Here is a 144,179-nt window from a genome sequence, read left to right on the forward strand (position 1 = left end):
GAATACAGATAGGTGTGAATGCAATTTTCATGAACTACTGAAATTTTTTGATCTAAAACATGTACATTAATTAGCATTTTCTGATTTAAATAACTAAAGTCCTGTTTCATTTTTTCCTCTATGGCCTTCTGTTGAATTCTGATGTCATTAAACATTCTTCTCCTGATTTGTGGATTGTGCAGCTAACTCATTTTCCAAAACAATAAATTTATTTTCAAATACATTGACTTTTTCATTCACACTTTTTAATCCATCTGACAACCAACTTTTTAGCTCCAAAACCTGATTATTAAGTTGGTCTATTTGGTATTGTACCCTGTCAATTTTATCCTTGTTTTCACTTTGTAGTTCATGTAATTGTCCTTGATTAACTGATTTTTAACTGTACGAAATTTGCTATTGTTATCAGTTTTTGTTTATGTTAACTAATCATTAACGGCAGTCAGTTCTGCCAAAATCAACTGCATAGTGTCTGTTTTAGCTGTTAACTTGCTGATTGCCCTTTCACTTGGTTTAAACATGTCTAGACTCTGGCCTACAGCTTTCACTTTATCACCATACCCCCATCTCCATTCATTTTCCTAGCAATCACATGAGTACACCAAAAATATTAATTCTACAAATTGTCTGTACATTTCTTTTTTCTTATAGATGTCCCTCATTGTAGTTGTAAACTCCTCTTTCAATTCATCTGGTCCCTCACTGTTAATATTACCTTGTCACTGTTGATATGACTTGGGCAGTCCTTGGGTCTTCTTTCATTGCGTGATCGGGACTTCATTAATATATAAACTGCAAATGATATAATTTTTTTTTCTTCTTCTGAAGATTTGCATGTATTATTCTTGAATTTTATTCTTTGACACATTTTTCAATATCACACTGTCTTTACAATTTCCACTTAATATTCCAAATTACATCGTTAGTGTCGATTGTAAAAAAAAAAATGTCTGTCTCCATCAGAGACTTGCATTCTGCAGTACTCACATTATTCCAAAGAGTTTACAACGCAAAAGGGTTTACATACTTTCTTGACAAAAGAAGAATCATCACCAAGATATATCATTATTTTATATATGAATCTAGAAATAAATCTAATAATTAGTGTTAGAATGTGCAATGAATAATATGCCAGATTTTTCACAATTTCAAATATTTCTAAAAGAACAATAATTCCAACTGTACACACAGAGTGTAACAATCAGTTTCCCTTTATACGTTTCAGCCTGAAATATAATACATTGTAACAAAATCAAATGAAATTCTTTCAATGAAACAGCCAAGAATGTTTATCTATACCAGATTCGGGATTAATCCTGGTATTGGCTACTTCTAGAGAAAAAAGGTTATGCTAGAAAAGGGTGTCCCATTATAGACTTCAAGGAAAAGGTGCTGGACTCTGCTAGCTTCAAGCCCACATTATTTTGGATATGTGTTGATGACACACCTGTAGTGTTGCCCCATGATGAAGATAAATTAAAAGAATTTTTAAACCATCTGAATTCCATTCATGGAAAAATTTAATCTACAATGGAAATTTAAAAGGGGGATTACCCTTCATTCTTGAATTGTTTGTTCAGCACAAAGATGGTGGCACCTTGGGATATACATTATATTGAAAACCAACATGTACAGATTTTTATTTAAGTGCAAATAGCTGTCACCATTATTCCCAGATAATGAGTGTTCTCAGACCTTTGATTCACAGAGCATGCATCATTACTAATGAGAGCAGTCTGCAGGACAGTCTTCTTACATTGACTTCTGTGTGGCCACCATCAGCCATAGAAGTCAGTTCTGCTGTGTTGCTGGTGGCCACATGGCAGTAAACATGTTAAAGAGAGTTCTTGGAGTCAATTGGTACTCTCCACATCAGATGTGTGTAACATTATGAATGAAACCAAAGAAGGGTGTAAGGAATACAGAAGAAAAGGTAGAAAGATTTAAACCTGTAACTTTCCTGCCATATTTGGGAAGCCTACCGTTGAGAATAGGGTGGATCCTAAGGAAGCACAAAGTAAAAGTGATTTTTCACCTTCCACTGAAGACAGCAGTACTTTCACATTCCATTAATAATGATTTGATGCTTCAGACGTCTAAGGTTTACGAGATACCTTGCGAGTGTGGTCTTTCATACTTTGGACTGATGACTTGTACAGGCCATGAACTGCACAGGTACACCTAGTTCTTACAGCCCAATAAATCAACTGTGACAGAGCACTGTGTTGATACTGCTCTCTCCTTACTGTGTGAAAACATCAAAATTCAAGCATCAACTTCATCCTTTTGGGGCTCAGTGACAAAAGAAGCTGTTGTAACTCTTTTATCTTGGGTGAGTCATAGGATCACCCACTTTCTTTAATAGCCTTGGATAAATGTCACCACAGTACAGCTCACAGTTATACATTGACTTCCTAGTGTGTATTAACCATGGAATCACAGACCTAATTCATGCATGTGTGTACTTCACTACAGGCTGTTGGAGTCTGATGCATTCCTCTCACAAAGAGGTGTATTTTTGTGCTAATAGCCTTTTGTGAACTCGTACCTTCAATACCTCTGGAGATGCCATGGCAATTCAGAACATGACTTTTACTGCTGCTCATTCTTTCCTTAGTAATGTAAGCTGACCTCTTAAGTTCCTGACTAAACACACACTTGGGAATTGCCACATATTCAGAAATAAGCAGCCAAGTCTGTATTTCATCCTATGTTTTCCAGTCAGATTGGACATTAATCATGTTTTCCAGTCAGATTGGACATTAATCTGCTTTCCTCAGCTCTGTAATCCAAATCTTTATAGCAGTTACGCTATGCGAATCTACATTCTTTGATGCTGTACTCCACATCTTTATCCATTATGCTGTACCATGGACATGCATTTTTCATCTTTTTGTATCAGCTGTATCTCAGAAAGGCTTGTGTCACTGAAGTACCATAAACTGACGTTTAATTGTAAGGGTGATGTGTTTGTCATAAATCTTCAATCCACCATTGCCTTGAGACAGCATACTAAGTAAACTATGGGGCCTTTGAAGTAGCATATTGCGGTAACACACAAATCAGTATGGCATCTCCAAAGTTGTTGAGGACCACCAATTAAAATATACTCCTCTTTGTGAGTGGAATGTGTCAGGTCATAAGTCTACTTACTTCATTGCCACCAATTAACATCTGTGGTCACTGCATGTCTGCAGTCACATAAGCAATGCTGCGGTCTGCAAGTTTAAAAGGACAGAGTTGTGTGCTGTAGCATCTGCCATTCCACTCACTCTGATTTGATTGATTGATTTGATTTATTTAGTGTTCCATAGGTCCAACTGTGTTGGATACACAAGGACGTGGAACGAGTCAGTTTTTTACAAATACATCTGATAATCTTATAGCATATACAGAAATTTGAGTACATAATTATATAAAGATTAATACAGTAAATTCTTTGGGCAGCAATACGGAAAAAGAAAATACATATTTTCTTAGAATCATTAATACGCTACAGAAAACAGATAACGAGCATACACAGATACAGAGCTCAGGTTAAATAACATTCTTAGTGGCATTATGTCAACTTGTATTATATAATATTAAAATATTACAATTTACTTAGTTAAAAATTCATCTAGACTGTAAAAAGCTTTTTTTAGCAGAAATATTTTTAGTGCTTTCTTAAACTTACTCTTGTTATGAATCTCTGTCTTTGTATCAGGAGGAAGAGCATTGAAGAGGTTTGCTCCAGTGTAGTAAGAATAAGAATAAGAATCTTTATTAGCCATTCAGTATTTTCTTATACAATGGGCTTCGTCAATAAGTTCAATTACAGTATAAAGATGGTTATATTCTCATAACAATGTATATATAAATCACATGAAATTTAGTGTAGCACAATAGCACACATTTGGAATTTTATATATTATTAATTTTACAATAAAAAGGAAAACATTATACAGATTCATATGAAGCAGGGAGTATTCATGTTGATGACACTATGTCATTATCATATACATGTTGATAACACTATGTCATTATCCTAAGCTATTGATACAAATTTAGGTCCTACTACAGGCAGAGGTACCTTTCTCTATGTTAAAACAGCAAATATGCCATATTACAATCTTTAAATTCATCAACTGAGTAAAATGCTTTACCTTTGAGCCATTGACCCAATGTTGTCTTAAATTTACTTTTAGATACTGTTTGTACAATTTTAGGGAGCATATTAAACAGTTCGAGGCCTACATATTTGTAGCTATTATGTATCTTAGACAGTCTAGAGTATGGCAGATCAATTGTGTGGTTTCGTCTTGTATTGTGGGTGTGGACAGATGACCTAAAGGGATATTGAGCTATGTTTTCTTTTACGTGTAGTAAGCAATAATAGATGTACAAACAAGGAACTGTCATGATGTTAAGTTTTTTGAAATGTTCCCTGCATGTATCCCTAGGAGATAAACCCACTATAGATCGAAGAGCTCTTCTTTGCCATCTGAAAATTGATATTGAATTGGGAGAATTTCCCCAGAGCAGAATACCATATGAAAGATGGGGGTGGATATAAGCACAATATGAATGCAACAGTATGTTTTGGCTGACATTACTCGTAAGCTTATAAAGTAGGAACATAGCACGTGCAAGTTTAGAACAGACGTATGTGATATGTTTATCCCAGCTAAGTTTCTGGTCAATCATCATTCCTAGCAGTTTAACGGACTTATTTTCTTTGATACCTTCAAATTAAAGAATATTTCCTCAGTTTTTGTTTCATTTATGAATAGGGAGTTTGCACTAAACCAATGAACCGATTTTTCAAATATTATATTATTTTTTTCTCGTACAGATTAAAGAGTCTGTCCTGAATTGATAAAAGTTGTATCGTCTGCATAGAGGACTGTTTTACAGGGTAAATACTGTGGCATATCATTAACATACACTACAAACAGGAAGGGCCCAAGTATGGAGCCCTGTGGCACACCTCTTCTTATTGTTTGTGGGTTTGACAGCTGCCCATTTACACTAACAGATTGTACTCTGTTGCTTAAGTAGGATTCTAATAATTTCAGGGTGTCCTCTTCAATGCCGTAGTGTCTTAATTTCATGATCACAGTACTATGAGATACAGTGTCAAATGCTTTACTCCGGTCTAGGAGAGTAGCACAGGAGGTTAATTTATTTTCAAAGCCATCATATATATCGCTAACAATATTTTCAACTGCTTTAACTGTGGATAGTTTAGACCTGAATCCATACTGTGAGTTACTTAACAAATTATTCCTCTCAAAATAGTGATTCATTTGTTGGTGAACACAGTCTTCGATTATTTTAGATATTATTGGTATAAATGAGATAGGGCGATATAGTTACTTGGATTTGATTTATCTCCTTTCTTAAATATGGGAATAGTTACTGCTATTTTCAAACAGTCGGGGAAAATCCCTTGCTGTAATATACGGTTAATGAGAGTGGTTAGAGGGGGCAGAAGATCACTTGATATCTTCGTTATGACCAAGTTTGACAGACCATAGAAGTACTCTGCTCTGGAACTACTTAGTTTGCCTATTGCTTTGCTAACATCATTTTCAGTTACTGTTGCCCAGCAGAATTTATGGACTAGATACTTATTTGAACCTAAAAGAGTTTTAGCATCAAGCATGGCGTTGAGGGAAGGCAAATCTTGTTGTAAACTGAAGTTAACAAAGTGTGAGTTTAAGATATCTGGGGCTATGGGTATAGCTAGTTGAGTTGTTGGTCTATTTATTTCACTTTTAATTACTTCCCAGGCAGCTTTACAGCTGTTTCTGGATTTAAGAATATAGTTATCATTCGCCCTACGTTTTGCCAAACTTATTTCAGATCTATAAATTTTTCTTATTCTAATGTACATCTCTTTGTACTCGTTGCTGTTATGAGATCTGTCCTTAAACATAAGAAGCATAATCCTGATGCTGTTGAGGTATGGTGTAAACCAATTATTTAGTCTCTGTGGTTTATGAGCTTGGTTATTATTCTGTCTTTTTACTAATCTGGGACAACACTCATCAAATATTCTTGCAATTTCCTCTATAAATAATTTGCTTGTGTTACTCACACACATATCTTTGTATAAGATGTCATTCCAGTTAACTGACCTTAATCTAGTTCTAAACTCTCTAATGTTGCATTCATTCATAGGTCTAACAGTTTTGTGTTGTTCATCTGGAATGCTGACTGGAACTGTAATCCATAGGCCATCATGGTCAACTAGGCCTAACTTGACTACTCCAATTTCAACATTATTTTCATGGATATGACACCCTTTTGCGCCAAGCTCAAATGTCTGAGCTCGCTGTGTATGTCATTCTTCCTCCGTGTGTTATGCTCATGGTAACTACTGTTTGGTTGAAATATCTCTATATTTTTACAAACAAAACACATGAGAGAAAAAATATATTGGCATGTAGTTGTGTATATTTTAAGTTTACGAAAGCTATTTCTACACAAGTTTCTTGGGCACAATCCACATATAATTCTTAAAGCTCGCTTCTGTGCAATGAACACTTTCCTGGCTAATGGCTGGTTGCCCCAAAAAACAATTCCGTACTCAATGAGAGAAGAAAAATAGCCACAGTATGCCACTTTTGCAGTGTTAGGTTCAACACATGTAGTGACAACCCTTAAAGCATAGGTAGCAGAGCTAAGCCTCTTACAGAGATCAATAATATGTGAAGACCAGTTCATTTTCTTGTCAATGTGCACTCCAAGAAATTTTGTTGTTTCAATTCTTTCTATTGGTTGATTACCACATGTCACACTTACCTCTCTCTCTTTTTCTGTTTTTGTACAGAATTAAATAAAGCTGGTCTTACTCTGAAGATGGCTGTATGGTATACAGCTGAAGTATAAGAAACAGATGCGGAATTTATGTGACTGCACTCTCGAAATGTAATGGACTGGTCTATAATTGTCTATATGTTCTTGTTTGGTATTTTCATTTCAAGACAGTTACTTTTTGCCTGTCTGTTCAATTGTGGATGCTGTATTGCCATATTTTGTTTTTCTATTTTCACCATATATATGAAAGAGGCAAGCCTATTACAAATGTGAATCTGTCTCCATATGTTATATGTAGACCATGAGCTGTGCATTGATTTCTTTCCAGTCATTCAGTTGTGAAATTCACAGACCGTCTCTTCTTACACATATTGTAGCAGTACTGATTATTTTTCCAACATAAAGTGATTGACAGATTTGATGTTTTCATTCTGGCCTCTGGTGTATGTCTAAGAAGTGCTTGATGAATTATTACTTTATTTTGTGTTTAGTTTAAGTATACAGTCTGGAGAATCTGTCATATTATGATTAAAGTATCATTCCCTGAAATGTTATAAATTAATTTGTCCAACAATGGAAAATCCAGGATGGAATGTAACAACTATGAGAAAGAAAGTTGCTACTCACCACATAGCGGAGATGCTGAGTCGCCGTTAGGCACAACAGAAAGACTCTCACAATTATAGCTTTCGGCCATCAAGGCCTTCGTCAACACTAGAGCCGTGTGCCTTCACACTGGTTGTGCATATTCCAACATTGAAAGCAAGGTTTTCACATATACATGTGGACATAGTAGGGCCATTACCTTATTCAGCTGGTCAACATCGCTATCTGCTTGCTATAGTGGATCACTTTACAAGGCGGCTTGAAGCTACTCCCATACCAGACACCTCCATGGAGGCTGTTGTTGCAAAGACGTTTTTGCTTACATGGTTCTCAAGATTTGGCATTCCTCAAACCATTATGACTGATTATGGATGCCACTTCAAGTTGCAGCTGTTTAAAGAGCTCCTTGAACTATAAAGCTGCAACCGTCTGCACACCACTAGCTACTCATCAATCTAGATGGATGCCTTGCCATTGATGTTGATATTGTCAGGCCTGTGCACATCAGTAAAGGATGATCTGCATTGTTTACCAGCCCAGCTGGTCTAGGGCGAGCAGTTGTGTATGCCAGATGAACTGATTGTACCCACACAACTTCAGGCAGCTGCTCCAGATACAGTGACAGTGTTCCCATGATGATTTAGCTATCATATGAGACATTTGCATGCAGTCCAACCTGTCAGGCATGGGGAGGGAGAGAGGTTTTCATCCATAAATATCTGCTTGTAGCATCACATTTGGCATAGATGTGATGCTGTGTGCTCACCATTAAGCCCCCCATATACTGGTCCCTGTAGGGTGCTTTTGGAAAATAACACTTTCAAGATTAACCTGAATGGCAGGCCTGAAATAATTCCACCAGATGCTGCCAGGTCACGCCTTCTTCTCCTCTGCCTGATCATCATGAGGGGTGACCAACAGGTTAAACACCAGTACCCAGATATTCCTGGAGCACCCAACTTTATAAAGGGGGAGGGGCTGGAGTGATTACTTTGCAAGTAACTGGTGCAAGAGGTAGATAATGAATTGTTGACTTCACTAGAGCTTCTTTATTTTTGGCAGAGAGTTGTATTTGATGTTCTTTGTATTTCATTGTTTTGTTACGACATTGCGTGTGTGTGTGTGTGTGTGGGGGGGGGGGGGGGGAGCACATGTGTGTAAGCTTGTGCAACAAAAACAACATAAGTGACTGTTGTGTCCACAGTTTTCATATGGGAATTATTTGTTGTTGAAAAATTATCCATACCTGAATAAAACTGAAATATGGTTATGTCTGATATTGAACGCTGGAAGAAGGCTACAAAAACAGCTATGTCAGCCTCCGCTGTCGTAACTGAGATTTTTCATACATTTTTAGTCTTTAGACATGATTAAACTCACAATTAAAAATTATACTTTTATGTGATTTAAAGTAGTGAAAAATGTCTATGACATATGGAAATTTTGTGTACCCTCTAAATTGTAGTTGAATACACTTCGGTAACAGAAGTCATGGGATTGCGATATGCACTTATTCAGATGGCAGTAGTATCACATACACAAGTTGTAATAGGGCAGTGCATTGGTAGAGCTGTCATTTGTACTGTGGTGATAAGGGTGACAAGGTTTCTGATGTGATCATGGCTTTATGATGGGAATTAACAGACTTTGAATGTGGAATGATAGTTTGAGCTAGACACATGGTACATTCCATTTCAGAAATCATTGGGGAAATCAGTACCCCCAAGATCCACTGTGTCAATAACGTGCCAAGAATAGTAAATTTCAGGCATTACCTCTCACCATGGACAACACTGTGACTGACGGCCTTCACTTAATGATTGAGAGCAGCAGTGTTTATGTAGAGTTGTCAGTGGTGACACACAGGCAGTATCGCACAAAGTGACCACGGAAGTTGATATAAAATTACAATGAATGTAGCTGTTAGGACATTGTGGCAAAATTTGGTGTTAATGGGCTATGGCAGCAGATGGCCAACATGTCTTTGCTAACAGGACATCGTCATCTGCAGTGCCTCTCCCAGGCTGTGACCATATCCCTTGGACCCCAAATCACTGGAAAACTGTGGCCTTGTCAGATGAGTCCCAATTTCAGTTGATGAAACCTGATGGTAGCATTTGAGTGTGGCACAAACTGCATAGAGCCATGGACCCAAGTTGTCAACAAAGCACTGTGGAAGCTGGTGGTGGCTTGTTAATGGTGTGAGCTGTTTTTACAAGGAATGAAGTAGGTCCCCTGGTCCAACTGAACTGATCATTGACTGGAAATGGTTATGTATAGCTACTTGGAGACCATTTGCAGCCATTCATGGACATCTTGTTCCCAAACAATGATGTCACGTCAGTGGACCAAAATTGTTAATTATGGGTTTGAAGAACATTCTGGACAGTTTGAGCAAATGATTTGGTCACCCAGGTCACCTGACATGAATCCCATTGAATATTTATGGACATAATTGAAATGTCAGTTTGTGCACAACATCCTGCATCGCCAACACTTTCACAATTGTGGGTGGCTATAGAGCAGCAGTTGGCAGCTGGCAGACTGCAATATAGGTCCAGACTGCAGAATGTCAGAAACTGGCCTGCCAAAAGTAGTTTGAAAGTATAAATTACATATATGATCGAGGTTTCTACAGCTGCCTCTTTCCAGCATCTCACAGGTCTACTGCGCTTTCTTCTTTGACGTGGATTCCACTGCCATTCATATTTTGGCCATCTTGTGTCTGGCATACATTGTAAGTGACCATGCCAGAGTAGGTGCTTCCTTTCTATGTAGTCTAGGATTGTGCTTTCGACATTCGTAACCTCTCTGATCCTATCATTTCTAATATGATCAAGCCTGGAATATCCACAACTCCGTCTCCAGAAATCCATCTCGACAGCCAGCTTGCGATCGTCCTGCCTCTGAGTTAGTTCCTAAAACTCTGCACCATATGTTGTGATACTTTCAATAATTGTGTGGTAGATGGTATGTTTTGTTCTGTGTGTTATGTTTTTGTTCCAGAGAATACCATTTAGTTGTTTTATGGCTTGCTTGCCCTGGCCAGTTTTATTGTTTATATCATCCATACTTCTACCATTGGACGACAGTGTCACTCCCAGGTACTTAAATTTAAGACACCCTTTAACAGTATCAGCACTGAGTTGTAAGGCGTTAACAGCATTTTGCCCCACTTTCAGATATTCTGTTTTAGATTCGTTTATGACAAGACCCCATTTTTCATATTCTTCTTTTAATTTGCGGAACATGTAATTTGCATCTTCCTCACCTCCAGATACTAACACTTGGTCATCAGCAAAAAATAAAGTGAATGAGATCTCATCATTTACGGGGATACCCATTCCTCTGCATTTCCTTTTCCAGGATTTTTGTGCCTCCTCTATGTAGATCTTAAAGAGTGTAGGGGCAGTCATGCATCTCTGGTGTAGTCCCTTTGTCACCTCAAACTCCTGAGATAGTTGATTTACCATTGCTGTACAACCGTGGTAGAGGAGTCTGACAGCTTTCACATAGCTCGGTAACATGCCATTATCAATTAGTCTTGTCCATAGCTTGTTCTGTGGAACTGTGTCATAAGCTGTCTGGAGGTCTACAAAGGCAAGGTGGGTCATAAGGCCTCTTGCTGTCCTTTTCTCCTCTAGGTTTTTGAGAGTAAATACTCCATCAGTACGGGAGCGACCATATGTGAATCCATTTTGTTTTCAGATCAGTTATTTCTTCTTCTATCCTCTTTTTTAGGATACAGCCATAGATTCTCACCATGGATGGCACCACACTAATACCACAGTAGTTTGCACAATTTCTCCTGGTGCCCTTCTTAAATATTTATGTAATTGTTGCCTTTTTCCACTCCTCTGGGGCTTTGTCACCTCTAAGGCATTTGTCAAAAATCACTGCCAATATCTCAAAGAGTTTTGATGGTGCTGCTTTAACCAGTTGTATATAAATTAATCATGGATCTGGCAACTTTCTGTTTTTCATGGCATTAATTGCATTTTGGACTTCCTTTGGAGTCATTGGTGCCTTTGGAGTCATTGGTGGTATATTATCATTACTGATTTCAATGTCTGGTGGGTTCTCAGTGAATGCTGCTCTGTTCTCCGTTAGTAATCCTTGGTAGTGTTGTACCCATTCCTGCATGCTAATGAGGTTCATATCTGCTTTATCTTTCATTATTCTGTGTTCTCATTGCATTTAATACCTTCCAGGCTTTTATTTGCTCATGTATTCCTCATGTTTTTTTCTCTCTCTTCACCGGTTTTCTCCCACGCTTTGTTTTTTGCCTTAATTATTGTTTTCTGTGCATCTTTTCTCTGCTATCTGTATTCCTGCCAAACATTGCGTGATCTTGAGTCCAACCATTTATTATAAGTTTTTTTCTTACTGTCTACCTTCTCGTGTATTGAGAGGTTCCACCACTCATCACGTGTTCTATTACTCTTTTGGATTCCTTTTTTTCACAGTGATTCATAAGCTGCATTATGGATGGATTCTTTAACCATCTCATACATCTTATCTGCAGAGGTTCCTTCAACAGCAGCAAGTTTTTCTGCTAGCCTTTGCTGGTATAAGAAATGGGTAGAACTATGGTCAAGGCTCTGTAAATTATATTGAATATTATTGGCTTTCTCAGGCTCGGTTTCCACTTGTATTTCTATATCTTTGATGTTGTTGTTGTTGTGGTCTTCAGTCCTGAGACTGGTTTGATGCAGCTCTCCATGCTACTCTATCCTGTGCAAGCCTCATCATCTCCCAGTATCTACCGCATCCTACATCCTTCTGAATCTGCTAGTTTATTCATCTCTTGGTCTCCCTCTACGATTTTTACCCCCCACGCTGCCCTCCAATACTAAAGTGGTGATCCCTTGATACCTCAGAACATGTCCTACCAACCGATCCCTTCTTCTAGTCAAGTTGTGCCACAAACTTCTCTTCTCCCCAATCCTATTCAATACTTCCTCATTAGTTACGTGATCTACCCATCTAATCTTCAGCATTCTTCTGTAGCACCACATTTCAAAAGCTTCTATTCTCTTCTTGTCCAAACTATTTATCGTCCATGTTTCACTTCCATACATGGCTACACTCCATACAAATACTTTCAGAAATGACTTCCTGACACTTAAATCTATACTCGATGTTAACAAATTTCTCTTCTTCAGAAACGCTTTCCTTGCCATTGCCAGTCAACATTTTATATCCTCGCTACTTCGACCATCATCAGTTATTTTTCTCCCCAAATAGCAAAACTCCTTTACTACTTTAAGTGTCTCATTTCCTAATCTAATTCCCTCAGCATCACCCGACTTAATTCGACTACATTCCATTATCCTCATTTTGCTTTTGTTGATGTTCATCTTCCACCCTCCTTTGAAAACACTGTCCATTCCGTTCAGCTGGTCTTCCAAGTCCTTTGCTGTCTCTGACAGAATTACAATGTCATCGGCGAACCTCAAAGTTTTTATTTCTTCTCCGAATTTGTCTTTTGTTTCCTTCACTGCTTGTTCAATATACAGATTGAATAACATCGGGGAGAGGCTACAACCCTGTCTCACTCCCTTCCAAACCACTGCTTCCCTTTCATGCCCCTCGATTTTTATAACTGCCATCTGGTTTCAGTACAAATTGTAAGTAGCCTTTCGCTCCCTGTATTTTACCCCTGCCACCTTCAGAATTTGAAAGAAAGTATTCCAGTCAACATTGCCAAAAGCTTTCTCTAAGTCTACAAATGCTAGAAACGTAGGTTTGCCCTTGCTTAATCTAGCTTCTAAGATGAGTCGTAGGGTCAGTATTGCCTCACGTGTTCCAATATTTCTATGGAATCCAAACTGATCTTCCCCGAGGTCGGTTTCTAATAGTTTTTCCATTCTTCTGTAAAGAATTCCCATTAGTATTTTGCAGCTGTGACTTATTAAACTGATAGTTCGGTAATTTTCACATCTGTCAACACCTGCTTTCTTTGGATTGGAATTATTATATTCTTCTTGAAGTCTGAGGGTATTTCGCCTGTTTCATACATCTTGCTCACCAGATGGTAGAGTTTTGTCAGGACTGGCTCTCCCAAGGCCGTCAGTAGTTCCAATGGAATGTTGTCTACTCCGGGGGCCTTGTTTCGACTTAGGTCTTTCAGTGCTCTGACAAACTCTTCACGCAGTATCTTATCTCCCATTTCATATTCATCTACATCCTCTTCCATTTCCACAATATTGTCCTCAAGTACATCGCCCTTGTATAGACCTTCTATATACTCCTTTCACCTTTCTGCTTTCCCTTCTTTTCTTAGAACTGGGTTTCCATCTGAGCTTTTGATGTTCATGCAAGTGGTTCTCTTATCTCCAAAGGTCTCTTTAATTTTCCTGTAGGCAGTATCTATCTTACCCCTAGTGAGATAAGCCTCTACATCCTTACATTTGTCCTCTAGCCATCCCTGCTTAGCCATTTTGCACTTCCTGTTTTTGATAAACTTGAATAATATCTTAGACATTAGCAGAAAATGGTCTGATCTGCACTCTGCACCTCTCATAGCCCTTACATCTTGTACTACTAGCTTTGTTGTTTGCTTTATTAGGACATAGTCTGTAATGGACTTGAGGTTAACACTTGGTTTCCTCCATGTGTATTTGTGGTTGTCTTTATACTTGAACCATCCATTCAGAATCCTTAACTCATTTTGCATGCATAAGTCTATCAATCTTTCACCATTATTATTTGTGGTTTCTTCATCATATTGTCCCACTATGTTGTCATTAGCTTTCCATCCTGTTCTGGCATTTAGGTGTGCTAGTAAAATGACTTCTTTATGATTCCCTATATTTTCAAGAGATCTTGTTAACTGAGTGTAGAATAAGTCTTTCTTCGCTACATCAGCATCATCGTTTGGTGAATAGACCACAATAATCACCACAGAATGGCTCTTTATTTTCATTTGTATTTGCAGAATTCTATCACTGACATATTCCCAGCTGCTGTATGTACAGATGGTTGTCCATCAACGACGGACGTCAACAATGGTTTGATAGCACTGATTAAGAAGGAATGGAATTTGCCAAATTTACTCTCCATTCACTGCTTACTGCATCAAGAAAGTTTGGCATGTCAAATTTCAAATACCAAATTGAAGAATGTTATGCAAATGGTTATAAGCTTTATAAATTTCATTTGTGCCCGTAAACTTAAACACCAAAAATTTAAAGAACTTCTGCAGGAATTGCTAGCTTGCTACAGTGATGTTCTCCTACATACTGCTGTCAGATTGCTAAGCAAAGGAAAAGTGCTGGAACGGTTTGTCAATTTGAAATCTTAAATTATTTTATTCTTATAACAAAGTGGCAAAAATTATCCTGAACTTGATGATGATGATGATGATGAATGGTGGATACTTACAGCTTTTTTGACCGATATTACACAAAAATTCAACACACACAACTTGGAATTACAAGGACCAAACAAGATAATTGGGCAAATGACTAACAAAATATTTGCATTTGAAGCCAAACTGGAATTACATATAAATGAACTCTAAATAAAAGATCTGTCTGATTTTCCAACTGTTGCTATGCTCCAGTCAGGCTGAACTATCGCTGAAAATATTTACCAAAACATGAAAGAATATTCAGAAGCCTATTTGGAAGAAATAAAAAATAGATTTGCAGATGTTAGAAATATTTGAAGCTGTTTCATTCTCGTAGAGAACCCTTGGTGTGTTGGACATGATGATCTCAAATTATTCTGCCAATTTGGATTTCCCAAAACTAATTTGCTAAATGAAATAATCAAACTTAAACATGACACACAGCTTAAAGCTCTGTTTATAGAACATCGTGAAACACAACAGTACACTGAACTTTGGAAATGTGTGCCTAACAATTATAAAAATTTATGAGACTATGCACAGTTCATTTTAACACTATTTCCTTCAACTCACCTTTGTGAAGCTTCATTTTTAAAACTGAAGTACCTGAAAAATAAATATCGTAATCGGTTATCCAGTCATTTAGAAGACGCAATAAGGATTGCATGCAGCCCAAACGGCGTAGATATAGATGGCATAGCCAAAAAAGTTCAACATCACAAGTCACATTAATGAAAAATTATATATTTGTATTTACGTTTGTTTTGCAACTATAAGGAATAAAAACCAGATTCAATAAGAGACCTGTAGCTTTCTTATATAGCCTGTTACATGTGCAGTGCATCTGTCCTTTTCTTATTTTTTAAATTTCTTATTTATTTCTACATTTTTTGAAAGTTTGAGATTATTGCAATTATAATGAAGTTTTTGTGGCCATTTGAATAATGTAATATAATATTTTAATAATACATCTATCTCATCTTGCATGAAAGCACTTTAAAATATTTTTCAGGAACAATTTGCACTGATCCCAGATTTGTTTTTGGTAGTGGCTCAAAATTACTAATGATTCCCTGTCTTCCCTTCATGCTTCATGTGCCCCTGCCTAGCTACATGAATATTGTAAGGTAATGCAAGTCATGTGAATTTTATTTTCACAGAGATAATTAAACTGGAATGAATTAGTCAGATGCACTGTATGCTTTTTTCCAGTTTACTGAAATTTGATCAGCAGCATTTTATGCAGTTTTCAACACTCATAAACGTGGTGACAGTCATTCTGTGAAAGTCAGTGAATGGCACGTCATCATTGACTCATGCTACCACAATGATTATTTCAGTCGGTCTCAACACTCGACTCCTGTGAAGAGTGACTAAAAATGTAATTGTTGACAATGTGATACAACTACTCGTATATCTCCTATGAATATATCCCTCATAATCTAATAGTTGTCAAACCAGCAGACAGGTATTTAAAAATCTTTTTCCCTGTATTGCAGAATTTCAGTATCATAAACATGGCTTATTGTTGTCAGAAACTGCACAGCAATGTTATTTGGTGAAGGAGTCACATACATCCAACAGTTGCGAGTGGTTTGTTTCCAAAAGTACTATTTCATTTTAACAGGTGCTAATGTTTACAGTTTCTGAAGAATGATGAAATGAAATGTCGTGTTACGAGGGCCTCCCGTCGGGTAGACCGTTCGCCTGGTGCAAGTCTTTCGATTTGACGCCACTTCGGTGACTTGCGCGTCGATGGGGATGAAATGATGTTGATTAGGACAACACAACACCCAGTCCCTGAGCGGAGAAAATCTCCGACCCAGCCGGGAATCGAACCCGGGCCCTTTGGATTGAAAGCCTGTCGCGCTGACCACTCAGCTACCAGGGGCTGACTGAAGAATGATAAATGATATATATCCAAATCCGGTAAAGAATGAATGGCTTGTAGCTGTTGGCTGTACCTGTCTTCTTCGTCAAATGGCACCTTTACAGGTGCCATTTGGTACAGGGGCAGATTGATTTATCATTGCGGTCGGAGGGGACGTAATAATGGAAATGTTTTCTTGTTTGTTTCTCAGTGCTGACAACAAATGGGCGCGTGTGTCTCGTGCCAGTTATCTGCTATTGTATCATTCTTAAATGAAAGTGCATTGGATTCATGAATGAATATGCATTATAGACGGTCATATGCGGTACATATTTGTTAAAAGAAATAATCAGTCACGTGTGTGTGTGTGTGTGTGTGTGGGGCGGGGGGGGGGGGGAGGGGGGGGGGGCACCTCCACTTCTCCTCCTAAACCCTTGGATCGATTTCAACCACACTGATACACATATTATTTTCAATCTGAAATATTGTAGGGTAAGCAAAGGCAATGTCTTATTGGGGCGGGGGATGGTAATGTGGAGGGAGAAGGGGGAGGAGGACATGGACACATACAGGGGGTGTGCGAAATGGACAGATAAAGCAGTGAAGAGATGGTGAGTGAGGGGAAAGTCGAGATGGACGACAGAGAGTGAGGGAAGGAAGAGACAGAATAACATAAGATTGGAATAAATACATAACTAGCCAATGCCAGGTACCTCATCTAGGATGAAATAAAATTAAGGCTGTTGTAAATCAGTCAAGTGAGCTGAAGAAAAATGACTTTCAAAACACGTAGAAAACAGTGAGTGATTGTGTCTCATGTTACATAATACCTCTAACTATAAGTTCATTTGCTGTTATTTACTGTCTGCTCACAAAGACTACGCAGCAACATTTCATTGGACAATTAGAGTGTTACAATTTATGGGTCATTGAGGGTGGCAACAATCTGAAACAGAGAAAATTCTACACGTAGTGGTCCAAATGGTATCAACTTTAATGATAACTGGTACAAAGTCAGTGGTAAACCTCCCACTTCTTTACTATAGCTAGTCTATTGGAGGTTCATAACACACCATTTACGTGGTATGCCAGTTAATAAAAAGACCTGGAAATCTGCAGTACGAGGTGCCACATAATATTGTTAGTTTTTGCCCTCGAGCATATACAGTGTATATATAGAGACTGAAGCAATGAATGAAAATCCCCCATTTAGTTTGATGCTGAGGTGTTACTCCAGTACAGTTGGAGAGCCTCTACAGTGCTGTTTGAGTTTGGGGGGAATAGCAAGTGGGCCAGATTGTGAATAGGAATTTGGATTGAAGAGGGAGGTATGCTAGGGTAGTTCATGAAGTTATGCCAGGGTGGCATAATAGTAAATGCTTCTGTCTGGTGAGCAGGAGATCCTGATTTGAATCACAGCCTTGGCACAAATTTTCAGTCATCATTTTAGTCTACATACATACATAATAGTGACAATGTTTCATTTAATCTTATGATTGAATTGTGTGTTCTACATACAATAAAATTATCAAAATGCAAATTCAAATATTTATAGTGTGTCTCAGGTGAATATGATCCACAAAGTCTGTTCACTTTTATTCACAATGAGACAGTAGAAGTTTTTATATTTCAATGTAAAAATAAAAATGACTACACTTGACTGAAGTTTACTGTGAACTTAAACAAGTCACTCTACTCACTAGGCCTGTAACTTTATGCTTCAATATTTTAGCCACGTGCAAGATGTGAAAGAAATAAAAAACTTGTCATATTCTTTCCATTTTAAACAGTGGCGCTGTACACTGAGACAATGTTTGGAAAGAATTTGATTCTCTGGTTGATAGTCATCCATTGCTCAGGTATGGAAATCCTTTCAACAGATATTTAGTGTATATGATATATGGCCTGACAAAAAAAGACACCCAGAATGAGAGGAGAAAACAAAATGAAACTTCACAGGTTGAGAGGGTAAGTGATGTTATTTCAGTGATTATAAAACTTGGTCAAATGTACAAAGAACTTGACAGTTTCAATCCATTTATCAGAATGACAGTGCACCTTCTCTGGTCTAGATGCTTGCACTGCTTCGGTTGGGAATGGTGACAAGGCTGTCATATCTTCTTCTGTGGCATGCTGGTCCACAACTGTTGTAACTGATTCTTCATATGCTAACACAAGTACTGAGCTGATGCCACAGATGTTCTTGTGGGGACATATCTGGGAATCTTGCTGTCTACAGGAGTACCTCTACATTATGCAGATATTTTACAGACATGTGCCATTTGTGGATGAGCATTGTCCTGTTGAAAAATGATACTATGATATTGTCACATGAGAAAGAATACGCAAGGCTGTAGGATGTCCATGATGTACCATTGTACAATCAGAGTTCCATCAATTATTATCGGCTGTGACCTGAAGTCATACTTGCTGGCTCCATACACCATCACTTCTATGGATCTCAAAAACATGTAAGGAATGGGGCCTCTCCCCATGGTCATCCAGGTTAGTGCAGAACAGCGATTCATGGCTGAACACAGGGTTACATGATTTATCAGTAATCCATGCCTCCCAATCACAGAACCACTTCACTTCAAGTGCAGCTGTTTATGGTTTGTTGTCAATGGAAGCCTATGAATGGTACTAATTTCCTAAATGGCAGCTTCTAGTCTGACTAATGGTACAGAACATTGCACAGAATCTGTTACTCATTCTCCAATGGCAGATGCCAATGTGCAGGATTATGATGTGCCTGGTGCACAATACAGTGATCATCCTTTTTGGTGGTTAGACATAGTCACCTGGAACACCAACAAATATGCCTGCCTTCAAGTTCTCATGCAGTCTAACTCTGGGCCATTGTCACATCTGAATGCCCTACCAATCTGAATGTTGTATGATTCACCCAGCTGACTATATGGAGACCTATGAGGGGCCTTTCAAATTTTGTCAGGTGCTGATAATGTTGTCTCTCATTAGCATGCAACCTCTCCATGTCCTTTACAGTGATCATTCAACAACTGCTCCTAGGCTTCTTCTGAATAGGTTACGCATATATGTCATTTGAGTGCAGTACTTTACTGGAAGGTAATTGCCATAGAACATCTGACACTTTTCACGACCTTGTATACCCTACCAGATCTGGTAACAACACTAAATATGTTGAACACAAATGCACCCTGATGACTGTTCTACCTGCCACAGATAATTGCAGCTCAATCTTCTCAACCTTTTACATATCCACCAATGTGAATGCGTTAATAGTTAACACTGAAATCTGACAATGTTTTCTGGGTGCTTCACGTTTTTTCTCAGGCAGTGTACCTCTGTTGCTAGCCTAAATTTGATATGTATCTGATTTTCTGTCAATAATTATGTTGATTCATTTTATATGTTTCACACCGGTGAAAAAAAATAGCTAATCAGAATTTGCACTAACTTTGAGAAAAAGGTTACTAAAATTTGTGAGTGTATAGTTGTTTGTCCTCATTAAAAACATTACAAAAGTTTAGTGTGACAGATTAGTTGAGAGCCTGAAAAATTTAATCTCACGGAGAAGTTAGGTCACTTTTACCTATATTTTTGCAATTGACTCTCTGACTGTTAAATTTTACTCTATGACAAGATTTATTGTGCACTGTAAATGTTAATAAGTATTTGATTTTAGTATCAGAGTTTGTGCTGGGCAGTGACATCACCACCATCATTTCAAATGTGCCTATTTTGCACTATGAATATTTAACACACATATCTGTTTTATGCTTTCTAGGAAATATGTTATGCTGATATGCTCTCTACACTTAGCAGTGATATTTGTGTAAAGAATATTACTAAAACTATATATTCAGCGTGTTAAAGGAGTTGTTGATTACAGAAACTTAGGTTGCAAATTTTGCTATTCACTTAAAGGAAACCTTTCACTTAGAAATTTTGTTATGCATCAGTTACTTTATTGTTTATGAACACATTTGAATGCTCATGTAAGGATATGTTTCTCATTGCATAAATAATTTATGTACTGTGTGTATTTGTCATATTTGACAGAAAATCTTGCGTGTTATCATATTTGAAGGAAAATCTTGTGTGTAGTGATGAACACAACATGTAACTGGAGATAGGTACTTGTTACATTATATGACATGCACCTTTACCAGTGAATACATAATTTTTCAGTGTTATGTGGCTTTTGGAGAATGTTACTACATTCTGTACTTTAATCATTATTTACACTTTTAATAACATTTTGATGACGCTTTTGAATGTGGGTAACCAATATCTGTCAGTTATGTGAAAGGTTAGGAACGGGATCTGCCATGTTACGTGATTTAATGCTTATGCTATCCGATTACATTATCTCGACTCTGCAGTGTAAACACACATAATATGTACATTACCTTGACTCTGAAAATGATTCAGGAAACAAATATTTATGGAAGATACTAACTTAATATTAACAGCTTATATAATGGGTTGTAAAAAGCAGCGGTTAAGGAGATTTATATTTTACTGTAATCAGTACTTGTTTCAGTATTTTTTACCTTGTTTATGAGACTTGTCAGTGCATTTAGTTACATATTTTATGCTATTTGTAATTACTTTATGTAGACTTTTCTGTTTTTCCCCTTGAAATAATATACTGTTGTCAATACCTGGAGACAGCTTGTGTGCAAGGAAGACTTTACCACAATGGAAACACTGATCATAGATATAGGATAGGCTAGCTTTGTAAATGCTTGAGATGTCAAATAGTTAGGTGTCTTCACCTAGTGGAATTGCGTGTATTTTAAAACTGCACTAATGAATAAATTAATAGAAGAAATAGTGTCAGAAATAGTTTCTGAAGTGAACATGTACACTAAAGTCAGCAGAAAATGATAACACTAATGGGATAATGTCTGAAGTTCTATGAAAGTTGGTCTGAATACACATAGCAAAATTGTTTAAGTAGTATTACATTTATATTCAGAAATTAACAAACCAGAAAATTGTTGTTTCAAGTCATATCAGATTATGTTTATTTAAAGTTAGAAATGGTTTTGTCATGACTCAGTTCCAGTAAAGATGAATATGCAGAAGGATACACATTTATGATAATCTGTAATGAATGGTAATTTAATGAATATAAATGTATTAATTTCCGTGATATTCTTAATCGTTTCTGAACAGTGAAAACTTTGGTACAATGTAAGGATTTACCATTATATTTCAGCAGATGGATTCTATGATAAAGCCATAATAAGAGCACAGCACATTAATGACCGTAGCTATTAGTAAAAGAGAAATCAGAACTGGTTATGAGTGAAGACAAGATCAGACCTTCTGTGAACAGTTGTAATCTGACAATGATGCAAACAATTTTTTCCATCAAATGTCATCTTTGTACTTGTCTGCACTTTGTGGGAAGTAGGTTTGTAATGTAATTGAGTCAAAATTGTGATAGTTGTGATGAGTTTAGTTGGAATTAGTAGCTCAAAGGAGACAATTGATTTAAAATTTTGTCAGTCCGATATCTGAAGAGATGAAGATACATCAGTTATAAATGGAGAGTTTATTTCATTTCATACTTAGGGATTCATCAGACAGTCATAAGTCTGGTATCAGTATATATTCTTTATCTGCTCTAGACCTGTGGACCTAGTTGTATCTTGAAGAAGAAGACAGACAGACAATAATGTCAACTTAGAGCAAACAGCCAAATAAGAAGTTGTATTTTACTAAAGTGAGCATGTCCTTCAGTGAGATTTTCTTCAGAATAATGACAAGTCCATTCAGGTAACAAGTCATTTTTTAGACTTAACTGAATTGGCATTTTTCAAGGAAGATCAATATTTTCTCTTTTTAAGGACGATTTTTTTCCAGTTTCAGAGTAACATACCTTTTGTGACACAAAGATGTAATAAAAGAAGAGTTACTGGTGGCAAGGAGGTCCATAATAAAGGTGTGCATAAGTTTGCTGACTGAAATAGACAAACATTCAATTAATGCACCATATACTCCTCAGCAGAATGAGGTCACTGAGTGGGAAAATAGAATCCTATTAGAGACGGTATGTTCTTGGCTCTGTTCTGTGAATACCTTCCACACACAATGTGGGCTGAGGCTATTTTGGCTATAACTTACATTTTGAATTGAAATGTTCCCACAAAAAGTGGAAGTAAAATTCCAGTTGTCATATTTTTGAAGGTGTAATGTCATTTTAATAATTTGGTGATGATATGTATCTTTTTTTTCATGAGTGAGGAGAGAGAGAGAGAGAGAGAGAGAGAGAGAGAGAGAGAGAGAGAGAGAGAGAGAGAGAGAGAGAGAGAATTAATCTACAAAAAATTACAGAAAACATTTACAGGACTAGCTCAGAGTTTTCAATTTTTTCTTACTAAATTTACATCATTAGCATGGGGTAAACAGGGCAGTATGCATTTACAGTGTGTAACAGTCTAGAGGGTTGTGAGTTCCATGAAGTACATCGTATTTTCATAGCTATTACACTACAATAATTTCTACTATGATGGTTCAAATCAGTTAAACTAAAAATACTGCGAGTGTAAATTTGCATTCTCTATGTAATAGGTAAAAAGGTGAGTAACTGTCATTTTTCTAAATTCAGTTTTGATAACATATTTAACACTTCTGTAAAATACTGCAGATTTTCTCAAAATGTAAAATTGCTTTAGCCTGGGCCAAAAGTAACCTCAAAAATGAAGTGGTGTTAGAATCTAATGGCGATTCTGAGAGTTTCTCTGGTGTGCAAGATAATGTCCAGAACCACAAATTATTGGAAGATAAATTAGCAGGTGGGCAGCATGCTACAGTTTTATACAATGAACAATATTGTGGAATTGGGACTGAGCTGAGTGATGAGGATGCTAAAGTAAACAGTATGAGAAATAATGAGAAACTATTCTTGCATTGGGAAGGTTTGATAATTGTCAGTCCAGCAAAACATGGCTGTTTTAAAGTACCAGAGCTCCAGTAATTTGTGCAATAAGGCTCATATACATACTGTACATTATCTTCTTTAAGTAGCAGTATTGTATGTTACTTTTCCATGTAGTTACCATAGCTTAACATGTAACTGGAAATATACTATGCTTGTTCATTTGCTGTCTCACTTTCTCAGTAGAGTTCAATATTACCTCTCCTTGCCTTCAACATTTGATATTTTATTTGTTCCTCTTGCTCCTGAATGTCTACTCTAGAGATTATTATGGTACAACAGCAACAGATGTTATGCATTTTGTTCAATATCATTTTTAATGGATGGTACATGTGGGACAATGCTAGAAAATATATTTGCATATCTCTCTCTCTCTCTCTCTCTCTCTCTCTCTCTCTCTCTCTCTCTCTCTCTCTCTCTCTCTCTCTCTCCCCCCCCCCCTCTCCAGCACTATCCTGGTGTTTTCTTGCCACAAATAAAAATATTGGGCCAGATTAACCCCAGTTCATTGTATGCATAATTATCCTACATAGTCAAAACTACTAATGCTGCAGTGATGGGTATACAGTGAGAAATAAAAATGATTATGGCTACAGGTGTTATTTCTTCAGTGCAATTTGTTGAAAAGCCACCATGAAATTTCAAAGTCTCAGAAAAAGCACAGTAATTTGAAAATTAGTCTATGATGTTATACTGGATAACTGTTCTGGCAGTAGATCCATTCTGTACAGTATTATCTCCAAAGAAAGCTATGTTTGCACTCTCAAAGTTTTGACACAGCTAAATAATAAAAATACTGTTCTATGAGGCATTATCATGGTATTTGAGTAAAGTTCACTTTTGAGGCAAATATAGTGTGGTATTTAGGGACCATCAGTGGCAGAGTTTAACTTAAATAACAGGACAAACGGTTCCATTAATGAATTGTATGAAAAGAGTGAAACTTAACTCTGATAGTTATTGAATAGTACACAGTGGTAATAAATAGTAAGTCATAACCTGTTCATTACATGGAAGGTTATTAGCTATAATTCACTAAGACTGTCTATAAATAGTAACACAGTAGATCTGGACAGATATGAAGCTAATTTTAAGTGGTGGATAATGGGCTTACAAGTAGTAATAAATTAAGCATCCTGATATGTATCAGGTGTGTGGAAAGTAGTATTAACTGAGACACTGCTACTATGACTGGATATATCATAATAAAAAATACAAACTAGGAAATGAATGATCTATTACTCATTATGGAAAGATGAAATATGGGGGCAATCTGGCACGGGGTTGCCTGAAAAAGTAAGATACAATAAAAATGTCTATCATCTTAACCATATGATGGACAGAGCACTTCGATGATATCTGTGTGCTACTCAGTTCAGTTTATGATACCAGAATAAGAGTAACAACATGTCAACTGATGATGAATGGCATGTCATATACATTATTGGGAAGTTTACCTGTTGCTATTTCAAGTAGAGTAGATGCTGAATACATGTCAGATGATAGGCCCCTCCACAGTATGTTGCAGGCATTAAGTCTGCCCAGCATTGTACGTGTGACGATGTTGCACTTTATGTAAACTATTGTAAGATAAATGTATTTGTAGGTAAGTAATTTGCTATATACCACTTTTATAAATCAAGACATTTTTATTTGTAGTTATACAAAAACTGTTGGTCTGTTTTAGTCTTCCGTTTTGTAGCAAGAAGTTTCTAATAACTAAATTCTTTTCTAATATTGTCATTCTCCAGTCACTCCCAGACCATTTATTCAGTCTTCACATCAGCAATGTTTGACTTATTTCTGGTGTTCTGCAAGTCATTATTAGCATGTTGTAACTTAAATATTAGTTACTGCAGCCTTTCTGTTTTGTTTCATAATTCTACCTCCACAGCCCCATGTGACTATAGTCTTTCATTGTACTCTTTAATAAAAATCCTCCACTTCTTACAGTTCATGATGTTCAGTTGTATAGGTATGCTTTTCATGTAGTGATTTAGTTCAATTACTCTCCCATTAATAATATGTACTTAAGTTTATGTACGAGTAAGAGGGTTAAAAGGAATTAAAAAGCAAAATGCCTTTCCAGTCGCACATTGTTTTTATTCTTTACATTTTCACTTTGGTGTGTCTCCCATTCTTATTTAGTAATGGACTACAAAATTATTTTTCAAAAATGCAGATCAGAAGTTATCACACTCATTCTTAATCAGTATGTACAATTATTTGCTCCATCCACACTAATGTAATCAATATATACAAAATACAACATTCTCATTTGTGCAGTTACAGATTGCTAAATAAGAATGACACACACAAAAATTATTCTAAAAGTGAGGAACATGTATGAACTAGTTTTATTTAACTTGTGGTCATGTTTAAGAAAGTTTAATAAATAAAATGTTAGACACAAAATGGCCTGCTGAATTGTCAGTCAGTCTACAATGACAATGCATAGAGGTATCTGTTTATGGGTAGAGCTTGACCTAATGTTATTTAACAGCTGTGGGCATTACATAGCAGCATCCTCAGCATTTTACTTGCTTTTTCAGATGACAGAACATACAGATAGGTACACATTTGTTGTTCTCTTTCATCAAGCATACTATTTACTGCTGCTACCATCATATTACTGTAAACACTCTTCTTTACAGTTATAACTAGACATTAAGGATGTTTTGAGAATACTGATAGGTGTTATTTTACAGGTGTAAAATTTAACACTGTAGGCAAAACTTTTTTCTTCAGAATTTAATTTTTCAGCAGAAATGTTCAATGTCTGCCCCCTATAAGATTTCTTGATTCTGACCCACCAAAACTTGAACTGTAAGGGCCTATCAGAACAGCACCACTGTCTTTCATATGCCAGGTTCCATGCCTATTTTTGTAACTGTTACATGCAATAATGCCATTCATTCCCGGTGGTCGTTCAATAGCAACTGCTTTGTTTCTGACAACAGTTCCATTACTGATGATGTTTGACCCTGTCTCTGCACTGGAGTACATCTTCAGATCATCTGTTGGTGTTATTTCCTTGTAGGGTGATCTTCTTCGTGTGAAGCAAATAAAGATCAGTACGACAATACCCTGATGAAAAAGTAAAGGTAAATCAGTGAACAAATAAAACACATTCATACTAAAAACTTTTCTTTCACAATTTTCACACAATTCTTCAGAAAAAAGTAGATTCATGAAACATTTAAAGTTAGTCGTAAAACAGATTTATATAAATTTCGTAAATATTGTGGACAAAATAGTTCATGCATCTTAAGATGGATTGCCTGTCTTAAGTTGCATGAAAAATTTTCCATGTCCGTTTTATTTTACCCCTGTAGATTTCAACAATAGCTTCATAGCAACAAAAGCACAATACTTTGTCATGATGTTCAATAGAGAGATTGTGCCAGCAAGTGACAAGCAGAATTTTATAATCTTAGAGCAGACAGTAAAAACTAATCAGAAAAGTTTTTCAGTGTCTTAGTGCTGAGTAATAAGTGGAATGCAGTAGAGAAATTTTGAGCCATTAAAATAAAAAGCTTCACCATGAGGGATGACTGCATCAGTAATCTTAATTGACTACAATGTTTTATGCATAAGTAGAAACTGAAGTACAAAATGGTAGTGGTTATTCACATTAAATTCAGCTCCAAGTTTTGTGAACACAAGAAATTCAAGAGCCTTTTCCATATTAATTAGCGTACATGCCTTCAGCAGTGTCATGACCATGTTGTCCATAAATACATTGTAATTGTGTATGTGGTAATTGTATTACCATACAAGAAGTTCAAAAGTAAGGATAATATTTCCCAACAAGAAATGCAAGATGTTTTATTACTTGGTGAGTAAGCTGTGACCCAGAAAACTATTTCTATAGTTGAGTTTATAAGAAGTATCCAAGTTTTGTTGCAGTAAGAAAGGTTCGAGAATGGGATTAAAATTCAAGGTGAAAGACTATCTATGTTAAGATTCAGTCATGACATAGCTTTTCTCAGTTGAAGTGAAGAAGAATTACAGGATCTGTTGAATGGGATGAATAGTTTAATCAGTATAGAACATGGGTTGTGAGTAAATCAAAACAAGACAAAAGTAATGAGAAGTAGTAAGGATAGCAAGAATCTTATCACAATTTGTGATCACGAAGCAGATGAAGTTAAGAAATTCTGCTACGAAGTAGCGAAATAACCCATCATGGATTCAGTGGAGAGGACATAAAAAGCAGACTAACACTGGCAAAAAGGTGCATTCCTGGCCAAGAGAAGTCTGCTAGTACCAAATGGAGGCCTTAGGAAGGAATTTCTGAGAATGTATGTTTGGAGCGTGGTATTGTATGGTAGTGACACATGGACTGTGGGTAAACTAGAACAGAAGAGAATATTAACATTTGAAATTTGGTGCTACAAAAGAATACTGAAGATTTGGCGGGCTGATAAGGTAAATAATGAGCAGGATCTCCATACAGTCAGCAAGCAAAACAATATATGTAAACATTGACAAAAAGAAGGGGGCAAGATGATAGGAAATGTTGAGAATTCAGGAAAGAACATTCAAGGTGCTAGGAGGAGCTGCAGAGGGTAAAAACTGCAGAGGGTAAAAACTGCAGAGGGTAAAAACTGCAGAGGGTAAAAACTGCAGAGGGTAAAAACTGCAGAGGGTAAAAACTGCAGAGGGTAAAAACTGCAGAGGGTAAAAACTGCAGAGGGTAAAAACTGCAGAGGGTAAAAACTGCAGAGGGTAAAAACTGCAGAGGGTAAAAACTGCAGAGGGTAAAAACTGCAGAGGGTAAAAACTGCAGAGGGTAAAAACTGCAGAGGGTAAAAACTGCAGAGGGTAAAAACTGCAGAGGGTAAAAACTGCAGAGGGTAAAAACTGCAGAGGGTAAAAACTGCAGAGGGTAAAAACTGCAGAGGGTAAAAACTGCAGAGGGTAAAAACTGCAGAGGGTAAAAACTGCAGAGGGTAAAAACTGCAGAGGGTAAAAACTGCAGAGGGTAAAAACTGCAGAGGGTAAAAACTGCAGAGGGTAAAAACTGCAGAGGGTAAAAACTGCAGAGGGTAAAAACTGCAGAGGGTAAAAACTGCAGAGGGTAAAAACTGCAGAGGGTAAAAACTGCAGAGGGTAAAAACTGCAGAGGGTAAAAACTGCAGAGGGTAAAAACTGCAGAGGGTAAAAACTGCAGAGGGTAAAAACTGCAGAGGGTAAAAACTGCAGAGGGTAAAAACTGCAGAGGGTAAAAACTGCAGAGGGTAAAAACTGCAGAGGGTAAAAACTGCAGAGGGTAAAAACTGCAGAGGGTAAAAACTGCAGAGGGTAAAAACTGCAGAGGGTAAAAACTGCAGAGGGTAAAAACTGCAGAGGGTAAAAACTGCAGAGGGTAAAAACTGCAGAGGGTAAAAACTGCAGAGGGTAAAAACTGCAGAGGGTAAAAACTGCAGAGGGTAAAAACTGCAGAGGGTAAAAACTGCAGAGGGTAAAAACTGCAGAGGGTAAAAACTGCAGAGGGTAAAAACTGCAGAGGGTAAAAACTGCAGAGGGTAAAAACTGCAGAGGGTAAAAACTGCAGAGGGTAAAAACTGCAGAGGGTAAAAACTGCAGAGGGTAAAAACTGCAGAGGGTAAAAACTGCAGAGGGTAAAAACTGCAGAGGGTAAAAACTGCAGAGGGTAAAAACTGCAGAGGGTAAAAACTGCAGAGGGTAAAAACTGCAGAGGGTAGAGATTGAGATACAAATAACTGAGAATGTAGGTTGAAAGTGATAGTGTGATATGGGAAGGTTGATACGGGAGAGGAATTCACGATGGGCCACATTACACCAGTCAGAAGACTGATGGCAAAAAAACTTTGTTATAGACTTATTTTCTCTTGTTTCCATGAATAGAAAAGCTGTAGAGTTATGATGACAAAGATAAAGATGATGATGATGATGATGATGATGATGATGATGATGATGATGCCTGATTGATAAATTTAAAAATGAAAGAATTGGTTTTCACTAGTTTCTTTGTTGTCCTGTTGACATCACTATCAAAGTGTTAATATTAGCTTAATTTTACACCAAAAGGGAATGACAAGACATTATAACCATCATATGTTTGAGATAAATTTGGTGATTTAAACTCCTGGTGAACTTTACTTAAGGAATAAAGATAACCCACTGGAAAGTTGAGGTACTGAGGCATCAAAAGTAACAAACAAGTTGGAGACCTTAGCTAGTTTTTGGATGAACTGTTTTCAGAGCTATATGGACATGACCACCGAACCAGCTGTTCGCCTACATTTGTGACCAACAACAAACCATGGCCAAGAGCACTTTGTCATCCAGTGCCACAACACACTGCTGAGCAGATGTCTAATTTTGGTGGCTGCTTCACAGCCCATGACCTCTATTACACAGATGGGACTCATCCTTATGATGCTGTCTTAGCACCTGTAATCCTCCCAGCATTAACCTCTGCAAGTCCATGACCCAAATCCTCTATCACCCACTTAAACTTCACTCATCTCAACCCTCATCAACATCTACCACTGTCATATCATTTATTCATTGTCATGTTGTCATTTAGTCATCATCTCCCATCTGCTGGTATAGGAATCTGTGCCTACACTGTTAGGTGAATAATTCTGATGCAATAATTTAGAAAATAAACAGTTTTATCAATACAGGCAGACTATTCCAAAAGTAAAGGCTTGGTGATCATTGCTACCAGTCTCTAGGCAATCGTCTGGCACATGCTGACCACCACTCTCCATGGTGTTTAGGAATCACTGTCATGCAAAATCTCCGTTAGGTCAACAGCTCATGTCATTTACTAATACGGCTGATAACTCATACGACAAAAACAGGAACATAAGCAGTTAAAAAAGGGCATTCCATCAGGAAATGGCAGACTGTCAAAAGCTGAGTACAATGTGCACAAGTGGTGGGGGAGCACCACTTAACAAATGGCAATGGCTAAAAGGACATTTCTCAATATGCGACCTAGTTAAAATGATCTCATGGCAGGAGCGCCCATAGGAGGTCGTACAAGCTGCTGGGAGAGGCTTAATAATCTGGAGTTTGTTCCCATGAAGGTATTATCAGTGGTAATGCCAAAGTGACACCACTTGACTGACACAGAGGTAATTGGAGGGAATGTAAGAACTAGCAGGCTGAAGTACGAGGACTGCGGCCTTGGCAGCAGTGTCAGCAGCCTTGTTTTCTGTCAGACCGACATGACAAGGAAACCATATAAACATGACAGTGGCTCCATCAAGAGCGAGCAAGTGACAGCATTCCTGGTCCAGTTGCACTAAGGGATGGACAGTGTACAGAACACACAGGCTTTTAAGGGTGCTGAGAGTGTGAGCAATGATGCAATTGCAAAGCCTGTGTTGCCAGGTGTACTGCTTGGCATGATATAGGACAAAGAGCTCTGCTGTAAATACTGAGCCGTGGTCCAGAAGCCAATACCGAAAAATGTCAGCACCAATGACAAAGGCACACCCAACACTACAGTCAGTCCAAGAGCCATCAGTGTACATAAAGGTACTATCGCAAAGATTTCTTCTTGTGGTTACAAAGTGAACATTATGCAGTCAGCATGTTCTACTGCCCACTCACTGTCTCTGTGATGAAAATCTGTGACAGTATTACCACCCTAAGGATATCCTCTGAATGAGAGGCATTCTGATGTAAATTTATAATGTGCATATGCATATATTTCCACCAAAATTGTATCACTTATTTCATAGCATTTTTGCTTTGTATATTAGTACCAAATGGAATATTTTCATTCTGTTCTCTTATGTACAGAACTGCTGAAATATATGAGAGTGAAATGAACTTACATTGATAATACAACTAAAATTAGAAATAAAAAATACTTATATTATTCTTTATACTTACTACAAGAAGATTAAGTCCAACAATGAACATTGTTGCATTTTTAAATCCTACTCTGTCATATAGAATACCAGCAGCAGATGGACCAATAAAAGCTCCTAGTGCAAATGTTGAAGTCCACAATCCAGATATCAATCCATAAGTTTCCAGATTGTTAGGAAAGCCATATGCTCTGAAATAAATTTGTAAGTCAAATGAAAACAAGAAAAAATTTATTATGTATTATACATAACTTTTGACTGTGCTCTTACATTGCTGTTCTAAGAGCATCTGTGAATGATGCCACCAGTTGCGCAGCTATCCCAAGGCCATGACACACAAGCCCCAGAATTGATAACCATAGAATTCTGAAAGTATTAAAACAACCTTAGAATCTGTTACAGTGCCAGCCCAGCAATGAACAATTTGCAGTTATGTGCATCATGAATGAAATAATACATGTACACCCTAAAAAGGTAACAGCTACACCATATTTGTACTAGTTTTAGTATCATCTAAGTACAGAAAGAAAATGTCAGCATTGTGTCACAGCTCTAGTTAACAACAAATTTATTTCACAATCAGACCATGTTGCAAAAAATATGTGTAACTGAACATTGATTTTTATAGTATAAGATTTGATATCATGTTCACAGCTTTGCCACATTATCCATTTTTTTCGTTAATTCTGTGTGCATACAAAGACCGAGGCTTAACATGGAATAAGTGATTTAAAGTACTTTCAGACCAATAAATTCTGCCATCAGTTTCCATTAATACTTTCTGATGCACTAAATCTCAAATGAGCCCACTACTAACATCTAGAAAGATTTGATCTCAAGAAGTTGTTGTTTTACATGTTTAAGCGTTACAATTAATCTTTGTACACAGGAAACTAAAATGTAATAATCCCACTTAGAATGCTGGAACCTTGTTTTTATAACAAAAAAACAAATGCTCATTAATGGATACCTTACATGGATCAAAATTAAAATGGGAGGAGGAAGCCTTTCACATATTTCAACAATGAATGCTGATCATCATCATCTGTTTTTCGTAAACACAGATGCCTTAAAGATAGCACCATATACTATTGCAGAAACTAATATTAATTGGTATTATAGTGATAGAAGTCAATCATATGTGATAACAGTAGTAGTACAACTGACAACTAGTTTGTGGGGATTTAACTTTCTTAATATTACAAAAATGCATATAGTGCAGATCTGCTTATGTGTAATGGTACATAGGACCCAGGAAGCTCATGGGCCTGAAGACTTGTCATTCAAAAGGATGTAAATGGAATGAACAGTTGGTGTTAATAAACCAATTAGAAAACTTAAATTGACCTGCTTTGCATTTTCATGTATAATAACTGTAGTTCATAACTGACATTATGTCTTAGGAACTGTGACCCTTTTGTTATAATAAACACTGTCTGGATCAACTTTTTATACCAACAGCTGGTTTCTTTCTGCATTTTAGATCATCTTGATGCCTGGAGCTGCGAAGTACAGTTTGTCAATGTTGTGTGAAACTAACCTGAGACATGAAGATGATCTGTAATGCAGATTGAAACTAGTTGTTGACAAAAAGTTGTGAGCCCAACAGTAGCCAATTATTTATAGTAATTGTTGTGTTTCTGTGGACAAAAATATTGATAATGGCAGATCAGGTAAAGAAAACGATAATGTAGTATTAGGTAACTGCAGTAGTGTCTATGGAAAGGCCCCAGAACTAGTCTCACTTTTCAATGTTAACAATGCCCACTTAGTATTAGGGGAAGACACCACTGAAACCGAATGTTAATAGCAATGAAATTCTCCATTCCAACTGGAATGTGTATCTGAAGGGCAGGATTAATGTCAGTGGTGAAGGTGTGTTTACAGCCATAATATGTGTGATAATATCTGGTGATATTAGTACAGATTCTGGATGTGAAATAATACAAGTGAAGATTGACAAAGGTGGATAAAATATGTTCACCGCATGCTTTTATCGACATCTGCTGCAGCAGTAGTAGCAGTGAAATGTTTAAGGGGAAACAGCATTTTACATAAATTTCATGATCATATTATAGTATCAGGTAGATATTTCAACTTGCTGATTCTAGACAGAGATTCAAGTGATTTAGGCAGATTGTCGGGACTTGGATTCATATGAAATTCTTCTAAACAACTTATCCATATGTTACCCTGAGCTTTTATCAGAGTACTGACTAATTAAGGCAACATATTGAGTGAACCTTCCTGGCAGATAGAAATTGTGTGCCAGACTGGGACTCTGGCCAAGAACTTTGCCTTTTGTGGGCAAGTACTTCATTGACTAAGCTACCGAAACATGACTCCCAGCCCATCCTCACAGTTTCACTTATCTCCTACCTTCAATGTTCCTGGGTTTGCATTCCAGTATGGTACACAGTTTTGGTCTGCCATGAAGTTTCCACACACACAGGAGAGTGATAAATTAATTCTGGGAACGTATTGGATCTTCTGGCCCACAGCCCAAAACATTTTGGCTTAGCCAGTTTACATCTGGGCAACAGTGATCACAAGCATTACTGAATGACTGTAAATAGGAACATAAAGAAAGGCAGAAAGGTATTTCTGCTTCATAAGAACTACAAAAAGATTTCAGAATACCTAGGAACTCATCAGGAATGGTGACTTGTAGGTAGCCATAAAAAGTTTCAGTTCTGACCCTCTTACAAACCTGGTCAATATCAACTTTTAAATCCTTTTCTTGAAAGAAAAACAGAGCTTGGTTGGTTGGTTGGTTGGTTGGTTGATCGATCAATTGATTTGGGGAGGGGTGGAGGGTAGAGGGCAGAAGCAAAGTTAGAAGAAACAAAAGTAGTATAGTCCAATCAAAGGGAAGAGAAAAATGGGTAAAGAGTAAGAAACAGGAGGAGGGGAAGATGACGAGAACAGGGAGCACCCCAGAGGTGCTCAGCACAGTGAGGTGCCAGCACTGCCACTGACATCCCAATCGCCACACCATACCATGAGTGCGGCAATGGGGAAAACACGAGAGGAAGACAAGTAAAGGGAAAATGAAACAACAAAATGACCAGACAGAACATAGAAGAAAGGGGAGGGGGAGATCTGGCTGGCTTGGAGGAAAGCTTGAAGGCCTCTTAAACGAAAGCAGAAGAACTCCATTTTCAGAAGGAAAGTCAGGTACTTAAATCTGGGAGGACAAACCATTTTCACGAAGAAAAGTCAAGGATGGATTTAACCATGCGAGGGATGTCTGCCAACCCCTGGGACAAGAATGGTGGGAGGCTTATTTTGTGTGAACGGCTAAAAGGTGAGGGCAATAAATAATATGGATGACTACTAAAAAGTGGGGGCAGCTCATTACAGAGTAAAAAACCATGGGTCAACATAGTATGGGCAGTACAAAGACAGAGGATGATGGATTCCCATCAGGAGAGGTGGAGGGAAGAATGCCACATGGTGGGAGTCCCCATGATCGCACTAAGTTCATTGACCCACGTGGAGGAATCATCCACTTACAGGGAGGAGAAAAATTGTGTCACAAAATTTTAACCCTGGATAGTTGATACCAATAGGAACCAAAATTACTGATGTGTAGGTTGACAAAGCACCATTTTTAAACAACAGAAACTTGGCCCACACACTTCAATTGCCATTGTCCAGAGCATCTGGCAACAGGGCAATCTCAAGGCCAATCTGAGCATGTGTCACCAAGTTTCTGTAGTTTAAAAATGGTGCATTGTCAACCTACACAAAATTAGTAATTTTGGTTCCTACTGACATCAGCTATCCAGGGTTAAAATTTTGTGACAATTTTTCTCCACCCTGTATAGAGCTGGAATAACCACCGATCTGACAGAAGGCGCAAGTCCATTAATAGTGATGAGGATATGGACATTTAATATGGAGCCCTGTGGAATGCCATTCTCCTGCGTCTGCAGAGAGCTGAGTATAGTGCCAACACGAACTCAGGATGACAGGAACTGCTCAATAAAAATCAGTAGAGGCCAAACGAACCCACTTGTGGGAATGAAAATGAGATGTGATTGCACCAAGTCCTATCATAGGCCCTACGAAAACCTAAGAAAACAGTAACAAGATGGCAGCACTGAGAAAAGGGACACTGGTCAGGCTGACTGGCCAGTAGCTATCAAGGAATGACAGATCATTGCAGGCTAAAGGATGAATCACTATATTGTCCCTCCATTGGGACAAATATGGTTAAATATCTGGAGGTGATATTGTCATTGTGAAGGATTAAGCTATTGAAGCAATTGATTAGGAATGGAATTTGGGCCACAGTCAGAACCATGAGAAAAGGAGACGGCCAGAAGATATCCCAATTCAGTGGAAGTTTCATCGTAGGATTTCACCTGACAAGGGGTAAAACCAACAAGTATGGGGCAACATCCGTGAGTGAGAGAGAGAGAGAGAGAGAGAGAGAGAGAGAGAGAGCCAGCCTCAGTGCAGGATAAACAATGACGAAACTTCTGCTCCAGTACTTTTTTCCCCTTTTTATAAACCAGGCAGTCCAGGGAGTGTGGAGGGATGGTCATGATAATTAACAAATGTTGATAGTGGAACACAGGGGCTCCCCTCTTGGAGTGGATGTCTACATTCATTGCACAGAGGGTCCACCATACAGTGGGAAGACGTGCACAAAAGATAAACACTAAGAACACCTCATGGGTGTTGGGATGTAAGGCATCAAACCACAAGAATAAACCATTCTGTCAGAGGGTATCCCCCTCAAATGCCAGAATAAGGTTATAAGTGTAGTGTCACTGCCAGACACCACACTTGCTAGGTGGTAGCCTTTAAATAGGCCTCATTCCGTTGGTATATGTCGGACCCGCGTGTCGCCACTGTCAGTGATTGCAGACCGAGCGCCGCCACACGGCAGGTCTAGAGAGACTTCCTAGCACTTGCCCCAATTTTACAGCCGACTTTGCTAGCGATGGCTCACTGACAAATTACACTCTCATTTGCCGAGACGATAGTTAGCATAGCCTTCAGCTACGTCATTTGCTACGACCTAGCAAGGCGCCATTATCAATTGCTATTTATCTTTTTTTGTTTTGGTTTAAGGGCGCAAAACTGCTATGGTCATTAGCGCCCGGTCCGTGACTTAGGAAACAGTAAAAAACCGAAATTGAAAACCAGCAGCAATGGGAACGAAAGTCATAAAATTGGAGAAACTAAAAGCAGAAGGAAGGCTTAAAAATACACTACAGAAAGGGGTTGGTGGTCCCCCAAAAAAAAACTTCAAATGACTGACGTCATTTCACTGGCACTAATAAACTGGAGAACGCGGTCGGCTGAGCGCATGTCATCTGCTAAAATCGACGATAGATCAGGCGATAGCTGTAGACGGGAGCGTAACGGATTAAAATATGTTGTTGTTGTTGTTGTTGTGGTGGTCTTCAGTCCTGAGACTGGTTTGATGCAGCTCTCCATGCCACTCTATCCTGTGCAAGCTTTTTCATCTCCCAGTACCTACTGCAACCTACATCCTTCTGAATCTGCTTAGTGTATTCATCTCTTGGTCTCCCTCTACGATTTTTACCCTCCACGCTGCCCTCCAATGCTAAATTTGTGATCCCTCGATGCCTCAAAACATGTCCTACCAACCGATCCCTTCTTCTAGTCAAGTTGTGCCACAAACTTCTCTTCTCCCCAATCCTATTCAACACCTCCTCATTAGTTATGTGATCTACCCATCTAATCTTCAGCATTCTTTTGTAGCACCACATTTCGAAAGCTTCTATTCTCTTCTTGTCCAAACTATTTATCGTCCATGTTTCACTTCCATACATGGCTACACTCCATACGAATACTTTCAGAAATGACTTCCTGACACTTAAATCAATACTGGATGTTAACAAATTTCTCTTCTTCAGAAACGCTTTCCTTGCCATTGCCAGCCTACATTTTATATCCTCTCTACTTCGACCATCATCAGTTATTTTGCTCTCCAAATAGCAAAACTCGTTTACTACTTTAAGTGCCTCATTTCCTAATCTAATTCCCTCAGCATCACCCAACTTAGACTATATCCCATTATCCTTGTTTTGCTTTTGTTGATGTTCATCTTATATCCTCCTTTCAAGACACTGTCCATTCCATTCAACTGCTCTTCCAAGTCCTTTGCTGTCTCTGACAGAATTACAATGTCATCGGCGAACCTCAAAGTTTTTACTTCTTCTCCATGAATTTTAATACCTACTCTGAATTTTTCTTTTGTTTCGTTTACTGCTTGCTCAATATACAGATTGAACAACATCGGGGAGAGACTACAACCTTGTCTTACTCCCTTCCCAACCACTGCTTCCCTTTCATGTCCCTCAACTCATAACTGCCATCTGGTTTCTGTACAAGTTGTAAATAGCCTTCCGCTCCCTGTATTTTACCCCTGCCACCTTTAGAATTTGAAAGAGAGTATTCCAGTCAACATTGTCAAAAGCTTTCTCTGAGTCTACAAATGCTAGAAACGTAGGTTTGCCTTTCCTTAATCTTTCTTCTAAGATAAGTCGTAAGGTCAGTATTGCCTCACGTGTTCCAGTGTTTCTACGGAATCCAAACTGATCTTCCCCGAGGTTGGCTTCTACTAGTTTTTCCATTCGTCTGTAAAGAATTCGTGTTAGTATTTTGCAGCTGTGACTTATTAAGCTGATAGTTCGGTAATTTTCACATCTGTCAACACCTGCTTTCTTTGGGATTGGAATTATTATATTCTCCTTGAAGTCTGAGGGTATTTCGCCTGTTTCATACATCTTGCTCACCAGATGGTAGAGTTTTGTCAGGACTGGCTCTCCCACAGCCGTCAGTAGTTCCAATGGAATATTGTCTACTCCGGGGGCCTTGTTTCGACTCAGGTCTTCAGTGCTCTGTCAAACTCTTCACGCAGTATCATATCTCCAATTTCATCTTCATCTACATCCTCTTCCATTTCCATAATATTGTCCTCAAGTACATCGCCTTTGTATAGACCCTCTATATACTCCTTCCACCTTTCTGCTTTCCCTTCTTTGCTTAGAACTGGGTTTCCATCTGAGCTCTTGATATTCATACAAGTCGTTCTCTTATCTCCAAAGGTCTCTTTAATTTTCCTGTAGGCGGTATCTATCTTACCCCTAGTGAGATAGGCCTCTACATCCTTACATTTGTCCTCTAGCCATCCCTGCTTAGCCATTTTGCACTTCCTGTCGATCTCATTTTTGAGACGTTTGTATTCCTTTTTGCCTGTTTCACTTACTGCATTTTTATATTTTCTCCTTTCATCAATTAAATTCAGTATTTCTTCTGTTACCCAAGGATTTCTACTAGCCCTCGTCTTTTTACCTACTTGATCCTCTGCTGCCTTCACTACTTCATACCTCAAAGCTACCCATTCTTCTTCTACTGTATTTATTTCCCCCATTCCTGTCAATTGCTCCCTTATGCTCTCCCTGAATCTCTGTACAACCTCTGGTTCTTTCAGTTTATCCAGGTCCCATCTCCTTAAATTCCCACCTTTTTGCAGCTTCTTCAGTTTTAATCTACAGGTCATAACCAATAGATTGTGGTCAGAGTCCACATCTGCCCCTGGAAATGTCTTACAATTTAAAACCTGGTTCCTAAATCTCTGTCTTATCATTATATAATCTATCTGATACCTTTTAGTATCTCCAGGGTTCTTCCATGTATACAACCTTCTTTCATGATTCTTAAACCAAGTGTTAGTTATGATTATGTTGTGCTCTGTGCAAAATTCTACAGGGCGGCTTCCTCTTTCATTTCTGTCCCCCAATCCATATTCACCTACTAAGTTTCCTTCTCTCCCTTTTCCTACACTTGAATTCCAGTCACCCATGACTATTAAATTTGCGTCTCCCTTCACTATCTGAATAATTTCTTTTATTTCATCATACATTTCTTCAATTTCTTCATCATCTGCAGAGCTAGTTGGCATATAAACTTGTACTACTGTAGTAGGTGTGGGCTTCGTATCTATCTTGGCCACAATAATGCGTTCACTATGCTGTTTGTAGTAGCTTACCCGCATTCCTATTTTCCTATTCATTATTAAACCTACTCCTGCATTACCCCTATTTGATTTTGTGTTTATAACCCTGTAGTCACCTGACCAGAAGTCTTGTTCCTCCTGCCACCAAACTTCACTAATTCCCACTATATGTAACTTCAACCTATCCATTTCCCTTTTTAAATTTTCTAACCTACCTGCCCGATTAAGGGATCTGACATTCCACGCTCTGATCCGTAGAACGCCAGTTTTCTTTCTCCTGATAACGACATCCTCTTGAGTAGTACCCCCCCCCCCCCCCCCTGGAGATCCGAATGGGGGACTATTTTACCTCCGGAATATTTTACCCAAGAGGACGCCATCATCATGTGATCATACAGTAAAGCTGCATGTCCTCGGGAAAAATTACGGCTGTGGTTTCCCCTTGCTTTCAGCCGTTCGCAGTACCAGCACAGCAAGGCCGTTTTGGTTATTGTTACAAGGCCAGATCAGTCAATCATCCAGACTGTTGCCCTTGCAACTACTGAAAAGGCTGCTGCCCCTCTTCAGGAACCACACGTTTGTCTGGCCTCTCAACAGATACCCCTCCGTTGTGGTTGCACCTACGGTACGGCTATCTGTATCGCTGAGGCACGCAAACCTCCCCACTAACGGCAAGGTCCATGGTTCATGGGGGAGGGGGATTAAAATAGGGTCATTCAATTAAAAGGTGTCTTACCGTCCACAGCTGAGAGCAGTGAGGACAGAGTGGGGGAGGATCGCCGCTTAAAAGATGTCGATGGCTAAAAAGACAGTGCCCTATCCGGAGTCTAGTTAAAATTACCTCCTCCCGACGACACGTTCGGGTGGAAGAGGTCCAAGCGCAAGGAAGAGCTTTCACTTCCCGCAATTTATTATGGGGAAGTGTTGACCAATGCGCGTGCCATAAATGAACAACACGACGACATAAAATGCTCTGTAGATCGCCAAAAGGAATCGATGGAATAGCTGGCCGAAGAAGAGAGACTGCAGCCTTGGCTGCAGTATCGGCCGCCTTATTTCCACAGATACCAACGTGTCCCGGGAGCCAGAGGAACGCCACCGAGACGCCCCCCAGGTGGAGCAAGCGCAGACAGTCCTGAATCCGGTGGACCAGAGGGTGCACAGGATAAAGAGCTTGGAGACTGAGGAGAGAGCTGAGAGAATCTGAGCAGATAACGTAATGTATCCGCTGATGGCGGCAGATGTAGTGGACAGCCTGGAGAACAGTGTAAAGCTCCGCAGTATAAACCGAACACTGGTCGGGAAGCCGAAAGTGATTTGGGGTGTCGCCAACAATATAGGCACTCCCTACACCTAACGATGTTTTTGAGCCGTCGGTGTAAATAAATGTGCCGTCCGTCATTTGTGCACATAGAGCAGCAAATGCCCGACGATATACAAGTGTAGAGGTACCATCCTTGGGAAATCGACAAAGGTAACGGAGCAGGCGGATCCGAGGGCGGAGCCAAGGCGGTGCTGTACCCGAAGTTGTCAAGAAGGTTTTAGGAAAGTGGAAGGAAAGAGAATGGAGCAGTTGACGGAAGCGGACTCCCGGGGGTAGTAGGGAGGAGGAGCGGCTTGCATACCCTACATCAAAGAAGGCGTCGAAAAAAAGGTCATGGGCTTGATTAGCAGGCATGGAAGACAGATGGCTAGCATAACGACTCAGAAGGACTGCTCGCCGATTGGACAGTGGAGGTTCAGGAGTCTCAGCATAAAGGCTTTCCACAGCACTGGTGTAAAAAGCTCCAGACACTAACTGTAATCCACGGTGGTGGATAGAGTCGAGACGCCGAAGAATAGACGGCCGAGCAGAGGAGTAGACTATGCTTCCATAATCCAATTTCGAGCGCACTAAGGCGCAATAGAGGCGGAGAAGGACCACTCGGTCCGCTCCCCAGGAGGTACCATTCAGGACACGGAGGGTGTTAAGCGATCGCAGACAGCGAGCCGAAAGATAGGAAACGTGGGAGGACCAGCACAGTTTCCTGTCGAACATAAGACCCAAGAATTTAGTGACGTCTGAAAACGGAAGGTTGACAGGACCTAGATGTAAGGAGGGCGGAAGAAACTCCTTACGTCCCCAAAAATTAACACAAACGGTCTTACTGAGAGAGAAACGGAAGCCGGTTTCGATGCTCCAAGAGTTTTTTCTTTTTTTTTGTGGTTTTAGGGAGCACAACTTCAATGGTCATTAGCGCCCTGACTACGTTAAGAATGCACCGCGAGGCTGAAGTTTAAAACAACAACAAAGGTAAAACACGATAAAAGACAGACTGACAGGCATAGGATTAAAAAACAGCATCATCAAATGTCCGTAGAGAGGTTTGTCAAATTGATAAAACAAAGAACGCGAGCGGCTGCTCGTGGGTCATCCGCTAAAATGGCATCTAGAGTACATGGCAGGCCAAGATGAAGACACAGTGTGTTAAAATCCGGACAGGACATTAAAATGTGGCGGATCGTCAGCAATTGCCCATATGGGCAGAACGGCGCCGGCGCAGCCGTCAGCAGATGGCGATGGCTGAACCGGCAGTGTCCAATTCTTAACCGTGCTAAAACGACCTCCTCCCGCCGAGAAGGGCGTGAGGAGGACGTCCAAGCCACGGGAAGAGGTTTTAAGGCCCGAAGCTTGTTGTCGGTAAGTGCAGCCCAATCGGCATGCCACAGCGACACAACGCGCCGACAAATGACCCTGCTAAAATCGGACGAAGGGACACAACAAGAAGCTGTCCGAGGCTGGAGGACCGCAGCCTTGGCCGCGGCATCTGCAGCTTCGTTCCCAGGGATACCGACATGGCCAGGAACCCACATAAAGCTAACCGGCGTACCGACGTCCACCAGCTGCTGAAGAGAGCGTTGGATCCGGTGTACGAAAGGGTGAACCGGGTACGGATCACTGAGGCTCTGGATGGCGCTCAGGGAATCTGAGCAGATGACATAAGCAGAATGTCGGTGGCGGCAAATGTAAAGAACAGCCTGGTAGAGGGCAAAGAGCTCAGCTGTGAAGACCGAACAATGGCCATGGAGCCGGTATTGGAAACTTTGTGCCCCAACAATAAAGGAACACTCGACCCCGTCATTGGTCTTAGAGCCATCTGTATAAATGAAAGTCATGTTGTTGAACTTCGAACGAAGTTCCAAAAAACGGGAGTGGTAGACCGAACCGGGGGTGACCTCTTTTGGGAGCGAGCTGAGGTCGAGGTGAATGCGGACCTGAGCCTGGAGCCAAGGTGGCGTGCGGCTCTCGCCCACTCGAAAGGTTGCAGGGAGTGAAAAATTAAGGTGTTGAAGGAGGCGACGAAAGCGAACTCCAGGGGGTAGCAAGGCAGAGACATACAACCCGTATTGAAGGTCAAGAGAGTCGTCAAAAAAGGAACGGTAAGACGGATGGTCGGGCATTGACAGTAGCCGACAGGCATACCAACAAAGCAGTATATCGCGCCGGTAGGTGAGTGGCAATTCGCCAGCGTCAGCATGAAGACTCTCTACGGGACTGGTATAAAATGCTCCGATCGCAAGTCGTAAACCCCGATGTTGTATGGAGTTGAGGCGGCGTAAGATGGATGGCCGTGCAGAGGAGTATACGAAGCTCCCATAATCCAGCTTGGAGCGGACGATCGACCGATATAGACGAAGTAGGACGGTTCGATCCGCTCCCCACGACATACCACTGAGAACACGGAGGACATTTAAAGAACGGGTACAACGGGCGGCCAAATATGACATGTGGAGACCAGCTAAGTTTCCTGTCAAAGGTAAGGCCTAAAAATTTGATTGTCTCCACGAGCGGGAGAGCAACGGGACCGAGTCGTAAGGACGGTGGGAGAAACTCTTTGTAGCGCCAGAAGTTAATACAGACCGTCTTCTCGGCAGAAAAACGGAAGCCATTTGCGACACTCCAGGAATAAAGACGGTCAAGAGAACGCTGAAGACAGCGCTCCAGGACACGTGGACACTGCGCGCTGCAATAGATGGTAAAATCGTCCACGAAAAGGGAGCCTGATACATCAGCTGGGAGACAATCCATTATTGGATTGATCGCGATGGCGAAGAGAGCGACGCTCAAAACTGAGCCCTGTGGCACCCCATTCTCCTGGCGAAAGGTGTCTGACAGGACAGAACCCACACGTACCCGAAACCGTCGATCCATTAAAAAGGAACGAATAAAAAGGGGGAGGCGACCGCGAAAGCCCCATGTATGCAGGGTGCGGAGAATGCCCGCCCTCCAACAGGTGTCGTAAGCCTTCTCCAAATCAAAGAACACGGCCGCGGTCGGGCGCTTCCGCAAGAAGTTATTCATAATGAAGGTCGACAAGGTAACCAGATGGTCAACAGCAGAGCGGCGCCTTCGAAATCCACATTGTACAGTGGTAAGTAGGCGTCGAGACTCGAGCAGCCAATCCAATCGAGAGTTAACCATTCGCTCCATCACTTTACAGACACAGCTGGTAAGCGACATGGGTAGATAACTGGAAGGCAAGTGCTTGTCCTTCCCCGGCTTAGGAATCGGGACAACAATAGACTCGCGCCAGCATGCGGGAACATGTCCCTCAATCCAGATGCGATTGTATGTACGAAGAAGAAAACCTTTACCCGCAGGAGAAAGGTTCTTCAGCATCTGAATATGAATAGAATCAGGCCCTGGAGCGGAGGACCGTGATCGGCCAAGTGCGGTTTCGAGTTCCCGCATGGTGAATGGGGCATTATAACTTTCACAATTCGAGGAGCGGAAGTCAGGTGGCCTAGCCTCCTCTGCCTGTTTGCGGGGGAGGAAGGCAGGGTGGTAATGAGCGGAGCTCGAAACCTCTGCGAAAAAGCGGCCGAAGGCATTGGAGACAGCCTCAGGGGCCACAAGGACGTCATTCGCGACCTTCAAGCCAGAAACTGGTGAGTGGACCTTAGTGCCAGATAGCCGGCGCAGGCTACCCCAGACAACAGAAGAAGGAGTAAAACTGTTGAAGGTGCTTGTGAAAGCAGCCCAGCTGGCTTTCTTGCTTTCTTTGATAATACGACGACACTGAGCACGTAATCGTTTATAATTGATACAATTCGCCACTGTAGGGTGGCGTTATGGTGAATGGGGCATTATAACTTTCACGATTCGAGCAGCGTAAGTTATGTGGCCTAGCCTCCTCTGCCTGTTTGCGGGGGAGGAAGGCAGGGTGGTAATGAGCGGAGCTCGAAACCTCTGCGAAAAAGCGGCCGAAGGCATTGGAGACATCCTCAGGGGCCACAATGACGTCATTCGCGACCGTCAAGCCAGAAACTGGTGAGTGGACCTTAGTGCCAGATAGCCGGCGCAGGCTACCCCAGACAACAGAAGGAGTAAAACTGTTGAAGGTGCTTGTGAAAGCAGCCCAACTGGCTTTCTTGCTTTCTTTAGTAATACGACACTGTGCACGTAATCGTTTATAAGTGATACAATTCACCACTGTAAGGTGGCGTTTAAAGGTGCGTAAAGCACGTCGACGAGCACGTAAAGCGTCTCTACATGCTGCGGTCCACCAGGGGACCGGTACGCGATGTGGAGAAGAAGTAGGGTGAGGGATGGAATATTCAGCAGCAGTGAGAATGACATCCGTGAGGTGGGCGGCCTGACGATCAGCTTGTGAAGGTTTGATCCTGAAAGGTCGCACTGGAAGAGAAGAACCCCCAGTCTGCTTTGGAGATGTTCCAACTAGATGAGCACGAGGAGGGGGTATGCTGCAGGAGATGGATAACGCACGGGAAGTGGTCGCTCGAATATGTATCAGAAAGTGCATACCACTCAAACCGGCGTGCAAGTTGGGTAGTACATATAGAGAGGTCTAAATGGGAATAGGTGTGAGATGTGTCCGAAAGAAAAGTAGGGGCGCCAGTATTGAGGCAGACAAGATTGAGCTGGTTGAAAAGGTCTGCTAACAGGGAGCACCTCGGGCAGGATGCCGGAGAGCCCCAAAGGGGATGGTGGGCATTGAAGTCTCCAGTTAACAAAAATGGGGCAGGTAGCTGAGCAATAGGCTGCATCATGTCTGCCCTGGTAACGGCAGATGACGATGGAGTGTAGACGGTACAAATGGAAAATGTAAAAGCGGGGAGAGTAATGCGGATGGCAACTGCCTGCAGGCTGGTGTGCAATGTGATGGGATCGTAGTAAATATCATCCTGGACCAGCAACATAACCCCTCCATGAGCCAGAATACCTACCACAGGGGGTAGGTCAAAACGCACAGAGGTGTAGTGTGCCAAGGCAATTTGATCGCATGGGCGTAGCTTCGTTTCCTGGAGGGCTACGACGAGCGGACGGTGCAAGCGGAGCAGCAACTTCAAGTCCTCTCGGTTGGAGCGAATGCTGCCAATATTCTAGTGAATAAGTGCCATTGTAAGAAGAAAAGGAAGATGAAAGAAGGGGTCACCTCAAAGGCCGCTGAGGGCCTGGCTTCAAGCGAGCACTGCCGCCGCTATCAGTAGGTGGACAGTCATCGTCCATTGGGTCTATAGGTTCATCGGCCATCTTGGTAAGATGGCCGGGAGGGGGAGCTTCCTCTGCCGGTGAACGGCCAGATGTTCGGCTACCAGCGGTGCGGCCAGGCGAAACGGATGACGGCCTGGGGCGGCAACCGCTGTGTGGCGCAGGAGAAGAAATGCGCCGTGGCGGAGAAGGAGAACTGTGATTCCTATGAGCCTTCTTGGAAGGCCGTTTGGTGGAAGTACCGGTCGAAGGCTGAGAGGTCGAGGTACGTAGGAAGTCGGCACGGGACGGTTCCTTCTTGAAGGCCCGTGCATCAGACTTCTGGGTCTTCGTCTTAGCAGAAGAAGGGGCTGGTGTCTGTGGGGTGATGGGAGGAAGAGGAGACGTCGACCGCGCTATCTTAGCACTGGCCGAACGGACGACGGTGGTGCTGAAGGTCAGATCGCTTGTCTGGGTTGCCACCTCCCTGGTAGTCCAAGGAGAGGCGAGGACAGTACTGTATTTCCCCGCTGGGAGCAGTGTGGGCTTCCTACTAGCCAATAGCTTACGAGCAGCCGATGTGGACACTTTCTCTTTGACCCGAATTTCTTGGATACAGCGTTCTTCCTTATAGACAGGACAGTCGCGGGAGGATGCGGCATGGTCACCCTGACAGTTCACACAATGAGGAGACGGAGGTGGACAGTCACCCTCATGGGCATCCCTGCCACAAGTGACACATTTAGCCGCATTGGAACAAGACTGTCGTGTGTGATTGAAACGCTGACACTGGTAGCAGCGCGTAGGTGTCGAGACATAGGGGCGAACAGAAATAACCTCGTAGCCCGCCTTGATGCGCGATGGCAGCTTAACACTATCAAAGGTCAAGAAAAGTGTCCGGGTCGGTACAAGGTCATTGTTGACCTTTTTCATGACCCTATGGACAGCCGTCACGCCCTGCTCAGCGAGGAAAGATTGAATCTCCTCGCCAGTCAATCCGTCGAGGGATCTGGTATAGACTACACCACGAGACGAATTCAAAGTTCGGTGAGCCTCCACCCGGACAGGGAACGTGTACAGGAGTGTGGCCCGAAGCAGTTTTTGTGCCTGAAAGGCGCTCTCAGTTTCTAGTAATAAGGTACCGTTACGCAACCTAGTACAAGATTTGACAGATCTGGCTATGGCATCTACGCCCTTCTGGATAACGAAAGGGTTGACAGAGGAAAAATCCTTGCGTCTTCAGAGCGAGATACGATGAGGAACTGTGGGGCAGGCGGTAGTACTTTTGTCACTGGTGGCTGGTCAAGTTTCCATTTTTGGGCAGAAGTCGAGAGAGATGGAGTGAAATCCATTGCGGAGGAATCCCCCATGATTGCCAGCGTCTCCGATGGCGCGCTCCTTCCTTGTGGGGACCCTCTCAGAGGGCACTCCTGACTTAGGTGAATGTTTACACCTCAGGTCACACCTCCCGTGAAACAGACGGAGGGACCAATCGGCATGGTCAGAAGGTATCAGCTCAAGCAATCACCCCTCCCTGGGCCTGGCCTTTACCAGGGGGTACGTGCGTGCCTTACATGTCTACCCAGGGCGGGGAATTACGCGTTACCCCGTCACCGGCTACGCGTGCGAACGCGTGGGTCGGCCTTCAGGCGCGCACAGGGAGGAAGGAAGAAGAGGAAAAAAAAGAGAGAGAGGGAGAGAGAGGACAGACTGTCTCAAACGCTGAGGCGGAGACCAGAGAAGGCAATGAGAAGGCAAGGAGAAGAAGGCAACGAGAAAGCAAGGAGAAGAAGGCAAGGGAAAGAGTAAGGAAGACAGTGAGGTGGTAAAGAGCAAAGAAAGGAACCAACCAAAGGAAGGAAGAAACTAAAAGTGAAAAAGCAAAATGACCGCAAATAGAGGTCGTGGAACCGTCCGTCTCCGGATGCAGGCGCTATCTACTCCCTTGAGGGGGAGGGACTCCTTTTAGTCGCCTCTTATGACAGGCAGGAATACCTCGGGCCTATTCTAATCCCCGGACCCACAGGGGGGTGCTCCAAGAGTGGAGGCGATCGAGACATCCTTGAAGACGTCGTTCAAGAAGGCTGGTCCGTTGAGAGCTGTAGTAGATCGCAAAATCGTCCACAAAGAGGGAGCCCGAGACATCAGGAAGGAGACAATCCATAATTGGATTTGTGGCAATGGCAAACAGTACAACACTCAGCACGGAGCCCTGGGGTACCCCGTTTTCTTGGGAGAAAGTACGGGAGAGAGTAGTGTTCACCCGCACCCTAAATGTGCGCTCTGCCATAAATTCGCGAAGAAAAAGGGGCAGCCGGCCTCGAAAGCCCCAAGAGAACAGTGTGCGGAGGATGCCTGTCCTCCAACAGATATCGTATGCTCTCTCCAGATCAAAAAATATTGCTACCGTTTGGCGTTTCCGGAGAAAATTGTTCATGATATAAGTGGGGAGAGCAACAAGATGGTCAACTGCAGAACGATGCTTTCGGAAACCGCATTGGGCAGGTGTTAAAAAGACTGCGGGACTCCAGCCACCAAGCTAAACGGTAATTCACCATACGCTCCAAAACCTTACAGACACTACTCATGAGAGTAATGGGGCGATAGCTATAGGGGAGATGTTTGTCCTTTCCAGGTTTCGGAACGGGAACAACGATAGCTTCCCGCCATCGTCGGGGAAAAGTACTGTCGGTCCAAATTCGATTATAAAGGCGAAGGAGGAAACGCAGACTATGGGTGGATAAATGCAGCAACATTTGGACATGGATACCATCCGGTCCTGGGGCGGAGGAGCGAGAAGAAGAGAGGGCATGTTGGAGTTCCCGCATGGAGAAAACAGTATTGTAGCTTTCGTGATTTTGAGAGGAGAAAGCAAGATGTCGCACTTCCGCTGCACGTTTCTTCGGGAGAAATGCTGGCGGGTAATTGGAAGAGCTCGAAATCTCAGCAAAGTGCTGACCCAATGAGTTAGAAATTGCGACGGGGTCCACTGAGGTATCATGCGCGACAGTGAGCCCAGGGACCGGGGAGAAACTAGGCGCGCCTGAGAACTGTCGAATACGACTCCAAACTTCCGAGGAGGGAGTGAAGGTGTTAAATGAGCTAATAAAGAATTTCCAGCTTGCCTTCTTGCTATCGCGGATGATGCGACGGCATCGAGCACGGAGCTGCTTATAGCGGATACAGTTGGCCAAAGTAGGATGGTGATGGAAAATGCGAAGAGCACGTCGCCGCTCAAGTATTGCGTCACGGGATGCCTCGTTCCACCAAGGAACTGGGGGGTGCCGGGGCAATTCGGAGGTGCGTGGTATTGAACGTTCCGCAGCTGTAAGAATAACGTCGGTAATATGAGTGACCTCATCGTCGACGCTGGGAAAGCGACGGTCATTGAATGTCGCTAGAGACGAAAAAAGTGTCCAATTGGCTTGGGCAAACTTCCAGCGTCGCGAACTCATATATGGCAGTTGAGGCTGCAGTCTAAGGACACATGGAAAGTGGTCACTCGAGTGTGTATCATCAAGGGCGAACCATTCGAAGCGCCGAGCTAGCGGAACAGTACCGACCCCAAGGTCCAAATGAGAGAAATTTGTCGTGGAGGCAGACAAAAATGTGGGGACCCCAGTGTTGAGGCAAACTAGATCCGCTTGGTGGAAGACGTCTAGCAATAGTGAGCCACGTGGACAAGGATGTGGAGATCCCCAAAGCGGGTGGTGGGCATTGAAGTCCCCAACCAGCAAATAGGGGGGTGGAAGCTGACCAAGAAGATGAAGGAGGTCAGCTCGTGCCATTGGTGTGGACGATAGAATGTATACAGTACGAAGAGAAAAGGTATATCCAGAAAGGGAAAGACGGACGGTGACAGCTTGGAAGAAACTGTTTAAGGGGATTGGGTGATAATGGAGAGTATCATGGAGAAGAATCATGAGTCCTCCATGGGCTGGAGTGCCTTCAACAGATGGGAGGTCGTATCGGACGGACTGAAAATGAGGGAGAACAAAGCGGTCATGGGGACGCAGCTTTGTTTCCTGAAGACAGAAGATGACCGGCGAATAGTATCGTAAGAGGATCGACAATTCATCCCGATTGGCTCGAATGCCGCAGATATTCCAGTGGATAATGGACATAGGGTGAACAGAAAATGGAGGAATGTGACCCAGGGTGCTGTCAACTCAACGACTGCTCAGAGCTTGCGACCGACAGCATGGAATGGCATTCAGCCGAAGGCAGAAGATCCTGATCCATAGGTTGGTCAGGAGCAGCACCTGCCCCCAGTGATCAGCCGGTTGACCGGCCACCAGCAGTGCGCCTCGGCGACAGAAGACGGCCGAGGGCGATTTCCGCCAGGTGGTGCTTTAGATGGGACACGCCTTGGCGGAGAAGGAGAGGAACTGGGTTTCTTAGTAGCCTTCTTGGAAATATGATGTTTAGATGAAGGAGGAACCGATGGTTGTGAAGTTGCGGTACGTAAAACTCTTCACGAGTATGCTCTTTTCTCGAAGACTTGGCGTCTGACTTTTGGGCTCGAGATTTAGCAGAACCCGACGAAGGGTGAGCCATAGAGTGGGCAGGCGAAAGTGGTGAGGTTGAACGGGCGATCTTTGCGCTGGCCGATCTGACGACCGTGGCACTAAAGGTGAGGTCGCAAGTCTGCGTGACCACCTCCTTTGTTGGCCGAGGAGAAGCAAGGACAGTGCTGTATTTTCCTGTCTGAGGCACGGTGGGCTGTCGACTGGCGAATAATTTTCGAGCAGCAAAGGTCGAGACCTTTTCTTTCACTCTTATTTCCTTGATGAGCTTTTCGTCCTTAAAAACAGGGCAATCTCGAGAGGAAGCAGCGGCGTCACCCATACAGTTGATGCAGCGAGGGGATGGAGGTGGACAAGCACCCTCATGGGCATCCTTGCCACACGTAACACATTTGGCCGGATTGGAACAGGACTGGCTGGTGTGATTGAACCGCTGACACTGATAGCAACGCGTAGGGTTTGGGATGTAAGGGTGAACGGAAATTATCTCATAGCCCGCTTTGATTTTCGATGGGAGTTGAACTTTGTCAAATGTCAAGAAGACAGTGCGGGTTGGAATGATGTTCGCGTCAACCCTTTTCACATCTCTATGAACAGCCATTACGCCCTGGTCAGACAGGTAGTGCTGAATTTCTTCGTCAGACAATCCGTCGGTGGAGCGTGTATAAACGACTCCACGCGAGGAATTTAAGGGACGGTGCGGTTCCACCCGGACAGGGAATGTGTGGAGCAGAGAAGTAGGCAGCAATTTTTGTGCCTGGAGGGCACTGTTTGTTTCTAACAACAGGGTGCCATTCCGTAATCTGGAACAAGACTTTACAGGACCTTCAATTGCGTCGACACCTTTCTGAATAATGAAAGGGTTGACCGTGGAGAAGTCGTGACCTTCGTCAGTCCGAGAAACAACAAGGAACTGTGGTAACGATGGAAGAACTGTCAGTGGCTGAGACTCAGTGAACTTACGCTTGTGAGCAGACATAGTGGAAGGTGAGGAAACCATTGCGGAAGAATCCCCCATGATTACCGGCGTCTCCGATGGAGCGCTCCTCCCTTGTGGGGGCCCTCTCTGAGGGCACTCCCTCCTTAGGTGATTGTTCACACCTCAGGTCACACCTCCCGACAAACGGATGGAGGGACCAATCGGCACTTTCGGAAAGTATCAGCTCGGGTGATCACCCCTCCCTGGGCCCGGCCGTTACCAGGGGGTACGTATGTGTCCTACCTGTCTACCCGGGGCGGGTAATTACGCGTTTCCCCAGAACCGGCTACGCATGGAAGTGCGTGGGTTGGCCTTCAGACACGCACAGGGAGGAAAAAGAGAAAGGGAAAGGAAAGAAGAGGGGTCTGAAACGCCGCAGCGGAGAAAAGGGCAAAGAGAATAGGGAAGGAAAAGAGAAGGACAGAGGAAGGACAAAGACTTGCAAGTGTAGAAAGCAAGGAATTTGCAACAGTTTCGAGCATCCATCTCCGGACGTAGGCACAAACCATACTCCCAGAGGGGGAGGAAGGGAAGAAAAGAGACAGAGGTGTTGGGGGGGGGGTCGAAGATGGGGGACGGGGAAGGATGTGGAAAGGGAAGGTATGCAGCCCGGAAAGGAAGGAGGGCCACATTAGCTCGTGGTCCCGTGCTTGCTACGTACGTGTCCACAGAAGAGTTGTTAACCCCCTGGGGGGGCTATTTATCTTGTGATGCATGTACCGTCAGACCGATGTTCACCAGTTAAGCATTAAAGTTAAGTATTCCAACAGCTACGTACTTTATTTGCTAGACTCAAATCCTTTAACTGTTCCAGACCTCACGCCAGCCTGCGTGAGCTTAAATGCGTGCCTTTCGGCTTCACCTCCTAGTGGCTTGGCTGTCTTGCCAAGTCACAACAGTAAGTGTTAATGTGATCATTCTTACAGCGTTTCTGAACAAGCCCAACAAAATGAATGCCGTGCCATTCCAAACTGGCATGGAGTTCCTCAGCAGTTTGAAGGATGAGGTCCCTCTGAAAAATGATTCCTTGAACCATATTTAAAGACTGGTGAGAAATAATGGGCACAGATGTTGCCAAGATGGTCACAGGCATGGAGGGCCACAGATTGGGTGGGAGGATACTTTTGATTAACAGCAAACTTGACCATTCTTACTCGGACTCCACTTTGCCAAACATGTCTTCAATAGTTTCCACGAAAAGTAACAGCTTGGTGGCAGTGAACATGTCCGTCAGTCCTGGTGCAGACCAGGTAGCAGGGAAAGGGTTTCACCCCAAGCCAGCTAGCCTGGCCCTCCTCCCAGGGTGCAGCCAGGGATGGAAAAGCTGCAGGGTCATAAGCAACAGCCATAGAAGAATGGTATTTCATTTGCAAAGCATCCACCCTGTACTATCCTGTCCATTCTGTTCACAGGCTCTCCCTGTGGGCACCATCCAACCACAGCAAGGGCAATCTGGTAACTGTTGCTGGGAATTTTGATGCTCCAGAATGAAAAGCAACCATTCCTAGGTACACCGGGGAGGCACCAGCTAGGGTATCATTAGTATGATCCTTGTGTTGTCAGGAGGCTGAACCAAATGGGTAAGCAACAATGTCAACACATGGACTGGAAACTGTGCTGGCTATATAGTGTTAAAGAACAATGGCATTGAGGAAAAGATGGCAGAGGCAGTAAGGCCACACACAAGGTCCTAAGTAAGGTGGTGTTCCCAGCTGGCTCACTACTGAGAGGAAATTTAGAAGGGGAGGTCAAACTCCCAAGGGGGACAAAAAAAGCCAAAAAGAAAAGATGAAAGAGAAACAAAGCCATAGGGATACCAAAAACAGGGAGGATAGCTGGGCCCATGTAAGCAAAGACACCAAGATAAGTGATGGTGGGGGAGAGGGAAAATAGTGGGTACAGGGAGGGAGGGGCATGGGGAAGGAAATGCAGTCCAGCAAGGAAGAAAGGGTTGTTACAGCTCGGGGCCCCATGTGTGCCAAACATGAGCTCACAGAAGAGCTTTGAGCTCCATCAAGAGTTAACCAATATATCGCTTCCTCTTCCATGTGCCTCGCATCAAGATGTTAAGGATAGAGAGGGGGTCAGGATCACATGGAGGCTTACCAGAAATCTTTCTTCCTGTAAATAATGTGATGAACAGGAAAAACGGGAATGTAACAGTGGTACAGAAAGCACACTCCACCACACACTATAATGTTGCTCGCGCACTTCTAATAATTGTTTTCTATGGTAAAGTTTCTTGGTCAATGCAGTTTCAAAGTAGGCCTATTTAATCTTCAAAAACAAATACTAAGAAAACTTTGCAGAGTCAACAGTTTGTAGAAACCTGTTCAACTGCTTCAGACATCATTTTCACTAGCCAGTACAGTTGTTCTCTTAGGCAATTTATTGCATATAATATTCTTTGCTGGATAGCATGTGATATACACCAACGTAAAATGATATACAGAATGTGACATGGATCCACTTTTATGCTGCTATGGATCTATAAACATTTTGATGCTAGTGATGTTCAGAAATGGTATTCAAACTGCTGTCTGATGACCATTGTTTTAGATATGTTGTCCATTACATCAATGCACAATTGACATCTGTATGCTAATGAGCATCTAACACACTCAAAACAACCATGTTTCTCATGAATAATGGTTGCAGTTTTAACAAAATTGGCAATCAACTGATCTGTCATATTTTGTGTGTCTTTTACACTAAATGTTTCATCTCCAACCATAAAAATAAATTCACAAGAGTACTGTCCCCTACCAATCCAACAGTTGGGAAGAAATATACAATGTTTTCTGATATCCACAGTTAATTTGTGGTGGGGCCACACAATGCTGTAACCATCATTACTGTCTGACTTTTCATGGAGAAAGGTACTATGATTTCCTGTATTTTCCTTGCAGTAAAATGAAATTGTGTTGATCATATTTCAATGTCAAACAACGGGAAGTCAAAGTTGAAAAATCAATTTCATAATATTTCAATGTCAGTGTATTTCATGTGAAGGAGTAAAAACAACCGAACATCAGCCTGCAGGAAGTTCAGTGTTAAACCTTTCAAGGACTCCTAGCAGAGAAATGGTGCACTAGTAACATTTGTCACATTTAAAGTGCTCCTTTTTACCTCCTCTAAATATTATAACTTTGTATACATGGTTTTCTACACTGTCAAAGTTTTGCAATCATCTACAGTCTGTAACATGGCATTTCTGTTAGTGGTAATAATTATTTGTTTAACAATAACTTCATCTGACATTTAAGTGGAGAAAGAAGTATTCTAGGCTATGTACCATGTATTTCCCAAACAAATTTGTGAAATGTTTTTCTGAGCTAAGGAAATAAATGTTGAGCAAACAGTGACGTATGTATCATTTAAGTGTAACTGTTTAAAATTTAGTGTATGATTACAGTGGTAATGTTTCACTCTTTTTACTTACGTGTCACATGGAATGAAAGGAGCAGGGCCAATCATGCTGAAGCCAACCATTATCATAAGGCATCCAATGATGGTGGCAATCTTAGGCATCAGGAAACGATCACACATCCAACCCCAGCAAGGAGCAGTTAGTGCATACGTACCACCATTGATGACAAACATGAGCCCCAGAATCACAGGGGAGAGGTTGAACTGCCAAAATGAAAAATTTTTGACTGAACAAATTTTTGTTAGTACTATCAGATTTTCGAATGCACATTTAAAAGCGCACAGTCCTCATCTAATTAAATGAGTAGTTGCATTAAAATCATACATTTCTGAGATGTGGTTCCAATGTAGCTTGTAAGAAGCCAATGCTCATTGATGTGACAACAATGCTTGAAGCTGCAAGCATAACTCCTGGTATCTTCAAGACTTGGAACAGGCCACCTGTAATATATGGAAGTTTCAGTAGTCTTACAGGTAATAGGTAATACCAATAGGTGTGTGTGTGTGTGTGTGTGTGTGTGTGTGTGTGTGTGTGTGTGTGTCAAAACAATGTGTAATTTAAGAGTAGAATTCATTTTATTTTCAGTAATTCTCAACAACTGTCACGAACTGTAGTTCCAATGGAGTTCTAAAGTGCATCACTATTTCTAATCAACTGTCTTTTTTAAATAAATATGCTCCATAATATGTAAGGCTAAAGTATCTTTTCTCGAGCAGGATTCCAACTGACAACTTTTCTAATGACAATGTTCTTGCCTTTTACACACAGACAGTCAAACAACCACAAAAACTTTTCTTAAATAAATAACTGGGAAGTAAATAAATTGATATTTTCCTCCCTATGGCTGTCAAATGTAGCAATAAAGCATAAACCATCATCAGAAACAAGTCTTTCTTCATGAAAAGTCTTCCTCTGACCTATCATTTCTAAATTGAAGCTGTCCAGTGCTTGCCTAATTATTTTCACTGAACTCTTGCTCTCTAATTTCCATTAATCTTTGCATCCCTTTGTCCTCTCATAAGGTGGACTTAGTTTCAGTGATTTGTCTTTTATAACTTCCCCATTCTACCCTCCTTCCCTCCCAGAAGAAAGTAGTAACCATTTCAAAAGCTACCGTAGTTTTTTTCTGCTTCTGTTTATAGGCAGTTGTTTGCATTTCATCTCCTGAATTACTTGTAATTTTAGAGTTTTCTTTCATAAATTTTTTTTTGCAGAGAGTGTTTGTAACTGGTTTTACCTTCATGTTTGTCGTCAACAGGGGAATCTGAGTGTCCTGGTAGTACAAATGCTGTCATCACTGCTGACATGAATAGAGCAGATCCCAACACAGCAAATGGAGTTGTATAACCTCCAAGCTGAAATATATAAAATAATTTTAGTATCCACTATTTAGTGTTCATGAACTTTTGATATTTTCTGCTAGTACATTCATGGTCTATCATTTAACATGGTTGTAGTATACACTTACCAGCACCTGCTGAGCCATTCAATAAATTCATTCAGTTTCAAAATGACAACTTATTCATAAACACCATTTAGAGGTAACCTTGATACAAACTGAATGTGTATAACAGCAATTTAGAAATTAAATTTGCACTTGGTAGCCAGGGTGCAACACAAGAACACACCTGACACTGTATTTTGGGTACATTCTTTGATTGCACCCTGGTGATCAAGAAAGTTTTTTATCCATATAACTTATGTTTCATTGATCATTTCCTGATGCAGTATGAAGGTCAAATATGAACATAAGGAATGTGTACATGAAGGTAGGTTGGTTGGTTGGTTAGGAGAGGGCACAAAACAGTGATGTCATTGGTCCCATGATCTAAGGTGACAGAAACAAAGGTAAGAACAACACAAACTGCACAGTCCAGTGCAATCCAGTCAAGGGGAAGAAAAAACAGGCAAAGAAAGAGGTAAAAGGAATGTTGCGGCAGCAGGAAGAGGAAAGAACAGGAAGAGGTGGGGTGGGGTGGGGGGGTGGTGGGGGGGGGGGGTGGGGGGGGGGGGGAATAGGGAGAGCACAGATGCTCCAGAAATGGTACACATGTTGGGGCACCACCACCACCACCACCACCACCACCACCACCACCACCACCACCACCACCACCACCAAATCCTCACACCACTCTATGATTACAACACAATGGTGACAACACTAGGGGAAGAAGATACAAAGAAAGGGGAAACAAAACTGCACAAAAGACCTGGCTGGTGTGGACAAGGCTGAGACCTTTATAACCAATGCCAACACAGAGATTCAAATTCAAGGACTTAGGACAGGCAACCACTTGAAGGTCATCCGCTAACACCTGAGGCAAGGATGATGGGAGGACATATTTAGTGTGAAGGGATAAAGGATGGGAGCAGTCCAGCAAAATATGGATTACCATGAGCGGAACCCCACAACTACAAAAAAAGAGGGGTGGAGGTGGGGGCTCCTTGTCAAGTAAGAAACCATGGGTCAACTTATTAGGACCAATACGCAGACAGCAGAGGATGATAGATTCCCAGCAGGAGAGGCAGAGGGCAGAATGCCACATGGGAGTCTTCTTCATAGTCTCTTAAGATTCTGCCAATGATTGTGGAAACGGGGGATCTACTGCCAGAGGGGTCACAGAGAATGGGGAATAGTTCCTGTGATTTGAGAGCCCAACTGAGCCAACAAGCCATCATCCAGTCTAGTAACTTGCAAGGGACAATAGTCAGACTGGCCAGTAGCTATAAAGGTATGAGGGACGAGGGATCTGCACACCACAATACTGTCTCTACTGAGAGGGAAAAACACCTTGTAGGCAAATATGGTTGAACACCTGAAGGAGATAATAATGTGGAGGATTGAGTGTTGAAGCAGTTGGTTGTGGATGGACTCAGGGTCAGGGCCTGAATCATGGCAAGAAGATGAGGGCCAGAAGTAGTTCCCATTCAGTGAAAGGGATCATTGTAGGAATGTGCCTGACAAGGGGGTAAATCTTAAGTGGGAAGCTTCAGCCCGATGCTTCCCCGAGGAGGAAGGTTGCTGGATAGGGGGCTGATGACACTGCCATTGCGAAACAGGTCACAAGGCGTTCTGCAAGAACTGGTGGATCTGTAAAAAGGCCACCTGTAAGGGCAAGGATCAGAATGGAAGCCTGCTGCTGACAACCTTAGAGGGTGTAGAGAGTACCTCACACCCATGACAAAGGGACAGAAGACCCTAGGGAGGAGCAAAGCATCCCCAACACACCCACTTGCTCTGTTAGGTAATGGGCTTTGGTGCGAAGACATTCAAAGGAAATAAGACCAGAAGAGGATGAGTGCCAATTTAGATGTGATGTTGCAAGGCATGACTGATTATGTATGGCAGTGGCGATGGCCATGCTCAATCACAGAACTACCTGACAGTTAATGGAGACCATTGAGAGGGTAATTGCAATGCTGGCAGCATGAATTATTTTACTGGATAGATCACAAATGACTTCATCAATACAACCTGTTGATGGAGACACAAATATGACCTGGGAGATATACAGGACACTCAGCAAAATGGAAAGACCAGTGGGGTAACCAGGTCATTGGGAGGTGGGAAGAGAATGAGAAATGAAGTGGTCACTGTTGCAGAAGTCATGTGGTGGCCACAGGAAGGAAGGAAGGGAGGGCAAGGAAGGAAGGAAGGAAGGAAGGAAGGGAGGGCAAGGAAGGAAGGAAGGAAGGAAGGAAGGAAGGGAGGGCAAAGAAGGAAGGAAGGAAGGAAGGAAGGGAGGGCAAAGAAGGAAGGAAGGAAGGAAGGAAGGGAGGGCAAGGAAGGAAGGAAGGAAGGGAGGGCAAGGAAGGAAGGAAGGAAGGGAGGGCAAGGAAGGAAGGAAGGAAGGGAGGGCAAGGAAGGAAGGAAGGAAGGGAGGGCAAGGAAGGGAGGGCAAGGAAGGAAGGGAGGAAGGGAGGGCAAGGAAGGAAGGAAGGAAGGGAGGGCAAGGAAGGAAGGAAGGAAGGGAGGGAGGGCAAGGAAGGAAGGAAGGAAGGAAGGGAGGGCAAGGAAGGAAGGAAGGAAGGGAGGGCAAGGAAAGAAGGAAAGTGGGGGAAGGAAGGGAAGTGGGGGGGAAGGAAGGAAGGAAAGTGGGGGAAGGAAGGGAAGTGGGGGGGAAGGAAGGAAGGAAAGTGGGGGAAGGAAGGGAAGTGGGGGGGAAGGAAGGAAGGAAAGTGGGGGAAGGAAGGGAAGTGGGGGGGAAGGAAGGAAGGAAAGTGGGGGAAGGAAGGGAAGTGGGGGGGAAGGAAGGAAGGAAAGTGGGGGAAGGAAGGGAAGTGGGGGGGAAGGAAGGAAGGGAAGGAAGGAAGGGAAGTGGGGGGGAAGGAAGGAAGGGAAGTGGGGGAAGGAAGGGAAGTGGGGGAAGGAAGGGAAGTGGGGGGGAAGGAAGGAAGGGAAGTGGGGGGGAAGGAAGGAAGGGAAGTGGGGGAAGGAAGGGAAGTGGGGGAAGGAAGGGAAGTGGGGGAAGGAAGGGAAGTGGGGGAAGGAAGGGAAGTGGGGGAAGGAAGGGAAGTGGGGGAAGGAAGGGAAGTGGGGGAAGGAAGGGAAGTGGGGGAAGGAAGGGAAGTGGGGGAAGGAAGGGAAGTGGGGGAAGGAAGGGAAGTGGGGGAAGGAAGGGAAGTGGGGGAAGGAAGGGAAGTGGGGGAAGGAAGGGAAGTGGGGGAAGGAAGGGAAGTGGGGGAAGGAAGGAAGGAAGGAAGGGAAGTGGGGGAAGGAAGGGAAGTGGGGGAAGGAAGGGAAGTGGGGGAAGGAAGGGAAGTGGGGGAAGGAAGGGAAGTGGGGGAAGGAAGGGAAGTGGGGGAAGGAAGGGAAGTGGGGGAAGGAAGGGAAGTGGGGGAAGGAAGGGAAGTGGGGGAAGGAAGGGAAGTGGGGGAAGGAAGGGAAGTGGGGGAAGGAAGGGAAGTGGGAGAAGGAAGGGAAGTGGGGGAAGGAAGGGAAGTGGGGGAAGGAAGGGAAGTGGGGGAAGGAAGGGAAGTGGGGGAAGGATGGAAGGAAGGGAAGTGGGGGAAGGAAGGGAAGTGGGGGAAGGAAGGGAAGTGGGGGAAGGAAGGGAAGTGGGGGAAGGAAGGAAGGAAGGGAAGTGGGGGAAGGATGGAAGGAAGGGAAGTGGGGGAAGGAAGGAAGGAAGGGAAGTGGGGGAAGGAAGCGGGGAGTGAGCAAAAGATCAGTGGCAGAGAGTGCTGTATGCAGCATTAAAATGAGTAGGAGTATCATCATCAAGAAGGCAAAGGTCGTGGTTCACAAGAAACTTTTCAGTGAGGAGCCCCCAACCATACCTAAAGCACTGGCCCATAAAGGGTGAGGGGCATTAAAATCCCTGAGTAGGAGGAAGGAAAGTGAGAGTTGCTGAAGGAAGGCAGAGCAGCAGGTGTATGTGGCCTGTCAGGAGTGGGAGAGAGATTGCAAACCATGACTGCAGAGTTTAAATGGACCAAAAGCAACTTCTTTCAGTGTGGCATGAAGGGGGACCCATGTACTAAAAATGTAGGTATGGATCAACATGCAACCACCACCTGAAGGCCTCAACAGGGATCCAAATGGGTGGTGAAGGGGCTGGACCCTATTACACTGCAGGTCACCACCCATCAACAATGATGGGGTGACATCGATAAATAAGATGTCAGACTCAGGTTGCAAGGGGGGGGTGGCAGCATCTCTTGAGGTTATCAGTAGTCCCAGTCCCCCCTCCTCCATAGTTCGCAGAGGGCAGGGCACAAAGGGAGTGCTGGCTTCTGCAAGATCCAGAGTGGCTGGGAGTGGTGGCATACTCTTGTAATACAGTGACTTTGAGGCTGGGTGCAGTGGTTGGTAAGAGGGGGGAGAGTACTCTTTCATACCATCCTGTGTTGATCTGGCATCTACACTGATATTTCCATCAATAACGTCATTTGAGAGGAATTTTTGGCAACCAGGTTAGCTAGGAGGAGCATACAGGGCCAGGCAGGAAACAGAGTGGGTGAGCTTGGGGCACACTGGCCAAGTTGTGATAGCAGGTGTCCAGCTGGCTGATGCCAGGGACAGAGGTTCCAGGAGGAAGCTCCATCATCAGGTACCAAAGGTAGGACTTCTCTGACTGGGTAGGGGGAGCAGCACCCAGAGGGGAGAGCTTGGGAACTACAGGGGAAGGGGGAGTAGGCTGGATGGGGAAGGACATGATAAAGGCAAAGTTAGAGGTCATCGACACCCGTTGAAGTCCATTTCAGATGATCCTCAGTGTAGTACGAACTATCAAGGGATTTCTACTCCTGCATCTTCCTTTTCTTATAAACTGGGCAGTCTGGTAAGCATGGAGAGTTAAAATTAACACACACACATGGGCAGCAAAACACAGGGGCTCCCTCACGGAGAGGGTGTGCAATTCACGGTATAGTTTGTCAGGGTATAGTTTGTCAGTCGTACAATGGGAAAACATGCCTCAGTACTAGCACTGAAAATGGCCTCTCCCTCAAATGTCAGACTAAAGGCTTCAGTATCAGTGCAATTGTTTTTACAACCTTTCTTAACATGCCTAACAAATGAACAGCCTGTCATTCCAGATTGGTCCAGAGTTCACCGGTTTGAAAGATGAAGTTCCTACATAAAGTGTCTCTCTGAACCCTAATCCAAGACTGATGAGGAATAATGGACACCAGCACATCACAAAGAGGGTCACAAGCATGAAGAGCTGCAGACTGGGCAGCAGCAGAAGTTTCTATGAACAGCAAACCTGACTGCACCTTATTGAGAGACTGCTTCATCAAATTTATCTTCAACATTTTCCACAAAAAATAATGGCTTGGTGGTGGTGAACACGTCCCTATCAGCCTAGTGCAGATCAGGTAGTAGGAAGGTGGGAAGCCTGGCTCTCCTGCTAGGGGGTAGCCAGGGAACATAAGACATGGGGTCATAAGAAGCATCATTAAATGAGCTATACAGCAGAGAAGAATGGCCAGACTTTTGGAGCTTGATAAGTTTCATACACAAAGCAGATATCACCCACTCTGATCACAGGCCCTACCCGTGGCTACCACCCAGCCACAGCAGGGGCTGTCTGGCGTGGCATCTGTTGAGAGCTCCAGTGCTCCTGAATGGCAAGCATCCACACCTAGGCATACATGGGAAGGCAGCAGATCAGGTATCAGTAGTGTGATCCCTGTGTTGTCAGGAACTCAGCCAGATGGGTACGTAACAGCCCCACCACATTGGCTGGCTGTATGTGCTGGTGACTTAGCAGGTCAGAGGGGAGCCTCTGGTGGACAAAAAACAAGGGGTTGGAAAGGGGAAAGCATCCTTGCTGAAGATGCTAGGGAGGGAGTTCTTCCCTAAATAGCTCACGCTATGGATATAGAATTTAGAAGTGGAGATGAAACCCCAAGACGTACCAAAAATGTCCAAAAGGAAGTATGATAAGGAAAAGGCAAGGGGAACAAAAACTGGAAGGAATACAAGCAGATGGATAGCCAGGTCTACAAGTAAGAACACAGGGAGGGGCATTGGGAAGGAAACAGCTCAGGAGAGCTGGGAGGGGGGGCAAGCATGTTTGAGAACATTTTAGGAACACAAGCAGCCCTTTTAGCACTGCTTTTGTGTTAAGGATTAATGGGGCTCTAGGCTCTTGAGCACTATGGGACTTAACATCTCTCGTCATGTCCCCTAGAACTTAGAACTACTTAAACCTAACTAACCTAAGGACATCACACACATCCATGCCCGAGGCAGGATTTGAACCTGCGACCGTAGCAGTCGCGCGGTTCCGGACTGAGCGCCTAGAACCTCTATACCATCGCGGCCGGCAAGGATTAATGAATCAAAGGTAACTGTAATGTAGAGTAATAGGAAACAGATTATCATCCTACTAACCATCAAAACTGGGGAAGCCATAGTAGGGAAGTTTAATTATTCTGCAACCCACAGAGAAAGAATACACAAAATGATTGAAGGGAGAGTGACCTCAGAAACAAGGTAATGAGAGGGAATAATTCTCCTATACAACTGCTCTGTTGGTGTAAAATATTGGCATGAAACTGTAAAAATAGTTGCTAATATTTATGTATCAAACAAAATCATATGTGAATCAAATGCTGAGAGAGAAACTATTAAAGAAGAAACTTTAAATGTTTGAAATGCAGTGCTATGAAGGAATGTTTAAAACGTGTCAGTAGATGAAGGAAAGAGATTAAAATTCTAACATTTTACTGATTATTAGACAAACAATTCTTCCTCAGTTTAAGGTTGGATGATGGAACTAGTGATGCTCTGTTAGGGAACCATCTCAACATTCACCTAAAGTTATTTAATATAAAGCCATGGAGAAATAAATCTGGTTGGCTGAGTGAGAATTTGAACCCTCATTCCTTTAAAATGTGGGTGTATTGTCTCAATGTTCTAAATGATTTGGATTAACTATGAAATGTACTGGCACTGAAAATAATAGGTGAGAAGACCTCAGTGGAAAACCCTTGTTAGAAGAATGTGCAGATGACTCAGACCCAGTTTGCTGGAGGTGTAACTTTGTTGGGCCAAGGAATTTTGGTAAAGTGTTCCCTGAAGTCACTGGAAGAAATCCATGGTTTCATAGAATACACTGAAAACCTGAAAGCCAAGGAGAATGTGAGCTAATTTGCACCACTATTTTTATAGATTTTGAAATGCACAATATTGCAGAGAACAGAATAAAATGCAATGTTCATAACCATGATGAAAAAAATGCTCTCAATAAGATCCCAGAAAGCCCCAGTATTTAGAAAGAGTAACATTTTACCTGGTAAAGAGCTCCTCCCACAGTTGGTCCAACAATGAGACCGAGACCAAAGAATGTTTCCAGTGAAGCCTATAAAAATTGAAACTTTATTTCCTGGAAGCTAGTATAATAAGATAAATTTATAGAACTTTACATCTTATGTAAAAATTTTGTACTCACAAATGTTGTAGCAACATTGTTTGGAAATTCTTTGGCAATTATAGCAAAACTTGCTGTCAAAAAAGCAGCATTTCCAAGTGCTTCAATTATTCTAATCAGAAATGACAGCACAATGAATGGATAGTGTCCGTTGACTTTGTCCAGCAGGCTGTGAAAACAGTCATTAAGAATTCAAGCAGATAAGTAATGGCAACATTAAAAACTCAACTACTTTGGTGTCATACATAACTGTTTACACACAGTATGAAAATATTACCTCATTTCATTAGAACATCTGAAAATATCCGAGTATGAATAATATAAGTAAACTATAAAGGGGGAGGCAGAATCCTAAGTTTTCAGTGCTCTTCTTTGACAAACTGAGAAAAGGAAGGTGATAAAACTATTCCATTCCTTATGTACAACTGCACGTGGCAGTTTACCTAGCATTCAATGTCTTTTGTGCAAGAATAACCCCAAATCAGAGTTATGGGCTCTAGATAACATCTTTGTATAGAATTATAAAACAAGTAACTATTTTAATGTCTTTAGAGATCAGAAATATTTTTAGTTTTCCTTGAAGATGAACATATGTTAATACTAGTCTTGAGGTCACCCACTCGCCCGTCACCCACTCGCCCGTCACCCACTCGCCCGTCACCCACTCGCCCGTCACCCACTCGCCCGTCACCCACTCGCCCGTCACCCACTCGCCCGTCACCCACTCGCCCGTCACCCACTCGCCCGTCACCCACTCGCCCGTCACCCACTCGCCCGTCACCCACTCGCCCGTCACCCACTCGCCCGTCACCCACTCGCCCGTCACCCACTCGCCCGTCACCCACTCGCCCGTCACCCACTCGCCCGTCACCCACTCGCCCGTCACCCACTCGCCCGTCACCCACTCGCCCGTCACCCACTCGCCCGTCACCCACTCGCCCGTCACCCACTCGCCCGTCACCCACTCGCCCGTCACCCACTCGCCCGTCACCCACTCGCCCGTCACCCACTCGCCCGTCACCCACTCGCCCGTCACCCACTCGCCCGTCACCCACTCGCCCGTCACCCACTCGCCCGTCACCCACTCGCCCGTCACCCACTCGCCCGTCACCCACTCGCCCGTCACCCACTCGCCCGTCACCCACTCGCCCGTCACCCACTCGCCCGTCACCCACTCGCCCGTCACCCACTCGCCCGTCACCCACTCGCCCGTCACCCACTCGCCCGTCACCCACTCGCCCGTCACCCACTCGCCCGTCACCCACTCGCCCGTCACCCACTCGCCCGTCACCCACTCGCCCGTCACCCACTCGCCCGTCACCCACTCGCCCGTCACCCACTCGCCCGTCACCCACTCGCCCGTCACCCACTCGCCCGTCACCCACTCGCCCGTCACCCACTCGCCCGTCACCCACTCGCCCGTCACCCACTCGCCCGTCACCCACTCGCCCGTCACCCACTCGCCCGTCACCCACTCGCCCGTCACCCACTCGCCCGTCACCCACTCGCCCGTCACCCACTCGCCCGTCATTCACTTGTGTTCAGAGAAGTTCAATATTTTGTGAATGTTTTTGCTTGAGCAGTGTATATATTTTCAGGACTCAGCCCTTAGCAAAACAATTATTTTTTATCCTATTTGCCTATACATGTTTCAGTGATGTTACACTCATTAGTGGGGCTGTTATTATTCTACTTAACAGCACAGTTATTGAAGCTACGTTATTTCAAAAGTTATGCAGCAGTGCGAACAGCCAAATATACTATCAACTGGAATAACAGAGGAGACTAGTTATAGTGTAAACATGTACAGGTAAACAATTAATAGCAAGAAATTGTGTTTTTCTCAAGACAATCTCCAAAATATAGCAGTCCTCTTGCACAGAGAATCTGTAATCTTACAAGGAACTTTATGAAATGTTGAATATGAAGGTGAACAATGCCTTCATTATTTAACTTCAATTCTGAATTGATGTTGCTGTTTCTTGAAAATATTGAAATTGCTTAGTGACAGAGGGTGCCAAAAAATGAAAAAGGTTCTGATTTGACATTGCTACTACACTTACCCAAATAATATAGCACATGTGCCTGTGGTAAAAATTCCACCATTGAACATATACTTTGGTCCTATCCTGTTGAGCTGCAAAGAAAGAAAAGGAGCCAAAATATAATGGATTAAATTGACAATCACAAAACTGTAAAATTAATTTGGGTGCCTCAATGATAAGTATGTATGGTGTAAGTTTTTAGCTTGGCAAACATATAGGTACCTTAATTTGTGTCCAATAGAACGATATTTACATCTCAATTATGAAACTGCGTAATACAACCCGAGTGAGGAAAAAATAGCATTCTCGTATTGAGAAATGAATTTAACTACTCTTAGGATTCAAGTGATACAAATGTCATGAAGTTATAAAACCTGTGGACATTATTGCGTTTAAATGAACCCAAACAGGGCTAGATCAGTTAAACCTCTTGGTTTTCATATTGACAAAAACTTACATGGGATGCTCTCAGAGAAACTGTGCAACAATCTCTCTGGCTGATCTGTGGAATGCTGTTATATGCATACTTTGCTCTACTCACACCTGCCCTTGGAATTATAGTATGGGGAAATTAAATTGGTGCGAAAACTAGATTTAAGTGGTACAATAAGGCAGTTATAGATATTGTGGGATTTACACTGTAAGAATTTTGTACAAATTACTTTAAGGTTCTTAATGTTAAATGAATGTCAAATTTTTCCACGAAGACTTACTTAAACTTTTCCTTTATTTCATAACCAGTTCCAGCTTTTTAAACCATCATCCAGCTATTAGCTGTAAAGAAAAGCACACTATATTTCCAGTATGAAATGGGATCACAATGGTGTGGAATAAGTGAATTAATGGAAGTTTAGTTACCTATAATCCAGTCACCATAAGAATAAACCTGATTTAAACATTGCACTATGGTATGTATTCTTCCACTTTGTTGGAACCTAATTGGGTTTCCGTTTCATGTATGACTGCAGCCAAGGTGTTTCAAGTACTGTCAAGTATGATAAGGGTACATTTTGTGCTGTGCATTACGCGTACATCGACTTAGCGATAATACGGGACAACATGTTTACCGGCGCATTTAACTTTGACAGTGCTGGCCTGTCAGCTGGTACAGCTAGCCTGCAGTGACGTGGCCAGCTGAAGTTCACACATAAAAAGATACTAACAGAGGAGCAATGCAGCTTCGAATGCCATTTGATTTTTAAGCAGAATGAAATTATACACCAACTCTCCCACAATATTTGTACTATTGTAATGAGAAACAAGAATGATGAAAATGACTTAAGAGTATTGAAGGATTTCACCGTATATTTAAATATTGAAGCCACTGAAGCTATAACTTAGTTAGCTGTCTGGTAATCTCTAAGCTCCTTCCTTACCCGAATCAGAGAAATACATTTCAGTTCTGGAAGTGTCACCTGCTACATTCGTAACAAGCCTATCAACAACAGAATCCATGAAGCCAACCAGGCACAGCCTTTTCTCTTCTTATATGACGAGCCGTTCTATATCCCACCAGCGTTTGGTAGTGATGTGTGAAAAAGGTGTGCATGTTAGTTCTAGTATGTCTGGCAGCTTAACGGTCTTGTTATTTCTCAGGCCAAATCCCACAGCTTGGCTCCAGGTAAGTTCTGTTGGGTTCATATTGTGATGGTACAGTAGGAAATGTAAAAATGCAACATTTGTATGACATGCTCGATGCTGTGAAAATGATTGTTTTTCATGTTTCTACGATACTTATGTACCTCTGTGGTATAAGACGATGGACATAGTCCAAATAAAGAGGATTTGGTTTTTCAGTTTTGCTTTAAAAATTAAATTATGTTTTCTTCATTCAAACAAGTTTTGAGAACACCCTTTCATAAAAAATCTATAATTAAGAATTTGTATTTGAAATGGAAACAGGAATTTCTCATCCAAATGTAATTAGAAACAAGAAGACCTGCATTATTCATAAAAATGACCGAGTTTAATAATTATGAGTTGGGGCTATTTCAAATTGAATGAGAAAAAAATACGACTTACCAGAGTTGCTTCACATTTCATACAGCTACCTACTGCGCTATACCTTCAATCTCAGTTTCTTCGTATACTACAGTATATACAACCCTGCGAAAACTTCACTGTACCTCCATAAATTTATGAAAAACATTAAGAACAGCCTACTTCCCGGCACTTTTTAACCGTGTTCCATGAGCATGTTTCACTACATAACAAAGCAGCCTCAGCCATTTTCGTGCTGTGCATTGACAGCGCAACAATCAGAACAATGCGGCAGAGGCTGTGTCTGTACATGATTTTTGCAATAAAAGCTATGTAGCTAAAGCTTGATTAAGAAAAACTGATGGCTGTTAATACACTTTAATATCTCAAAGTTTCATTTAACTTAGCTTAGTAATAAGATATCTAATACATAAGTAGGACCTACTTCCAAGAGCATAACACCAGCAGTGTTCATGTGCAGTGGCTTCAGACCAGTCATCGTGTGTGTTTGTTTACATCAGGTTTATTCTTATGATGAACGGATTATAGTGGAAGTGCCATACATATGAAAATGGCAGTGTGTTCAATGCCTACCAATTCTACATAATACCCTTGTTAATTGTTACGGTGTATCAACTCTCATTCTCTTGCCACAGGGTCATATACCTGTTTAAGACCCAGGTGGAAGACCCAGTTACAAGATTTGTCCAATATACTCATCCAGCACACCCTACCACAGGCCTATCCTATCACATCAGAGGCAGGGCCCCCTGTGAATGCGACCATATAATACATTAGTTCTGCTGGAATTTACACACAGGATTTTATGTGGGCATGTCCACCACTGCCAAACTGTGGCCAAGAGTAGAACTGATCACACGGTGGCAGAACCTATGACCTATTTCATCACCTACTTTGCAACCTGTGTCATCTGGATTCTTCCCTTCAAACACCAACTTTTCTGAAATGTATATAAGGGAGTTGGTTGTCCTTACAAAATACCCTTTGTTCCCATAACCCTTCTGACATATATTTCTGCTAGTTTCCTGCCCTACTCCCATCTCCAGCCTGCCCCAGGACCCCAGTTTTACTCATCCTGCACCTACAACATTTTCCCCAGTCTCCTATTTCTCTGTTCCATCACCCCCTCCTACACTGGAACAATGTAGCTCTACCTACACACACACACACACACACACACACACACACACACACACACACACACACACACACTTGGCATAACAGTACTTCAATATAATGAAATTGTCTGACAGCATCAATAGAAGTCAATGGCTTATCACCCTGGAGCAATGAAATGGAAATTACCATGCAAGCTTATGGATAAAGGGAAACATATCTACTACAACGCACTATCAATAATGATGCTTTTGTCAAAGCTTAGGGATCAGAGTTAATTTACTTACATGTTTTCCATACAGTGGACTGACAATGAAAACCACCAACTCGAAGACACCAAACACCAGTCCATACTCCGTAGCAGTTGCTCCTTTCTTTTCTGCCTGTGGAAAATACCCAATATGAATTTAGAACTTGATGTGGCATTGATTATATTAAGTTATGGGTTAAAGTCATCTGAACCTTAATTTTTTGAAGACTGAAGGTACCTTGAAAATGAATATTTTGGGATGAAAGGAATGGAAAGGAAATAGGATGGGAAAGAGAGAGTGAGGAAATAACTTCCAGCTGCACAGGGCATTGTGGCAATGCAACAGAAAGAGCTGAAAATTTATGCTGGACTGGGAATCAAACCTAGATGTTCAGGGACTAAACAGTGAGGTCATCCCACCTTTGGTCAAGGTATACAGGTTTGATTCATATGAAGGTTAAAGCAGACAGCAGACAGGGCTCAGCCACATGAGAGAAATTGCCCATACCCAACCTCTGCCTGACTAAGGGCAAAGACAACTACAGAATAAAGAATGCCTTCTAGTCAAGAGATCCAGAGAACTAAATGGAAAAAGGCTTAACATGTAACAGATATTGGATCATCAATAGTAAAACAAGATGAGAGAAATAGTTAAGGCTGCATATGGATGTACTCTGGGGCTCAGCATGTGAAGGGGACAGGTCCACCCTACAGCTGTCCCACTCACCAACCATCATGGGCAAAGTGTTAAAGAGGACAAGAAGACAGCACCCAGTAATTAACAGTGTGCTACTCTTAAAACAATGAGTGCAGCACAAAGAGAGACAAGCTGCCTAAAAGCAAATGAAACGGAGGAAAGGAGGAATGATAGAGGCAGCAAGCAAAGGAGGCAAAGTTGAGGACCCCCTTGACCCAGAATATGGCAGGAGACACCCCAGCCAACCTACCCACTCTTAACATAATTAAGAACATTGTATATGAGAATAAAAACCTGTCATGGAGAAAACAGAACTATTTGAATTTTCCACAAAGCTGTCTGCCAACATGAGAGACAAAGAATTTGGAAGACAGTGTTTAGCATTGAGAGCTGGGAGCTTTTGACATTCCACCAGATAGGCTTCACAACCACAAGGAGGGTGGCTCATTACATAAAATAAAACTACGGGACACTAAGTAAGAACAATGTGGAGACAAAATACAATGGTGGGTTCCTTTCAGAAGAAATAGAAAAAAACAGAATGTGGCAATAGTAGTCTCCTTGATAGTGATGAGTTTCCTTGAGGGGCAGTAGCTCACCAAATTTTCCATCTGCAAATGGGCAGAGGCCTTAGTAGCACCCACAAATTCACATCTAGGATTGTCTAAGTGCTTGGGGGTGAGTAATCTTATGTCTAGACAAATTGTTGGCTTGAGATACACACACTATTTGCGACACTCAGAATGTCAACAGAGCAGGCATATGATTAAGTTCAGAAAAATTCATGAATAGCAGAGACCAAGGCATGATAAGAGTAACATCTCTCAATGGGTCATGGGCTGCTCATTGAGTTGTTACAGATTAAAACATCATTGAGACAGCCCTACTTAATAAAATATAGCACGCTTAATGATCATCAGCTCCACCATAAAAACGCTACATGTTCCCTGCAGTGAACAGTGTTCCTCCACGGTAGGAGATGTAAAAACATAGCCCATCCTATCTATGGTTTTAAAACCCTCAGTGTGAAAGACAGTTGCATGAAATACTCATGAAGAACAAATGAATAGGTGCTGGAAGATTGTGGGGTAACAAACTAGGGTCAGATTCCGGAAAGATATAGGTCCTAATGATTATGACTGGGTGTAACAATTTAAAGGGTGAAGGTGCTGCTGAGCCATAAACCTGGCAACTGTAGTCCAAATGGGATTGGACCAGAGTTTGGTAGATACAAAGGAGAGTAGTTTTATCCTCACCGCAAGAGGTGTGGGCAAGGAAACAGAGCATTATGCTTTTGCATGCAGTTGGTCTTTTGTAGATTGTGATGGGACAGCCAAGCCAGCTTCTTTTCAAAGATGAGTCCGAAAAATCCAGACTGCAACAGTGTCCAAGCACTGTGTACGCAAGTGAGTTCTGGGTCAGGATGGTCCGTAATACAACAAAAATATTTAATCTGTGTTTTTGCAAGAGATAATTGGAAACCATGGGACAGAGTCCAAACACAGGCACATCAGATGGTCCCCTGAAGCTGGCATTAAGCCAAGGATTGATGGTGGGAGCTGTGCCAAATACAAAAGTGATTCACCTGTAGCACAGAAGTGACTAGTGCACTGAGAGAGTTCACTAGCACACTGATAGTGATGGGTGTGGCACTTGTTGATGCTGATTCTGATGGCTGGGGGGGGGGGGGGGGTGCTCAACATCATGATGATCAGCATCCTGATGTTAACATGCAAATCTCGTGAGTAGGAATGAAGGCTGTCCCCACATGCAGAGCAATTTATAATGTATTTAAGTTTGCAGCCCTTCCCCACCAATTTAGGGATGAGGCCTGACAGTTAAAAAAATTTAACCACTGTTGTAACACTGGTATCAATATCTGCAATGATGGTGGGCAGATCTCCAGAGAGACCAAGGCAGCCCTAATTTCAGTATACAGGACAAGTAGCCACAAAATGTGGAACTGAAAGTGGCATGCGACAAACTTCACAGAATGGTGGATCCTCCTGCCAGAGGAGGAGGCCATGTGTGAAAGGGCTATGCCCAATGCACAGTCTGAAGCAAAACCTCTTTCCAGCAGTGAGGCTGATATGAAAACCGCCAAGTCTTTGTGGTCGATTTGAGTGACAGCAGTTTGTTGTATGTCACCTGCAACCATTCTGTCTCCCACTGACACATGATACATCTGTCAAAAAATGAGATACTGGCGTGCAACAGGACACTGATGGACAGCACTATCCCAACATGCTTCCTTGTCAGCCATGTCGTTACCCTGTATCCCAATGTGACCAGGTACCCAGCAAAAGATCACCACCTTGCCACAGTGTTGGAGCCACTGTAAGGAGTCATGGATGAGCTGAATCAGCGTGTCTACGAGATACATTTGGTGAAGCGCATGCAGTGCACTAAGAGTCTGAACAGACAAGAAAACTCGTACGGTGATGTCCGAGTCCTCTCCAGTGCCCTCAACTGCCATTTAACTCTGCATCATAATTTGTAAATTGTTCTGGAAGATGCACATTAAAAACCCTATGAGGGAAAACAGCAGAACAACCGAGAGCATTCTCCTGCTTGGGTCCATCTGTATAAATAATAATAAAACTATCTTACATACTTAAAATAGACGGAAACAAAGTTGTAAAAACCAAATCTGGAGTACAACTTTTCTTGTACTGTGTCAAGCTTAATATCACTTTGGGGATCTGAAGACACTAAGGCGCAAGTGCATTCTATCCCTGAGAGTGTATTTTCATGCCCGAGAGATGGAGATTGAGACAGTCTGTAGCACGTATAACAAATGTCTTGGTCGCTTGGGGCCGATTTCTGAACAGTCGCTCGAAGGTGGTTTGGATCACTGAATTAAATGCCAATGACTGAGGTGACGCTGAGATTTTCAGCGCCTGTCGCGCCGAAAGGATACGTTGCCAAATCCAGAGTGGTGGTTCACCAGCCTCTGCACACAGGCTCTGAACTGGTCTGGTCCGAAAGGCTCTAGTCGATATCTTAATGTATGAAGGACAGGCCAAGCCATAGATCACACTGCCATAATCTAAGTGTGATTGAACAAATGCCCCTTGAAACTGATGGAGACAGGACCTGTCAGCTCCCCATGTTTTTCCGCCAAGGCATTTCAAAATGTTCAATGACCGGAAGCCTTCTGTTTGTAGGTCTTTCAAGTGTGGGAGCCATGTTAATTTCGAGTCAAATAATAAACCCAAAAAGTGCACAGTGTCTTGAAGACGTAAAATACGGTCCCCCGTTGTAAGCACTGGTTGGTTAAAACTCCAATGAGCTTGGTTAAAATTGACACACACAGCCTTCTCAGGTGAGAACTGAAAACTAGTTGTCTGGGCCCAGGTTTCCAGCCTCTTAATGGCCACCTGTAGCTGCCTCGTCGTCTTAAGATCAGAGGAAGAGTAGAAGATTGCAGAGTCATCTACAAACAGAGTATTTGACAGGGCTCCTGACTGGAGGAAATGCTATTGATAGCAATGGCAAACAATGTGACACCGAGGACACTGCCCTGGGGCACACCATTCTCCTGAACACAGCTATGAGACCTGGCATCGCCAATGCAATAACGAAAACGCCGCTCCTCGAGAAAGGATTGTATCAAAACCGGCAGGCTTCCACATAGTTCCCAGTCATGAAGTTGGTGAAGGATGTTTAGCCTCCAAGTAATGTCATATGCTTCTTTAAGGTAAAAAAACACACAAACCAAATGGTTTCGGAGTAAGGACTCCTGTATCGCCGTCTCCAGTAGAATTAAGTTGTCAATAATGGAATGGTAGCGCCTGAAACCGCACTGGGAGAGGATCAGGACTCTAGCAGCCAGACGAGGCGGCAGTTGACCATGTGTTCAAGAGTCTTGCCCATACAACTGGTAAGGGCGCTACGGTCCTTGCCTGGTTTCCAGAATGGAATTGATATTGCCTCCTTCCAAGTCGTGGAGTACTGTTCATCAAACCAGAGCTGATTGAAACAAGAGAGGAGCTGACCTTTTGCTTCACAGCACAGATGAAGCATGGCATAATCAATCTCATCAGGTCCTGTAGCAGTGTGGTTGCAGACAAAGGTGATTCCAGTTCCCACATGGAGAATGGAGAGTTTTAGACTTCGTCATCACACGAGAAGAAATTGAGATTCCTCATCTCTGCCATCTGACTGAATATCTGAACAGCATGAGCTTGTCTGGATGACTTAACAGTAAAGAAGTGAGCAGCTAAAACGTGAGCCATATCTTCTGGCGTGTCCATTAAGACCCCATTATTTGACAAGGCCATAAGGGGACGTGTACTACCCTTGATTCCCAAACTTGTGCAGTAGAAGTGGACCGTTTAATGGGGGTCGTGAATTCCCTCCAGGAAGCCCTCTTCCATTCTTTGATCACTCGCCTTGCATGTGCTCTCACAGACCTGAAGTCATGAAGATTTTCTGTATTTGGACAGTGAAGTTCCGCAGAGCTGTCCGTCTGGCCCCGATTGCCAATCGACAGTCATCATTCCACCAAGGTACAGGCTGTCGTCTGAGGTGGTTACTAGACCTGGGGATGGACTTGGGGCAGCCCTTGGATCTCATGAGTGATATGGGCCACCGCCTCCTGTGCACAATCCTTTTGTTCAAAAATAGCCTGTCGACTGTACTGTAGCCAATTTGCCCTGTATGTCATCCACCTGTGTGGTCCCCTGTTGGCCACCGCCCTAGTCGGAAGACGGATCCACACTGGGAAGTGCTCTAGCATGTAAATCTAGACCCACTTCCCACTGAACTGAGTCTGGAATAGCTGGGAACAAAAAAGCCAGTAGCTGAAAAAGACCCTGTAGTTGTGGGAAAGTGAGTCATCTGGCCGCATTCAGAAGGCAGATATTCTCAGAATGGACGAGTTTCTCGATCATCCGACCCCAGGAGCAAGTAGTAGCCGAGCCCCACAGCACATTGTGGGCATTGAAGCCCCCTACAAGGAGGAATGGGCGTGGGAGTGCCTGGAAAATGTCTGCCAGTGCGTCTGCATCTAAAGCGTCATGTACAAAGAACACACTGTGATAGTGAAGCATGTGGGAACTTTCACAGAAATTACTTGTATTGTCATGGTAAGAGGGACAGGAGAGGAGTGGTATCTATCATCAAGGAAAATAGCCACTCCACCTTAGCTGTGTCTCCGGTAGTATCGACCTTCCTGTACATGTGGTAGCCCCGTAATGCAGGTGTGCCTGTAACTTTAAGATGCTTTTCTTGTAAGTGGATGCAGAAAGGTTTATCCTAGACCAGCAGCTGCAATTCTTCCAAATGTGAGCGATATCCATTCAAATACCACTGCAACACAGAAGTCCCTGTGGAAGCCATTGGTTAGCTATGATTGTTCTTTTCTGTCTCCCTCAGAGGCAGTGATTTGCCAGGGAGGTAAGGGGGAACGTTAGCGAGTTCCGTGCTCTCTGGCTCCTCCGATTGGAAGTCCATATTCCCAAGAGCATAGTCTCCATTATAAAGTGAGAGCGCTCGTCGATGCTAAGGTTTAACTACCGCTTTCTTGGACCTTGAACTACTTTTCGAAGGACGTTTTTCTTTATTGACAGGAGGAGGCAGTTGCCTGGTTTGCAGGGATGGCTTGGTTGGCTTCTGATGTTGGGGAGCAGTATGTGGCTTAGGTGGTAAGCCTACTGCTGATGGCTTCTGAACGAGTCGAGAGTTTCCCCCACAGGTACATCGCAAGTGCATATGCTTGTACTTTAATCTGTGGTCCGAGTTTGTGTGGGGGCATCACACTTAGTGATTGGTGTCTTAAGGGCTGATGCAAAAGAAGTAGCAAAAACCGGTGGTTACATGGCTTTGAAAGCCTTTTTAGCTTCACCATAGGGTATGCATCTACTTTCAACTCTTGAATTTGCCTTTCCTCGTAAACCCCACACTTTCTGCTCCACACTGGGTGATGCCCAGAGCAGTTTACACATTTCGGAGGAAGTGTACAAGAAGTCCCTGACTCGTGAGCTGAGCCTCCACAATTGTCACATGTAGCCTTCCCGTTACATCCCATAGTGGTATGGCCAGATCTTTGACATTTATACCATCACATAGAGGGAGGAACAAAGGGGTAAACCTTAAGGCGGATATAGCCTGCAAGGATATGTTCCGGTAATTCTTGAGTACTAAGCGTTAGAATAAATGTTGTCGATTTTTCCAAATTGCCATTGACACTCATAATTTTGCACCTCTGTGACGCCCACATTCCTCCATTCGTCACTTAACTCCGCCCAGTCCATCTCCATTATATTGGAGCTTACTAAGTTAAGGGTGTTATTCAAATCAGCCTCGACTGGGTAGTCACCTAAGGCCTTACATTCCAGAAGCTTAGATATTTGGTTGGAATTAGCAGTTTCAACTAAAAGCTCTGAGGAGTTGGTGTAGGTGCTGCCTGATTGTACATCTTCCCTGTGAGGAGTAGTAGTTTCATGATAGTTCCATAGGGATTCAACGAGACGCTAGGGAAACAACCGTCGACCCAGGCAGAGCTCTGAATGCCTGAGCAAGCCTTATGCAAGTGGGGGAGGGGGGGGGGGGGCAGGTGCTCCAGAGGTTGCTCTTTAAAGACTGTTTTTCCTCAACAGCCATTCACCTCCTCAGCTCGTAGCACACCTTGTTGAGGTTTTTTTTATATAGGTGAGTACTTTCCTCGCAGTCCAGGCGGTGAAGACACCTGTTCTCCGAAACAACATTCCGCTGCTGCGCCTCACAGTGGTCACTGAAGTATGACCAGAACTTACATTGACAGGAATGGTGGCGCTTACCAGTCCCCAACTCAGGAATCTTGGGGTCACCAAGCCCGTAATCAGGAAACTAATGCTGAGCCCCTTATGGGGTGACACTTAGAACATAGCCCTGTGGGACACTGTTCTCTAGAACCCATGAATAGCTGAGAAGTACTAATTGTAACCCAGAACAACTGCTGGGCTAAAAGCTGACTAATAAAAATTAGTAGGGAGCATCAGAAATCCCAGACAAAGAAAGAAAGTAGAATGTGATGATGTCAGGCGTAATTTCCAGAGGGTGTGCCTTATTGTAAATGGTATCATGACCCAAGGCCGTATCATGAGTCGAGGTAAGGTGGGTCACAAGGTATTCGGCAAGAGATAATGTTTCAGAACAGAGACCATCCTGAAGGAAGATGACTGGTACAGTTGTGGCTCTTTGATGGCCCAGAAGACTATGGAGCTTGGCCCACACCTAGGATGAAGAGACATTTCCAGAGAGTAGATGTAGTGCTCCCACGTTCCTTCTTAGTGCATTTATATATATAGAGCGAGCCGTAGCAGAAAGTCTCCAAAAGGTTGTTCCGCAAAGGATGTTGCATGAAACGCTGCAGGGCTCTTTGGCGATAAACATCGTATCATAATAAACCATACTCAAAACTATGCTTTTTGGAAAGACCCTTCATGCAGTCCATCATTAAAACTACATATTTTCGTGATTACCAGTATAAATAAGAGAACCATCAAATACGCCACGTTAGCTCCCAGATGATGGCTGCTTCTGACGCTAACTGTTGTGGGAGATAAGTAGCGTCACAAAAAGTGTGGCTAAAAGTTAAGTCACTGTAATGGCATGTCACTAATTTTAATGTTTCTACACGCAACTTTGGTGACGACATTCGAGTGACATCATTTTTGTTGCATGTGGAAGCTTGGTTTCATGCTACAGATGCAGACTCTTGATACTGCTTACCGCTCGGTTCTGCATCACGAAATTAAGTAGCATCACTAAGGTATGAAATGTTATGAATGACATCGCATGTTCTTGCGTGTTTTTTAGCAGGTGGGTCGTCATGCTGTCAAAAATATGTAAGTCCTGATACACTAAAAGCTACGAGTGTTTTTTACTTTTATGAGCAGACCTGTACACCCAGTGTGTGACTGGCTCATGCGCAACATCATGGGCAATTCAAACTTCAGCAACGGGCATTTTAGATTAGATTTATTTTCATTCCAGTTGATCCATAGTGAGGAGGTCCTCTAGAATGTAGAACATGTCAGTTATGTGTTGTCTGGAGCACAACAGACTGGCTAACCCAGATCATGCCTGGGTAATTCAGTTGGTAAAAGCACTGGCTCTGACAGGGCAAAGTCCAGACTGGAGTCAATGTGGTGCATAATTTTAACCTACCAGAAAACTTCACAAGAGTGAGCATAATGCTGCAGCAAATATGGAGAGTTGCTTGCATTTCGTGTCTGGATGGACCTTTACAGTGATATCTGTGTTACAGTTTTCTGTCTTAAGTAATATAATATTCGTAAACGATTTCGACAGTTCGAAGAATAAAAAGTTGTGTGTACATGGATTGTTTCGTAATTGTAACTTACAGAACTTACCAAGAAATCTTTTCAGTTGTATATTTTCTCCCCCTTTTGTACGTACGTATTTCTTGGCTTTCCGTCAGTAACTCTAGGAATGTAAAATTAGGGCGTTCTGCCTTGATTCGGCATTGCCATTGGTAAATATACTGGCATGCATGTACCCCAGCACACTGCTTTGTTTGACCCTGAAAAATTTTGAGACCTGGCTCGCGTTCTTGGATGAATATCCAGGGCACTGACCGCGATCTAATCTCACGGTTGTCCACGCATGACGCATGCGACTAAGGCGTGTGGCTTTGCCAAGATTTCCAGGCCTTGTCCTAACTCGACTGAGAATGTGTTCCAGAGAGCCCACATTCCTTTCAAACAGCAATAGGAGCATTCGTTTCGAAAGTACGGTTTCAGAACTGCTGCGGGAGCAGCAGAGTTTTTTTTACGATTCCTCTGGACTTAAAAATCTAAACGTTGTCGTATGGATGCCACGCCAATTTTAGGAAAGTGGGCAGAAGCGTCCTGAACATATTTATTATAAAGTGGACTATCTGGATGATTTGATAACGACCCAGGGAACTAGTTACGTTTTGTCTCTTGAGGAAGTTTAGAAGCAAATTTGTTTAGAGCGTATTCTGATTACTGAAACACTGTATGTATACGACTACGACGTAAGACTCAAATCCTTTCAGAAGTAAAATGTCCGCATATTTCAACAATTCCGAAGCGGAAAAGCTGTTTGCAAACTGGTCAGGATTTCCTTTCTTCTTCGAGAAGTCACACGTCCCTAGAACGATAATCTTAATGACTGCCCGATAAAAGCACTTTAAGAAATCTTCTGTTTGGGGTACTCCTAGTTTGAATTTTTAATTTGCTGTCTGAGACTTATTAAGCCTCAACACCAAAGTCAATTTTAAACCTTGTAAGCAGTGTTTTAGCACATCGCTTTGTGTTAAGTTCTTAAGCTAAGTAGTGTTTCTACTGTATTCACAAATAACAGAAATTCGTTGAAACTCAGAGCATCATGACTTTCCAGAGGAGCCTCGCAAAGAAGTGTGGCTTCATACATAAGCTACCGCTCCTTAACAGATTAACAAAATAGTTACTTATTCTACACTACAAAAATTCGCTCATGACATTTCCAAATTGGAAATAAGGTGTCCAAATCTTCATATGTACGAACCAAATCGCATAAAAAAATCAACAGCTGGACTACTAGTGTGTCAATTTCGTGAGAAGAGAAACAGCACATGCCCGGGGGGTGAGAAGGAGGGGGGTGTGTGGATGGGTACGGTATACGTAGTTTCTGCTTATTTTTCTTTGAATATTTCATTTTTCTTATCAAGGGGATCGACAGATTTATTCATAATAGCGCGGCGAACCCACTATGTAGAGAACAGCTGACGCACGAGTATCATTGTTGGAAAATGCCACTTGCGTCAGCTGCTTGCTCGGCCTCGTCAAAAATACACCTACGTATAGTATTTTTTCTAATATTGAATTTAGGCACTGATGGATTATTAATGCAATTTAAGTGTAAAACGAGCATGAAATATAAAGATTTAAAACTCTTTAAACGACGTGTACGAATGACAATTACGATATTACTTTGAACAGTACATGAGGTTCTCACTGTTCCCTTTTGTGATGTAAGACCTGTCGTGGCAAGCAAGGAGTCACTCCAAAACATTACGCTGTAAGCAGGGCCATGTTTAGGATCTAGAGACCCCTGTGCTGAACTCGTGGTGCCACAGGGAATTGTAATAAACTGCAAAAGTTACAGTTATGGCTTTACTTTGCTGTTATGTTATTCTTCCGTAACGGCGAGTACAGCCGTCATAATTATGCAGTGCAGAGTTAGATGGTGGTGGTGGTGGTGGTGGTGGTGGTGGTGCGATTAAAAATATTGTTTTATACAAATTGCGGCTGGGCGGGTTGTTCTCTCACTGTTCTTGAAACAGTCAGTCCACCCACCTAGGTAGGTTTTCAGGTTGTCTGCCCCTTCACAGTGCGATGGTAGATACTGATTTAGCCGACAAAAGCAGCTTTAACAAAAATCTAATACCTACCACGCAATTCAAATCCATGGGCAGTAGCCGAAAGTTAAACTATCGAGCGTTCAGGATAATTGCAGGACTCGTTTGAAAAAATATCTTTAAGCTTAAGTTGTTTTATTGTCTTTAAAACACAGAAAATGGCTATCAAATCCATCTTTAATATCCCGGCGTCGATTACGCAATGTTACTGACTGTCTGCTACAAGTTCACACCTGAAAGCATCTAGAAGATATTTAGTCCGACCCGGTACTTTGAACGTCCTAAACAGCCACTGACCCACGACTACTTACGAGTTAACACACTGAATCGTTCAGTAGACTTTTGTAAAGAAGTGGTGGCCATAATGTCTCGTAACCTGCACGAAACACGCAACGCGGAGTTATGTAAGACATGAAATGTCCACACGTGAATATCTCCTAAAATAAAACATTCACAATAAACTCAATACTGTAGTCGCTTTACTTCAACGACACGAGAACCGATCAAACGCGGGAATCTACTCATTTTGACACAAATTTGATCAGCGCGGTTTACCAGACGACGGCGCCCGAGCGGTTATCGCGTCTCAGAGCTGAGGCACAAAGCCTTACTCAAACCCACCAGAGATGCCAAATTCCTATTTGATTGTATGTTAAGCAGCCAATCACAATTTTGAGCACTTCTAAATTCGTGGTATTTGTGATGTCTACAAGTTTACCGCTAATATTTTAGACTAGAAATCTCTTAATTCCAAAACTATATAAAATTTAATGAAAAAATTATTCCTTTTCAGAAAATTACTGATAAATTTGATACTCAACTTGGTTGTAGTGTTTCAGTTGATACTGTAGATGAATACATTACGGTCCCTAATTCAATGTAATGCCAATGCCAGCACGGTTATTATGGTTTTAGGTAAAAAATTGTATCTAAGAAAGTACTGGGGTTATTGGTTTTATATTTTAACTGTATGGTTTTTTTGTTATGGTTTTAGGGCGCGAAACTGCAACGGTCATTAGCGCCCGGTCTGTGACGTAGGAAAAAGTAAAAAACTAAACTGGAAACCAGCAGCAATGGGAACGAAACTCAAAAAATTGGAGAAACCAAAAACAGAAGGAAAGCTTAAAAAACCACTATAGAAGGGGGTTGGTTGTCCCCAAAAAGAGCTTCAAATGACTGACTTCATCTCACTGGCACCAATAAACTCGAGAACGCGATCGGCTGAGCGCGTGTCATCTGCTAAAATGAAAGATATATCAGGCGATAGCTGTAGACAGGCGCGTAACGGAGTAAAATAGGGGCACTCAATTAAAAGGTGGCTTACCGTCCACAGCTGAGAGCAATGGGGACAGAGTGGGGGAGGATCGCCACTTAAAAGATGTCGATGGCTAAAAAGACAGTGCCGTATCTGGAATCTAGTTAAAATTACCTCCTCCCGACGACGCGTTCGGGAGGAAGAGGTCCAAGCACAGGGAAGAGCTTTCACGTCCCGCAATTTATTACTGGGCAGTGTCGACCAATGTGCATGCCATAAAAGAACAACACGACAACATAAAACACTCCGTAGAGCGGCGAAGGGAATCGTGCGAATAGCTGGCCGAAGAAGAGAGACTGGAGCCTTGGCCGCTATATCTGCCGCCTCATTTCCACAGATACCAACGTGTCCTGGGATCCAGAGGAACGCCACAGAGACGCCCCCCCAAGTGGAGCAAGTGGAGGCAGTCCTGAATCCGGTGGACCAGAGGGTGGACAGGGCAGAGAGCTTGGAGACTGAGGAGAGAGCCGAGAGAATCTGAACAGATAACATACTGTATCCGTTGATGGCGACGGGTGTATTGGACAGCCTGGAGAACAGCGTAAAGCTCCGCAGTATAAACCGAACACTGGTCGGGAAGCCGAAATCGATTTGGGATGTCGCCAACAATATAGGCACTCCCTACACCAAATGATGTTTTTGAGCCATCTGTGTAAATAAATGTGGCTTCCTTCATTTGTGCACATAGATAAGAAAGTGCCCGACGATAAACAAGTGAAGGTGTACCATCCTTGGGAAACTGACAAAGGTCACGGAGCAGGCAGGTCTGGGGATGGAGCCAAGGCGGTGCTGTACCCCAAGTTGTCAAAGTTTTAGGAAAGCGGAAGGAGAGAGAATGGAGCAGTTGACGGAAGCAGGGAGGAAGGGCGGCCTGCATACCCTAAATCCAAGGAGGCGTCGAAAAAAAATGTCATGGGCCGGATTAACAGGCATGGAAGACAGATGGCTAGCATAACGACTCAGGACAGCTGGCCGATTGGACAGCGGAGGTTCAGCAGTCTCAGCATAAAGGCTTTCCACAGGGCTGGTGTAAAAAGCTCCGGACACTAAACGTAATCCACAGTGGTGGATAGAGTCGATACGCCGAGAATAGACGGCCGATCAGAGGAGTAAACTATGCTTCCATAGTCCAATTTCGAGCGCACTAAGGCGCGATAGAGGCGGAGAAGGACCACTCGGTCCACTCCCCAGGAGGTACCATTCAGGACACGGAGGGTGTTGAGGGATCGCAGACAGCGAGCCGAAAGATAGGAAACGTGGGAGGACCAGCACAGTTTTCTGTCAAACGTAAGACCCAAGAATTTGGCGACGTCCAAAAACGGTTGGTTGACAGGTCCTAGATGTAAGGAAAGTGGAAGAAATTCCGTGCGACACCAAAAATTAACACAAACGGTCTTACTGGGAGAAAAGCGGAAGCCTGTTTCGATGCTCCAAGAGTGGAGGCGATCGAGACAGCCTTGAAGACCTCGTTCAAGAAGGCTGTTCCGTTGAGAGCTGTAGTAGATCGCAAAATCGTCCACAAAGAGGGAGCCCGAGACATCAGGAAGGAGACAATCCATAATTGGATTTATGGCAATGGCAAACAGTACAACACTTAGCACGGAGCCCTGGGGTACCCCGTTTTCTTGGGAGAAAGTACGGGAGAGAGTAGTGTTCACCCACACTCTAAATGTTTGCTCTGCCATAAATTCGCGAAGAAAAAGGGGCAACCGACCGCGAAAGCCCCAAGAGAACAGTGTGCGGAGGATGCCTGTCCTCCAACAGGTATCGTATGCTCTCTCCAGATCAAAAAATATTGCTACGGTTTGGCGTTTCCGGAGAAAATTGTTCATGATGTAAGTGGAGATAGCAATAAGATGGTCAACTGCAGAACGATGCTTTCGGAAACCGCATTGGGCAGGTGTTAAAAAGACTGCGGGACTCCAGCCACCAGGCTAAACGGCAATTCACTATACGCTCCAAAACCTTACATACACTACTCGTGAGAGAAATGGGGCGATAGCTAGAGGGGAGATGTTTGTCCTTTCCAGGTTTCGGAACAGGAACGATGATAGCTTCCCGCCATCGTCTGGGAAAAGTACTGTCGGTCCAAATTCGATTATAAAGGCGAAGGAGGTAACGCAGACTATGGTATGATAAATGCAGCAACATTTGGATGTGGATACCATCCGGTCCTGGGGCGGAGGAGCGAGAAGAAGAGAGTGCAAGTTGGAGTTCCCGCATGGAGAAAACAGTATTGTAGCTTTCGCGATTTTGAGAGGAGAAAGCAAAAGGTTGCACTTCCGCTGCACGTTTCTTCGGGAGAAACGCTGGCGGGTAATTTGAAGAGCTCGAAATCTCAGCAAAGTGTTGACCCAATGAGTTAGAAATTGCGACGGGGTCCACTAATGTATCATGCGCGACAACGAGCCCAGAGACCGGGGAGAAACAAGGCACGCCACATAACCGTCGAATCCGACTCCAAACTTCCGAGGAGGGAGTGAAGGTGTTAAATCAGCTAGTAAAGAAGTCCCAGCTTGCCTTCTTGCTATCGCGGATGACGCGACGGCATCGCGCACAGAACTGCTTATAACGGATACAGTTGGCCAAAGTAGGATGGTGTCTGAAAACGCGAAGAGCACGTCGCCGCTCACGGATTGCGTCACGGGATGCCTCGTTCCACCAAGGAACTGGGGGGGGGGGGGGGGGGCGGGCGCCGGGGCAATTCGGAGGTGCGAGGTATCGAACGTTCCGCAGCTGTAAGAATAACGTCTGTAATATGAGTGACCTCATCGTCGACGCTAGGAAAGTGACGGTCATCGAATGTCGCTAGACACGAAAAAAGTGTCCAATCGGTTTGGGCAAACTTCCAGTGTCGCGGGCGCATATACGGCAGCTGTGGCTGCAATCTAAGGACACATGGAAAGTGGTTACTCGAGTGTGTATCAGCAAGGGCGAACCATTCGAAGCGCCGAGCTGGCGGAACAGTGCCGACCGAAAAGTCCAAATAAGAGAGATTTGTCGTGGAGGCAGACAAAAATGTAGGGACCCCAGTGTTGAGGCATACTAGATCCGCTTGGTGGAAGACGTCTAGCAATAGTGAGCCACGTGGACAAGGATGTGGAGATCCCCAAAGCGGGTGGTGGGCATTGAAGTCCCCAACCAGCAAATCGGGGGGTGGAAGCTGACCAAGAAGATGAAGGAGATCAGCTTGTGCCATTGGTGTGGATGATGGAATGTATACAGTACAAAGAGAAAAGGTATATCCAGAAAGGGAAAGACGGACAGCGACAGCTTGGAAGGAAGTGTTTAAATGGATTGCGTGATAATGGAGAGTATCATGGAGAAGAATCATGAGTCCATGTGCTGGAGTGCCTTCAGCAGAGGGGAGATCAAATCAGACTGACTGAAAATGGGGGAAAACAAAGCAGTCGTGGGGATGCAGCTTTGTTTCCTGAAGACAGAAGATGACCAGTGAGTAGGATCGTAAGAGGATCGTCAATTCATCCCTATTGGCTCGAATGCCGCGGTTATTCCAATGGATAATGGACATAGGGGGAACAGAAAACTGAGGAATGTGAGCAAGGTTGCTGTCAACGACTGCTCAGAGCTTGTGACCGACAGTGTGGAGCGGAATTCAGCCGAAGGCAGAAGATCCTGATCCATAGGTTGTTCAGGAGCAGCTCCTGCCACCAGCGTTCGGCCGGTTGATCGGCCGCCAGCAGTGCACCTCAGTGACACAGAAGACGGCCGAGGGCGGATACCGCCAGATGGTGCTGTAGACATGCCGTGGTGGAAGAGAGGAACTGGGTTTCTTATTAGCCTTCTTGGAAACAGAATGTTTAGCTGAAGGAGGAATTGATGGTTGTGAAGTTAGGGTATGTAAAAAATCTTCGCGAGTAGGCTCTTTTTTGGAAGTCCAGGTGTCTGACTTTTGGGCTCGAGATTTAGCAGAACCCGATGAAGGGTGAGCCATAGAGTGAGCAGGCGGACATGGGGAGGTTGAACGGGCGATCTTAGCACAGGACGATCTGACGACCGTGGCTCTAAAGGTGAGATCACAAGTCTGCGTGGCCACTTCCTTTGTTGGCCGAGGAGAGGCAAGGACAGTGCTGTATTTTCCTGTCTGAGGCACAGTGGGCTTTCGACAGGTGAATAATTTTTGAGCAGCAAAGGTCGACACCTTTTCCTTCACTCTGATTTCCTGAATGAGCTTTTCATCTTTAAAAATGGGGCAATCTCTAGAGGAAGCTGCGTATTCACCCATACAGTTGATGCAACGAGCGGATGGAGGTGGACAAGCACCCTTATGGGCATCCTTGCCACACGTAACACATTTGGCCGGATTGGAACAGGACTGGCTGGTGTGATTGAACCGCTGACACTGATAGCAACGCGTAGGGTTTGGGATGTAAGGGCGAACGGAAATTATCTCATAGCCCGCTTTTATGTTCGATGGGAGGTGAACTCTGTCAAATGTCAAGAAGACAGTACAGGTTGGAACAATGTTCGTGTCAACCCTTTTCATGACTATGAACAACAGTTACGCCCTGATTAGACAGGTAGTGTTGAATTTCCTAGTCGGACAATCCGTCGAGGGAGCGTGTAAAAACGACTCCACGTGAGGAATTTAAAGTGCGGTGTGCTTCCACCCGGACAGGGAAGGTGTGTAGCAGTAAAGTACGTAGCAATTTTTGTGCCTGGAGGGCACAATAAGGTGCCATTCCGTAATCTGGAACAAGACTTTACAGGACCTGCAATTGCGTCGACACCTTTCTGAATAATGAAAGGGTTGACCGTGGAGAAGTTGTGACCTTCGTCAGACCGAGAAACAACAAGGAACTGTGTCAACGATGGAAGAACTGTCTGTGGCTGAGACTCAGGGAACTTACGCTTGTGAGCAGACATAGTGGAAGATGAGGAAACCATCGCGGCATTATCTCCCATGATTACCGGCGTCTCTGATGGCGCGCTCCTCCCTTGTGGCAGCCCTCTCTGAGGGCACTCCCGCCTTAGGTGATTGTTCACACGTCAGGTCACACCTCCTGAGAAACGGACGGAGGGACCAATTGGCACTTTCGGAAGGTATCAGCTCGGATAATCACCCCTCCCTGGGCCTGGCCGTTACCAGTGGGTACGTATGTGTCCTACCTGTCTACCCAGGGCGGGGAATTACGCGTTACCCCGTCACCGGCTACACATGGAAATGCGTGGGTCGGCCTTCAGACACGCACAGGGAGGAAAAAAAGAGAAAGGGAAAAACAAAGAAAGGGAAAGGAAAGAAGAGAGGTCTCAAACGCCGCAGTGGAGAAAAGGGTAAAGAGAAGAGGTGAGGAAAAGAGAGGAACAAAGGAAGGATGAAGACTTGCAAGCAGAGAAAACGAAGAATGTATTACATTCTCGAGCGTCCATCTCCGGACGTAAGCACAAAACATACTCCCAGAGAGGGAGTAAGGAAAGGAAAGAGGCGGAGGTGAGGGTGGCAGGGCGGCGGGGCGAAGATGGGGGATGGGGAAGGATGCGGAAAAGGAAGGTATGCAGCGCGGAAAGGAAGGAGGGCCACATTAGCTCAGGGTCCTGTGCTCGCTACGCACATACCCACAAAAGAGTTGTGGACCCCTGGGGGGAACTGTATGGTTGTGTTATCCATAAAATTTGGTATACTAAGTATGAAAAAAGATAGACAATATTAATTTTTCAGATTTGTAGAGAGTACGTGTAACGTATTCCACACAGCGTAAGGCAAGTACTCTGCTCGCTCTGTCCAGCCACCAGCATTAGCTGTGCCAGCCTGAGAATCAAAATCTGCTCTCCTGGCGCCATGGCAAGCTACGCTTTCAATATAAGATAATTCGTAACAATTTGCTACGTTACAAAGGTGTTTATTTTCTTAACGCATTTATCCGACAATTTCGTGCTAAAGCGCACACAGTGTTCATATGAAATTGCAATGATATCAGAAGTCAGATATAGGTCTGTAGACATCTTTTGTATTTGCTGCAATAGCTCGTAAACCCATGGAGTTAAGTGAAAGTGGTTTACCCAGCTCTAAGTGTTCAAGAATCATGTCCGGGGACGTTGAGTGAAAGGTTTTGTGGGTCCTCGTCTGGATGAACTTAACTATGGAACGAATCTGCTTCCTGCGAAATTAACTCACTTCATAAAGCTGGAATTCTGTTAACTGCTCTTTTCCAGGTCTTAGCGATTTCGCCAAATGAAATACCAAACGTTTCCCGGGCGCCATCTGGAATTTGATGCGAGGGAGCATGTCGTTTGGTATGTGAATGCTGACAGTTATCAGCTGCCCACTGCAAAATTCAGCTGAACAAGCGCATCCAAACTAATTAAGAATACGTGTTTTACGATTGACAGGGCCTGCATCACTCAAGTAAGACAAATGCATTTTAAAATTATGTTTTCGTGGTACGGCGGCCTAGGCTGCGGCCCTAGCTGTAACACATCAAATATTAACATCCCTGAAGGACAATGCGCAAACACAATGAATAGCCTAATGCAGAATATTGATTGCATTTGAGAAGCACAGGAAACATATCTAAGATATTTCGCTTCAAAGGTCATGAATTTCGGCCTGATGAGAGTCTGCCTTCTACTGCCCTAGAAGTAAGTGTAGGGACGGAAAGGCCTCCTTGTGAGAAAGGCGTCTAAATCCAGCTATAAGGAAAAATGATATCTTAGTCTTCTCTTACAGAGCATAGTGCGAACTTTATTTGAGAGAAATATTTAATTCTTCTGAGTATTCTAACCAGAAGGATATTCTTTTGCATTTGGGGCTAACATGGACAAATATAAAAAATCTGAAGTGTCTCCTGTTGAATTGTGCGAATTCTGTCTCCTGTCAAGAGAAGAGTAAGTTTTCCATTTTGTGTAACTGGTATGAGCAAGAAAAACTGGTGATGAGCTGTATACAATACCTGCAGACAATGGGTCTGCGTGGTGCAGGAGAAGTGCTTACCAAAAATTCTGCGTCACCCCCACGTCTAGAATACAATCGGTAATTAGAGAAGTAATCTAACTGGGACCAAATTCATAGTCTTACTTTTGGCATCTCCTATCCCCGAATGACCTGTGATTTCTCATTTTCAGAACCACGTTTTTATTTTATGTTTTCAGACAGCTCACGAATCTTTTTCCTTAGGGCCTCAGCTGAACATTGTTGCACCGACGGAATACCTTGGGAACTCCGAATTATTTTAGCCCAATCATTTTTGTGTATTGCGATTACTGAGAAACTGTCAAGTACGATGCAGTTTTTGGCCGTCTGGAAAGGGAGCACTGAAACAGTCCGGCTTCACACAATGGATGAAGCAGCGTTAACAGGAGGTGCCGACAGCGTTTGGTCAGACTAGGTCCAGCAGGTCGCCACGACATTGCGCGCCCTTTAATGCCGCTCCACTGCTATTGTCTCATCTAAACGTCATCCTCCCTCTCCTTTTTGACCGTTCGATTGCCACTTCAAATTTCAGATGTTCACAGGTTGAGAGTATGTGATATTTCAGCGATTACAAAACTGAGTCAGATTTGCAAAGAATTTGGCAGTACGAGTGACTTTTCACCTTCTCCGGCCCGGCGGGATGCACTACTCGATTGGGAAGGGTTTAACAAAGCAATTTAATCTTCTCCTGAGGTAAACTGGCCTACAACTTATATAACTGGTCCATGGAATCCTGGATACTGCCACTGGAACAGCTGACTTCCGATATGGTACCACCATTTTCCGTCACAGATATGGGGTTCTTTCTAGCCATAAATGTATCTCAACATCACGCGAACACTGCCCTTTTGAAAAAATGGCACCACAGTACCGTCGCATGAGAGGTAATACATGAGGACATAGAATGTCCGAGGCGAACTGTTATACCGTTAGAATTTCCTGTCTCTACCAGCCGTGACCTGAAGTCATACCCGATGTCTCCCCACACCATGACGTCAGGACTAACTGTGTCTCCGTAACATTGGAAGAACGAGACCTCACCCCAGGTCACCATCGTATCTGCCGACGATGGTCATCAGTGGCGGTGCAAGACGAAGTCATCACTGAACAGAATGGGATACCATTCATTAGTAGTCCATGCTTCCCAGTCAGAGCACCATTCCGAACTCAGCCATTTGTGTTCTGGTTTTAGGGGCAGCCTACATACGGGATGGTAATTCCTTATCCGGTTGCTGCTAGTCTCCCACCAAAGTTGCAGGTTAGCACAGATCTTCGCGGGTAGTCTTACTTGTTCTCAAATTGGCAGGCGAAGGAGTATACTTTGTGCACAGAACGGCGATCTTCCTTTGTCACCGCAATTCGTGCTCGACCGGAACCTTGACGAGTACGCCTACCCTGACGTTCCCATGCAGTGCAACATCAGACAACTGTCACATCCGAGTGCCCACAGATCTGAATTCTACAAGGTTTGACCAGCTGGCCAAATGCAGACACACCTTTCCAATAGTCAGATGCTGATGTCACTGCCTCACTAGTATGCGACATCCTCGTGAACTTCACAGTGATCATTGAACACTCCTTATATACCCTACAACGTCTGGCAACAACACTAAATGCTAACACAGATGCACACTGCTGGTCATTGTGTCAGAAAATTGTAATTAATGATTTACATATGACGCGCAGCGAATAAAATAAATTTGGGGCCGATTACAGTATGACAAGACGACTAGAAATTCATTTTTCACAAACAATTTTTCCATGAAAAACCTGGACGCTATGAACATACACTCCTGGAAATGGAAAAAAGAACACATTGACACCGGTGTGTCAGACCCACCATACTTGCTCCGGACACTGCGAGAGGGCTGTACAAGCAATGATCACACGCACGGCACAGCGGACACACCAGGAACCGCGGTGTTGGCCGTCGAATGGCGCTAGCTGCGCAGCATTTGTGCACCGCCGCCGTCAGTGTCAGCCAGTTTGCCGTGGCATACGGAGCTCCATCGCAGTCTTTAACACTGGTAGCATGCCGCGACAGCGTGGACGTGAACCGTATGTGCAGTTGACGGACTTTGAGCGAGGGCGTATAGTGGGCATGCGGGAGGCCGGGTGGACGTACCGCCGAATTGCTCAACACGTGGGGCGTGAGGTCTCCACAGTACATCGATGTTGTCGCCAGTGGTCGGCGGAAGGTGCACGTGCCCGTCGACCTGGGACCGGACCGCAGCGACGCACGGATGCACGCCAAGACCGTAGGATCCTACGCAGTGCCGTAGGGGACCGCACCGCCAATTCCCAGCAAATTAGGGACACTGTTGCTCCTGGAGTATCGGCGAGGACCATTCGCAACCGTCTCCATGAAGCTGGGCTACGGTCCCGCACACCGTTAGGCCGTCTTCCGCTCACGCCCCAACATCGTGCAGCCCGCCTCCAGTGGTGTCGCGACAGGCGTGAATGGAGGGACGAATGGAGACGTGTCGTCTTCAGCGATGAGAGTCGCTTCTGCCTTGGTGCCAATGATGGTCGTATGCATGTTTGGCGCCGTGCAGGTGAGCGCCACAATCAGGACTGCATACGACCGAGGCACACAGGGGCAACACCCGGCATCATGGTGTGGGGAGCGATCTCCTACACTGGCCGCACACCACTGGTGATCGTCGAGGGGACACTGAATAGTGCACGGTACATTCAAACCGTCATCGAACCCATCGTTCTACCATTCCTAGACCGGCAAGGGAACTTGCTGTTCCAACAGGACAATGCACGTCCGCATGTATCCCGTGCCACCCAACGTGCTCTAGAAGGTGTAAGTCAACTACCCTGGCCAGCAAGATCTCCGGATCTGTCCCCCATTGAGCATGTTTGGGACTGGATGAAGCGTCGTCTCACGCGGTCTGAACGTCCAGCACGAACGCTGGTCCAACTGAGGCGCCAGGTGGAAATGGCATGGCAAGCCGTTCCACAGGACTACATCCAGCATCTCTACGATCGTCTCCATGGGAGAATAGCAGCCTGCATTGCTGCGAAAGGTGGATATACACTGTACTAGTGCCGACATTGTGCATGCTCTGTTGCCTGTGTCTATGTGCCTGTGGTTCTGTCAGTGTGATCATGTGATGTATCTGACCCCAGGAATGTGTCAATAAAGTTTCCCCTTCCTGGGACAATGAATTCACGGTGTTCTTATTTCAATTTCCAGGAGTGTATGTAAGAGACTAAATATGATACAAGCAATAAAACTTTCAGACAATGTGGAAGGAAACCACTGTTCCGACCAACTATTCAGGCTTGGCTTAAGTCATTTGCAGAAAGGCTGTGCATAGAGCTCAGTGGTACACACCAATCCTACGAGAGGCCGCCACCACATAGGCGTAACCACAGGCCACCAGCAAGTGTCAGCATGCGAACCATTCAAAGAAACATCTTCGATATGGACTTTCGGAACCGAAGGTCTACTTGTGTACTTTGCCTGCACTACAGAAGCTCTACACCTCGCCTGGTATCGTCAACACCGACGTTGGGCTATTGACTGGAAACATGTTGCCTGGTCGGACGAGTCTCGTTTCAAATTGTATCGAGCGGATGGACGTGTACGGGTATGGAGATAACCTCTTGAGTCTATGGACGCTGCATGTGAGCAGGGGACTGTTCAAGCTGGTGGAGGCTCTAATGGCGTGGGCCGTGTGCAGTAGGAGTGATTGGGACCCCGGAAACGCATAGATACGGCTCTAACAGGTAAGACGTACTTAAGCATTCTGTCTGATCACCTGCATCCATTCATGTGCATTGTGCATTCTGAATAACTTGGGCAATACCAGCAGGACAATGCAACACCCCACACGTCCAGAATTGCCACAGAGTGGCTCCAGGATCACTCTTCTCAGTGTAAACACTTCTGAGTGTAAACACTTCCGCTGGCCACCAATCTCCCCAGACATGAACATTACTAAGCATATCTGGGATACCATGCAACGTGCTGTTCAGAATTATCTCGACCCCCTTCGTACTCTTACGGATTTATGGACAGCCCTGCAGGATTCATGGTGTCAGTTTCCTCCAGCACTACTTCAGACATTAGTCTGAGTCCATGCCGCGTCGTGTCGCGGCACTTCTGTGTGCTCGCGGGAGCCATACACCATACTAGGCATGTGTACCAGTTTCTCTGGCTCTTCAGTGTAGATTTTAATGTTTGTGGGTGTAAACTGTACTTCCATGAAAATCACTGCTTTCCCTCCATAAATGGGTAAAAGTTACGCGATCGATTAATTTTATTGCTTACAAACTACAATTTATATTTTGTAAGCATATTATATACACAATGGTCGTCGGTTCCTAGCTTGTCTTTCACACATTCATTTGTGTTTCCCTACCAATGGTACCAATACTGCCGGTAATGCTGTCATTTACGTACTGTACCAGAACTACTGAACCGTAGTTTTGATAGAGCGAAACTGTAAGTGTAGATCAAGCGGCACACATCAGCCTTACCGAAGTTGTACTTAACTGTGTATCATCACTATTAATAAATACTGTTTCTTATTGTCTTGCCAGATATGTTCTAGTGCCTCCTGTCAAGCCAGCAGTTTCAGCAAGTCTACTGTCAACAGGATGGGGAATCACCTCATCGGTTCCTAAATGTTATTTTTTGTGTGGAAAGTTTTCAGATAAACTGACTGGACGATGCGGTCCTCACCCCAGTAGGTTCCTTCCTATGGAGCACTATAAAAATAAAGTGTAACGAATCAAAGCTACATACCTACACGGTCTGAAACATACGCAAAGCGTTTGAACATGTCACCGTGTTCTTGGAGCGTCCGTGGAGAGAAATTCCATACCGCCTTGGCATTGTTCTTGCCACTGTGGTTGCACTTATTGACCCGTATGAGTGAGGAACCCAAACCTTGACTACTCAGATTGGAAACAAGTTATAACCAAGTATAGTTTTGAAACAATTAAATCTGAAGCTACGAACAATTTATGGAGATCCTGTCGCCATCGAGAAGTCGCAGACACCTGCGAATTGTCGCGATTGGTGATCTGAAAATTTCATTACATCAACGCCATATGAAACCTTTCTCGTGCAGTAAAGGAATGCTGTCCACATACAATTTCCGTACCATCAGATGTATTAATGATATTTCTATTTCTGAAATCAACGTGTTGAAGCAAGGCTTCTAAACCCGACAGTTTTTGTCTGAAACTTTGCGGAGAATAACTGAATTAGTTCGGTTACTAGCCACAATTTAACACTGATTCTCCGAGCAGAGAAATATTGCCACCAGCATAGCTTACGATATTTAATAAACAGGTAAAAATGGCCTATAGACTTGTCCTATTGTATAGCACACGCAACCTCCAATATTTGTTTGAATCTAGATTCTAGAACATGTTCCGATTTAAAATTATGGCCTACAGTTAACAGATAAACTTCCTCCACGGATATCAGAAAGGAATAAGATCATATGAAACATAATTCACACTTTTTACACGTGATAGCCTGTGAATGAACAATGGCGAAGTGGATTTGATGGTTTTCGGCCTTGAAAAAGCTTTTGACTCACTGTCATACATGCGCCTACTGACGAAAATACGATCATGTTAGGTATCTAGACAGATCTGTGACTAGAATGAAGATCTCATTTGATAAATGACATCTTATGTACATCTGGGAAGTCTGATAGAGCCACATCTGTTCATATTTGTATAACTTAGTAACGTCAGTTGCAATATTAAACTTCTCAAGATTAAGAACTGTTACTTGTTAAAAACAGTCTTACACATTGTCTTATAATGTTGTTGTTGTTGTGGTCTTCAGTCCTGAGACTGGTTTGATGCAGCTCTCCATGCTACTCTATCCTGTGCAAGCTTCTTCATCTCCCAGTACCTACTGCAACCTACATCCTTCTGAATCTGCTTAGTGTATTGCTCTCTTGGTCTCCCTCTACGATTTTTACCCTCCACGCTGCCCTCCAATGCTAAATTTGTGATGCCTTGATGCCTCAGAATATGTCCTACCAACCGATCCCTTCTTCTAGTCAAGTTGTGCCACAAACTTCTCTTCTCCCCAATCCTATTCAATACCTCCTCATTAGTTACGTGATCTACCCACCTTATCTTCAGCATTCTTCTGTAGCACCACATTTCGAAAGCTTCTATTCTCTTCTTGTCCAAACTATTTATCGTCCATGTTTCACTTCCATACATGGCTACACTCCATACAAATACTTTCAGAAACGACTTCCTGACACTTAAATCAATACTGGATGTTAACAAATTTCTCTTCTTCAGATACGATTTCCTTGCCATTGCCAGTCTACATTTTATATCCTCTCTACTTCGACCATCATCAGTTATTTTACTCCCTAAATAGCAAAACTCCTTTACTACTTTAAGTGTCTCATTTCCTAATCTAATCCCCTCAGCATCACCCGATTTAATTTGACTACATTCCATTATCCTCGTTTTGCTTTTGTTGATGTTCATCTTATATCCTCCTTCCAAGACACTGTCCATTCCGTTCAACTGCTCTTCCAAGTCCTTTGCTGTCTCTGACAGAATTACAATGTCATCGGCGAACCTCAAAGTTTTTACTTCTTCTCCATGAATTTTAATACCTACTCCGAATTTTTCTTTTGTTTCCTTTACTGCTTGCTCAATATACAGATTGAATAACATCGGGGAGAGGCTACAACCCTGTCTCACTCCTTTCCCAACCACTGCTTCCCTTTCATGCCCCTCGACTCTTATAACCGCCATCTGGTTTCTGTACAAATTGTAAATAGCCTTTTGCTCCCTGTATTTTACCCCTGCCACCTTCAGAATTTGAAAGAGAGTATTCCAGTTAACGTTGTCAAAAGCTTTCTCTAAGTCTACAAATGCTAGAATCGTAGGTTTGCCTTTTCTTAATCTTTCTTCTAAGATAAGTCGTAAGGTTAGTATTGCCTCACGTGTTCCAACATTTCTACGGAATCCAAACTGATCTTCCCCGAGGTCCGCTTCTACCAGTTTTTCCATTCGTCTATAAAGAATTCGCGTTAGTATTTTGCAGCTGTGACTTATTAAACTGATAGTTCGGTAATTTTCACATCTGTCAACACCTGCTTTCTTTGGTATTGGAATTATTATATTCTTCTTGAAGTCAGTGGGTATTTCGCCTGTCTCATACATCTTGCTCACCAGATGGTAGAGTTTTGACATGACTGGCTCTCCCAAGGCCGTCAGTAGTTCCAATGGAATGTTGTCTACTCCGGGGGCCTTGTTTCGACTTAGGTCTTTCAGTGCTCTGTCAAACTCTTCACGCAGTATCGTATCTCCCATTTCATCTTCATCTACATCCTCTTCCATTTCCATAATATTGTCCTCAAGTACATCGCCCTTGTATAAACCCTCTATATACTCCTTCCACCTTTCTGCCTTCCCTTCTTTGCTTAGAACTGGGTTTCCATCTGAGCTCTTGATATTCATACAAGTGGTTCTCTTCTCTCCAAAGGTCTCTAATTTTCCTGTAGGCAGTATCTATCTTACCCCTAGTGAGACAAGCCTCTACATCCTTACATTTGTCCTCTAGCCATCCCTGCTTAGCCATTTTGCACTTTCTGTCGATCTCGTTTTTGAGACGTTTGTATTCCCTTTTGCCTGCTTCATTTACTGCATTTTTATATTTTCTCCTTTCATCAATTAAATTCAATATTTCTTCTGTTACCCAAGGATTTCTATTAGCTCTCGTCTTTTTACCTACTTGATCCTCTGCTGCCTTCACTACTTCATCCCTCAGAGCTACCCATTCTTCTACTGTATTTCTTCCCCCATTCCTGTCAATTGTTCCCTTATGCTCTCCCTGAAACTCGCTACAACCTCTGGTTCTTTCAGTTTATCCAGGTCCCATCTCCTTAAATTCCCACCTTTTTGCAGTTTCTTCAGTTTCAATCTGCAGTTCATAACCAATAGATTGTGGTCAGAATCCACATCTGCCCCTGGAAATGTCTTACAATTTAAAACCTGGTTCCTAAATCTGTCTTACCATTATATAATCTATCTGATACCTATTAGTATCTCCAGGATTCTTCCAGGTATACAACCTTCTTTTATGATTCTTGAACCAAGTGTTAGCTATGATTAAGTTATGCTCTGTGCAAAATTCTACAAGGCGGCTTCCTCTTTCATTTCTTCCCCCCAATCCATATTCACCTACTATGTTTCCTTCTCTCCCTTTTCCTACTGACGAATTCCAGTCACCCATGACTATTAAATTTTCATCTCCCTTCACTACCTGAATAATTTCTTTTATCTCGTCATACATTTCATCAATTTCTTCGTCATCTGCAGAGCTAGTTGGCATATAAACTTGTACTACTGTAGAAGGTGTGGGCTTCGTATCTATCTTGGCCACAATAATGCGTTCACTATGCTGTTTGTAGTAGCTAACCCGCACTCCTATTTTTTTATTCATTATTAAACCTACTCCTGCATTACCCCTATTTGATTTTGTATTTATAACCCTGTAATCACCTGACCAAAAGTCTTGTTCCTCCTGCCACCGAACTTCACTAATTCCCACTATATCTAACTTTAACCTATCCATTTCCCTTTTTAAATTTTCTAACCGACCTGCCCGATTAAGGGATCTGACATTCCACGCTCCGATCCGTAGAATGCCAGTTTTCTTTCTCCTGATAACGACGTCCTCTTGAGTAGTCCCCGCCCGGAGATCCGAATGGGGGACTATTTTACCTCCGGAATATTTTACCCAAGAGGACGCCATCATCATTTAATCATACAGTAAAGCTGCATGTACTCGGGAAAAATTACGGCTGTAGTTTCCCCTTGCTTTCAGCCGTTCGCAGTACCAGCACAGCAAGGCCGTTTTGGTTAATGTTACAAGGCCAGATCAGTCAACTACTGAAAAGGCTGCTGCCCCTCTTCAGGAACCACATGTTTGTCTGGCCTCTCAACAGATACCCCTCCGTTGTGGTTGCACCTACGGTACGGCCATCTGTATCGCTGAGGCACGCAAGCCTCCCCACCAACGGCAAGGTCCATGGTTCATGGGGGAAGTGTCTTATAATGGGTCATCAATATGATGCGAAGATTAGTACCTACCTTAAAACGTTAGGACGTGTAAAGTTGCCCTCACAAACCGTAAAAATGTAGCAACTTCGAGTCTACAGTTCATGAGGAGAGAAAGGAATGAGGCATTACCACATTGCTTCAGTCGTGGATAAAACGACAGGCTTATGTTGATTGGTGGAAAAGTGGAGATAATGGTTTTCAAGGAATCTAGTCAGATCGAAACCAAAGAATGAGAAAATTTTAGATCAAGTATTCCACTTCAGTTATCTAGGTTGTGATACTGGTTTTAACTATGACAAAGACATTGAGAAGAAGGTTAATAAATATAAAGCTATCTGCGGAACAACTGGAAGATCTATGAGAAGAAAAATAAGGAAAGGAAAATCTTGTAAAGTAGTTGTTGGAGCTACTCTTATGTGGTTCCGAATCATGGACAGTAACAAAAAGAAAAAAAAAATCGCGTATACAGGCAGCATATGTGAACATGAGCTGTAAAGAGCTGTAGTAAAATGGATAATATAAGAAACGAAATAAAATCAGGTTAAAAATCTCTTCAGTTAATAACAAGATTGAAGACACTAAGATGAAATGGATAATGTTGATAGAATGATAGAAGATTGATTGCCAGAAAAGGTAATGAAGTATCGGCCGACTGGAAAGAGGAAACTGGATAGGCCTCTTATGAGATGGATGGATGGATGGATCAGAGACCAAGCAGGTGAAACATAACCCTGCGGGGGCGGTGATCACTGGAGAAACTGCAGTCCTCGTACCGAAGATATTGCCTGTACAACTTATTTGCCATGACACTAAACCTGTAGAACGCATGTCAATCTGGAGTATCGGCGCATAAAGTTTGTACAATGGTGACCATCTTATTTGGCCCTTAGGACAGTGGCATGAAGTACTCAGAGTGAACATAAAATATAGTGTGCTGCAAGTTTTGGTGCTAAGCCCAGTCCTGCTCTTAGCCTAGATATATTATTCACACAGAAAATTGGAAGACTTAAAAACTATCATCCGAAGCAATAAGCCTATTTTCTCTGGAAATAAAAACTGCTTTCAAAATTCCAAGAACGTGCCTTCATGTTGGAATTTATGAATATTATGCAGATTCATATGTACGACTTTCAAAGGGATTGAGGATAAAATTAGAGTTGCACAAAGCTTAAGCAGTATCAGCAATTTTTCCGTAAACCAGAACAACTACATTGACCAGTTTCACTATTGCGCCTTCTAGCAGTTTGACGCTGATCACACCAGCAGCTCCTCAGTTTTGACTTCATAATGTGTGAGCCCATTGTTGAAGAACATCAACAAAAGCAAAACGAGGATAATGGAATGTAGTCGAATTAAGTCGGGTGATGCTGAGGGAATTAGATTAGGAAATGAGAGGCTTAAAGTAGTAAATGAGTTTTGCTATTTGGGGAGCAAAATAACTGATGATGGTCGAAGTAGAGGATATAAAATGTAGACTGGCAATGGCAAGGAAAGCGTTTCTGAAGAAGAGAAATTTGTTAACATCGAGTATAGATTTGTGTCAGGAAGTCATTTCTGAAAGTATTTGTATTGAGTGTAGCCATGTATGGAAGTGAAACATGGACGATAAATAGTTTGGACAAGAAGAGAATAGAAGATTTCGAAATGTGGTGCTACAGAAGAATACTGAAGGTTAGATGGGTAGATCACATAACTAATGAAGTATTAAATAGGATTGGGGAGAAGAGAAGTTTGTGGCACAACTTGACTAGAAGAAGGGATCTGTTGGTAGGACATGTTCTGAGGCATCAAGAGATCACCAATTTAGTATTGGAGGGCAGCGTGGAGGGTAAAACTCGTAGAGGGAGACCAAGAGATGAATACACTAAGCAGATTCAGAAGGATGTAGGTTGCAGTAGGCACTGGGAGATGAAGCTTGCACAGGATAGAGTAGCATGGAGAGCTGCATCAAACCAGTCTCAGGACTGAAGACAACAACAACAGCAACAACAACAACAACAACAACATTGTTGAAGTCTTCACCGAACTCCCAGGTCCTTGGTCGCTGATCGTTTTCCTATTAGTCGTCCTTTCAAACTGAACCGCTGCTACACTTAGGTGCCTCAGCTGCGAGGAACTTCATAGCCGCAAGAAACAGTTTTAATAGCTTGGATAAAAAGTGACGTTAACACCAATTGCGGCAAATTTGAAGAAACTTAGCGAAAATGGAGAAAAGTAACACTGTAGTATGCTGAAATAACTAGGTACCACAGGTTTCTGCTGTGTGCTGAGATCAGAGAATTTTCCCTTAGAAATATGCAGCAGCGAAGGACTAAATCACTTCCATCTGATGCAAGAGTGCGAAAGAACATACCAGTGTGAAGCTGGGAGGAGGAGGGGGGAGGGAGGGGAGATATCTGAAGAACAGTCAACTAATAGGAAGCAAGATTATGATCTGAAGCCTTGAAGTTGAGATCGTTAGAGACGATATAACTACGTTCCTCCTGTATTAACTAGGGACTCAAAGTGATTGAACTTACGTCTGTTTAAGAGCTGCAGACATCTGTTTAAAGGAGTCTTCTTAGTCGTTACGTCAGTCTTCGGTACAAATACGTACTATAAAGATGTATGTATGTATGTATGTATGTATGTTCCCCATCTTCTAAGTCACTGGACTGATTTCAGCCTACCTTGGCACACGGATCACTATCTGGGAATCATCGCTGTGGGAGGGGTGGGGGTGAGGAGGAGGTGTGAACCATCTAACAAATGGATGGGAGTGAGAAAGCAGTTTAGCCCACGATGCGCGAATACCCATACTTTATTCAGTTCGTATTTGAGGAAGAGTACTAAGTGTAATGTTTGTTCCAACTCAATTTCAGATTTTTACGAAATTTTCTCGCTGACAACCCCCACAAAATGATGAAAGAAAAGTTTATTGCTTACTACATTTTTCGCTGCTCTTACAATAACACTGCGACTTGAAGCCTCACGCTTTAATGTACTACTACTTTACTACTGACTGTAACCGCGAAAACACTTTTCAGGCAATATTCACATACGCCGCTGAATGCACCTTCACAATTATATCATTGCACGGCACATATTTCAGGAGATACGTCTCAAACACTGAGCTGCGTGAGAAAAATTGCTGGGTGAAATTCGCTAGAGATATGGGTGAAATATATACAATTACATGTGAAATATTTTGAGTATATGTGGAATATATTTGACAAATGTGTACGAAGGCAAAGCCATGGATAAAAACCTCATCCTAAACCTCCTGGAAAGATTTCGATCAAATTTGGTACACACGATAACAGAGGGGGGAGGGGAATGGGGGATGGAGGGAGGGGGAGGAGGAGGAGGAGGAGGAGGAGGAGGAGGAGGAGGAAGATGAAATGACCAGAATAAATTTAAACCCAGGTAACGCCGGGTACTCAGCTAGTCCCTTTTTAAAAATAGCATGAGATACATACAGGGTGAATGACATTGTATTCACTCGAATTAAAACATATGGGGCTCGTGCAAGCCACATATAGTGTTTTAAACGAAGTACGCTGGCTTCCAGAACGCTTATTGATATACTCTTTATTGGGATCAGATGGCGGAATTTAGTACATATCCCACTCTTTCCTTCACCTTGTCCATAACAGTCAAGAAGAGAACACGAAAGTCGTTTGCTACAGACTGATTCATGGCTTATCATCACCTAGTGATGGTAGAAGATCAGAATCGTCGAGAAAACAACACAGCTAAGCGTGCTTTGTTTTTCTGGATTTATGCTTGGTTGCATAAAAATAAGGTCGAGTTTTGGCACGCTCCGTAGCTTTAGATACGACGACGCCAAAAGCAGGCGGCGCGTGCGTCTTCTGCGACGTATGCTGGCTGTTGGACTGGCGACACGCTTGAAGCGAGCGGAGTGGCGGCCGGGCCGATAACCCTGCAGCCATCAGCACAGCCGCTGATCCGTGTGACCGGCGCCGGCGCCAGTCTGCTTCCCTTTAAACGTGCCTCGTCTGCCCAATTCTGCAAACCGCGACCCCTTATCCCAACTGACAACGCCATCTTTAGGATTCCTGCTTCACTCTGAGAGATACTTTAAATTAATGCGCCACCTCCAGACCCCAATTAATGACTAATCACCACTTGGAGCTCACTTATAAAGCGACACTGAGTAATGATTCTTGTTGTATGATTAAACGTCCAAGAGACATGTGTCCTCAGACATGGGTTAATAGCTACTTTAAAGAGAACAATCCTACAATTATAGTGTGGTCTTCTACTTAATACTCTGCGCCAGATTCATTATCTCTGATTACCTACCACCTCAGCCCCCTTATCAATTAGTAACGTATGAACTTCTGCCTGACATTACAGCTTTACTACTCTTTTTGTGTCATTGCCAAACTGGTATTAGGTGCCTAAGCACGTTTTCCTCAAATTTTCTACATTATTCGCCAGTTTGTTCGAATACCTCTTGCTCTCGATCCATCCACTATTTTAGAAACAATTGTAGGTCCACATTTTATGTTACTAGTTTTTTCTTCGATTTCCCCATGTACAAGTCATTTCCGTGTAGTTTTGTGCTCCGAGCATACAATTTCAGCAAGTTCTTCCTCAAGCTTACGTCAATGTTATCTGAAAAATCTCATTTCATTATGGTCATTCAACTCTTAATTTCGTCTTTCAGGAAAATTTGGATGTGACAACAGCACCACCAGAGCATCCAGCATCACGTTTCGTGCACAGATATACTGATTACCACTTACCAGGCACCCTTAGTGCAGTTTCGTGTACGCTTTTGATAATGCATGCTTACTCGCTTTCTCCATAACGAGTTCAGCCATGGATTTTGGCAAGCTTTTCCATTAGCTTGGCAGCTATCTTCGGTTGCGGAAATGGAACTGATTTTCCTTAGGACATGAATGTGCATTAGTATACGACGTTCTAACAATTCTTGTCACTCATATTATGGTGTAGTCACCAAAGGCCTGAACTTTTATTAATTATGGAATCAACTTTCAACGTCGATGCAAAAGTGCGAACTTTTATTCGTGCTAATTTATTGTAGGGCGAACAATTGTTGCTGCTGTGAACGAGACGATATGGAGGAAGTATTACTACGCTACCAACCAGACGCAAACAGCTAAGCTACGGCAGCAATATCAAGAACAAATGTGAGGAGTTCCCGAATTTGGCACCTATTTATTCTAATTACAATTGGAAAATGAATATGATAGTGCGTGAAAGCTTGATACTTTATTACGTAACTGTGCAAGTATCGCATGTTATGAATCAAATCATTTGTTATGAATTTGCCCTCCGCCAGTTATAAGAATGCTGCTCGTATTCTATTCTCATACCTCTCTAATTTCAGGTAGCGTGTGAGATAGACGCAAGCAAGTTTAATTCACGTGGAGCTATAGGGAGTGATGACTTTTCTCCAGACAAAGTCTGCAAACGACATTCAACACAGATGTTCCTCCAACACGGTCTAAACCTGGGTGCCTACATTTGAGACCCTAAATTTCACTGTTTAGCCTCTCAGCGGGAGGCCCACATCAACACATCCGGCAACAAAATAATTATGCCTACAAGCGGATTCTTGAGAATCACCTAGTATTCTCCAAAAAGATAGCTGAGATACTAGACATCACCCAGAAGCGTGTTTCTATCCTTATTAAAAATATCAGACGTGAAGCCCTCAGTAAACTAGCTGCCAAAAAGTTTCAATAGTTAATAAACAAGGCCGAGTTGAGTCATACACAGTTTTGTCCCATTTTGCCGCTACAGAGGAATTTCTCGCTACGTTAGTCACAGAGCAGAACGTAGTTTCATAGTTGTGACATACGAACCAAGAGTAAGAAAATCACGACGAGTACCTGCACTCTAATAAGCTTCGCATCCAAATATCTGTCAGAAAATCGTGGCATCTTTTTTATGGGGTAAATATTGTAGTCTCTTCTAGGACTGCGTAGTTCAGTCTGTGGTTTCACCATAGAGTATTGCAGCAATCTCGTTGCCCCGCTGAAAGAGACAAGACGAAATGAGCTAGAATGCCGACCAAATCGAACCTTTTGTTGCAGGACAACGCACCTTCGCATTCATTGGAAGATGTGACTGCAAAATGGATGCACAGCGTTCCTAGTTAGTTGACCACTTCATCCCCCTAATTCGTCTGATCCGGCCTCTTCCGACGCATCTATTTCCAAACCAGAAAAAACACCCAAGGATAGTCATTTGGTGACTTTGCCGACATCAAACATGCTACTGATGAGCTGGCATGGCCGTCACATGATTTTATTTGAATGAATTCGGAGAAATAACAATATAAAAGCTCATTGGTCGTGACAAGGGGTAGTATAGGGCACAGTATGTTTAATAAATATGTAGTGCTTTAACTACTGTGTGGAAATGCAGGAACTTTTCTATCATCTATCCCTTTTTAAGATTTACAGTTGCAGCATAATCAACGACAGCAGAAGTATTGTGAATTGCAGCAGGCCGCTACACAATGGCAATCACAGCCAGCTAACGATACCCTACTGTTGCTATTACATGTATTTCTGCGTCGCTCGTGCACTTCCTCAGCTTCTATAGAAAGACCGCGGCATGTACGGTGCAACGTCGTAAACAGTAGCCACATACTTTCAATGTTTAGAGACATCAGTGCAATGATGGCAATCACGTCAAAAATTACAGCTGAAGGAAATCAGGCGACATGGCCGCAGCTAAGGGTTTCCTTGAGCGTGAGACCAGTTCCATTGAGACAAACATATTTGCCACATACCACCGCGCCCAGTAAGCTGATAATGCGAACAATGACAAAAGAACAACGTTTCATTTACATACAGGGGTGTCACTAATTAACAACGTCACTTGGAAAGTGGTTCAACTGCTTTGCAACAAAAACAGTTACTGTAATCAATGGATTCCGCTAAAGAATCAAGTCAGTTTATCTGAACACGAGAAACTTATCCTGAATACAACTACCTCCTCCTGTCGCCGCTAACATTTTCCACTTGGGCGCCCTTAATTTTTTATTTATCGTAAATAAAAGTCAAAAAGTGAATACTTTCCTGACCTGCGAAATGGCGTTTATTGTATCACGAATCGGCTTTCCTCTTCTCAGGCCACTGCCAGGTGACAAATGTCACAGTCACAGATAAAAACCGAGCGAGGTGGCTCAGGGGTTAGCACACTGGACTCGCATTCGAGAGGACAACGCTTCAAACCCGCGTCCAGCCCAACTGATTTAGGTTTTCCGTGATTTCCATAAATCGCTTCAGGCAAATGCAGGGAAGATTCCTTTGAAAGGGCACGGCCAACTTCCACCCCATCCTTCTCCAATCCGATGGAACCGATGACGTCGCTGTTTGGTCCCCTCCCCCGAAACAACCAAACACAGATAAAATGACGTACGATTTACATATATTACTGAAGCAGGTACATGAAATGAAAAAATACAGAATAAAACGGAAAATATTTTTTACGTTGTATTTATGCCATATTTAACAAGTAAATTATCATTCAATAATGAAGAAAATAAAACAATTTTTCGATTTATTGAAAGAAAGTTTTGCTCCAGAAGTGAGACCAGAAAGTAAGTATTGCGTGACAGCAATGTTCATGTGTGGACAAGGAGGTAGTTAATATCTCAGATGTGTTACGTAGTCGTGATTATGCTACATTAGGAACGGCCATACGCTTGACACGGTAAATTCTTGACCTGTTGTATTTGTGATTTTCTCTCTACTATAATTTAACTTTGAAGTTAAACTTTGCAGCATCGTTTTGTAAAATGCAAGTCTGAAGAATCTGAAGGAATCAGAGTCACATCAGGTGTCGCGTACCTAGTAATACAAGCTCTGCTCAAGGTATAGTGGTTGCATTTATGAGAAATAAACTAGACATATTTGCACAAATTGGAGTATAAGAAGAACTTTGCGAAACGACAGACTGTCAATTGTCCTCCAGACGTACAGAGTGGCAGTCTCAAGAGCAGAGGGCCGTCGCCATCCACCTGCTCCCTGGAGCATTGAGCGGACGCAGCGGCTATTATCTCAGGCGTCGTCAGCGATCTCAAGACGGCGCTACACACTCACGCAACCCTCGGCGCAGCATAACTTCTCGAATGGCTTCGCTATCCGTTTGTGGTAGTTATTCAGAGACCACAACATTTGATGCTACAGTTCACATTTGTGTCTATGTAAGGGACAACTACAGCTTCATGCGCTGCAGCAGACAAAGCTACAGTATAATTGAGCAGCCAGCAATCAAAGACTGCTACGATAATTGGTACATTTTTGTTTGTATATTTACATACAGTACTAGCATACAAAATAAAAGTGCAACACTGTCATGATATTCTTTCCACGTTGCTTTATGTTGGTATGTCATACCGTGACTAATTTTAAACATCGAGCATTCCGACATGAATAAATAGATTACACATGGGTTAGTCAGTCTTAAAATACATGGAGGTATAGTGTGCTCTTCGCAGATAAACATCCAGCAGCACTGGGTGCAAATGAAGTAAACCTATTGTCAAAGACACCGAAAAGTATTTCAGCGCTTTCTTTTTAGCACGATACATTCCTATATGAATACAGGAATGCCACCAAGTATTACGGACACATCGAACACGATGGAGAAATGCAATCTTTGGCCTATATATATATAAAGGAAATAATGCATATGAAACCTAAATTGTGAGCAGTAAAATTTATCATCTTTGAGAAGACATTCCAGTTGCCTCAGAGCAATAAGTATAACAACCATTTGTTTACTATTATAGGGCACACTTGTTCGACAGTACACAAATCTGAAGGTTGAGAATCCACCTTCATCGTGAAAAATTCAGTACTGGACATTTTTAGCACTAATTCATAACCATCTTCACCTTATAGGACAACGACTGCTGCAATAATGCCCGCTTCATTTAACTTCGTCACGTTTTGCTTCAGTGTGTAAGAAACATGAACAATTAAGCCTTCTGACGTTAGATACACCAAACGGATATGCAACATCAATGGGATGCAGTATCTGACAAAGTGCCGACAATCTGCTCAGCCCAGAAGCTTGTAATGCACCGACAATACGCTACAGACACAGAACTGTCCCATAAAATTTCGACAGATTACAGATAAACAAAAGGCAACGTCGGTGCAGTGATTAAATCACAAAACAGGTTCTAAAAATGAGGTATTTTCCATCACTTTCCAACCACTTTTCCATGCTACACATAGCTCTCATAATAGCCAATACTTTCCAGCAGCTCGATAAGTGTTCGTTAAATGACGTTCTTTTACACATACTCAGGTTTTCGTTGTTACACCTACAAATTTCTAAAGGTACTTGTGCACAATTCGAGTAGTGTGGGCCAAATACTACGAAGTGCATTACAGGCGGATTAAATCTAGAAGGATATCTTGTGCCTGAAACGGACGACAAAGATAACTGAATATTAGCCACTTACAGCATCAGTTCAACTTTGTGACGGCGGGTTCTTTCTGAGTGACATTATGAGTAACAAAACACGCTGTGCTAAAGAGCAGTATTTAATATAGCGTGCTCACAACGATTAGAAATACTGCATTTGGGTCTCAGAGTTAAAATAAATTCGAGGGTGTTAGAATCAGTGCTATTCTAATTTGTGTTAGAACCAATTGTGGTTATGCCATTATGCATCTTCTGCGAAGTGTGTGTTTTTGATTCTTAAACTTATGGGATTTAATCTTTCCAACATTAAAAGTGCGTCGAATCGGTACCATTACCTTTGTTTACGATTGTGAAGGGAGGTCGTGGGTCTTGACTGTCTAGCTCGTTCGCTAAGAGCAGTACCCGATGAAGGCAAGCGTCCTGTTTGGGTTGGAATGCGCGTGTACTACACAGTTCGTCGAGAAACGGAACACTGTCTTCTAAATGTGAAGAATTTGTCTAGTGGCAATTGCGACCTGCTAGTGTAATTGACGCGCTGTGTACTGGGCTGGGTGACGGAGGTGAGTCAACCAGGATCGACTCCTCATTTCAAACCAACTATCACTTGTCTGGTACATTGGCCAACCTGGAGGTGGATTCTTGGAGGTTTTACCCTCTTGTTTAGGAATATTCCGAATTTTTACGGGTCTCGGAATGAACACAAGCAATTTAAATACTATGTACGCGAGTCAAAGCTTAGATGATTCAGAAACAAGCGGCACACCACCACTTCCTAAGGGAAACAAGCATTGGGTGACAGGAAAAGCATCCTTTACATCTTCAAACCAGTGTGTATCAAACCTTGGTCGATTTATCATCAGAGAATTCTGCAGTATGCGGGATAAACGAAGCAGGAAACAAAAGAAAAGACTTTTTACTAGGTCAACCACCGAATTACAGGTTTTGGGTCTTCACAACAAAAATTTCCTATCGTAATAACATTTTTTCCGTTTTATGTGGCTCGGATAGGAAAAACAAAATTGGAATTTGTTGGTTTCAAAAGCTTTCTAAGGAAGCTAACAGAACGACTTCCTTTTAGAACCTGATTAAATACAACTTATTGAACCCGAAATGCTGCTGTTGTTTGCAAGGAAACGTTCTGTCCATTCCACGAGCTGTGTATAGTACAGGTTTTCTATCGGTCAGCAACGGAACTTCATTTACGTCAACTAAAGTTTCAATGCGCAGCTCGTCTGTTTCTCAACAATTAACACTTTAAGCAACAACTGGTTATGTGTTACCGATCACCAGACACACTGTAATGAAGAATGTTCCCACAAACGTTGTATTTGGCTAGAAGCTTCCTGAAGCCATTTCGTTCGAACTAGAACGGATATGTGGTCGGGAAATACCATTTAGTGAACAGTAGGGTACTCACCTCGTGCGGGTAGAAGGGAGCCTGGAGCGAGACGCAAATGGCGTTGCAGAAGTCTGCGATGCCGATGACGATGAGCGTGAGCCACTGCCGCCTGGAGAAGTTGGAGGGTAGCGGGAAGAGCCCGCTGTCCAGGAGGTCTGGCATGCTGGAGGAGAGGACTGCGCGGTGTCTTCTGCGACCAGCGCCGGCTGCTAGCTGCCCACAGCCACCACTGCGGACTTTGCGCGGTCCGCGCTGAGCATGCTGGGACGGCCACGCCTCCCCTGCGCCCGGCAGGCCTCGTCGCGTTTACATAGGCGCTTATCAACAGTAGGCCCACAGATCATCTGGCTGCCCGCACTGCTTTCAACGCAGACGGCTTTTTTTTTCGGCCGCGGGGGCTACCTAATACACACAGCCCCATTTCGGGGGAATCCAATGTCAGGAAGATACCGTTAAACTCTTTCCTCTAGTTTCCTCTTTTTTTTTGTAAACAGTGGCTCGGTTAACTATTCAAATAGTTCCTTTAAATGAAGAAACGTAGGAAATAAAACATTTGGCACAAGCTCAGTTGGATAAGGGTGGTGTAGATTGGGCGCTGATGACCACGTTGTTTAGCGCTCGAAAACCTCAAACCACACACACACATAAGGTAGACCATTACCAAATGTTTTTGTATGTTTGTTGTGCACTATCCTCTATACTATTTGACAACCACAGCTTAGGAACTATTATATACGCAGTAGTGTAAATGTCCGTTATGTGGCAGATAGGTGTACAATAGTTATGTGCTGTTTATAGCAGTCCTTTTGTTTATATGTTCTGCTTTCCTTTTAGAATTTTACATATTTCTTTGCCGTAAAGCTGGATATGACGTTATATGGTTCAAATGGCTCTGAGCACTATGGGACTTAACATCCGTGGGCATCAGTTCCCTAGAACTTAGAACTACTTAAACCTAACTAACCTAAGGACATCACACACATCCATGCCCGAGGCAGGATTCGAACCTGCGACCGTAGTGGTCACGCGGTTCCAGACTGAAGCGCCTAGAACCGCACGGCCACACCGGCCGGTTTATGACGTTTTATTCAGTCCTGTTTCGATCTGAGAGAACTGCGATGTGCAAAGCCCTAGACAATGACAAAGTTTCATGAGATCCTTGAAAATACACTCCTGGAAATTGAAATAAGAACACCGTGAATTCATTGTCCAAGGAAGGGGAAACTTTATTGACACATTCCTGGGGTCAGATACATCACATGATCACACTGACAGAACCACAGGCACATAGACACAGGCAACAGAGCATTCACAATGTCGGCACTAGTACAGTGTATATCCACCTTTCGCAGCAATGCAGGCTGCTATCCTCCCATGGAGACGATCGTAGAGATGCTGGATGTAGTCCTGTGGAACGGCTTGCCATGCCATTTCCACCTGGCGCCTCAGTTGGACCAGCGTTCGTGCTGGACGTGCAGACCGCGTGAGACGACGCTTCATCCAGTCCCAAACAGTCTCAATGGGGGACAGATCCGGAGATCTTGCTGGCCAGGGTAGTTGACTTACACCTTCTAGAGCACGTTGGGTGGCACGGGATACATGCGGACGTGCATTGTCCTGTTGGAACAGCAAGTTCCCTTGCCGGTCTAGGAATGGTAGAACGATGGGTTCGATGACGGTTTGGATGCACCGTGCACTATTCAGTGTCCCCTCGACGATCACCAGTGGTGTACGGCCAGTGTAGGAGATCGCTCCCCACACCATGATGCCGGGTGTTGGCCCTGTGTGCCTCGGTCGTATGCAGTCCTGATTGTGGCGCTCACCTGCACGGCGTCAAACACGCATACGACCATCATTGGCACCAAGGCAGAAGCGACTCTCATCGCTGAAGACGACACGTCTCCATTCGTCCCTCCATTCACGCCTGTCGCGACACCACTGGAGGCGGGCTGCACGATGTTGGGGCGTGAGCGGAAGACGGCCTAACGGTGTGCGGGACCGTAGCCCAGCTTCATGGAGACGGTTGCGAATGGTCCTCGCCGATACCCCAGGAGCAACAGTGTCCCTAATTTGCTGGGAAGTGGCGGTGCGGTCCCCTACGGCACTGCGTAGGATCCTACGGTCTTGGCGTGCATCCGTGCGTCGCTGCGGTCCGGTCCCAGGTCGACGGGCACGTGCACCTTCCGCCGACCACTGGCGACAACATCGATGTACTGTGGAGACCTCACGCCCCACGTGTTGAGCAATTCGGCGGTACGTCCACCCGGCCTCCCGCATGCCCACTATACGCCCTCGCTCAAAGTCCGTCAACTGCACATACGGTTCACGTCCACGCTGTCGCGGCATGCTACCAGTGTTAAAGACTGCGATGGAGCTCCGTATGCCACGGCAAACTGGCTGACACTGACGGCGGCGGTGCACAAATGCTGCGCAGCTAGCGCCATTCGACGGCCAACACCGCGGTTCCTGGTGTGTCCGCTGTGCCGTGCGTGTGATCATTGCTTGTACAGCCCTCTAGCAGTGTCCGGAGCAAGTATGGTGGGTCTGACACACCGGTGTCAATGTGTTCTTTTTTCCATTTCCAGGAGTGTATATAATGCCGTTGTTCTCGTAGGGTTTGCACTTGATCATCACATAATCAAACGGATGTACCAAATACACCTGTTTTCTGCAAGTAGATGGGTAAGATTAGAGACTGAAGCAGATTAAAACAATGTTAGTGTTAACTTCTTTATAAAGGCACACTACAGTACTTTCTTGATGTTCACTGGAATTATGAGAAAGCGCACTTTTATGCTCAGATGTGTGTGTTTTTTTACACGTTGGCTGCTCTGTGGCCGCCAGTGGCCACAGCAGAGCCTCAAATTTACATGTGTAAGCTAAATAATGGCTAAAAAAAATGGTTCAAATGGCTCTGAGCACTATGGGACTTATCATCTATGGTCATCAGTCCCCTAGAGCTTAGAACTACTTAAACCTAACTAACCTAAGGACAACACACAACACCCAGTCATCACGAGGCAGAGAAAATCCCTGACACCGCCGGGAATCAAACCCGGTCGTGGGAAGCGAGAATGCTACCGCTCGACCACGGGCTGCGGACCAGTGGCTAACACGTTGACTGCCGCACGCATATAGTGATGGATGTTACACCGCTGGACCAGGTCAGGCACTCACCGTTAGCTTCAACACCAAGCACGTACAATTATCTAACAATGCCAATTGGCCTTTTGCGAATCTGTCGCCCTCTGCTAGTCACAGGGGGGAGCATATGTAATGCACATTGGATTGTGGTGAAGGTGATAATCGTCCTTTTCAAGAATAAGATCGTATGTTTTCATTTGCATGAAGCTGGAATCCGCTACCTCTCCATGAAACATCTGGGCATAGCATCCTTCAGTCATGGCAATGTTTCTGTGTAGGATGATATTGTATGTCTTGGATGGACGGACGGGCCTTCTTGCGCTACCACGCAGAATCATGCACACAGATATCCTGGGTATTTGATCATCAGAAATTGAGTAAATAAGTTGAGCATTATTCATTACAGGAACTTGCAAAGATGGAGTTTTGTTCCCGGAAAGCCAAACGAATGCACAGTGAAAAGATTCACAATGTCTCATTCTCATTGGAAGATACGAGCTGTTGATCACCATGGATAGAAACTCGAGCGAAACAAACAGTTGGCGAGTCTCGGTTTTCGACAAAGAATTATTCTCACTTCTCGCGTGGATTTGAGAAGATGGTGTTGCATCATGTGAGAACCGATTCATCAAGTAGCACCCACAAACTGTCCGTAAAATGCATAATGTGAAGAATGCTGGTGTATCAGCTGTCACACCCAACAAGTGCGAACAATGGGGCCAATAGATTCTGAGCGCGGAGCTCAGTTCTCTTCAATGGATTATACAGCTCAGTACAACAGTGCCAAATTTCTTACAGTTTGCGTTGTTCAGATGAGGCCTCTTTCGCTCGTGACGTTGTTTGAAACTGCCACATAGCCTTGCACCAGGTGATGAGGATCTAAAGGCCTAGCTCGTCTGATCACCAGAAACGATTCTCTATCAATTTGTGGGCTGGAGTTCAAAATGATATTTTTATTGTTTTTTTTCCTATCCTGTTTCAACCACCTCATCCCAGAGTAGCACTTGCGACCTACGTCCTCAATTACTTACTGGATGTATTCCTCTGTCTTCCTCTACTATTTTTGCCCTCTACAGCTCCCTCTAGCACCAGGGAAGTCATTCCCTCATGTCCTAACAGATGTCCTCTCATTCTGTCCCTTCTCCTTGTTAATGTTTTCCACATATTCCTTACCTCTCCGATTCTGCACAGAACCTCCTCATGCCGTACCTCATTAGTCCACCTAATTTTCAACATTCGTCTGTTGCACCACACCTCAAATGTTTCGATTCTCTTCTGTTCCGGTTCTCCCACAAGCCATGTTTCACTACCAAATAATTCTGTGCTCCAAACGTACATACTCAGGAATTTTTTCCGCCAATTAAGGCCAACGTTTGACACTAGAAAGTTTCGCTCGTCCAGGAATGCTGTCTTTGCCGATGCTAGTCTGCTTTTTATGCCCTCCTTGCTCCGTCAGTTGCTGCCTAGGTAGTAGAATTCCTTAACTTAATCTACTTCGTGATAACAATCCTGATGTTAAGTGCCTCGCTGTTCCCGTTTCTGCTACTTCTCATTACTTTCGTCTTTTTCCGATTTACTCTCAGTACTAATTACACTGTTCATTCCATTCAGCAGATCATGTAATTCTCCTTCACTTTCACTCAGGTTAGCAATGTCATCAGCGAATCGTATCATTGATATCCTTCCAACTTCAATTTTAATTCCACTTCTAAACCTTTCTTTTATTCCCATCATTGCTTCTTCGAACAGATTGAACAGCAGATTCTTAATTCGATGATGATGATGTTTGGTTTGTGGGGCGCTCAACTGCGCGCTCATCAGCACCCGTACAAATTCCCAACCTTTTCTCAGACCAATCTTGCCACTTACATGAATGGTCATGAAATGATGAGGATAACACAAACACCCAGTCATCTCGAGGCAGGTGAAAATTCCTGACCCCGTCGATAATCGATCCTGGGATCCCGTGCACGGATAAGGAGAACGTGACCGCGAGACCACGAGTTGCGGACTTTTAATCCGAGCACTTCATTCTTGGTCGTCCAGTCTTATTATTCCCTCTTGGCTCTTTTACACATGTAATTTACCTGTCTCTCCCTACAGCTTACCCCTATTTTTCTCAGAATTTCGAACACTTTTTGCAGGTCGACAAATCCTATAAACGTGTCTTGATTTTTCTTTAGTCTTGCTTCCATTAACAACCGCAACGTCAGAATTGCCTCTCTGGTGCCTTTACCTTTCCTAAAGCCAAACTGATCGTCATCTAGCGCATCTTCAATTTTCTTTTCCATTCTTCTGTATATTATTCTTGTCAGAAACTTGGATGCAAGAGCTGTTAAACTGATTGTGCAATAATTCTCGCACTTGTCAGTTCTTGCAGTGTTCGGAATGGTGTGGATGATCTTTTTCCGAAAGTCAGATGGTATGTCGTCAGACTCATACTTTCTACACACCACCGTGAATAATCGTTTTGTTACACCTCATGGTTTTACAAACTCTGCTGGGATGTTATATATCCCTTCTGCCTTATTTGATTCTAAGTCCTCCAAAGCTCTCTTAAATTCTGATTCTAATTCTGGACCCCCTGCTGGCCGGGGTGCCCGAGCGGTTCTAGGCGCTACAGTCTGGAATCGCGATACCACTACGGTCGCAGGTTCGAATCCTGCCTCGGCTATGGATGTGAGTGTTGTCCTTAGGTTAGTTAGGTTTAGGTAGTTCTAAGTTCTAAGGGACTGATGACCTCAGAAGTTAAGTCCCACAGTGCTCAGAGCCATTTAAACCATTTGAACTGGATCCCCTATATCTTCTGAATCGGCTCCTGTTTCTTCTTGTATCATATCAGATAAATCTTCCCCCACATAGAGGCCTTCAATGTACTCTTTCCATCTCTTCGCTCCTTCGCTCTCTCCGCTGCATTTAAATGTGGAATTCCCGTTGCACTCTTAATTTCACCGAAGGTTATTTTAATTTTTCTATATGCCTAGTCGTTCTTCCGAAAATCATTTCTTTTTCGATTTCTTCACATTTTTTTCGTGTAGCCATTTCGTCTTAGCTTCCCTACACTTCTGTTCATTTCATTCCTCAGTGACTTGTATCTCTGTATACCTGAATTTCCCTGAACATTTTTGAACTTCCTTCTTTCAGCGATCAACTGAAGTACTTCTTATGTTATCCATGGTTTCTTCGCAGTTACCTTTTTTGTACCTGTGTTTTTATTTCCAGCTTCTGTGATTGCCCTTTTTAGAGATGTCCATTCTTCTTCAACTGCACTGCCTACTGAAGTATTCCTTATTGCTGTCTCTATAGCCTTAGAGAACTTCAAGCGTATCTCGCCATTTCTTAGTACTTTCGTATTTCAGTTCTTGGCTTATTGATTCTTCCTAATTAAATTCTTAAACTTCAGCGTACTCTTCATCACTATTACATTGTGATCTGAGTCTGTATCTGCTCCTGGTACTCCTTCCATCCAGTAACTGGTTTCGGAATCTCTGTCTGACCATGATGTAATCAAACTGAAATATTCCCGTATCACCCGGCCTTTTCCAAGTATACCTCCTCCTCTTGCAATTCTTGAACAGCCTATTCGCTGTTACTAGCTGAAATTTATTACGGAACTCAATTATTCTCCTCTATCATTCGTTGCCCCAAGTCCATATTCTTCTATAATCTTCTCTTCTACTCTACAACTGTGTTCCAGACCTCCATGACATCTGCCTTGGAGTGGCCGAACGGTTCTAGGCGCCTCAGTCTGGAACTGCGCGACCGCTACGGTCGCAGGTTCGAATCCTGCCTCGGGCATGCATGTGTGTGATGTCCTTAGGTTAGGGGACTGATGACCTCAGAAGTTAATTCCCATAGTGCTCAGAGCCATTTGAACCATTTTTGACATCTGCCTTTATGTACTGTATTACCCTTTCGGTATCCTAATATGCTTTCTCTATCTCTTCATCTTCAGCTTGCGACTTCGGCATGTATATCTGGACTATCGTTGTCGGTGTAGGTCTGCTGTCGATTCTGATACGAACAACCCTACCACTAAACTGTTCACAGTAACGCACTCTCTGTCTTACCTTTCTATTCATAAAGAATCCTGCTCCCGTGATACCATTTTCTGCTGCTGTTGATGTCATCTGACCAGAAATCCTTGTGTTCCTTCCATTTCACTTGACTGACCTCTACTACATCTAGATTGAGCCTTTGCATTTCCCTTTTCAGATTTCCTAGCTTCACTGCCACGTACAAGCTTTTGGCATTCCATGCCCCGTCTGGTAGAATGTTGTCCTTTCGTTGGTTATCCAATCTTTTTCTCATAGTCACCTCCCCCTTGGCAGTCCCCTCCCAGTTATCAAAATAGGGGACTATTCCGAAATCTTTTGGAAATGGAGAGATCATCATGACACGTTTTCAGTTACACGCCACATGTCCTGTAGATCCACGTTATGTGTCTTTAATGTAGTGGTTTCCAATACCTTCTGCATCCTCTATGCCGTTGACCATTGCTGGTTCTTCTGCCTTTAGGGGCAGTTTTCCACCCCAAGGACAAGAGAGTGCCCTGAACCTCGGTCCGCTCCTCTTTGACAAGGCCGTTGGTAGAAAGAGGTTGACTTCTTATACCGGAAGTCTCCGGCGGCCAATGCTGATTATTAATCAATATTTAATCGGTGGTGGGTTTCGAGACCAGGACTGAGGACGTTTTGATCACTAATCAAAGACGGTAACCACCCTCCCCTCCCCATTTTTTTTTGGGAAATATCACTTTGTTCGTTATTCTTCATCGCATTTGTTCTGACGGACGTACCATATCACCCGTTCAAGTTCATCGTTGATCCATTCTCTCTGCTTTTTTATTACAGAGACCATCTAACCCTCTTCTCTGTCCGGACACACTGAGCTACCGCGCCGCCTATCCCTGGACCACGGGGGAGCCGAAATCCTGTGTCTAAGCTTGTTACTCTTCTCAGTGCTCTTTCTATTACGATTAAATAGAAGGGGGAGAGGGGGAGAGCAATCCACCTTCCGCACTCCAGTCCTCAACTCCCCTTTTCCCTTTCTTGCAATGTTTTTTATCTAATTTTACATGTCTTGTTCCGTAGGATTAACTTTAGGAGCAATTATCCGTGATCATGGAATGCGTCATTGCACGAAATTAACATCTGGAAAGTTAGTAATAAATTAAATAAAATTTAAGCATGTCCTATACAGACGACAGTCTTCTGAGAATGTATTAACATAATCAAAAATGTAATAAAGGAATCTGTTTAAATTATTCAAGAAACTAACCGGCAGATTGAGAGGAGTGGGCCACAAGCAAATTATTCAGTTTAAACTTGAAAGTGCGAGGGTAACTGCTACGATTTTTTAATTTCTGTGGTAGTTTATTGAAAATGGGTACAGCAGATTACTGCACGACTTTGTTAACAAGAATCGAGGAGTTGTGATAGAAATGCAGATTGAATTATGTCTGGTGTTAACTGAGTGAAATCTGCTAATTCTTGAAAATAATCTCACTCTGTTAACAACAAACGACATTAAAGACAAATATATACTGAGCGATCGGTATCAGATTTCCCAGAGTCCTGATTGGTGTTGACAAGTGCTCCTCGAACGTACATCACATAAAGCTCGAACTGCCCATTTCGGAGCCGAAAATACCCTTTGTGAATAGGAAGAGTTATCCTAGAAAATAATGCCGTGTGTCATAAGCGAATAACAATAAACAAAGTAGGCTAATTTTCATATTGGACTATAATTGTTGCAGATACTGCTCTAATGGTAAATATGGCAGCGTTCAGTTTTTGAACAAGATCCTGAACATGGGCTTTCTGTGAAATCTTATCCTCTATCTGAACCCCTTCGAATCTGGGTTGTTCGGATTCACTAATCATATGCCCATTCTGTGTAATCTTGATGTAAATTTTATTTGAACTGTGCGTTATAAACAGTAAAAGCTGAGTCTTACTGTGATTTAGTATCTATTTATTTTCTACAACTCATACATTTATGTCTTGAACTGCACTATTTGATTCATTACCTTTATTACATTCAACTTCCTTCATTACCAGACTAGTGTCGCCAGCGAATGGAAATATTTTAGGATCACCTGCCACATTAGAAGGAATATCATTTATGTACATAAGAGCCCCGCCCCCTTCCCTACTCCCTCCTCACTGAACCGTGTCCCGACCAGACGCCACCTCATAACCGTTCTCATTACTGTGGAGAATGGTCTTCTGCTGCCTGTTTCTAATCTATGAGAAGAACCAATTTTGAGGTACTCCTGTCATTCCAACTTCTACTGTAATATTTTTTGATCAACGCAATCGACGTCTTATTTAAATCAAAGACGACGATTAATGTTCGCAACTTTTCGTTTAATCTGTCCAGTGCCTCACAGAGAAAAGAGAATATAGCATTTTTATTCGTTAAAGCACTTATAAAACAAAACTAGATGTTTGACACAAAATTATGTGTACGAAAATGATCAGTTAGACTTATATGTACAGCCTTTTCAACAACTTTTGCAAACACCGAAGGCATATAAGTAGATCTAAAATAGTCTACATTATCTCTTTCTCCTTTTTTATAAAATATGTTTCACTGTTGAGGACTTTAATTGATCACAGCTAAGTGCAGGGCTAACGTATGCAGCACAGTGATTTATTGTTCTGCCTGATAACCCATGATATCCATGAGAGACGTTGGCTATCAGTTATTTATTTACTGACTCAATTTCCCCCTTGTCATTATCACGGAGATGTATTTCAGATAGCAGCTTTGGAAAGTAATTTTGTAAGGGATTACATAAGTCCCTGTAGAACTGTTATTTAATCCACCTGATGTATTCAGAACATGAATAGACCGACAGTTACTTGTCTTTTCACACTATTAACTTTCCGTTAGTTCATTTATTTTCGATACATAGCACCGTGTGGTTATAACGAAAGTTTCGCTATTTGAGAGGATCCCGATGAAAAACGAATGATCATAGGACGATGAAACTTTGTGAAAACATTTGTAGGACATGTGGAAGAGAAACAATGAATAAACCATTGAAAGAAACCATTGATTGAGAGGGTCACACTTGTCAATTGCGTACCATGTTTACGTTCCAGCGTTGCTCAGTGTGACGACCACCTGCAATCACATCCTGGAACAGCACTAGAGATCGCTCTTATGCTGCCAGAAACATCTCGGGTGGATGTTGGGTGCCACCCTCGCTATGCTCATTTTCACATCCAACGTGTGTTAGTGTTCCTTTGATAAACCCTGTCTTTCAGGTAACTCCACAGCCAGAAATCACACGGGTGCAAATTTGGTGATCTTGGTGGCGACGCAGTTTGGAACGATAGGCCAATGGTTCGGTTTTCTCCAAATGTGTTACGGAGTAACCGAGAGACCTCGCGAGGAATATGAGGTGGAGCTCCGTCCTGCATCAAAATACACTACTGGTCATTAAAATTGCTACACCACGAAGATGACGAGCTACAGACGCGAAATTTAACCGACAGGAAGAAGATGCTGTGATATGCAAATGATTAGCTTTTCAGAGCATTCATGCAAGGTTGGCGCCGGTGGCGACACCTACAACGTGCTGACATGAGGAAAGTTTCCAACCCATTTCTCATACACAAACAGCGTTGCCTGGTGAAACGTTGTTGTGATGCCTCGTGTAAGGAAGAGAAATGTGTACCATCACGTTTCCGACTGTGATAAAGGTCGGATTGTAGCCTATCACGATTGCGGTTTATCGTATAGCGACATTGCTGCTCGCGTTGGTGGAGATCCAATGACTGTTAGCAGAATATGGAATCGGTGGGTTCAGGAGGGTAATACGGAACGCCGTGCTGGATCTCAACGGCCTCGTATCACTAGCAGTCGAGATGAGAGGCATCTTATCCGCATGGCTATAACGGATCGTGCAGCCACGTCTCGATCCCCGAGTCAACAGATGGGGACATTTGCAAGACAACAACCATCTGCACGAACAGTTCGACGACGTTTGCAGCAGCATAGACTATCAGCTCGGAGACCATGGCTGCGGTTACTCTTGAAGCTGCATCACAGACAGTAGCGCCTGCGATGGCGTACTAAACGACGAACCTGGATGCACGAATGGCAAAAAGTCATTTTTTCGGATGTATCCAGGTTCTGTTTACAGCATCATGATGGTCGCATCCGTGTTTGGCGACATCGCGGTGAACGCACATTGGAAGCGTGTATTCGTCATTGCCATGGTGGCGTATCACCCGGCGTGATGGTATGGGGTGCCATTAGTTACACGTCTCGGTCACCTCTTGTTCGCATTGACGGCACTTTGAGCAGTGGACGCTACATTTCAGATGTGTTACGACCCGTGGCTCTACCCTTCATTCGATCCCTGCGAAACCCTACATTTCAGCAGGATAATGCACGACCGCACGTTGCAGGTACTGTACGGGCCTTTCTGGATACAGAAAATGTTCGACTGCTGCCCCGGCCAGCACATTGTCCAGATCTCTCACCAATTGAAAAAGTCTGGTCAATGGTGGCCGAGCAACTGGCTCGTCACAATACGGCAGTCACTACTCTTGATGAACTGTAGTATCGTGTTGAAGCTGCATGGGCAGCTGTACCTGTACACGCCATCCAAGCTCTGTTTGACTCAATTTCCAGGCGTATGAAGGCCGTTATTACGGCCAGATGTGACTGTTCTGGGTACTGATTTCTCCGGATCTCTGCACCCAAATTACGTGAAAATGTAATCACATGTCAGTTCTAGTATAATATATTTATCCAGTGAATACCCGTTTATCATCTGAGTTTCTTCTTGGTGTAGCAATTTTAACGGCCAGAGTGTAGTTGAGTGTAAAGCACCTCTCTCCCCTACAGTAGGAATGACATGTTGGTGAAGCAGATCATAACAACGTCTGTCGTCATGCTCCATGTCCTTGGTCGCTGGGGTCCGAGTTCCGGTACCAGCACAGGCGCCTAACGGCAGGTCGTAGCAATAAGACTGCTAACAACGCAAATATGGACATTATTCCTATAAAGTTTGGTAAATAGTATTCCGTCTACACTGGCTCAAGTACCTGTGCGGTTACATTTGTAATTACGATTGTGATTGGTAATTTGCGAGTGCCGTCTGACTGCGGACGGTGGCCTGTGACCGGGAGGCGGCTGCGACGTCTGGGAGAAGGGACGTGGGCTGTCCTCAGAGGCGACAGACGCCAGCAGCGGGCTTATCAGCCAGCACACTGACTCCACTCTGATCCTGGACAGTCGCCTCGACGTAAACACTGTCACTGTCCGAGCACGTCGCCACCACGCACGCGCGTTACGTTAACACCAGAAGTGAAGCGAAAGCACCCCCATCCCACCCAAAAAGAGTCCAGGCTCTCTCTGTTCTGCTTTCCTACTTGGATTATACCCACAACTGGCTTTTCAGTAGCCCGACATTAATGCAATAGTTTTCATACGTCAATGAAAGATTGCAAAAATGTATATGTTTGCCATTTGTCCGAAGTGTGTAAAAAAAGAGAAGGCATGCACTAAATCTGATCCAGACCATGAAATAGATTTTAAAGTAGAAAATTTATTTCCAGGTGAGAATCTGCTTGGAACATAAAAAGGAAGTAGCGGCTGTCACGAAGATAAGCGGATCAAGGTCATCTGACCGTCTTACAGCATTGTCAGTTAGTGACCATTTAAAATGCAACTAACCATTCTGAAAAAAAACATAAATCTATGTTTTTAGTCTAGAATATGATAGTGTGTTACTGAAGCAAGGTAAATTGAAACAACTGACAAACACCAGCCGGCCGTAGTGGCCGAGCTGATCTAGGCGCTTCAGTCTGGAACCGCGCGACCGCTACGGTCACAGGTTCGAATCCTGCCTCGGGCATGGATGTGTGTGATGTCCTTTGGTTAGTTGGGTTTAGGTAGTTCTAAGTTCTAGGGGACTGATGACCTCAGATGTTAGTCCCATAGTGCTCAGAGCCATTTGAACAAACACCACGGATAAATTCAATTTCAAAATTCTCTCAATACAGGAAACGTGGTTCTCTGATGAGAACCAATTTGACTCGGGAAATTGCAGATGCACAAGGGGAAACCAGCCATAACCATTCCGGGGAGAACTCTCAAACTTTTTGTAACAGGGTTTGTGGTACACAAACTCTGTAGTAGATTTCGCTTCAGAATCAGAAAAAAATATCAGGACTCACGATACGATCTAGAAACAGCCTACGCAGTAATCAGTGCACATACCCCCTCAATCAACTACGAAAAGAAACACGGAAACATATGATAGAAGATTTCTGGGAAGATCTGATAGAAACTACCAACAAAGTCCCCACGAAGCACTTGAAAGTGTTACTAGAAGATTTTGACATACAATTAAGCAGGGAAAGAAAATTCAAAGACGCAACAGGAAAACATGCGGCCCACAAGAATTTTTGGAACTGAAAATTTGTGGTAATGTCTTATGGGACCAAACTACTTAGGTCATCGGTCCCTAGGCTTACACACTACTTAATCTAACTTAAACTAGCTTACGCTAAGGACGACACACAACCATGCCCTAGGAAGGACTCGAACCTCCGACAGGGGAGCCACGCGGACCGTGACAAGACGCGGCGGCACGCAAGAGGACAAACACCAATGGAGAGAACATAGTAAACTTCTGCAGGAAATTTGACTCAAAATCATGCGAAGCAATTACAATAAACTAGGAACTTGGAAATGCCCCAACAACGCCCTAGCAGAATTTCAAATCGATCACAAAGCGATATCCAAAAAACAACTTAATACAAAATAGAAAAATCACGAGCGCTAACAGAACTTTCAGATGAGACTCATAGTTCCTAAAATTTAACAACATAATATGACAAAATAATTAAGAAAATTGACAATAACGAAAGGACACAAGTGTCAGAAAAAATGAAGGAACTTATAAAATTGGGGCAACCATCGAGAAAAAGGAAACTCACATGGTGGAATGTAACGTATGACAGAGCCATAAAAGACGGAATACAAGCCTGGAAGAAATTAGCAGTCATAGAACATCCGTATGTGTCACATCACTATTTCCAAGGTTGCTAAAAACATGTATGTTGATGTTCCACATGATAACTCTCTAAAACTACAATATTTTCATTTTATGATGATTTGTAAGTGAAAATGGTTGAAAAGATAACAAGATATACGACAAGATCAGTAAGAGAAACATATCTCCTAATGAAAAAGAATGTACCGAATTCTACCCCTTACAACCAAAATGGGTAAAATGCCAGCCAGTGAAGGAAAAATACACAAGTATTTACTGCACTAATTTGAAACTTATTTGTTTCGCCATAAGCAGTGTCACAGGAAAGAAGTACACAGAAATGGACCTGATGGTTGTGTGTACATGTCAAGAGCTGCAACATAAATGTTGCTTTCAGGAGTGTGCAATGTGCCCTAGTGCTGAAGTGATGACTGTTGAAACATTACGCCTCCAGGATACTGACAGTGACGTAACCTATGCATTGTGGGAGGCAGGAGAGTTGGTGAAGAAGACAGTAGAGCCAGAGAAGTTTGTTACAGAGGTTAGGCGTTGGCTCGTGAAAAGAATAGCTCACAATCATACCCAGAGGATTCAGAGACATAGCTGAAGTAAAATCAGCCACATTCCGGAAAAGTGACACATTAATTCTTCATATCGGCTTTGTTGAGAACTGGTCTGTTGCTTTGCAGAACGAAATTCGAAGTTACCACTGGCGCACATCACAGGTATCAATATTCACATGTGTTGCTCACTTCCTTGGGACATCACACTGTTTTGCTATTGTCAGTGATGATCTCATTCATGACAGTGCACATGCATGCTACGCTGTCAGCATGATAATTGATGACGTAGCATCTAGATTCCATGCATTTACTAAACTTGTGTGTGTGACTGATGGTGCAGCATCTCATTTTATAAACCGCTTTCAACTTTATGAGCTTGGTCAACACTGTTGTACAGGAATTCAGACGAAAAAATGGACATTTTCAGCAACATGTCATGGAAAAACGGTATGTGATGGGGTAGGATGTCTCTGTAAACATCTTGCAACAAGATTTAATTTCAGGCATGAAGCTGTTGATGCTATAAGAGATGCTACTGGATTTGTACACACCATATCAACATAGGAACAAATGTGAAAGTCTTAATTCTTAATGAAAGTACATGAAGGGAATTCCGTTTAAAAAAAAGAGAGTAGAGTGGTCGGCTATGAAGCGTGTGGTAGGAACTTAATCAAGTCACTACTGGATTGCTTCCCGGAGCGGCAAATACATTGCTGAAACCTTTGTCATCACTTAGGTAATATTCCACAGCAACAGTAAGTGTATCATCTTACAACGGATGTCCACAATAAGAATCTGGGCATGCCCAAATACCTTTCTCATGTTTTAATTTACGAGCTGTTGAAATCAAATAATATGGGAAGTGGGTATGTACTTGTATTTCAGTATCTGCTGCTGCTTAGAGTAGCTACCTGATATCGGTGTCAGTAACTGTGCCTCCTCAGTACAGGTGACTGCTGACCCAGCAGTATTTAGGTTTTCAAACCACACATCATATATCATACACATATCACTATCTTCAGGTTCTGCACCAAGTGCATCTACATTATACACTTCACAAAGTTTTGAATATGTTGCTTGTGTAAAACGTTTTTCAATTTCCTCCACTTTTCTGTTTATGTACTGTTTTCTTCTTGTGCTTCTTACCTTTCCAGGACATTTAAGGGTAGGTATAATAGCGGCTACAGCAGAAATGCTATTATTTTTATGTACTGTTTTCTTCTTGTGATTCTTACTTCTCCTGGGCATTTAACGGGAGATATACTAGGGGCTACAGCAGAAATTCTAGCACTCAACGCATCATCAAGTTCTTACTCAGGAATATAAACTTCTGCGTTGTCTTCTTCAGTTTCACATTCGGCTGATGGTGATCGTTCAGGTCGGTTGTCACTAAATTTCTTCTTGTACTGAGTGTAGCAATTCTTGCACAGTTCTCAAAAGTTTTCGGATGCGGATTTTCGAGTAAATAATTCGTAAAAACTCGCAAAAATTATTATTTTTTTACTTTTTAGTAATAAATATTTACGTAATACAGATAGCTGAGCGAAAAAATACTGTTTATGATTAAATCACTAACATCTGGTAATATGACAGAAAAGATAGCGTTCTGTGACTTTCCAAATCAGAAAAAAAATTCTAAGTGGAAAAATTAACCGAAATTTGATGTTTTCGTCTTAAGTTTGTAATTTAAAAGAAGCCCATTAGTGTGCGGGTCTCAGCTAAATTTCAACACACTAAGAGGAAGCTTAAACGCAAAACATCTGCCAGAGCTCCAGTACTTTTGCTTTTATTAGTTATATATTTTTTGTTCTCTACTGTTTTAAGAGTTGTTTACAAAATATACATTTTCCAAGGGGCCTTACCATTTATAAAAATTAAGATAAAATGAAAATACTTTACTTCTTAACGCTTATGATATAGAGGTCTAATATATATTTTTTTCGAGAGAAATTCATGACCTCGAGTTGACATGACCTGTATGATTTGAGATGAAATCACCCGACGAAACAAATGTATCAACAAACAGAGATGATTACAAACAACATCAGGAAGAGAAGGGCGAAGTTCTACAGACACATACAAAGGATGAGAGAAAAAAGACAGACCAAAAAGATTTTTAACGTAGTGACAACGAATATGGTAAAAACCAACTGGGTGAAGGAAGCCACAAAAGACCTCAAGAAACTGAACATCGGCACAGAAGATGTGACAGACAGAGAAAAGTAGGCTACAGCGAAAAAAGAAAAACCAGGAAGCAGAAATTTAAGCAAATTCCCAAAGAGAAGAAAACAAGAAAGAAGTGGACAGTAGAGAGGAAGGAGAAACACAGTGAATATGTGAGAGATTTTTGGGGAGAAAAAAGAAAGAGGCAGAAAAAATACTATGAAAATTAGTTGTGTTTTAGCACTCTCCTTAAGGGGAAATTACTATAGTAATAATGTGTGCTGAAAAAAGCAATTGAACATTATCAGAGTTTACAGATGCATGTCAGACAAATTTTATCGTGAATAAATAGAAGTACTGCGAGAGAAAAATAATATAGTACCGAAAGAGGTGTGCAACTATTTCTTCTGTGTAACGAAAAATGTCGCTGATGAATTTGCGTTCTATTGGACCTCGTAGGAACTTCAAGCAAGATATTCTTAAGGAAATTATGAACTTAATTTTGGTAACGTGTAAGACACCATTACCGTATCGTGTCGTGTATGAACGCAGAGTCATTTAGGAGAGACTCCGTGCGCGGCAGACCGCAAGTACTTGTATACCACTGCCACGATTTTTGTTCCGATGTCTCGTCTTAAAAGGACCGAGAACAATCCATAACTTATGAAAATTTTTTATTTGCAGCTGTTGCAGACTTTTCAAAAGCGCACTAATCACCTAAAATACCGATATAAGCTGTACCAAAATAACTAAAGGTATGATACTAGAAGAAAGTCCCTGAAGTAGAGCGCAATATGTTCTTATGATTTTTTTGAAAGTCAATTTTTATCTAAGAATACTACACGCCTATTCTCCTCGACACGCAGTAACTGCACTTACGCAAACCCTGCTGCAAAGTCTCTAAATAGCCGGCCGCTGTGGCCGAGCGGTTCTAGGCGCTTCAGTCCGGGACCGCGCGACTGTTTCGCTCGCAGGTTCGAATCCTGCCTCGGGAGTGGATGTGTGTGAGGGCCTTAGGTTAGTTAGGTTTACGTAGTTTTAAGTTCTAGGGGATTGATGACCTCAGATGTTAAGTCCCATAGTGCTCAGAGCCATTTGAACCATTTAGTCTCTAAATGTCATTAAATTTTTTTCTCCATTGTTACACTTTCTGAATTGAAAATCAAGTGAGCTAAGAAGACGAAGAACGGAACTCTTGAGCCAAAATAATTAGTTTTTTAACGGAGATCTCTTTCTGTTTTTCTAGCTGTCTGTCTTAAAAACCAGTACTGGTCTATGAACTTATTTTTTGCTAAAATCGTCAAAAGCCGTAGGTTTCCATACTCGTTTACATCCCTTTCTTGGAGAATCACATCACGTGCTCACATATGGATATTCTGCCGATGTTACGGCGCCGTAAGGCATGCAGTCGATTACCACAAGCTTTCGCTGTCAGTTCATAAATTTATGTTATTTTGATTTGTTCCCTGTTGGCTAGATCAGGTAAAACAAAAAAATTAAAGTTAAGTACATCTGGTACGTCCATATTACCCTGCTACATCTACATCTACATTGATACTCCGCAAGCCACCCAACGGTGTGTGGCGGAGGGCACTTTACGTGCCACTGTCATTACCTCCCTTTCCTGTTCCAGTCGCGTATGGTTCGCGGGAAGAACGACTGTCTGAAAGCCTCCGTGCGCGCTCTAATCTCTCTAATTTTACATTCGTGATCTCCTCGGGAAGTATAAGTAGGGGGAAGCAATATATTCGATACCTCATCCAGAAACGCACCCTCTCGAAACCTGGCGAGCAAGCTACACCGCGATGCAGAGCGCCTCTCTTGCAGAGTCTGCCACTTGAGTTTATTAAACATCTCCGTAACGCTATCACGGTTACCAAATAACCCAGTGACGAAACGCGCCGCTCTTCTTTGGATCTTCTCTATCTCCTCCGTCAACCCGACCTGGTACGGATCCCACACTGATGAGCAATACTCAAGTATAGGTCGAACGAGTGTTTTGTAAGCCACCTCCTTTGTTGATGGACTACATTTTCTAAGCACTCTCCCAATGAATCTCAACCTGGTACCCGCCTTACCAACAATTAGTTTTATATGATCATTCCACTTCAAATCGTTCCGTACGCATACTCCCAGATATTTTACAGAAGTAACTGCTACCAGTGTTTGTTCCGCTATCATATAATCATACAATAAAGGATCCTTCTTTCTATGTATTCGCAATACATTACATTTGTCTATGTTAAGGGTCAGTTGCCACTCCCTGCACCAAGTGCCTATCCGCTGCAGATCTTCCTGTATTTCGCTACAATTTTCTAATGCAGCAACTTCTCTGTATACTACAGCATCATCCGCGAAAAGCCGCATGGAACTTCCGACACTATCTACTAAGTCATTTATATATATTGTGAAAAGCAATGGTCCCATAACACTCCCCTGTGGGACGCCAGAGGTTACTTTAACGTCTGTAGACGTCTCTCCATTGATAACAACATGCTGTGTTCTGTTTGCTAAAAACTCTTCAATCCAGCCACACAGCTGGTCTGATATTCCGTAGGCTCTTACTTTGTTTATCAGGCGACAGTGCGGAACTGTATCGAACGCCTTCCGGAAGTCAAGAAAAATAGCATCTACCTGGGAGCCTGTATCTAATATTTTCTGGGTCTCATGAACAAATAAGGCGAGTTGGGTCTCACACGATCGCTGTTTCCGGAATCCATGTTGATTCCTACATAGTAGATTCTGGGTTTCCAGAAATGACATGATACGCGAGCAAAAAACATGTTCTAAAATTCTACAAGAGATCGACGTAAGAGATATAGGTCTATAGTTTTGCGCATCTGCTCGACGACCCTTCTTGAAGACTGGGACTATCTGTGCTCTTTTCCAATCATTTGGAACCCTCCGTTCCTCTAGAGACTTGCGGTACACGGCTGTTAGAAGGGGGGCAAGTTCTTTCGCGTACTCTGTGTAGAATCGAATTGGTATCCCGTCAGGTCCAGTGGACTTTCCTCTATTGAGTGATTCCAGTTGCTTTTCTATTCCTTGGACAGTATGTATGTGGCAACAAAGCGATTCGCTCCTGAAGATGGCATGCAGTCAGGTCGGCTCTGCGCGGGGTGGGGGGGGGGGGGGGGGGGAGCAAATCGGGGTGTCTGACTTGTTGGGCGGTAATTTCAGGGAGCGCCAAATTCATATTGTTGAAGGAAAATACCTTATTTTTACTAAGCGTGTAGCATCCAGCGCACGTTAGTCTATCGATTATTCACGTCATTTTGAAATGCATCCCGGTTGGGTTTTGAACATTTTTGAACACATTCAAAGTGATTTCTGAACGAATCATCAGTTGACTTTCGAAATGCGTGCATAGTGTACGTCATGTCTCTGCTAAGGGAATCCCCATCGCATCTAGATATAATAAATTTTCCAGCAAAAAACAGGGGATGGGGCTATTTGAGTTGAGCCGAACAAACCGGGCGGGTGAATGCCAATGGCTGTTTGTTTATGTGGTTGATTGGGTTTGGGAATGATCAGTGTTGTTATAATTATCAGCAAAATCCATAGATTCAGACTACCAGAGTGGAAATAAACGCTAATAAGAATAACAGGTAAGAAAGATTACGTATTAATCTTCTCGGCGTATCCAAGAAAATGAAATTTTGACAGAAAATTTTTGCCAGATCGCTAACTACTAACGTCCGGTTGTACAGTCCCCAGTTAGCAGCCGCTTAAGTTCTATTCTCTGAATAGCGCGGAAAACGTGTTGTACGAACACGTAATGACACCTAACCGGAGAATAAACATGGGATAACTGAAAGGTGATTCTGACAGGATTAGTGAAGTTATATGTAAATTTAAGGGATATCACTGCTGTCAGCTGCCCCTTCAATTTACACATAGTGTTTTACAGCTGCCCCGGGTCGGAAATATCGTAGATCTGGGGCTACACTCAGCAGGTATGACTTTGATCTGCCTATTTTAGTGACTCCCACTATAATCATAAAGCTTTAATTAGCACCCCGAAAAAATTTAAGTTACGTTGCTAATGTTTTACATATTTGCAGGTACACGTCTGCAGTCATGGCAGACATTGCAGTCCTCACGCTACAGTGCCGCAGCACGTCCCTAGGCTATCCAAAACAAAACAGCCCAGTCCATTGATTAAGTGGAGTATCATGCGGTAATTAGCTTTCTGTATTTGACATGGAACGCCAATTATCGACACTGAGTTGATGGAAGTGTGTGGCAACAGTGCACCATCATATGACAGATTTTTCCTGTGCGGTCAAACAGATCTGAACGACAGAGAGGGAAGAGATATAAAATTCTCTGATGAATTGGGAATCTCAAAGAAAGTGGAGTCCCCGGTGCTCCAATACAGGCGTATTCGAAATCAAGACGATTGTGGGAAAAGTAAAAATCAGTTACGGACCAGTTTTCATCATCTTCCACGACGTTTTCAACGTTACACAGCTCGCCGAAAAAGGACAGTCAGAGAAGTTGGAAAGAAAAACACACTTACAAGGTAAGTAACTGCGGAGAAGGCAGGTGTAACAAAAGAAATACTTCACTTGATTGAGGAAAGAAGAAGTACAAAAACGTTCAGGGAAATTCAGAATTCAGAAATACAAGTCACTCAGGACGGAAATAAATCGGAAGTGAAGGGAAGCTAAGGCGAAATGGCTACATGAAAATGTGAAGAAGTCGAAGAAGGAATGGCTGTCGGAAGAAATGACTCAGCATACAGAAAAGTCAAAACTACCCCCGAGGAAATGAAAACCAAGAGCGGTAGCATTAATAAACTGCAACGGAAATTCCACTGTTAAATGCAGAAAAGAGAGCGGATAAGCGGAAAGAGGCAGCTCTGACATTGCGGCTCATAATGGAAGTAAGACTGAAAAATAATTAAGATATGTTCGCAGGCTTTGTTGACCAGGAAATAGCGGTGTCAAATGTTGCAATAAGTTAGAAATTCTGAGGAAAATAGTGGAAGAAAGGTTATATACAGTATGTACAAGAACCAAGAGGGGCCAGTAAGACTGTAGCACCAAGAACGAAGCACTCGGACGAAAAAGGGCATAAGGCAGGTATGTAGTGTTTCTCCACTACTGTTTAATCTATACATAGAAGAAGCAATGACGAAAATAAAAGATACAAGAATGGGATTAGAATACAAGGTGAAAGAGTATTAACGATAAGATTCACTGATGATGTTGCTATCCTGAGTGAAAGTGAGAAGAATTACAGGGACAGTTGAGTGGAATGAACAATCTAATGAGTACAGAGTATGTACTGAGAGAAGACCGAAGAAAGATGAAATTAATGAGAAGTCTCAGAAATGGGTACAGTGTGAAACTTTACAGAAGAATTGGGCATCACAAAGTAGATTAAGGAATTTTTCCACCTAGGCAGAAAAATAACCCACTATGAATGGAGCAAGGAGGACATAAAAAGCACTCTCAAAGAGGGCTTTCCTGGCCGAGAGAAGCCTACTAATATCAAACGTTGACCTTAATTTGAGGAAGAAATTTCTGAGAATGTACGTTTGGAGCACAGCTTTGTATGGTAGAGAAACATGGTCTATGGAAAAACTGGAACAGACGAAAATCTAAGCGTTTCAGATCTGGTGGTATAGGCAAATATTGAAAATTAGGTGGACTGATAAGGTAATTAATGAGGACGTCTCCGTAGAATCGAAATAGATGGAAAACCCGGACACGAAGAAGAGATGTGATGATAGGACATCTGTTAAGACATCTGGGAATAACTTCCATTGTTGTAGAGGGACTTGTACAGAGTAAAAATTGTAGAGGAAAACAGGGGTTGGAAAACATCCTGCAAATAATTGAGGACACAGGTTTCTAATGTTGTTGTTGTTGTAGTTGTTGTTGTGGTCTTCAATTCTGAGACTGGTTTGATGCAGCTCTCCATGCTACCCTATCCTGAGCAAGCTTCTTCGTTTCCCAGTACTTACTGCAACCTACAATCTTCTGAATATGCTTAGTGTATTCATCTCTTGGTCTCCCTCTACGATTTTTACTTTCCACGCTGCCCTCCAATGCTAAAGTTGTGATCCCTTGATGCCTCAGAACATGTCCTACTAACCGGTCCCTTCTTTTTGTCAAGTTGTGCCACAAACACCTTTTCTCCCCAATTCTATTCAATACTTCATCATTAGTTATGTGATCTACCCATCTAATCTTCAGTATTCTTCTGTAGCACCACATTTCGAAAGCTTCTATTCTCTTCTTGTCCAAACTATTTATCGTCCATGTTTCACTTCCATACATGGCTACACTCTATACAAATACTTTCAGAAACGACTTCCTGACACTTAAATCTATACTCGATGTTAACAAATTTCTGTTCTTCAGAAAGTGTACATTTAATATCCTCTCTACTTGACCATCATCAGTTATTTTGCTCCCCAAATAGCAAAACTCCTTTACTACTTTAAGTGTCTCATTTCCTAATCTAATTCCCTCAGCATCACCCGACTTAATTCGACTACATTCCATTATCCTTGTTTTGCTTTTGTTGATGTTCATCTTATATCCTCCTTTCAAGACACTGTCCTTTCCGTTCAACTGCTCTTCCAAGTCCTTTGCTGTCTCTGATACAATTACAATGTCATCGGTGAACCTCAAAGTTTTTATTTCTTCTCCGTGGATTTTAATACCTACTCCGAATTTTTCTTTTGTTTCGTTTACTGCTTGCTCAATATACAGATTGAATAACATCGGGGAGAGGGTACAACCCTGTCTCACCCCCTTCCCAACCACTGCTTCCCTTTCATGCCCCTCGACTCTTATAACTGCCATCTGGTTTCTGTACAAATTGTAAATAGCTTTTCGCTCCCTGTATTTTACCCCTGCCACCTTCAGAATTTGAAAGAGAGTATTCCAGTTAACATTGTCAAAAGCTTTCTCTAAGTCTACAAATACTAGAAACGTAGGTTTGCCTTTTCTTAATCTTTCTTCTAAGATAAGTCGTAGGGTCAGTACTGTCTCACGTGTTCCAAAATTTCTTCAGAATCCAAACTGATCTCCCCCGAGGTCGGCTTCTACCAGTTTTTCCATTCGTCTGTAAATAATTCGTTTTAGTATTTTGCAGCTGTGACTTATTAAACTGATAGTTCGGTAATTTTCACATCTGTCAACACCTGCTTTCTTTGGGATTGGAATTATTATATTCTTCTTGAAGTCTGAGGGTATTTCGCCTGTCTCATACATCTTGCTCACCAGATGGTAGAGTTTTGTCAGGACTGGCTCTCCCAAGGTCGTCAGTAGTTCTAATGGAGTTTTGTCTACTCCCGGGGCCTTGTTTCGATTTAGGTCTTTCAGTGCTCTGTCAAACTCTTCACGCAGTATCGTATCTCCCATTTCATCTTCACCTACATCCTCTTCCATTTCCATAATATTGTCCTCAAGTACATCGCCCTTGTATAGACCCTCTATATACTCCTTCCACCTTTCTGCTTTCCCTTCTTTGCTTAGAACTGGGTTTCCATCTGAGCTCTTGATATTCATACAAGTGGCTCTCTTTTCTCCAAAGGTCTCTTTAATTTTCCTGTCTTACCCCTAGTGATATAAGCCTCTACTTCCTTACATTTGTCCTCCAGCCATCCCTGCTTAGCACTTCCTGTCGATCTCATTTTTGAGACGTTTGTATTCCTTTTTGCCTGCTTCATTTACTGCATTTTTATATTTTCTCCTTTCATCTATTAAATTCAATATTTCTTCTGTTACCCAAGGATTTCTACTAGCCCTCGTGTTTTTACCTACTTGATCCTCTGCTGCCTTCACTACTTCGTCCCTCAGAGCTACCCATTCTTCTTCTACTGTATTTCTTTCCCTCATTCCTGTCAATTGTTCCCTTATGCTCTTTTTGAAACTCTGTACAACCCCTGGTTTAGTCAGTTTATTCAGGTCCCATCTCCTTAAATTCCCACCTTTTTGCAGTTTCTTCAGTTTTAATCTACAGTTCATAACCAATAGATTGTGGTCAGAGCCCACATCTGCCCCTGGAAATGTCTTACAATTTAAAACCTGGTTCCTAAATCTCTGTCTTACCATTATATAATCTATCTGATATCTTCTAGTATACTACTAGATACTAGAAGATACTAGATACTAAATGCTAGGAGGTTTCTAATACTACTGTGAAGTGAAAAGTTTGGCACAGGACGGGAATTCATGAGGGGCCCCATTAAACCAGTCAGAAGACTGATGAAAAAAAAAAAGAAAACTTTCCGTTTGCTCGGATCCGCGACCGCTCACACCCAATCAAAGAGCCCACCGAACCAAGGCAGCAGAGAAGATGTTGCTGCTGTTTCAAGCCAATCCAGATTTCTTTAGACGCCTAATCGCCACGAACGAATACTGGAAGTATCACTATGACACGGTGAAAGGGGCACAGTAAGCAATGTGGATTCACCAGCACCGAAAAGACGAAGACCTGGTCACCATTGGGCAAGCTCATGCCAGATGTTTTTGCGACTGCCATGATAGTATTACATCCTGCCAAGATCTGGGGTTGTAATATGTCGGAACGACCGAGAAGTATGGTTTGGGAGAGAGGGCTGACTCAAACAGAAGCGTGCAGAGAAACACCAGCAAGAGTGTCATTAACTTTATTGCATCGAAGGTACACAGCAGGTGGTTCGTTAATCCCAGTGAAGGCGCCGCTCGCGTGCGTGCGTGGGTCACCGCCAATGCTAGCGCCAGAATCTGCTGCGTCGCGTCCGGTCGCCCAGCCTTGCCAAATGGCTCTGAGCACTATGGGACTTAACATCTATGGTCATCAGTTCCCTAGAACTTAGAACTACTTAAACCTAACTAACCTAAGGACATCATGGGCCTGCACCAGTGCGAGGGGCGAGAGGGCTATTGCTTTCCGCTCTCTGGATGACATCGTCCGTCGGACTGCCAGCTCCGTCCACAGGGATGAGGACAGAGCGAGAACTCGCGGCTTCCTGGGTGCAGAACTGTCTGCGGTAACTGAACGACCTGCCGTGGACGGACGGACGGAGCTGCTACGGCTCATTACAACGACGGCAGACGGCTGTTTCCCTTTGGAGCTCTACATGGGGTCCGCGAGTTGCACTTGAAGGAGCAGTCAGCTGTGTCCCGGGCTACCTAAGCAGCCAACAAGCGGGGTGGCCACGTAGCCGTGGCAAGGCTGGTCCAGCCGGTGTGGCCGTGCGGTTCTAGGCGCTTCAGTCTGGAACCGCGTGACCGCTACGGTCGCAGGTTCGAATCCTGCCTCGGGCATGGATGTGTGTGATGTCCTTAGTTAGGTTTAAGTAGTTCTAACTTCTATGGGACTGATGACCTCAGATGTTAAGTCCCATAGTGCTCAGAGCCATTTAACGGCAGACATTAACATCCCCCCATCACCAGAGATCGTCACTGTTTGCCTGGAACTTAAACAACCGTCATTCTCTATGGTTCTAGAGACGGACAGAATGCCGACATAAGTGCCCGATTTGAGCTTCTTGGCTCCTTTTTCCCAACGCCTCTGATATACACTATGTGATCAAAAGTATCCGGACACCCCAAAAAAAATAAGTTTTTTTATATTAGGTGCATTGTGCTGCCACCTACTGCCAGGTACTCCATATCAGCGACCTCAGTAGTCATTAGACACTGTGAGAGTGCAGGACTGGGCACTCCGCGGAACTCACGGACTTGGAACGTGGTCAGGTGACTGGGTGTCACTTGTGTCTTACGTCTGTACGCGAGATTTCCACACTCCTAAACATCCCTAGGCCCATTGTTTCCGATGTGATAGTGAAGTGGAAACTTGAAGGAACACGTACAGCACAAAAGCATACAGACCGACCTCGTCTGTTGACCGACAGAGACCGCCGACAGTTGAAGAGGTTCGTAATGTGTGATATTCAGACATCTATCCAGATCTTCACAGAGGACTTCCAAACTGCATCAGGATCCACTGCAAGTACTATGACCGTTAAGCGGGAGGTGAGAACACTTGGATTTCATGGTCGAGTGGCTGCTCATAAGCCAAACGACGACTCGCTTGGCGTAAGGAGCGAAAACATTGGACGATTGAACGATGGAAAAACGATGTGTGGAGTGACAAATCACGGTACACGATGTGGCGATTGGGGCTGTGGGTATGGCGATTGGCTCAAATTGCTCTGAGCACTATAGGACTTAACATCTGAGGTCATCAGTCCCCTAGAACTTAGAACTACTTAAACCTAACTAACCTAAGGACATCACACACATCCATGCCCGAGGCAGGATTCGAACCTGCGACCGTAGCGGTCGCGCGGTTCCAGACTGAAGCGCCTAGAACCGCTCGGCCACACCGGCCGGCCTATGGCGATTACCCGGTGAACGTCATCTGCCAGTGTGTGTAGTGCCAACAGTAAAATCCGGAGGCGGTGGTGATATGGTTGGTCGTGTTTTTCATGGAGGGGGCTTGCACCCCTTGTAGTTTTGCATGGCACTATCACAGCACAAGCCTAAAATGTTTTAAGCACCTTCTTGCTTCCCACTGTTGAAGAGCAATTGGGGAATGGCGACTGCATCTTTCAACACGATCGAGCACCTGTTCATAATGCACGGCCTGTGTCGGAGTGGTTACACGACAATAACGTCCCTGTGATGGACTGGCCTGCACAGAGTCCCGACCCAAGTCCCATAGACCACCTTTGGGATGTTTTGGAATGCCGACTTCATGCCAGGCTTCACCGACCCACATCGATACCTCTCCTCAGTACAGCATTCCGTGAAGAATGGGCTGTCATTCCCCAAGAAACCTTGCAGCACCTGAATCAACGTATTCCTGCGAGAGTGGAAGCTGTCATCAAGGCTAAGGGTGGGCCAACACCATACTGAATTCCAGCATTACCGATGGAGGGCGCCACAAACTTGTAAGTCATTTTCAGCTGGGTGACTGGATACTTTTGATCTCATAGTATAGGTCCTCTGGAGGGGGCAAATGTAATACTCTTTAATAGCTACAACGTCAGCTTTCCTCAGCTCACTTCGGCCCCTATGCTCAGGTCCATAGCCACTGTTGTAACTGCAACGTGTGGGTTCTTCACAGCACGTTAGAGGTCTGTGCTTCCCTGATTACTTCACACTTGTATACAGTGCCTTCTCGCCAGCGGGTGGTGTCGTAAACCTGCCTCGCAGAACCGTTTGCTAAATTCCAACATCGACCACCCCTGCCATCCGATGTGATAATCGGTCCCTTATGTACAGACTTCCAGCCATTGCTGCGCGAAATTTACAAGAATTTCCCAAATCCACACCTATTCTTATTCGTGGCACAGCTATACAACGCAAATGGAATGTGGTCGCCAAGGTGTGAAGCGCCACAGGAGCACACTACCAAAATCTCCTGATGAGATTATGAGAGGCAGTGGGATGCTTCGCCTTCGCGACAAGCTCCAGGTTTTTCTGCTCATGTTGCTTGTTTGGCTCTTGAAATGTTGCCTCACTCCCGAATTTTCTGACATGGCACTCACTGATTTCTTTCTTTGCTATCATATGCGTGGAAGGCATTTCCAGAATGAAGACACGGTGATTTTTGACTGGAACGGTCCCTGAACAATCAAAATGCAGACTTCTGCACACGAGGTCTTCACCAAGTCATCAGAAACCGGAAAAAGTATGTCACACTATAGGGTGAATATGTAGTGAAGAACTGAACGCCATCAACATGTTTAAGAGAAGTAGCTTGGTTTTTTCGAGGCGATGGTTGAAACTCTATGACTATCCTTTGTAAGAAATATATATAGCTTAGTTGTATTGTAAGTAATGCTACTGGTAATACCGACAGTGATAAACTTAGAAAAATAAACACAGCAACAGCTGGTGCAGGAATTGGAAGTTTGCTCTGAACAGAAACAAATGTTACGTACTGACCATATGTAGGTGGGAAGACCCGTAATTATATAATTCTAGGATTGCTGAACTACGTCTAGAAGCAGCCACATCCATTAATTATCTGGGAGAATGCGTATGAATTTAAAGTCGGACGATCACATACAACTAATCTCAGGAAAAGCACATCCCTGACAGATTCATACGAACAATCCTCAGGAAGTGTTGTCCACTCACGAAGGAGGTGCGTTACAAAACTCTCGTTCAACCTTTAACTGAGTATCATTCGTCAATCTGAAAGCTTTATCTGGTCAGAGTGATCGATGAAATAGAGATAATCCAAAGAAGAGCAACTCGTTTTGTCACACGCCAACCAATATAGGGTTTCCCCGTATCTCAAGAAAAGACCGTGAATGTCAAATTAAGAAAATTTAAGCTCATATGCAGGAGCAAAGGAAGTACATAAAGTGGGATCCCCTCCGCCTCCTACATGCGAACCCCCACACAGCCCCAATTTTAACGCAACAAAGCATCGCCATTAGAAATATCAGTGACAGTTATCACAATTAACCATGACGAACGGCAAGCACAAAATCTGTACATCAATAGGACCAAATCTGAAAGAAAATTTTAGCGGCCAAATACAATGCTGTAGCATTAGAAAGAAAGTGATGAATAATAAATTTCGTGAAACATTATAGCGGAATTAGATATGATGAAGACGGAACACTTCATTATAATTTAATAAATCAATTACAAGATATTCGCCCACAAGAGCTTCTAGTCAACCAAAAACTAAAAACTTTAAAGCTACAGTTTTAATGGCGAACTAATTTTGAATATTACCACAGGAATCTAAAAGTTTACACAAGAAAGAAAAGGCCAATTAACAGCACACGTAACAACATAATCAAAATGTATAAAGTAAAGCAAGCACTCACGAAATTATAATAAGACATATCATTTTATTCAGCTGGTCAGCTACAGAAATCAATGAGCAATTAATGTGCTAACTGCCTTCAGGCATATCGAAATGGCACATGAACATGAATAAGTCTAATTGGGAAGAGACGGGATACGATAAGTTACATGTACAATCCACTCAAGATAATGATTATAAGTACTGACTGCAACATGATAAACTTCACCAGTACACTTGCCATTCGCTCTACCTTGCGCATCACATTACTTAAAGAGCTATAAGAAACGATGAAACGTGAATTAAGCAGATTTTGCTAATGAAAGTTTGATAAGTAAGCAACAGCAATAGACATACCCGACACAGAATAACTACACTGCAGAAGCATTAAACGGAATAGGAGAATATGAATACAACAGGTATTCGACTTACTCGCAAACAGCGTAAGTATCAGCTTGGCGGCTAATCTGAAATAGGAAATGACAGCCGCCCACTTAGGGTGCTAGTGACGGATATTAACCAACAGAACAACACACTGAGAGAAAGCAGGGCAGCTACACACTAAACAACAGACCTACCAAAGGGCATGGAGCACTTTACAGGAGATTTATAGCGCAGAAATAAATACAAGGTGCTACTGGTAGACACATCACACATACGAGCGTCAAAAAACATGGACGTTACATAAATCATGATAGCTGATGACTTGGTTAGCTTAACCTGACGTTTACATTTTTTGTACAGCTACGCGATTACTCAGAATGCGTGGTTTCAACAAGTACAGCAGGAAAACATTTCACAATTTATGCCGCAACACACTACGGCCAGAGACAAGATGCACACAACAAGAGGGAAAGCAAGAAACTCTGAGGAAGAGGAAGGAACCTTCACATAATGCGAAAGCCAACGGAATGGAGAATGATGATTTGTGCAGAGAGACAAACAGTGGAGAATGGTGGTCAGTGGACAGTGATGGTCAGCGGAGAACGATGGTAAATTGAGAATGATGGTCAGTTCAATGCAAGACCTTGAGAAATTACTTCGACTTATATGTGAAAACCACGTCTTGCTTTAGGTTGATGCATCTGATAACTTTCAAACGTATAAACTACAGTGAAGCGACAAAGAAACTGGTACAGGTATGCGTATACAAATACAGAGATAAGTAAACAGGGAGAATACGGCGCTGCGGTCGGCAACGCCTATATAAGACAACAAGTGTCTGGCACAATTGTTAGATCAGTTATTGCTGCTACAACGGCAGGTTATCAAGATTTAAATGAGTTTGAACGTCGTGTTGTAAGTAGGCTGTTTATGTTTTCTTATTGGTAACGCCACCTAGCGCTCTATATGAAAAATCACTGGCTGTGCTGTGTGCAGTCTGTGGCTAGTTTGCATTGTTGTCTGCCATTGTAGTGTTGGGCAGCTGGGCTGTAAACAGCGCGTAGCGTTGCGCAGTTGGAGGTGGGCCGCCAGCAGTGGTGGATGTGGGGAGAGAGATGGCGGAGTTTTGAAATTTGTCATGAACTGCTATATATATTATGACTATTAAGGTAAATACATTATTTGTTCTCTATTAAAATCTTTAATTTGCTAACTATGCCTATCAGTAGTAAGTGCCTTCCGTAGTTTGAATCTTTTATTTAGCTGGCAGTAGTGGCGCTCGCTGTACTGCAGTAGTTCGAGTAACGAAGATTTTTGTGAGGTAAGTGATTTGTGAAACGTATAGGTTAATGTTAGTCAGGACCATTCTTTTGTAGGGATTTCTGAAAGTCAGATTGTGTTGCGCTAAAAATATTGTGTGTCAGTTTAAGCACAGTCTTGTATAATTTTTCTAAGGGGACGTTTCATATGTCGACCCTTAGCCGAGGATACCTCACTGGAATCTTCTGATTTTTTTCTTGTAGTTTGTGTAATTAGTGTAGCTATTGTTTATTGCTAGCGCGTAATTGTAGAGAGAATCTCCTTTGTAGTTGCAGTCTTTCATTGTTGTACAGTAAAACAGTTGTGGCATGCATGTAGATTTGCACCAAGTATTTCTTATTTTTGCTCTTCAAATTGTGCTTTTCTGTGTTATCGTGTGAAATATTGTGATAATAATGGCGTGTGAAAAACGTAACACTAGGCTCCAAAGTAAACCGAGAAATAATAGTGACGACGAGCGTAGCTTGCCAGCACCACTGTGTAATGAATTAACAGACGTTCAAAGTAGTAATTTGGTAACTGTGCATAGGGAAATGGAGCGGGCTGCAAACAATGGCGTAGACAGTGAAACAGGTAGTGAATAGGGAAGCATTATCGAGTGTAGATTCAGGTTTTGCGTCCTCACCGTTTTCTCAAATGAGTCAAGACACATTTTCCGCTTGTCAAAATGTGAATGTTGCCGGTGCAAATTCACTGCCGAAAAGCACTGAGGAACATGTTTCAGACACCAGTGCATTGTTATTACAATTAATGCAACAAATGGGACAAAAGCTTGAAAAGTTAGACACAATGGAACAAAATCAGAGACAAACACAGCAACAGTTAGACACAATGGAACAAAATCAGAGACAAACATAGCAAAAGCTTCAAAAGTTAGACACGACGCTTGAACAAACACGTGAAGATTTAACTACTGAGTTACATAACATCGAATCGAAATGTCAAAAGGTCTGTAATGACGTAAAAACACAAATTTGTGAGCATTTCCAACCTATTTTTTCGCGTCATGAAAATGTATTACAGAATCACGAAGCAGCCATAAAAGAACTGCAAACTATTGTTCATGAAAATCACGACACCTTGCAAGCTAAAATTGACTCAGTTGCATCTACCGATTCGGTTACGCAACTTGCAAAAACTCAAGAAAACTTAAAGGACACAGTAGATACGATTTCAACACAAATGGACACTCTGAAACTTGGTTCATAAAAACACACTGAGGAAATAAGTACACTATCGGAGAAAGTAGCCGAACTTTCGGATCAGTTCACTAACTTATCTGCAAAGGTAGATGATGATCTGAATGACACAAGACCTGTAGCCATCACTGACACAGAAGAGTATGAACAAATTAAGAAATTCAAACAAAATCAGAATCAAATTAATACGCAATACAAAAGAGAAATCCGGGAAGTACAAGATCAGTTGGCACAAGTAATACAAAAATTTCATATTTCAGAGGACACTCGCGCTCCAACACGGGAAGAGGGACTTAGAAATACGGAACACCCACAAGATAATAACACAGGACACTTCGGGAATTATGAAAGAAATTGGCAAGGTGCACCGAATTTTGAGATGGAACCGCCGACACGACGTAACATTGACAGATATGCTACTCGCCGACACGATGATTTTGACTATAAGCTGTTTATTACTACACGTAAATTCAAAACATGTAAGAATTCTGCCAACGACATTCATCCACAAGCGTGGCTCCATCAATTCTCTCATTGTTTTGCTCCCAACTGGTCATTGGAGCACAGGTTAGAATTTATGTGTGGCTACTTGGAGAATGAACCAGCTGTAAGAATGCGATCGGTCATTCACGATTGTCGCAGTGAAGGAGAATTTTACCATGCCTTCCTCTCAGCAGATTGGTCTCAAGCTACACAAGACCGAGTAAAACATAGCATCATAATGATGAAACATTTCGAACAATCTGAATTTTCCAGTCTTGTGAAATATTTTGAAGACATGTTGCACAAGAATCGGTACCTGTCAAACCCATACAGTCCCTCACAACTCATCCGCATTTGCTTAATCAAATTACCTGAACATTTAAGAAATATTATTTTAGCAGGACGTTGCAAAGACGACATTGAAGCTTTTCAGGGACTCTTACAAGAATTAGAAATTGACACAGACAGTCGCGGGATGCGAAAACAGGAAAACAATCACTACAGGTCACATCTGTCACAATTCCGTGACGACAGAAACAATAACTGGACACGACAAGTCTGTTCTTACAACGCAAATCATGAACAAAACAGTCACCACCCATATGACAACCACTGGCAGAGTAATAGTTACGGAAAAAGATCGCATTTCCGTAGTAATGAATATGACAGAGACAATCATAGAAACAGACAATATGGCAACCAGAACTATTATTATCACGGGAGACAGAATAACTTCAGACGCAACGGTCCACCGTGCAGTGATAATTCAGGGAGAAATTCTCCACCACTTAACTGACAAGAAAGAAACTACAGGAACTACCGACATGACGGCAGACGATATAACCATAACGACAGACCTGAATTTCATCAGAACTGGTGGGATTCAAACAGAGCAGGGCACTCTCGACAAGGTGAATTTGTAGAAGTTAGGTCTCCTAATCCTAATAACGACGTGCGCCAACAAAGAGACAGACAATGACTCACGCAGCAGGCAGCCGCGTGCGCCAGCTGGCTCAGAGAAAAATAACATAGATGCTATCCTTGAGAAAAATTCCAGTATTCTTTACCGACGTATACCACACGATAATTGCGTTGAAGTTGAAACTCTGTGTACTAGGAAGAGTAAAGGTTTACACCACATTTCACATGTAAAACCGTTTATTGAAAGATAATCTGCTTTTTGACTTTGTCTTTGCCATAAAATTTTTCACTTCACATTTCTAGTATGCTTTGTCAGACTTAGAATCTGTTAACATGCAACAATGTTCGAAGTTAGATATCCAATCAAGAACCAAGAGAACTTATTTAAACAGATATTACGAATGCATTGTTATAGTGAACAGACGACACAGTGTTGTTATTTGTACATTCTTGCTTGTTAGTTGCACGATTACGTAACGACTATCAGGCTTACATACATAGAACATGTACTGGTACTGCTAATGAGGTTTTAGTGCAACATTTTGGTTTACTTGAAAATACATTATGGATTCAAGGTGCTTCCTGAGAGATACCAGATGACACAGTGGTTAGTTTATTTGACAGCTACACGACTATATCACGACGCTACTAATGTGTGACACAATTTACCTTGTTGCTTTTGCGGTGTATCTGTTTTATATCTGCACAGTTTTTCTGAATTCTTCTGGAAAGTAAAACATGTTTTAGTAGTAACTTTTGTGGTATAGCTACAAGGAGACAGCATTTTCTGTAGCACAACAATACGTTACAGCACAGTACTTTCTTCATTACGGCAATAAGCATAATAACTAAGATATCTATACTCAAAGCATTTCACTTTTGTTTATCATGAGGTAAGTACATTGACTTCTGCAGAACTTAGCTTTCGGAGGACGATAATTACGACACTTCCACAGAATTATCTTACAGCAAGACGCACATTTAGCGCTACAGGACACGCATTTGAGTGATTAATTTTGTACTTAAAACATTTATTTTTTTAAGATATTTGAAGTACAGGGTGAGGCAGTGAAACGGCACGATTTTGTAAAACCACCAAAGATTTATTTACAAGTAAAATCATAATAGTTGAACATGGATCTCAAGTACAAGAGTGGAAATTAAAGATTTAACTTAAAAACAATCATTTTTTAAATATGGTGTCAGTGAGGTGTCGTCCTTGGTTTTGCACACATTGTCTAAGCCTGAGATGAAATTGTCCCATGACGTTTCGTAGCATCTGTACTGGAATGTTGTTAATTTCCTGTCGAATTCGCTCCTTCAGGTCTTCTTTTGTTCTTGGTGGATTTTCCTGGAAGACTTTGCACTTGAGGTAGCCCCAAAGAAAAAAGTCTGGTGCCGTCAGATCTGGTGAACGGGCAGGCCAGGGGAAATCGCCATTCCTGCTGATTAGACGTCTTGGAAATGCAAGTCTGAGCAATTCCATTGAGACATTAGCAGTATGGCTTGTTGCACCATCTTGCTGGAAGAGTGTTTCAGCATCTGGATCATGTCGATCAATTCCAGGCAGACCAAAAATGGTCAACATGTCAGCATAACGTCCAGAGTTTACCGTCACTGTGTTGCCATCTTCATCTTCAAAAAAATAGGGCCCCACGACTCCACGAGATGACATTGCGCACCAGACTGTTACTTTTTCAGAATGGAGAGGTTTTTCATGAAGTTCGTGCGGGTTATCTGAGGACCAATATCTGAAGTTTTGCTTATTTACGTACCCACTAAGATGAAAGTGGGCTTCATCACTCATCCATAAGTTATGCACTCTTTCTTCATTTCGTTCAATAACGATAAGCATTG

At 42.9% G+C, this 144,179-nt stretch overlaps 1 protein-coding gene across 1 annotated transcript; it reads right to left on the reverse strand.

Annotated features, from left to right (window-relative positions):
- Window positions 1-25,656: 25,656 nt before the first annotated feature.
- On the reverse strand, window positions 25,657-108,579 carry LOC124777399 (MFS-type transporter SLC18B1-like). Its single transcript, XM_047252793.1, has 11 exons — window positions 108,361-108,579; window positions 69,168-69,263; window positions 65,782-65,855; window positions 63,740-63,887; window positions 63,581-63,649; window positions 56,074-56,191; window positions 55,161-55,276; window positions 54,849-55,039; window positions 31,698-31,793; window positions 31,450-31,618; window positions 25,657-26,655 (listed from the first exon to the last, which is right to left on the reverse strand). Exons 1-11 carry the CDS (start codon window positions 108,502-108,504, stop codon window positions 26,341-26,343), a joined length of 1,536 nt encoding a protein of 511 aa, XP_047108749.1. The 5' UTR covers window positions 108,505-108,579; the 3' UTR covers window positions 25,657-26,340.
- Between the last annotated feature and the right edge of the window lie 35,600 nt (window positions 108,580-144,179).

This window comes from Schistocerca piceifrons, chromosome 2 (assembly GCF_021461385.2).
Source record: "Schistocerca piceifrons isolate TAMUIC-IGC-003096 chromosome 2, iqSchPice1.1, whole genome shotgun sequence".
Taxonomy (NCBI): domain Eukaryota; kingdom Metazoa; phylum Arthropoda; class Insecta; order Orthoptera; family Acrididae; genus Schistocerca; species Schistocerca piceifrons.

Excerpts from the sequence above, each read along its gene's own strand:
- LOC124777399 (XM_047252793.1), bottom strand. The coding sequence starts at position 108,504 with ATGCCAGACCTCCTGGACAGCGGGCTCTTCCCGCTACCCTCCAACTTC. Across the intron at positions 63,650-63,739 it reads ACAATGTTGCTACAACATTT|GCTTCACTGGAAACATTCTT; the intron begins GTGAGTACAAAA and ends CAATTTTTATAG. Across the intron at positions 56,192-63,580 it reads TGGGAGGAGCTCTTTACCAG|CTTGGAGGTTATACAACTCC; the intron begins GTAAAATGTTAC and ends TATATATTTCAG.